The following is a 125,992-nucleotide window of genomic DNA, read 5'->3' on the forward strand; positions in this document are numbered from 1 at the left end:
AGGAATGTAAGCAACGCAACGACTCATCATTGAACGCTTCTTCTGGCCGTCGGTCAAGAAAGACTAAAACATGGTTGACATCATGCATGCCATGTCAATGGACGAAAGTGCAGCGACTTCGGAACATTCTTGCTGCCGAATGCAAAGTTTGAGCACATACATATCGATATGTATATCATCGGGCCACTTCCACCAAGCCAGCTTAATGAAAGCAGTCGAAATTCAGCTGACAAGTAGCATTCTTCGTCTCTTTATAAAAACTTTGCAAGATAAGTTGGAGAATTCTGAATATCCCTCACAAAAATGACAATTGAGATCGTTTTATTTTTGGGTTATTAGGTTGCGTGATTTGTATAAAACGAAGGATTCCGGATAATTGATTAATTTCTTAAAATAATTATTTATTTACAACACGAAACATACGACAAAATAAAAATCTACGGAGCGACATGTTGAGCTCTTGATGGTTCGATCGCTTCTCTTCCGATTTCCCGCGTGACAATCCGATGGCGTCGGCTTTACATGTGCCGCCATCTGTCAGATAAAATAGAAATCGAATCTCACCACATATTTGAATAAAATTCTGATGGCATTGTCGATGTGTTATCTGAAGTTTATCATTTTAGTAAGACCTTGTGAGATGGATTTGACCGTTTCTTCCATGTGTATGTCTCATTTGTATCATCAAATCCAACGCATTTTGTCATTTTAATTATGCCATACCTCTAATTTGCTAATCAGGACTAAAAACACACCAAATTTTGCGGGTCACAATTTCTAAAATCAACTTTTCAAAACTGTGTCATAGCGTAAAGCGAGGGATAACTGTGCTGGGGGCATTGAAGAAATAACAAACCTTTACAAAGGCGTAAACATATCAGAAATGCATTTTTTGGGAACCATGGTAGAGCCAAAGTAAACATTTCAAAAGTCATTGTCGAGCCCCAAGAACTATTGTTGCCCGACAGTTTTGAGCCCGTTTCGGGCATTTGCTCAACTCTGACAAATTTGTTAAGTAGCCTATCTTTGAATCCAGATCCTGTTTGGTAAGGATTGACAAATCTTAAAAGATAAGGATTTGTCATTATCTGTTTGATAAGGGGTCGTTCAAGTATTACGTAAGCAAATGTTTAGCCATTTTTGACCCCCTCCCCCTCCCTCTTCAGCTAAAGCCAGCAAAATGCTGACCCCCCCCCCCCCCCTGTCAGCAAAATTTCGTCATCAGCTCTGCCCCTCTGAATTCTAACTCATATTTTCATAAATGGTGGTTGATGACGTAAGCATTATCCAAACCCCCCCCCTCCCCCCTTGTCATCAAAACTCAGCAAATTTGGAAACCCCTCCCCCCATCGATGATGACGTAATACTTGAACGGCCCCTAAGATTTGTCACTGATTTGTTATGATATAAGCAAAATTTAGCGAAGTTTGTTCTAAAATTGTAGACTTGTATGGAGAGCATATATACACAGATATTCACGCAGAGAAAAAAAAGTTTATATTTGTCAGTGCTAAAATGAGATGCCTTTAAGGAAGCGAGATATCTTTTCAATGCCGCTTAAAGGGTTAAAGCGAAATCATAATTTTTGCTCAAACGCTTCCATTGCACTAAACCCAGAGGACTGTACAAATGGCGGTCAATGCCTTATCCCAAACGAAAAAAGACGAATGAGACAAACGGAAAATCTATAAAGGTTTTATTACGTTACATGTGCATAAATTAAAACATCGATAACAACTTGAATGTTTTTGACAAAAGCATCGAAGGATAAAAAAAAAATAGAACAATAAAAAATTTTCCGATTATAATAATAATGAAAGTGAACATAATACACGGTAAAATCTGGAATAAAGGTTACTGCGTGTGTGTGCGATGAAGAACCGGAGCGCGGAAATATTTACAAAGGAGGGACGAAAAACTTTTAAAACAAAGGACGACACATTTTGGCATCCAAATATACAGGGTGCATAGCAAACAGGGCGTATGGCATTTCACTGGCGAACAGTTGATCCTCCTAGAAGTATACTTCCAGTTAGGAAAAAGTTTCCAAATAACGTGTATTACCTCAGATGTGTCCTTCATGTTTTAAGGGGTTTTGTATGGTTATATATTCAAATTAAAAAAAATTAACTTTTTATATAGTCCCCGTGTGCCCCAAAACCTAGTTAAAGTTGTGGCCGTCTCTTTTGATGCCAACAAAAAAAAAATTCCACTTTTCTAAGTGCAATATTCACTGAGGTATTTGAAAAAGGACGGAAATTTGAGGGAAAAAATAGCGTTATATGCGGGCAAAACGGTTTTTCCGCATTTAGAGACATATCTGAGTACTACACGTTATTTGGAAACTTTTTCTAACTGGAAATATACCTCATGGAGGATCAACGGTTCGCTAATAAAATGCCATACGCCCTATATGCTATGCACACCCTGTATAATTGTCGTCGACGAGTAGAAAACGAAACGGGATTCTGTTCTCTCCAGATCATCGTTCGTCGAAGGTAGCCAGTCTCACACAGACACGAGCGAAATGTATGAATTTACGACTATGGTGTTCCCAAGTGCGTTGTCGCGTTTCCAGGAGAAAGATAGGTGGCTAAAAAAGGGTATCGTATGCAAACTGTACTTTTGATTGCACACTGCATCGTTCAGCTCACACGACATCAACAGCTGTAGAATTTTTCGTCGGTGTGTTACAGTAAGGGCCGTATTCACCGACATGGTTTAAACTGTAGTCACAATTTTTGGATAAGAGTTCAACATAGATTGGTCGAAAACCTTAATTTAACCAATCCGTGTTGATCTCTCATCAAAAAATTGTGACTATAGTTTAAACCATGTCGGTGAATACCGCCCTAAAGATCATAGATAAAACATTCTCAAAATCAAGAACTTAGCTGAAACCCGCATCCCTAAATCGAAGGCCCTCGGTGCATTTTATGGCACGAGAGTTCTTTAAAGACACCGAAAAAAACAACAACAAAAAACTAGCGATTAAGTACCGTAGCATACGACTGCCCCCCCCCCCCTCCCAACTCTTAGGCTGCTCCTTCTCCTAAACTATTAAGCTGTGGTTATAGTGGAGCGAAGAGATGTTCCAAGAATCGCGACCATGAAGAAAAATATGCATGGGGTGGAGGAAGAGAGCACATAGTTAAAGATCCAAAAGCAGAATATGCCGAAATGTGGAACAACCAGTGCTGTTGCAGAACAATCTGGAAGAATTTTAAGAGAAGTGCTCGCTATTTTTTTACCGCAGAACATTTTGTCAGCCGAGGGCTCGTTGCAGAACAACGCAAAACATTCTGATTTTGGGGTTAAAGAGGATAGAGAAGATGGTCGCAGGGGTTCTGAAATGTAAGGGTGTGATGATGATGATGATGATGTCTTCGCAGAAGAGGGAGAGAAAAAAAAGGGGAGAAACGGGTTAATAAGCAGATAGTGAAAATCCCCACCTCGAGGTGAAAACAAACTCCGTTGTTCGAATCCCGCACCTCGTTGAGTGCCTCTTTCCCTTCCTCTCGAGAGTATGTGAGGTGTAGAACAAAACAATACAATTGTTTTTTTCATCACTGGTCGCTATTATGAGCTCCCACAGCTCGTGGTTGCCTCACTGTGTTCGTCCTTAGACTGTATCAAGAGCGTCGCGAAGTGAGATTCGGAAATTCCCGTGAACAAAAAGATGGTCCAGAGTTTTCTCCTCTTCGAATTGGAGGAAGGGGGGTTGACGCACGTACGTTTCAAAAAGAGCCTCATTCACAATAGAGAACAAAAACTTTGCCGTTTCATTTTGCCAAATTCGACATAGGCGTACGCAGAATTTTCTCTGGAGGGGGGTTCAATTTTTTTTCTTCTCAAGGGGGGGGGGGTTACGTTTTTCCCTGCAAAATATTATAATCTCGGCTGGGCGGATTAGAACCCCAAAACCCCCCTTTGCGTACGCCAATGAAATTCGAACGCAAGGAGATTCTTGTGATTCGAAAGCCCACGAATATTGGGCGTGGTCGCAAGGTGTTCTACAGGGATGATACTTAAAGCTTTGCTGTGGATGGGAAGGGGGGTCTCCCAGGATGAGTTGATTGAATGTGGAAAGATTAATATCGGAATTTGAATACTAATCTGTCTCGTGTATCCTACAGCTTACGGTTAGTGCCGTCTTAAAGCATGGGCATGACCCGGGGACCGTAAGAGAAGAAAATCCTCAGAAAAATGAGTAGTTGAATTTTCCGAGAATTTTTTTACCAGGTAGGGCCTCAGAAAAATCACTTGGCCTGGGGCCCCATGATGCTACGGCTTCTCGATCGTCCATAACCCCGGTTTACGGATGAGACCGTACGGTGAGCAGCATCATGGTCCTCGGAGACTGGTCACCTCGATCCTGTTTCGTAGAAGAAAAAAAAACCGCGTTCTCGCGCTTTACAAAATACACGCCGGGAATAACGCGCGCACACACATGCACACATTTAAACGAACACAATTACGCAACGTTGTCGTATTTGACGCATACTTTTCTTTTGTTTGAGCAAATATAAAGAGTGGCACTGCACGGACAGGAAAAGAAAAAAAAAAACTACATAAAAAAACCAACGTTTTCTTTTTTCTTTCAAAATATGCTCATTATAATAAGATCAAATATGTATGCCTTTGTATATATATATATTTATTTATTTATATTTATACGTCTATCCATGCTTGCTTATAAATAAAAACTTTTTTTTTGTGCATTTAATTTAGCACGTTTGGCAACATATCATTGGATTGTGCGTCGGCCGGTCCAATTTACTTACAATATAAGGTCTCGCTCTCCTCCCCTTTCTGTTTTGTATATTGAAAATATGCATATACACTCACATACAATTGCATGTAATACAAGAGCTGTCCGTTGTATTGGTGGTGTTATTGCTTGCTTAAACACTTTTAAGAAGAACAAAAAAAAAATAGAAAGAAACACATTTTTTTGACTATAAGGTAGATTTCTTTTCCCGATGCGATTACGACAAAACACGACGACGTTCTTTCTTGAGCACTCACTCACTCACTCACTCACCAATAATCTCTGCATGCACTGTGTTTATTATGTATTCATATGGTATGGTAATCGGCGGCAGGAGAATGAATGATCGTCATAGTTTTATAGTGGAACGGAATCGAGTTCGTGGACGGCGACGATGATTTCGTGTTCTTTACTCCCCCCCTGTTTGAAGAATGAATCCTGAGCAACAACGATCTCTCTCTCTCTCTCTCGCGGGTGGATTATTTATTAAGGAGTCAGTATTTTCTTGGGGTGGTCCTCTTTCTTAGTCTGCGCGTCGATGACGACGAGGTTGTTGACATCCGCGTTCACCTGCTGCTGGCCGTAGCTGCTGGACATTTGCTTGTCGAGGAACTTTACCGATTCGGTAATGTAGTTCTGACATGCCGAAAGCGCGGCGATGATGGCTTGAGAGCCGAAACCGTGAGTGATGAGCGAGAAATGAGTAAGGTTTCGTTGGATGTGAGCCGGGAGTGTCGGCGTCAGCCTCATGTTGCACAACGGCGAGCGATCCTGGCCCAAAAAGTCTGTGAACTCCTTCAGGATCTCCCTGCAAAGGATAAAATAATTAATTTTCAAATCACCAAGACAATTATATTAACGCCAGAACAAGGAAAAAATAAATCTATGTATAAAAAAATTGGCTGCGTCTGTCAGTCAGCTAATGGTTATCGCATCAACAACCTCATACCGCAAAGAAAAGAAAAAGAATGTATATATCTTGATTATAGGTGGAGTGACCAAACGTCCCGGCCAATTTTTGAGTTTTTCCAGAAGAGCATGAAGATAAAACGTGATCTTACCACCAGGTACAGCTTAAGCTAAGGTGTAAGGGATGTGTTGCATCCAGGCGGCAGATTATAAGGGGCAGCAGCTTAGGCTTTAGTTATACATCAACAGTTTTAAAAACTTCCAATTGTAAAAACTCATACGGCATCACGCTTTTGAGCTATCGGAGTCTACCCCGGCGACGGAGATGTTAAGAGGGAACAGAGATAGAGCCTGGACCCGTATAACCATAAACAAGAATGGACTCAGTCTCAAGGGCAAAAGTACATTTTGGTGCATCACTACTTTTGGTGGTAATAGCACCAGCACTATAAACAAATATAGTAAATGATTGCCGAAGGTAATTCAGTGATTTTCAGGGTGATATTGGGGCGCCAATTCCGAATCTAGCATTGGCTTTGCCGAATCGGCTCTAGTTTTTGCGATAATGCATACTCTCAACAATGGGATTTATATGCTGCGCTTATGTATTGCTATTGAAATTTAATTTTCCCTTTACCTCAAAAACTAAAGCCAATCTGACCAAATCAATGCCAGATTCAGAATCAGCAGTTCCCCCCTCCCCCAATATAACCTTAAACCATTAACATTTCCTTAAGAACATGGAAAAAGTTTTTTTTTGTTGAGCAGTGTAATATTTACAAAAACAAAAGAACCAGAAGCCAATTCAGCTTTTTCTTCGTCATATTCGCATTCAGCGCATTGAATTAATTAGGAAATGGCTATTTTTCATCTTGGAAGCAGAAAATTTGCGAAATTTTGTAGACCAGTGTTACCATAATAAGTTATGAAAATGCCGTTTATTCTCGATTTCAGTAACGGCTTTAGTTAAGATTACGAATTCAAGTAAGCATCGTTAAAAAAAACAAAAATCGGGACAAATGTATTAAACATTTCGGGACAACTAAAAATACGGAAATGTCCCGTAATACGGGACCCAAGTGGGCCATCGAATTGTTTCAGATATTTTACTGGTCCTTGGGTTCAGAAAGGTTGAGAGAAACGTTGGTCTTATATTCAGCAAAAAAAAGGGGGGGGGGCGTTCAAGGGGGGATGCCCTCCCCTCAGTTTGTCTGCTAAATTCTGTCATCACTGCCCCCTACCTCCTAACTCATATTGGGATCAGAAACGTACGCGGGGCGGCAGACGATCAAACATTTATTTTTTTTGATGCAAAAAATATTTAGAAATAATAAAATTTTGTGTTACAAAATTTTACATTTTATTATAACCAATTTCAATGCAATTTGAAGAGTAAGGACTCAAAATTTCTTTATCAGAAATTCATTGCCATCTCCCCTTTAAACCAGGGTGCATCGCGGCACCCTGGTGCGAATCAAACCTTTGCCAGGGGCGCCGCGGTGAAGCGTCGTCCCTGACATCTGGTTTTTCGAAGAGATTCTTTGTTAAACTGCTCTAGGAGCCGCGAGAGTAAGCGTTGGTTAGGGAAAGGGGCACCGTGGATTGGAAATAATTTGGGAACCCCTGCTCCATGGCCCGTGGACCAAGCGTGGCCCTCGGGGTTATCTGATGTGGCCCGCCACCTCAAATCTAATTTTGTAAACATGGACTAAAAAAAGCGGTGCATTGACAGATCGTTCAAGTGACCCGCGACACAGTTCTAGAAGACTTAAGGGGTTCGCGACACATTTCCAGATCACTATAGTGGCTCTGCAGAGGACATCAATGGGGAGAATGTTACTTCAGGTGCCCACAAACTAGCGAAAGGTTTTTCATTCAGTGAAGATGCTATTAAGAATCTTTCATATTTTTTTTTATAAAGGGTGGTTGATGATGTGAGATCCCACCGCCCCCCCCCCACTTCCATGAAAAGTCAGCAAACCCTCAACCCCCACTATCGATTTTGACATAATACTTGAATGACCCCCAAGCTGAAAACTCTTTTCACTCGTTTCGTCAGCGCCCTCTCACGGAGAAGGCAATAACTTGTAACGAGTAGTGACGTAGTATATTTTGTATATCCACCGTCTGATGGCGCTGCCATCTTCAACTTTTCCATCGTAGTCATTGACCGTGACCCGGAACTGATGAAGCCAGTGATGACCCCCCCCCCCCGCCCTTCCTCACACACACTCACTTCCCTTCTCTCCGTCGTACACTTCTACTACGTACATATATATATATTATGTACTACTTACTATACGTAATCGGAATGCGTGTGTTCTCGGGAACCGCTGAATTTTCGTTTTCGCGAAAAACGAACGACGCGAGAGCGATTTCCGCAAAAGTGCCGTCGCTTTCCTAATTCTGGAAAGGAGTGAAATTGCTCTTCAATTTTTTTTTTTTTTTCGGATAACACTGAGCACAACGATTTGCTTTTTTTTTGTTTTTGGGTTCAGCTCTCGTTAAGTAATAGGACAATTTCAACAGCCACCCCATTCCACCCCCTTCCTTCATTCCCTGGAGAGGCCCATGGGCAGAGGCGTATTTACTGTTTTTCCATCTGTGGGCTACACAAATTTTGCCGCCTTTCTTTCCTTTAAATTTGCCGCCCTAGGAAACAAACAGATAGAGGACTCGCGCTTGGTCCGTTCAGCCCATCCCCCCTTATAAATACGCCTCTATCTCCAAGTCACTCTTTTTGGTGACACCCAAGCTTTTACACTTTCCTGGTGTCATTTTTCTATCATTATTTGGTCGTACTCCAAGCCCCTCTTTTGATCATTCAAAAGCCTACACGCTGTTTTTTGGTCGCTCACATGCTTACACACGCTATAGGTTACCCTTTTCGTTACTCACATGCTTACACACGGTATAGGTCACTCTTTTCGTTACTCACATGCTTGTGCACTCTCTTGGTCACTGGCCGTTAATTAACTTCGCTCTCTAAGTCACTCTTAGACACCCTTTTGGTCGCTCCCCCATTTGTTCGTTCACTCTCTAGATCACTCTTTTGGTCACTCCCATGCTTGCACCCTTTCTTGGTCGCTCACTGATCTAGTCCCCTCTTTGCTTAAGGCAGAGGTGTGAACTTGTGGTTTTTGCCACCTGTAACCTATAAAAATTTTGTCACCCTTTTCTCAAGGAAGGCGGAGGGCGGGGGCGACTCGTGCGGTCAAAAAATTAAAAATATTAATGTCAATGTAAAAAAATTAAAAAATATCGAAAAAAAAATGTCTTCATATACATACATGTTATTTATTTTCACTGATTTCTGTTGGTTTAAATGCTTTTTGAATGTTGGTAACACAAAATTTCTCTCTGAAGGAAATTTCTTGTCCCTCCTCTTCCTTCCAAAGGTCGATCCCTGAGTCTTCTCCCCCGCGTCCAGGGCAGAATTCGCACCCGGCCCTACAAGACTGATTTTTCTTGTGAGGCTCACTTCCTCTTTCAGTGAATTAATTTGTATGATGAATTTTAGGTGGAAAAAAAAGAAAGTTTTATTCTTCGTTACCAAGAGTCTCGTCAGGTGCCCCCTCTTGGGGGGGGGGGAAACATTCTGTTGGGCTGCTTGGCTGTCGCGTTGGTTATAGCCATGCTTTTTAACCTTTTTTTTTTTGCCCATAGCCCCCATTGGGCCATATTTTCTTCTCGTGGCTAATGTCTTATTATCCAGAGCCATAAGAAGACAGTATTATAGGGGTGCCATTTGCCATCATCGAAAATTGATGGCAGATGTCAGTATTACACACACACACAGAGCAACAGCCCTACACAACAGTACAGGTATTCATTCATTACACTTTACTCACTATGAGTTGAGAAAAAACTTATTGATTAAAAAAATTGATTGCAGATGGCAGCGCTACACATAACAAGCATTACACAGAAACAAACTTCCCGGGAGGTTCACTATACGTACACACACATTCCAACACGTACCAATTCATTAGAAGTTCCACAGACGAATATGGACGAGGTGCATGTGTGGTTTAATAGTAGTACAGTGCCATAGGGGTGGTTTAAGCGAGGGTGTAAGGGTTGCAGTGCGCTCAGGAGGCAGGTTGTAAGGATCAATAAGATCTGTAACGTGGATTGAGTTATCTGGCATATACCGACCGAAAAAGAAATCTATAATATTATCCAAAACCCCGATAACTATGAACGGATTTTTTTTTCTTTTTTGATATTGGTTCGTTCCGTTCTTTGCGAAAGGGGCCATTCAAGTATTACGTAAGCAGATTTTCAGCCATTTTTGACCCCCCCACCCTTGTCAGTAAAAGTAAGCAAAACACTGACCCCCCTCCCCCATCAGCAAAATTTCGGATTCCCCGTCAGCAGCTTAGAATATTTCATATCTTCAAAAAGGAGTGTTTGATGACGTAAGTAACCATCAAACCCTCCCCCCCTTCCTTCCTTGTCATCAAAATTCAGCAAATCTGAAACCCCTTCCCCCCATTGCTGGCGTAATACTTGAATGACCCCAAATTGATAACAATACTTGAATGAAAACATTTTCCTTGATTTTAATAAACAGCGTCGACTACACATATATATGTATAAAGAAAACGGTAGTAAAGTGCCTTAACGGCGGTAAACCGGGGTTGTGGAAGGTTCAAAAGAAAAAAAAAAGTATGTAGATGAAACATGTGCGGGGGGGGGGGGGGGAGGGATAAATGGGATGGACATGATTACCTTGTTTCCAGAAGCTCCTGTTTTCTTTTGTACAGAACGGACGGGTCCGTATAGTTCCTGGAGAGGTATTCGGCAACTTGTCTGGACGGGAATTCCGTGTCGCAAACGTAGCCGAAGTCTCTGGCCAAGTGGATGGCTTCTCCTGTTACAAAAACAAAAACAACTCGGTCTCAATACATGGGGGAAGTTCCTCGTGACATCTTCGATTCGTATCACATTTCGTTAAATGACAAATATTTTGTTGCTGTGACGGAAAAGATGTATTCAACGGTGCACTTCACTTTTAAAACAGCGTAACCGTCAGAAATTTACTCGGTTTTTTGCTTTTTTTCCCCAGAGTCATCACGACTACAATGGGAAATAATCAGGGATAAGTAAATTTTGCAAAAAAAAAAAATTTTTAAATCAGAAATTTCGCATTTATTAATATAACATAAGCGGTGGATAAAAAATACGGTTGCGAAATCCTTAAAATTTGGTTCATTCACGTCTTTTTATACATTTTCATCTCTGTTATAACATACCCTGCTTAAAACATACACCGTGGATATAACAAACCAAAAAAAAATGGGCTTAACCAAAAAAAATAATCCAGATATAATACTGCAAAAAAAAACCCCCAGAAAAATATAGTCAAAAACAACATCTTATGGACAACATTCCTTGTACACGGGTGATATTTTAGATCTAAATGTTTTCAATAAACGCGAAAATACATGGATGGAATAGTTACACTTCCTAATCAACAGTTAGCACTGAATATTATTATTGACAAACTTCAGCGCCATCTGTCGATAATACATGTAACTATTTCGGCGACAAAATTTTTGACATTTAATAAAATCCTGTCTTCCTGTATAATGCTAATATGCTTTTCGAATTATGGAATCTTTACTTGTTTTTATAACTTTGCGATCTTTTTATTGGTGGTCTCAATTCAAGTTGAGACTGGTGGCTAATTCAAGTGTATTATTAATTGGTGAATTCATGAACATCAGTGGAATTATTTTTTCTGAATTTTTTAATTGTACAATACCGTCAACTTCAAAGGGAAAAACCATTAACATTTCAAAAAATATCTGCATGTTGTTGTATATATATATTATCTCATTTTCTAAATAAATTTCCAAAATTTCCGGATGCCAATCAAAAACTATATTCATGCTATATTTCAATTATGTGAGGTATAAGCTTATTTTTTCCACGACATTCTCAATAATGCATATATGTCATTGCTACGTAATCTAATTTCAACACCTCCCTATAACATACACGTTGGTTATTCCATACACTTCTCGAATCACCTAGGGCTATGTTATAACCGAACTCGACTGTATTTACATCTAACACAACGCCAAAGGGAGAAAAAAGTGATGCTAGTGGTTTGTCCCCTTTCAAGCACGCTCGCAAGTACTGAACAAAATTACGACTTTTTACTTCAAAAAGTGTAAATTACCTAGATTTCACGAAAACGTTGTAAAAAATCAGTTTCAGCATTTATTCGTCAAAGTTGGCAAATTTCGCATTTATCGCGGTTATTTCGTAAATACGAAATTTACGTATCCCTAAAAATAATATCTACGTAATAGCGTAGTGTAATATCGTGTGCAAAGGCTCGTTGAACGGGGGCGAATCACCGAGGGTATATGCTTATAATATGCAAGAAGAAAACTTTCTTGTTACTGATACTCGCAAAGCTGTCCTTTATTTTGAAATTTAACGGGATAGTGCAACACCACCTATAGAAAAAGGCCTCCGCACGAAGCTTGTGACGTCAATAAAGAAGGCCATTTCTCCGATTGCCATTGAATATACTGCAAAAAAAGGTAAAGATATAGTATGCGTTGGCCTGCTGTATCCAATGGCAATAGGTGAAATGACAGTTTTGGTCGTTTTTATAACGTTCGGGGTTTTAAAAAACTTTCCTCCAAATTTCGGGCCGCGTTTCTGGAAAGAAGTAAACGTTTTTCCATAGAAACGTAGGGGAAATCACGTTTTGGCTAACGAACGTGTTTCCGGAACGAATCATTTTCGTTACACGAGGTATCATTGTATATTGTTTATTGTTTTAATATATATTTTTTTTTTACATAAATACAAGATGAAACAAAAAAATCAGCCAAGGGGTCTAGAGACCCATACTGGATGATACATCGCAAATTTATAATAAATAATAAGGAACACAGTTACTTATTAGTAAACAACACACACGCACGCACACACACACACACACAGTATTTTTGGCAAAAATCAATGTAACGTTGCAATGCACAAAGTCAAATAGATTCATAGTTTATCTGATTGAGGAGCATAAGGCAAATCAAAAGAAACTCTCAATGTCACCGATTGAAAAAAGATATTGCTTCATGTGTCTTTTGTAAGGTAACAAGTTAGTAATGTTAAGGATAGCGGGTGGTGAAGAGTTGCAAAATTTCGGGACGAGGTAAAGCTCTTCTTCGCGCAAAAAACGCTTCTTCAGAAGAGTTTTGTGGATAAGTGGTAGAGAGTATATATTGTTCAATCTATTTGAGAAACGGGAACTGTTCAGAGGTAAAGCAAACTGTCGTTTAAAAATAATTATAGTAGATTTGTAGAAATAAAGCTGACGTAAGGGAAGGATTCCAAGACTGTGAAAAAAGTTGTTTTGAAGGAGTCAAATAGTCACTTGTGATGGAGAGTCTTATTGCTCTTTTTTGGAGTTTCATTATTGGTGGAAGATTTGAAATGAACTCACCACCCCGTGTGATGAACATGGAAAAAACCCGGGCAGCGCCGGATATTATAGCTAGTCTATGCTGTATATATAAAATTGATTTTCTGTCTGTGTGTGTATGATATATTGATATATATATATGATATGATATAACTGGTACTCTATACCAGTGGTTCTCAACTGGGGGCCATATGAGCCCCCTAGTGGTACTGGGATATTTCAGGGGGGCCACGAAAGAAAATAGAGAGAGGGGCCATGACAGGTGGTTTGGAGGGCTGCAGAGAGCTGAGAAGAAAAATTAAGGTGTGAAGAAATAAAGCTTTTATATTAGTGACTATACATTTACAGAATTCCACAAAACCAATCATAAAACCAGGGCCGTCTTAGGGCATGGACCCACCCTACATTTTGCCCACCCTACACCTCACCGCCTACATTTTGCAGTAGGTTCCCTAGGATGGGGTTTTCGTATTCCCCCGTCCGTCTACATGGACCCTCATAGGCGGAGATAGACTTGGAAGTCTGAGGGGCACGATGATGATGTCAATTCATCTATACATACATGCATTAGATCAGTCAACTTCACCTTTGATGCCCGTATATATCCCACCCCCCCCCCCGTATCTCTGCCCATGAGATCCCTCCTCTATATTAAATTTATTGAAAAACAAAAAAATGATGAAAACCATATCAGGCCCCGGGCTGCAGCTCTGTCAGTCCCACTCTTGTGAGGGGGTCATGCCCGAGGGTCTCATGTCCATAAGTGACCCCACCTTATGGTATTTTGTATAGTACAATAAATTTTAAAAATAAGTAGGAAATATGCAATTTATTTCCAGCTAAGTATGGGACTACCATAGCATCACTTTGCTTAGGGGGACCCATGATGTTGAGACGCTCCTGAATAGAACTCAGACAATTGGGGAGTTCAATAAATTTTAGTCCAGTGTGCCTGGAGGCCAATCTTATTTGCAAAATTTTCGTTCAGTATAAATTCACTGAAAAAATCAATTCAATACGTATAAAAGATCTTGCTTCTAGATGGTTGAAAACTCTGGGTAAGACAGGGAAGCCACGAGAAAAAAATATGGTTCAAAGGGGGCCATGGGCAAAAAAGGTTAAGAAACACTTGCTCTATACCAGTGTTTCCCAAAGTGGGCAATATCGCCCCCGGTGGGCGATGTAAGGGTCCAAGGGGGGCGATAGAACCTACTGATTCAACATAGGATCCTATGGGTTTACTTGAGTTTGGGGGGCGATGAGAGGAAAAAATTTTTGATGAAGGGGGCGATGGAACAAAATGTTTGGGAGACTATGTTCTATACCAATCTACAATTTTAGATCGATTGTCGCCAAATTTTGCATATATATCAAATGGGACCCGACTTGAACGATAGGCTACTTTAAAAGTTTTTCAGGGCAGAGCAAACGCCCGAAATGGGCAAAAAAACTGTTGGGCAACAATGGTTCCTGAGTCTCAACAATCACTTTCGGAAAGTTTACTTTGGTTACCGTGGTTCCCTAGCAATGCGTTTCAGATGTGTATGCCTTTACAATGGTTTGCCACTTCTTTAATGCTGTTAGTATATGTATAATAGCTTATGCCTTTATAATAGTTTGCCACATTTTCAATCCTTCCAGTAATCAGCTAGTTTCTTTCATAAAACTTGAAAAATTCAGCCAATAACCGCATCGGTTACATTCGAGCAAATGTAATAAAATTGGCTTATTGGTTGTTTTTTAAAAGTTTTAGAAAAGATCGTTTATAAAGCTTTTATAGTGTAATCCCGGCCTTAGAAACAGTAGCATTACATTTTTCACTTCGAAATTTCGAATTAGAAGTTTATGAATGTCATTTTTCGTTTCATCACGAAATTATAAAGTTGTTAAAAGGGATGGTTTCCTTTTTTTTTGTTGGAAATTCTTTATGCACTAGAAGTGAGGATTCTTGAAATTGCAGAATTTACGTATACTTTACATGACATGCAGGGCCATCTTAAAACGTGAGTCCCACCCAGACACGGCACGGGCACCTCATTTTCATAGAGTCTTCCACGGTAAGATCTAGCGCAAGAATTTATGACAATAAATATGCAAATTTAGAGGTAGCGCGACGGAAATGTTAAAAATAATGTTATGAAAACGATAAAAATGTTAGTTCCTGTGCGTAGAATGCTTTTTGTTCTCTTATTAGATCAGCTGATACCGAGAACCAAATCGGCGAGTCTTTCGTAGTTCATTATAAAGGGGTTTGAGTATAAATAATAGTTGCTAGTGAAAACAAAATTAAAGTTATATATATAAATTTAAGGAGGGAAGGAAGGAAAACTCAGGATTTTTTTTGTTTTTGTTTTTTAGCTTAGGGATTAACGTTTCCCGGGTTTCTCCTCAATCCCGGGAAAGAGGGAATTAGTGCTTAATCCCAGGATTCGGTTATTTTAAACATATGAGCAATTTGGTATTCCATCCAAGTGGGATCCTCGGTTAAGTGGTTATACATCTTTTCCTCTGAAGACGACACCCATTGTGTATTTGCCTTATTCGTTGTTGACTTGTTCCTGGGCTAAGTTGATCCACTCTTCCATGTAAGCAATGGAAGTAAATTTAGCGGTTATTTAATAACTGATAAAGTATTAATATTAAATGTAAAGTTTATTAACTAATATCATTGATAATTATGTGTTTAATTAATTTATTAAAAAATTTAGTAAACCAATACATTGATTTGTAGAAGTGATTCGTTTCCTTTGCAGAGCAAAAGTTCGACTCCAAAACAGGCCAATGTGTCTAGATGGTGGTGAATGTATCTCGCGGATTGCCAATAGCGCTTTAAGCCTAAAATACAAGTTAGTAATGGGTGATAAATTATAATCAGAAACTATATCACACTGTAATACTCTCATTAATTAGTTATCGCAGCCCGAACTATTCCACAGTGTTTTTGGAACAAATGTAATTTTGTGAAAAAATTGCTTCAGAAAAATTAACCGAACTACAGAAACAAAAAAAATTTTTTTTTTTCCATTTCGGAATAATATCGGTGTTTGTAGACTAATCCTTCAAAAAAGTATTTGAGTAATTTTTATTTTTGAAAAATATGTTTCATTGAATTCGTTTTGAAACAGAGATTTTTCGTTGCAAAAAAAACAAAAAAAAAATACACCTTCTAGTTCTACACTTACAGCAGCTTCTCAGTGGTGGACTACCAGTTAACCCTATAAGCAGCAAAGCAGAAAGCATTAAAATCTCCCCCCCCCCCACCCCATGGGAAATGCCATATCTTTTTTAATGGAGTAGGCTTTTTTCTTCCGCTTTTCAACAGGTGCAAAGATATATAGCAGTATAGAAACAAAAAATGTTCTACTGAGAAATCAACTTCACAAAATATACTGGAAATTTTTCCACATTGCAAAATGTCTGAGCTTGTTAATGCTAAAATAATAGGCAAGAGATTGACGAGATATCTCGTCAATGCCACCTAAAGGGTTCAATGCACTGTGTGTAATTCATTAATTTAATAATTTATCTTATCAATATGATTAATTTTATTCAAAATTAATTGATTGCAGCTTCTAAAATGTGGGATTCCAGTGATAAAAATTTCTTAGGCATGGTAAATCAGCCAGAAATGTGATATAGTTCAACCTTATTCTTCTCCCGGGATCCCGGGAAATGAGTTCAGATTCTCGGTTGCAGGATCTCGGGAAAGATACCCTAGTTGAGCTCTTTTATGAGATATACAGGATTCAGGTCGGGATTACACTATAAAAGTATGATAAAAGCTCTTTTATAAAACTTGAGAAATCCAACCAATAAGCATATCGGTTACATTCGAGAAAATGCAACTAATGATCTTATTGGCTGCCTTTTCAAGTTTTATAAAAGAACTTTTATTGTGTAATCCCGACCTTAGTCAAATGCCTTTCAATTTGGCATGCTGGTGAAGTTGGGGGTATGTGTGTTCGGGGTATTCGTTCCGCATGTTAGGGGTAATGAAAGAACCCTTTGGGTTTTGTGTTTAGTTTTGACCAACATGATAAAATAGATGGTCTCACCTTCTACTAGAGACGTCAGGAGGGTAACGTTGGCGGCCTTCCGACGTCCTGCCGGCAAGTTCAGACCTATCTTGTCGAGTTTCTCCCTCAAAGATCGTCCTCCGTTCTTCGACTTTGCCCTGTTCCAAGCATTTGTATACAGAATTAGTAAAGCATCGAAAAAAAGCTCATCACAATAATAATAGTAATAACCATGTACAAAAACGAAAATATTTTTTTCTTCGCGACGCTATGTCTGATCTGACAACAGCAAAAGCGTCGTTTAACATAACCAACTATCATATTATGAAACATCGTGATTCCCTGTGGTCAATTGATTTGACATCTGTCCCAGGCCATTAAAGCCAGGTAATAGTAGAATCACTAGAAAGCGAAACCATGCATAACTCTGACAACATAAATACGTTACGATCACGCATACACCCAGAAGACACATTCCGGCATGTACCAATTCACATGGAAAGATTCTCCAAGGAATGTTGACGCATGTACGGTCAAGTAGTAGTAGTAACAAGGCTTCGCTTTGTGTTCGGTCTTAGCTAGATGCAGTGCCGTCTTAACGCACGTCCCGGGGACCTAAAGTGAAGCGGGTAGCCTTATGAAACTTACATCTGGTTGCAGTTTTTGGGAGTAAGCATGTTAATTTATAGATAGGTACTGCCAAGGGAAGCCTAAGAAAAATTATTTTGCTCAAGAGTCTATCATGCTTTTAAAACGGCCCTGGCTGTACATTATCCTGAATCGTTCATACGGTTTGGCTACGTATCGAGTTGAATACACAGTCATTGTCCTAGAACTAGAGCCATTTCTTGATATGAGAATTGTAGGCCTCTCTCTGACAGCCGCAGCTCCCTATTCCATAAAGAAAGTGTGAACGAGGTGCATGTACGGTGTAGTAGTATAAGTAGCCGCAGTTCCCTTGCCCTAATGACAGTATACTCGCTTCACCTCCATGGCAATATCGGTTGTCAGTACAGCCTAACATATGTAAGTCGACTATCTTACGGTGCAAAATTCTGGTCTACCAAGGTAGTTTATACGGCTCGGCTACATTGATGGTCAACTTACGAAGGTGTAGTCCCGTGTAACCCTGTAGGGTTTCCTTGAAAAACTGTCGAACTTAGAAACGGAGCAGGTCTCGCTGTATGTCCGATCACATTGCCATCTTAATTCCTTCGACTACAACGAATGAGTATGTCAAAATCCTAACGAATGAGTATATCAACATACTAGGCTCGGTACAACGCCCCCGGGAACGCTGCGTCAGAAGTATCCAATACGGGAATATATTCCCGACGCACGCAATTACAAGAGTGAATTGAATTTATTAGGTGCGTTGAAGTTATAGATAAGTAAAGATTAACCTTCGTAAAACCCCTCCGAGCAGCGATGCGTTCAAGCATTCGGGGGGCGAGAGCCGCCTTTGCACTTCACCGACGGTCACTTTGTACTTGGACGTTGAGCTGAGCAGAGACAGTCTTCCTGGAACGGAGCAGAAGACGTCCGCCTGAGACGCCACTCCAGATATCATCAGGTCTTTGTGGTGCTCGCTGTTTCTCTGTTTCATACCTTCAACATATAATTACACCATTAACAGAGGCACAAAAAAACCAACGACAATAAGAAACAAATACCAATATCACCGACTACACTGGACAACAATGAAAATGTGTCCGGCATGAAAATATACAATTCCGAATGGTTTTTGAACACAAATATCACCATGAAAAAATTCTATTGGCTCTTGTTTTTGAGATATGTTAACAGTTGAAAGTGCTTTACGAGCGTGATTGCAAGGTGAAAAAGTGTTAAGGACCATAGAACAACTTTACCAGGGAAAATGACCAACTTCGATGCTGGCTGACCACTGTTGGACAACTGTAAGCAGAGATGTTCCTTATGTCCAATGCAAAACGAAGTAACGTGTCGGACGCCGATAAATAAACTATTGTGCCAAAATGCATTTGTTCTTTGTATATGTACAAACTTGGTGTTGCGTTTATATGTATTTATGCTTTAAAGTATAATAATGTGTTGTATCTCTATTATATTGATGTTTTTTTTCTTCTTTTTTTCAGCGTTGTTCTTTCTGTACACTTCTATTTTGTTTTCTATATACTTATGCTGTGTTTCAATGTATTGTGTTATTATCCGTATATTAAATGTGCAATTCAAGAGGGAAACGGTAGCCAATCCAGCTTTTTTATGGTCAAATTCGTGTTCAAGCCCACGAAATACATAAGAAATTACTATTTTTGTTTCGGACGCAGAAACTTTGTCAAAATTTGTTGTCTAGTGCTTGTTGTTTAATTAAATTTTTAATTGGGTAGCTGCATTTTAGTAATGTTTGGCATTCATACTTGTTATGAGCATCTTTTTCTCAGCCACCTCGTTCGGCATTTTGCCTGCTGTGGCCTTGTATTAATATCGCTTCCTGGTGGTGGGAAGGATGACTATATAATAGCTGTCACAATGTTACTTCTGCTAGGGTGGGTTTTTCAAAACTGATCACTTTAAAGATCGTGTATTTTTCAAACAACTGGCAAACAACCACGAGACATTACGGTCATAAGCGCGTGACTCTCTTCTCCTTCCTCCCCCCCGGGTCTTTTGAGCGAATAAATTTACATATTTGAAAAACCTATAATATTCTCTCTCGCTTATTTTCACTGTCTACTAAATTTATCGTTAAAAATTGAGAGCACGTACAATAAGACTGAGCTCCTAGGCTACAGCACTTTTAGGATATGTGTGTTAAATTATTTTTTTGGTAATTTTACATTTCTCTCTTTGACGTTTTCTGAATGGCAACACAAATTTTATCTTGGATAGATATGTTGAAAAAAAATTTCTGTTCTGTCTTCTAAAGAAGATTAAACGCGAATTACAGCGTCGAAATCTGCCTTTGGAATTAAGGTTCCGTTTCTTATGGGAAAGCCTCCAATCAGCTGGGAAAGGATAGCATAGGAGGTGCTTGCAGTTCGGGATCCCACCAGTACATGCTCGACGTGTGGCCCGACGTGTGAGTCTAATGTGGAGAATCAATCATCAACAATAAATAATGGCAGCCAACAGAATCTTTATAGCAGTGATTTCCCAAACGGGCCATAAAACGTTTAGGTTTAAAGTTATTTTGAAACTAGGAGACGATGATTTCAATCGATTTATCGCGATGCAGACACGCCGCCTGGAGATGGTGCACGAAAATATAATTAATAAAACGCTATATATTTTTTTTGTACCAGAAAATAAATCCCTCTTCGTGAGAATAAGTTTTTCGCAAACCGCATTTCAACTTTTATGAATTTTTAAACTATTTACGAATTTATGGGACACCCTGTGTTATATTGATTGAACGTCGTTTTTATTAGTCATTTTCATGCGCATGAATAATTGTGGAACGAATCATCCGAGTCATATATCATTATGCTCGTAAACCGAAGTTCCACTGTACCATAATACTTGAGGGTGAAGCGAACATGAAATGCTTTTTGGGGATCTCCACGTTGTCAATCAACCCAGGGGTGGAAAGGTTTCTGAACCTGCGGTGAGTTGGCTTATACACTGGGTTTTTTTTCCGTGTTATAAACACTGTAAAGCGGAATCACGTCTTGTTTTAGAATTGGCTTGCAACGTAAAAGACAAATGGAAATATAAGAAATGCTATAATTGGTAGAAAACACACAAAAAGTGTTTCACTCTTGAGAGATGATTCGAAGATGAGAGAGAGAGAGAGGATCGAGCGGCTTCTCACCTTTTCGGATGACGCTGTTGTGTTCCGTCACGAAGAGGCTCTCGTCGACTGCCGACGACTGAAACAACAAAAACAAATACATTCGTCATATAACACGCAGTAACATCATATAATTATGTATACAGATATAACTCGTAATTGGTAGGCATCGAGGAAAACGTGGGATACGATGCCACTACTATACTCTCAACCATGAACAACTTCGTAAACATTTCTTTGCTGAATTTCTTACGAATTGGTGCAATGTAGGAATGTGTTGCGTATGTATATGCATGGCCCTAATACGTTCATGTTCGACCAATGACACGCGGGCCAAGTGTGGGTCCCCGGTGTCAACTGATGTGGCCCGTGGCTTCAAACCTAATTTGTAAAAATGAACTAAGCGGCACATTTCCAGCTTACTTAACGGGATTATTTGCAGATCACTTAAGTTACCCGTGGCACAGTTCCAAATCACTCAAGTGGCCCGCGGCACATTTGCATATCACTTAAGTGACCCGTGGCATAGTTCCAGATTACTAGAGTGCTTCGTTGCACGTTTACAGATCAATTAAGTGACCAGCGAGACAGTTCCAGAGCACTCTACTTTTACAAAACTTTTATAGTGTATAATCCCGGCCTAAAAAATTTACACTGTAAAAGTTTTAGAAAGTTCTTTATAGAACGTGAAAAATGCAACCAATAAACGCAAAGGTTGTATTTGCTTGAATGCAACCAATTGGTTGAGTTTTTACGTTTTACAAAAGAACTTTTATAAAAGGATTTAACGCATTAACCAAAAAACCACGATAACAAAATTAATCATTCCGATAGTTATTTTCGTCGCCCACTAACTACTGATATCCGACAGTTTTTTGTAATTTCGGGCCCAGCTCCAACGAACCTTTGAAGTAGCCCATCGTTCAAGTCGGGTGCCGTTTAATGCAAAGTTTGCCGGAGATCGGTTTAAAATCACGGTTTAGATTTGTATAGAGAACACATAGAAAATAAATTTAATATAAATTAAGGCTGGTCCTATTAATCGATTAATCGGGTAGGCTAATCGATCAATTGTTAATCGCAGTTGAAAATTTTTTAGCTGGGTTAATCAACTCTGTCAATTCGATTAAAATTTTTATTAAAAGTTTGTGAATTAACTTGATTATTGCTTGGGAAAACCGATTAGATGTCTTATAAACCATGTTCTATACAGAAAATTTTTGATAAGTGACTATATCAAAAAATATTTGAATCAATATTTTGATCAAATTCGGTTTAACGAAAACTGATGATTTCAATTTTAAAATTGAATTTGATTGGAGTTTTAGAAGACAAGGACAAAATTTATCGTCTCCATTATGGATTCACTACGGACAGTAGTTTTTCCGTGTTCTTGGACGCATCATCAGCTCATCTCCTCACAAGTGCCACGCACGCACGCACACGCAACATAATCGAAAGTAGTTTCGAAATCCTATATATCAATAACTAAAAATAACCCTTTAAGAAAAAATGAAAACGACAAGATCCAAGTGAAGAAATTACAAATTTGGGCAATTAATATGTTCAATGTTCTTGCTTGAGGCAGAGCAGCCTTAATTTCTTGACCTATTACTATATTTGTTTGCATCTACCGAATGGGTGTGTGAAATGAATAAATTATATTTTTATAGCATCTATTATTATTATTATTATATGATCATAAAAAATATTCGATTAAAATTCGATTAATCGATTGAAAAATTTTAATTAACAATTTAAAAATGTTAATCGTTTTCCCAGTCCTAATATAAATGTAGATTTAAAAATGCAATACGCGAGTTTTTTTTGCCACGGGGTGCTGCTCCTAAAAGGCCGAGAATGATGGTGTATGTGTGCTTTAGTGTTTTGAGTGGCTTTTGGCTAGATTATCTTCACGTTTCGAGCAGTAGCTTAAGGTAATGGAAAAAAGTTTAAGGACAACCGGAAAATCGTCGTGTCTTGAAAACTTGTGATTTTAGATGCATGAAAATTTTAGAGCAATAATTGTAAGTAGAATTTAGCATTTTAACACTGGAAATAGTTTCGGTGGGTGTCGCTTTTTATCCGGAAAAAAATTGTTGAAATTGCAGTCTAAGTCAAAACCTGGAAAAAAGTATAAGGACACGCGTGTTTTCTGACGTCGAAGAAAGAAATTATAATTTTTCTCATGTTGGCGTGTTTTGATCAGTCATGTACTGCGTGTGTGTAATCGATTTTTTTCCCCTTCTGAAAGTGAAGATGTCAAAGACAACATGTGTTGGATATTCAAGGAGCAAAAAACACTTATTCTCAGAGAAAAATTGATGCCTGGTCATGAAATGTGTCGAGGACGATTAAAAGAGAGATTGTATTTGTATTTGAAGACTGTTGGTTACACAGTTTCATAAATGGCCGCGACAATTAAAGCTTACACAAGAGAGCTTTTCCCTTACGATACGTCAGAAAAAGACGATTATTCACAGATTTTACGGGGAAATAAAATCTCTCTGATCAATTTCAGAGGAATGAAACTTACCTTCACACGTCGAACTGCCACTAATGTGATTGAAACAAATTCAAATGTCTGGTGTGCAAAACCGATATGCAACCCCCCCCCCCCCTGAAACAGCATGGACAAAAGCGACGTGAATTGGCCAAAAAAGCGGGTCTCGTTCTATATTAAGTGGGACGAAGATGTTCTCTTTGATGAAAAGCAATTCAGATTGACTTAATAGTATTAAATATTACTGACCTACGCGCAATGAAAGAGATGTGGACTGGTATGTTACAGGTCCGTCAATGTGTCATCGGTGTCAATTCCGCACTCGAAAAATCTGTAGTTTGTCAAATGAGGAAACATTTTGCCGTGAAAGAGAGCATATACAAATAAAAGAGAAAAATAGGAAAATTATGGTGGGTGACCATATGACCCATATTTTCGAGACATTCCCGTATTTTCCTCTAATTTCGGCCCTACCGACTTTTTTTTTATAACAATTTCCCCGTATTTTCAACGAAGTCCACTCTTGTATTTTTATTCTTAACTGAAATCAAGCTGATTATTATGACTATGAATTATTCTCATCAAACATATTTGTCATGTTAAATGTTTTTTTTTTCTTTCCGTGGAATTCATTCTGATCAACTGATTTGCAGTGGCACGTCATTTCACTCCAATTTTTGGCGATTTTTTTGGAGATTCAGTAAAAAATTGGAAACTTTGCTCAGTTTTGGTATCATATTTGGCGGCAAATTGGCAATTTCCTGTATTTTTCTCGAGAGAACGTGATCACCGAGATTGCAAGCACTGAGGGATTTTCTTTGGAGATTTTTAATTTTTGCGAAACAATTTGAGGATTTTTAGGGATTTTTCTATAAATCGGAAGAATCTTATTTTCGGCCGGAAAATTTTGATAATGCTAAGAAATCGGAAGCATTGGCACCTATGCAATGCCAGTGTAGTTATTACTCTAAAAGAGTTTTATACATCTAACAGTACAAACACACGTTTTCAGTTTTCGGTTTCTATACGGTTTTTTTCATTGTTGATGTGAAATAGGTTTTTGTCTAATCGATTGTAATTGATCGTATCCGAATCAGAGTTTAATTTTGTTTAAAATGGTTTATTTGACAAGTTACAAGTTTTTTTATACAAGTTGTACACAGTTTGTATAAGTCGACCCTCCCGGCACATCGGTCCGCATGCGCACCTGGATCATCAAATCATTCGAATATATGCCAGACTCAGAGGCGTACGCAGGGAGGGACATAGGGATTGGGGGCGGGGGTTGCCCGTGCCCCAAGACGATCACAAATTTGTAATATTTTTTAAATACAGTATCTTCGTGAAATAACTGAAGTTTTGAAAGAAAATACTTTTACTTATGCCCAGTCAATTTCTGTTAATTGAAAATGCGTTTTTGAAGGTTAGTTTCCGAAAATTATCAGGGAGAAATTCCCTGCGCCCTCCCAAAACTGGTACGCCCCCTGGAAATGTCCACCCTGCGTACACGCCTTATGGAAAGAATACGCGTGGATCCAGCTTTGGAGAAGTTTATCCCTTTCGATGTCCTTCCTGTTCGCCAGACCCTTCATGAGAGAAATTGCTTCCACGGATCTTTCCCGGATTGATCATTTGACTAATTTTGGCCAATGATGGTGAATAAGATCGGACCACGTGGAATGTAAGGGGGATGACACAAAACGTGGCGCTGATGAGCTCGATTCGTGTAACGAATGACGCGTAATCGGATTTCCGCGGCTTCGATGAGTCGAGCGGTGGCCGATGAGGATAATTAAGGCCATGGAACAAAACGGAGTGAGAGACGTCCTCACACTGAGGAGTTGGTTCCTAGAATTGCGTAGAGTATGTTATATTATTTCTGCCGGGGGACGGACGGATGGATTCTCTCTCTCTCGCGCGCGTGCACACACACACACACACAACATCCTCTTCTGCCCAAGGGGTACCCGAGGCTAACAAGTTTGAGGCCGCCGGTGCAGGAATTCCAGTGAAGACGTTTACCCCGAAGGGGGGCCACGAAAAAAGGCTGCCACCTGGTCGTTGGTGGCGGTGGTTGCTGCCGGACAGAGGAGGGGCCTCCTCGGAGGTTTACGAGAACGATGAGAGTTGGCTCAAACACAACCTATTCTAAACTGGTTCTCGAAGAAGCGAGAGGAAGAAGAACCGAATTTCTCTCTCAACCCTTTGTGCAAAAGAATTAAAACAAAATGAGCTCAAAAAGAAGAAACAAAAACCACTTCATCTCTTTCTTGCTCCTCATATGAGAGGCGCGCACCTGGACCTGATCCTTCATAACAGCTGTCACTAAGATTACAGGGAAATAATCCACCGGAGATGGTAACCATTTTGAGCGGGGGGAGGGGGCAAATTAGAAAAGAAAACGTATTCCTTCCATTGCATTTCCATGTTGTTCATCCGGTCATCATCTCGCTAAATAACTCTGGTAGCGTCGATACATAAATCGAGTTCGAAGAAAATCTCGATTCCGTGGTGCAAAATACTCCCCAAAATACCTCCAAAAGTAACCAGTTCAAACCACTGAACGGCTAGGAGCCCACACTTCGAAAAACATTGTCGCAGATAAAACCCAGGAACGAATAGACTTACTTACTTATTGGCTTAACTGTCGCAGCAGAGGTGATTTGTGAAACCAATAGAGCAGCGGTTGTCAACCGCGGCCACTCGAGGATAATAACATAAATCAATAAATTTGATTAAAAAAAAAAGAAAAAAGAAGTGGCCTAAAGGGTACCGCCATATAAATAATATACTAAACAGGGTTCCGCCATAGAAATTATACACTGAAAAGGGCTCCGCGAGTCAGAGAAGGTTGAGAACCGCTGCAATAGAGCATGCTGCTTGCTGCTGCTCCCTTTGGACCATATTCCCTTCTCGTGGCATCTGCCATTTTTGCTTGCAACATGCAGGGCCGTCTTAAGAGTGTCACGGGGACCCCCTAGGCCAAGTGATTTTTCTAAGGTCCCCGCCTGGCAAATCTACTTGCTTACTCCCGAAAATTTCTACAGGATTTCATTTTTTGCCCTGATGGGATCACGCGTTAAAAGACGGCATTGCCAACGCGAAGACTATTGGCAACACTTCTTCGAACACGAAACACGTATAACTCTGACATAATATTCCGCGCATGCACACATGCACATGCAACACTTTCCGGCGTGCAATAATTCGTTGAAAATCCCTCGGTGTAATGTTTACGAAGTGCTTGTAAGGTTCGGTAGTATGTATGTAGAGTGGTTCCCAACTCTTCGAGGTACGAATGCAAGCGGATTTCCACGTTAAAAAGTCTCGCCGCACATAGCAACAGGGCTACAACTATAAAATCTTCAAACATTCCACTTCACTCATAGTTCAAAAATATGTGGTAGATGGCAGCACGATAACAAGCATTACACAGCAACAAGCTTCACGTTAGGTTAATAACACACACATGCACATCCCAACATGTACCAATTCGTTAGAAATTCCGCAGAGGAATATGGACGAGGTACATGTGTGGTTTAGTAGCATGTATGTAGAGTCAACTAATGATTCTATTTCCATCCAAAGTGACCGGCTGGAGGGAATTAACCGGGATTACAATATGAGAAGTGATGCCCTATTTTGCACATGCGTACTCCAGTGATACGGTTAAATATTTACGGCGTATTTCTACGTGAACTTCCCAACAGGAGGGAGGCACTTTTTATTGAAAAGTAAATGAGACATTGTTTGAAAATCACCCATGGGCTATATAAACATTTTTGCCGCCCTCTCTCTAATTTTCTTATCCAACCCTTCGTTAAATTAGTCGCCCATCTGAACTTGCCACACAGGGCTATAGCCGGTTCAGCTCTCTTCTCTGTAAATGTGCCTCTGATACCCCTGCTGATAGACATTGAAGAATTATACCTATGAATATATGTCTTTCTTATGGAATCGTTTAGTTTATTGTTTTCCAAAGTAGGCAATATCTCCCCGAGAGGGCAATGGAATGATCCATAGGGACGGTGGGAGGTACGGGCATGACATAGGATCCTATGGGTTTGCTTGAGTTGGGAGGCGAAAATAAAAATAAAAAATATTCCGAAGAAGGTGAGGAGATGGAACAAAAAAAACAACTCTGGTCTCGATGAGAAAATCCCCGGTACCAAGTCGAATTTCTCCAGCAAATGTACATATTAAAGGTACCCAGTAAATAGGGGAAAAAATAACACCAACACCTTAATCTCAATATATATATATAAACTAACGCAAAAAACGCTCTTTTTTACCTTATTTATGCTTCCCTCCCTCCCCCCAACTATTCTACGAATTTTTAAATTGAAATTTTAGAAACGTGGATTTTTCTTCTTGATGAAACAGGGCAACAACTTTCTAATTCAGTTTTTTAGCACACACGAGGACTGTATATAAAAGTGGGGGGTTTTTTTATGTGTACGATCCCTCAAAAAAATTACGTCGTTTAAAGAAACCATTTAACCACTAAAAGAGTGCATTTGAAAACCTTTCGTAATTGTAAGTATATTTCTACAATCAACGGTTACAGAGTTCTGTCTCTCTCTCTCTCTCTCCTATGGACAAACAATTCACGAATCATCCTTTTCCTTTCAAACCGAGCACAACCAGCACCTAGTAGAGATAGAAGGCCTCAGCACCGGTTGCCATAAATGTCATTAAGACTACCTAGCAAGTTTGCCACATTTTGAAACACAGCATCCTATTCCGTTTCTTCTTATTTTAGCGTGGAATCTACCTGATTGGCATAGTGATTGGATGTGGGGCATATAAATTGCCAATTCTGAGCCCGATCATTTATTTTCCTCACAACGATGATACTGGCACGAGAAAATAAATTTCCCCCCTGAATATTCCGAGGGAAAATGGACTACTAACTCACGTCACAAGCAGAGGGCGAAGACCTTCTAAGGCACAACTCAGGCCTATTGCCATTTATGGGCAATTTACTACCTAGTGAGTTGTGCCGGAAATGTAATGTGCGTGTACCTAACAGTCTGAGTGCGTATCTAGTGTTTTGTCTGATTTTTCAGTTGATGATTTTGATCATTTTTGTCGCACCACGGTCATTTTCTGCACACGATGGCAAATTAGACCGTTACCTACAATTTATTGCCGATTCCGAACGGCAGGCTTGTTTTTTATACTCATCGAGAGGTTGGTGCGCTAACCCCTCGATGGGGGACTCCCAGCGGTAGCAATTTTTTCCTACTGTCATGTCGCCGTTTTTTTGTTGTACCCCTGTGTCAGGAAATTTTTCTGACAAGGACGAACCGGGTATCGAACTCGCGACACCTCTAAACATCCTTTGATACTTCAGGCGAGCATCTTATTGACCTGCGCTACCGCGCCCCATTTCTCAGTGCTGCCATTTATATTTCAGAAGTGAAGTGAGTGAAGTGTAGTGATTGAATATTTGTACCGTTTGTAGGCCTGTTGCTCTCTGTGGCGAGACTTTTTAACGGGGATATCGGCTCGCATTTGCGCCTCGAAGTTGGGAACCACAGAAAACCAACTTCAGCCCACCACCATCGAATCACCCTGTATATCAAATAAGAAACATCCTTGAACATAGCTTAAATCGATAAAGGTGTGCACGTATACACTGTATTAATCTTAATATTTTTGGCTGGCGAGCGTTATGAGTCACGCAGCGCATCCATGTTTACGCAAAACAAAACAGCAATCGCTGTTATCTAATTGCTCGCTTGAAAATGCTTTTTGAGCGAGTTTATAGTTTTTTTAAATGCTTAAAACCAGTTTGAAACTCGTCAGATAAGCATTCTCAATTATTTCCCTGCAATTTTTTTAACTGTCCGTTATAACGGGGTCCGTCATAATGAGGTTCTACCGTATTTCAGATGTATTCGTCATTTTGTGACTGAATTTTTTTTTCTTTCTTCAAATTGAGCAGCATAAATATTGTTGAAATTCCCACTTTGGAAAACATCTCTACTCCCATTTGGCCGGTGTTTCCCAAAGTGGGTGGTACTTCCTCGTAGTTAAGCCTTGAAATGATCCCCGGTCGGGGGTGATGAAATGGTTGCTATGAGTTCGCTCAAATAACGTCAATTTCCAGAGTTGGGTTGGTGAACGGGGAGACATTAACACTTTGAGACGCTCAAGGTTCGGCTTCCCCTGTCCGAGCGCGAGAGCGGAACTGTAGAGAATCTGTAATTGTTTGGTACTGATGGTGATAGTGTTGTTTTGGAATTTTAGTGAAATCATATAAATATTAAATATTGTTGCAAGTGTTCCTTGTAGTTTTAAGTAAGGACTGATGAGAGTCTTCTCACCTGGCCGTCTTCGAGAACGGGCAGAGCGCCGGCGTTGTGCAGACTTATGAGATCTTGATCCGTGATAGGATGAGCTCCATGCACCAGGATGTCCGGCCTCCTGGCGTAGGCTGACGTGGCTCGAGTAGTGTTGGTGGTCGTGTCCGCCGCATACGACACTGGCAACATGTTGGCTTGCAGGTGCAGGGGTGACTCATCCTCTCGCTTGAACAAGTTCCTGGGACTGTTGTGCAACTGGTGGTGGTATTGTTGTGGCGTCGTGGCGCTCAACGTGTTCGTGAGGTGCGTGTACGGATCGGACTGGAAGTCGAGCTGAGGTTGCGATAAGCTGTACGGAGGCGGGAAGTATGGCGGCTGGAATTCGGCCGTGTTCGGCGTGTGGCTGAGTCGGGCCGTGCCGAAGGTCGCGGCCGAGGGGACGATGCTGCTGATGGAACTGAGGTTGCCGCCGTGGCTGACCACGAGCTCCCGGCGATCCTGCAACGGAAACTGAAATAATAAGTAATCGATGATGATCACTAACATCAATCACACAATCCGCAAATATCATAACAAATAAACAATAATAATTTAACATTGCATAAGCAAAAAAAGCAAGTAAAAACAACATGCATTTTCATGTAAGAAAACCACAGACAGAGTTTCATGTTGATAATACTTGATCAAAACGTGCAAGTGACGGGCTTTTTATACGCGCGTATCAAGTGGGAGCCCCATCACGGAACCGAAGGCAAGGAAAAATGGGGGAACCTCTCATCACCTCAGAATAGGGGCCCTTATCAAGTCGCCTTACCCCTCTGAAACCGGACAGAAACGTCGCCATCGCTTATGTTGAAAAGCTCATTCATGTACAGAGTTAGCCAGAAAAAAAAAACCATGCACACTAAAACTTTAATATATGTTATAAATTGTGTAAAATATAATTATACATATCAAAGGTCAAATACACGTTACAAAAAAAGCGAAATACAATAATCCCTTTTATAGATGTCCAAAATAGCTGGTGGAGGGATCTGACAAAGCTCCGACACAGGGAACCCGATCTGAAACCCAATTGCTTCTTTTATTCTATAAATACCAATAATTAACACGTTAGTGAGCAAGTGAGCAGAGAAGGAGTAAATGAGCAAGTTAGTGAGCAATTGGGCACAGAAGTAGGGAATGGGCAAGTGAGTACAGAGGCGATCAATGAGCAATTTGTTGGGCAAGTGAGCATGAAAGTAGTGAATGAGGAATTTGGTGAGCAAGTGAAACTGAAACTGAAATTTTATTAACATACATACATACACACAAACACATACACAATACATAAAAACACAAATTGAATACAGCACGACACATATACGAACATATATGGTCCACTTTTGTTACGCCTAAGGGATAAGTTAGCACGAAAGGAATGAATGAGCAAGTGAGCACAGAAGTAGTCAATAAGCAACTTGGTGAGCAAGTGAGCACAGACGTAGTCAATGAGCATGTTAGTGAGCAAGTGAGCATGGCAGTGAGAAATACAGTAAAACCTCGTAAAGTCATCACCCTAATAAGTCATCACTCGGGTAATAAGTCGTCGCGGGGGCCGCAACTAGATGCTTGGTCACCCGGGGCAAGTACGCATTTTGGCACCTCCTTGTAATGTTGAAGGATAGGTTTGAGAATAAAATTTGAGCCCCATATCTGGTCCAGCACCTGGGGCTCGAGACCCGCCTGCTCCCCTCCCCCTAGTTGCGGCTCTGGTCGTCGCAGCTAGTCTGTTCCTGAGAAAGAGGAACAGACTATTTTTATGGCTCCAATTAAAAAAACAAAGGAGTTTGTTAACATCATTGTCATATGCTCAAAAGTCACCATAAAAGCCTATGTACCAAAACGGAACAGTTTAAGTAACGAAAGTTACGCTGGAGAAGTTCATTTGCCGACCACAGTTTTAAAAACGTAAGGGACTGTTTGAGCTAGACCTGATTTGTGCATGGGCCACACTAATTTAGGGCTTCAAATTTAAACACGATATCTTTGTTGAAAAACCAGACATTCTATTTCCACATCTAAGGTCTTCTAATGCTTATTTTTCCCTGACCAGGGCTCTCCCCCTCCTTCAAGACAGGATCCTGTGTTTGAAATTACTTTGTAGTTGGGTCATAAACTACTGACGAAGAATTGAAACACTAAAATTAAATTTCATGTCTATGTAAAATTAATATGCAATAGTTCTGTTGTGAAGAAAAGCTGACTATTCTAACAGTTGTTCTGATTAGTATAAATTGTAAATGCCGTATTATTTTAAATTTATACAATTTTCAAAATATTTCACACTGAGACTGACTGCACTTTGCTTAAGTCGCCACTCCGCTTAAGCCGTCATAATTTTTCGGTAACATGAGGTGACGACTTATCGAAGTGTTACTGTAATCCAAAAAGTTTGCATTGTAACTAAGTAATTTTATTTGATAGCAAACATATAAGAGTGTTCTTGCGAATTTTGATTGTAATATTCCAAATTATGCTGCTCTCTGGACCTGTTTGTAAATAGTTTATTGAAAAACTTGTATGTATACATTATTGTATATACAGGGTGTTCAGTTAATGGACCGACAAACTCAGAGGGTTGTTAGTAGGCATCAAGAAGAACAAAAATTGCAATGGAACATGGTGTCGCAAACCACGTGGAGAGGGTGAAAATCACGGAAAACGCATTCAGGTTTTGACGTCACGCTGGAACGACAAAAAGTGCAATAATAACTACAAAAAGATTTATTTGATTGATTATTAAAAGAGTTGTTGGAAGTGGCGCCCGCTGACGTCATTGCACAGTCCACAACGACGTAGAAACGATTCCCGGACGCACTCGAAACAGACAACTAAATGCTACACGTGATTACTACCGCAATAGCGGTAATTTACGTCGTCCGCAGCGCGTGATTCCCTACCCCAGCGCATGCGTTTCGCGACGCTGCTTACGTCCGATATGGTGAGCGAACCCACGAACGCATTCAGCGATCAACTGACATCCACCTTTAGTCTCTTCTGGATTCAGAGCCTGCATTCGTTTTCCGCGATTTTCACCCTCTCAACGTGGTTTGCGACACCATGTTCCAATGCAACTTTTGTTCCTCTTGATGCCTACTAACAACCCTCTGAGTTTGTCGGTCCATTAACAGAACACCCTGTATATACAATAATGTATACATACAAGTTTTTCAATAAACTATTTACAAATAGGTCCAGAGAGCAGCATAATTTGGAATATTACAATCACAATTCGCAAGAACACTCCTATATGTGTTTGCTATCAAATAAAATTACTTAATTACAATGCAAATTTTTTGGATTATTTCACACTCCTATGCTTACTAACTTGCTCATTGACTGCGTCTGTGCTCACTTGCCTACCAAATTTCTCATTGACTACGTTTGTGCTTACTTATCCCTTAGGAGCAACAAAAGTGGACCATGTATGTTGTACGTGTATGTTCGTATGTGTCGTGCTGTATTCAATTTGTGTTTTTATGTATTGTATATTTGTGTGTATGCATGTATGTTAATAAAATTTCAATTTCACTTGCTCACTAACTTGCTCATTCACTACTTCCATGCTCACTTGCTCACCACATTGCTCATTCACTAGCTCTGTGCTCACTTGCTCACCACATTGCTCATTCACTAGTTCTGTATTCACTTGCTCACTTATTTGCTCAATCGCCACTGCCATGCTTACTTGCTCGCTTATTTGCTCAATCGCCACTCCCCTGCTCACTTGCTCATTAAATTGCCATTCAATCATTTCTATGCTCACTAACGTGCTAATTCATTACTTCTGTGCTTACTTGCTCACTGATTTGCTCATCTCATTCAAGTGAGTCATTAAGTGACCAAAATGAGCGAGAAGGTGAGCACCGCAAATTAGCGAAGGGAATGCGTCCAAATCATTTATTACAGCAGTGTGTGTTACACATGACCACCACAGGGGATAACACATTGCAGGCACGAGTCACAAATCCAGCAACGGCAGAGTGCTGCAGATCCACATACACGGTTTACAACGGTAAAGTGATTGTGGATTAGGAGCGCAAGTTCTTATAACCGTCTCATTTGCATATTTCTACCGAAGTCACTCGTACCAGCGCCACCTATCGACTGTTTTTTTTAGTTATTTTCCCCCCATCTTAAAAAAAATTCCCGTGATCTTGCGATGCTAACCCTGCGAACCGTTTTTTATTTTTTTTTTCCGGTTTTTATTCATTTTTGAATTTTCTATGGACTTTTTGCACACCCTGTATACTTATTTTTATTTTCGCAGTTGTAAAGGGTAAACCATTGTTTCTCATTTGCAACGTGGCAGTCTTCTAAGTGTACAACACAGCGCCACTTCATTTTTAAGCATAAAAATTGCAATTATGTATGAATCAATGTCAGAATATGTCCAGCCCGCTAAAAAAAATGCTTTCTCCCAAACCCCAATCATCGGATTAGATCAGTTTTTATTTCAAAAAGTTTTGGAAATGATGAGATTTATTATATTTATATTATCATTTATATACTACAGTATATATTTCATATTGAAATGATTTCATTTGTTAGTAAAAAATGGAAATTGAAGACGAAAAGGCAGAGCTCGAATATCGATTCCGATGAAGATCACGTATATGAAGTACAGTAAAACCTTGTTAAATCGTCACTCCAGTTAAGTCGTCGTTTTTCTTCAGGCTCATCTAGCTTTCATAGACGACAATGTTATTAAATCCTCGTTTACTCGTCACAAATTTCGGTTAACCCGTCACTACGAAAAAGTTTTAGAGAGTGGAATATAGATTAATTTTATGGTTCCCTTTACAAAAAAAGCTTGTTAACAGCAATGCCATATGCTTAAAAATCACCACAAAAGCCTTATGTACCAAAGGAAACAGTTTAAGTAACGAAAGTTATGCTAGAGAAGTTAATTTGCCGACCAAGGTTTTTGAAACGTAAGGGACTGTTTGAGCTAGACCTTATTTCTGCATGGGCCCACTAATTTAGGGCTTATTAATATTGTAAATATAATTCATATTTTAAAAAATGTTATATTACTTTAAATTTATACGATTTTCTCAATATTGCACATTAAACTGACGGCACTTCGGTTAAGTCGTCACTCCACTTAAGCCGTCATAATTTTTCGATAACATGAGGTGACGACTTATCGAGGTTTTACTGTATATTTATTCCTCCTGGTAATGCGTGAGCGCATTTAATAAATACAGACTAAATGAGCAAGATGAATACCATTGTAATTCATTCGTAAGAGATTCGCGATTTTGAGCAACCTTCATTATTTTCTTTTGCGGAATGAAAGAAAAGGGAGAAATTTCCACTCTACCGGTTTCGTTGAAGGAAAATACAGCCAAAAAAGTTGGTTATACATATATATAACGATGTCAAAGGTTCTGTGAAGTTCAAGTCGGGCAGTTGAGTCTACTGCATGTGAATCAAAAATTAGTGTAAGTATTTAATTCCGTTATCATAGTGAAATATTGATGATATTTAGAGTTTCAAAAAAAAAACAAAAAACAATCGGGTTTAACGAATTTTCCATTTAATGAATTTTCCATTCGTCCTTTAATCCATTCAGGGTCTACCATTCTATGAGATACTTCTGAAACGTTGGGATGCTGTAAATCATTTCTTACTACGTCCTCTCTGTGGCTTCGGTCGGGAATAAGACGGAACCGAATCTCCATCCACACTTAAATTTTGTCTTTAAGGAAATGATTTAATTATCAACAACACCAAAAAAACAGTATATTTCTATTTGTAATTAAGAGATAATTAATATTCTTGAAACAAAACTTTAAGCAGCGCAGCAGAGATCAACAAATCCCCTTGATATTCCCACATGGCATTCCCCATTTGCGATGTTTCCCGCTCTAATGGATTAATTGGAAAATTAATCACTTTGAAAAGCTGCGCTGTCCTTTTATCCCCGCAGTGATGGCAAGAATTGGCAAAGTCATGAAAAAAACATCACGTAAAGACCACTTTTAAACCAACCAGGAAAATATGTGAAATGCTGCGATCAGCAAAAGACCACAGTGACCCTCTTTCAACACCAGGGATCTACAGAATACCGTGCACGTTTGGCCAGGACTGCATTGGAACCACAAAAATATCTGTGGCTACAACAATAAAAGAGCAGGAGCGATGCTGCAGAATTGGCAAAACAGAAAAGTTGCGGTGGTTGAGCATGGCCCTTATTGACAGCCACAGCCATCCAGCAAAACACAGGTTAGGAGGTAAAAAACCAGGTTTTTTTTTGGTATTTACAGTCAGCCGCTCTGGTGGTCGAGTGGTCATAGTGACGGACTCGCATCGTAGGGACTCGGGTTCCAGCGCCACAGTGGTCGGCTGGAGTTGGTTTTCTGTGGTTCCCAACTTCATCTTCGAGGTGCTAATGTGGGCCGATCTCTCCGTTAAAAAGTCTCGCCGCAGAGAGAGCAACAGGCCTACAACAATACAAGTATTCAGCCATTACACTTCATATCAGAAATATAGATCGCAACACTGAAAAATCAGACACAACAGTAGATAGGCACTTGTTAGGTAGACTGTTAGGTACACACACTTACACTTCCGGCACAACTCACTAGGTAGTAAATTGGCCCATGGTGTGATACACCTGAGTAATGCTGTTTAAAAGAAAAGAAATGCGGGTTTGGTGCTCCGGGTGCTGGGTCGGAGGGGGGGGGGGCAATTTCACCCTTCACCTCTCCTTTGACTCTATAAGGGGGAATCAAAATGCGTGCTCACCCCAAGCCCAAGATTTTGCTATCAGTGAAGCCCAGCATGTATTGTGGCTACATAACCGTGGAGATAAGTGTAATTTTATTTAATAGATTTTTTCGCATGGATAATATGATACGCACTGGATAGAGTAATTTTAAACAGGTAGATTACATAAATACCTTCGTTTTTTTGCAAGTTTGTTGTTTTAAAATATTTTTCCCACTTCTGGTAGTGTTTAACCGTGTTTTTCGGTTATCCGCGTTCCCCCTTCCCCACCATTAGCCCGGAAATGTTCTACTGTATACCAACAGATTATTGTTATTATTATTACGAGATATAAATCTTATTACTCACATGAGCGTCATTATAAGTGTCTTAATTTTCGTTTTTACATGTGTTGTCATAAAATTTTGACTTTTTGGACTTTGGAAAATAATTAAGTTTTGATTTACTTCGAAATTTTTCGTGGGGCGACCTGCCAGGGCTGGAAATATCTATTGGCCGACATGTGTGTGGGTGTGTGCGCGGGGCATGTAAACATTTTGACCGGGAATATATTCTTTTTCGACCACGTTTCCGACTCGGGCGTATAAAAAAATTTGTGTGAAAACATTTTTTTTTTTCATCGCGACGATGATGGAAATAAGCTCATGTTTCTATACACATGCTTTAAATTTCATAGAAATACTTTGGCAGCCATGATGTAAATGGTATATTAAACCACAGATTTTTATAGAAAAACGAATGTAGAAATACATAATATGTAGGGATACGTAAATTTCGTATTCACGCAGTAACCGCGATAAATGCTAAATTTACGAAATAAATGCGGTAAATTCCAAAGTTTTGCCAATTTTGACGAATAAATGCCAAAATTTGATTTTTTACTACCTTTTAGCGAAATCTAGGTAATTTACACTTCTTCGAAGTGGGAAAGTCGTAATTTTGCCCAATACTCGTGAGCGTGCTTGAAAGGGAAACCACAAGCATCACTTCTTTCTCCTCTGACATTGTGTTAGATGTAATTCGGTTATAACATAGCCCCTAGGTGATTCGAGAAGTGTGTGTAATAACCGACATGTGTGTTTTAAGCGAGGCGTTGAAATTAGCTTACGTAGCAATAGCATATATGCATTATTGAGATTGTCGTGGACAAAATAAGCTTATGCAGCACATAATAGAAATACATATACATAGTATTATAATAAATAATAGTTTAAACACAGTTGTTGACTGATATTTGAAAGGTTTTGAAAATTTATTAGAAAACGCAAGATATACAACACGCAGACATTTTTGGAAATGCTAATCATTTTTATGAGTTTATGTTAACGGTTTTCCTTTGAAGTCGACAGCAGCGTACAATATAAATAATCGGAAAATAAAACCCCCACTCACGTTTATAAAATTTATATGCGCGTCACCGATCAATAATACACTTGAATAAGCATGGCTTTTCAACAGTGACCGAGTTGATTTGCAATAACTGTTCTTCCATCATCCTCACCAATAAAAAGATAAAGTATTAAAAACAAGTAAAAATTCAATAATTCGAAAAGCATAGACGATGCAATTTTTGTACAGAAAGACAGGATTTTATTAAATGCCAAACATTTTATTGCCAAAATAGTTAAGTTTGTCATCGACAGGTGACGCTAAAGTTAAAAGAACATTCAGTGTCATCTGTTGATGAGAAACGTAACTATTCCGGCAATGAAAAAATTTAGGTCTTTTGGGCATTGTATTAAGTATTCTTAGGTATTATTTAGGTATGATTAGGTATTCTTTATGGGCATTGTATAATATTTTATCATGTGTGTATATTGTTTATAATTTGTGTTAATTGCATTTTTAATTGGGTTGCTGTTTTTTTTTTGAAATATATGACATCCATATTTTTATGGGCATCTTTTTATCAGCCACCTCGTTGGGCATTTTGCCTGTCGTGGCGTTGTATTTGTGAGAAAACGTCAAGATATATCACCCGCATACAATAAATGTTGTACAGAAAACTTTGTTTTTGACTATTTATCTAGGGTTTTTTTGCAGTATGTTATACGCGGATTATATTTTCTTGTGGTTAAGACTATTCTTTTGGTTTTATTATATCCACAGTGCATGTTTTAAGCAGGTTATGTTAAAACAGATGTAAAAATGTATAGAAGGCAATGGGCCAAATTTTAAGGATTACACAACCGTATGTTATATCCATGGTTTAGGTTATATCCGGGTTATAAGTATACTCGACTGTATATGCAACCTTTTGGAGTTTCGGAGAAAGATGCTATAAGAAGAATTTGAAAAACAAGATTAAAAGAAAAGTAGATACAGTCAAATCCCGTTATAGCGAACTCCAAGAGACCGTATAAATCATTTCCTTATAACGAAATTTCGTTATACAGGAATTACAGGTTATTTAAAAATGTCCCTATATAAACTTATCAGGGGAATTAGAAAAGTGTTCGTTAAAACGAGAATTTTTGCTATAACGGTATTCGTTAAAACGGGATTTGACTGTATATATTAAGGCAGATTTCGACTAAGTACTTTAACACTTTCCAGTAATACGGCCGGTTTTATTTTAAATGTAAAATTTTGGATTTGAACTATGTCTTATTTATTAGAGAGCTTTTTTGTGAACGAATGCGAAAATTTTCGTTTGTAATTCGTTATTTGGTTCTTGAGAATTGGGTTCATTTGGAATTCGCGGTACTGAGAATAAATGAGAAATTTCTGATTTTAGAACTTTTTTTTTGGCGAAGTTTACGCATCTCTAATAATATGCGAAAGAAAAGTAAAAAAAACATGATGTGTAAGCGTCGTAGGTTGAATTTCCCCCATTGCATTTACACGTTCAATGAATGTTTTACATATTTCTCTTCAAAAGGATGTGATGCGATATCGTGTGGGGACGGCTCGCGAAGTCCTAACTCCAGTTTCCCTATAGCTCGGTGTGTTATGTGTATTTAAATGTTTTTTAGGGTTTTTTTCCTTCTTGGCATTGTTTCTTTTTGCATAAATCTATTTCATATCGAAATGGACAGACATACGCGTTCCGTGAATTGTTACGGAATGAATCTAGAGCAGACCAATATCAAGGTACGTCGATAACGACGCTCTGGGAATTCGCAAAGCGGAAACACGTGAGTAAAAGGGGGGGATGGATGGATCACACACCATTCCAATGAGTTAATCGGTGAAGATGAGCTCGAGTTCGGATTTTATACGTACCAACGGATGGTCTCGACACTTCGGCGAAACCGGAATGACAAATAAAACCGGTTCCTTTTTATTTTGCTGTGTTTAATATTCTGAACACAGCGATAAATTCTTCTATTTTAATTTTTTTCTTCTTCTTCTTCTGGAGATTATGACAAATACTTGTTTCCACACAATATCGCATTCTTGGCTGCGAATTGGGGGGAAAAAAAATTTCGATTATAAAGGCTCTCCGTAATTTCATCTCCCAACTACATACGTGTCTAGGGCATTATAGAGAGTATGTTTAGGGACTTCCATCGAAATCAGGTTGATAAAATGATGCCAATTTTTCGAGTAGTACTTATCTGAACCATCGCGGATCCCATGACTTTAAAGGGAGCCCAATTTCTACAGCCAGCCGTATGGAGCACCGACCGACCGACACGCGTTGGAGAGGGCAAAACGAGTCTTCCTTCCTCCTTGTTGGCACTCGGACAGACACTCTTTTGCTCTCGGTGATGATCCACAAAAGGTGTGCGGCAATTAATAACGAAAAAAACGGAGAATACCGATTCTCCGACTCTCTCTGACTTTCAAGGTCACTAGGGTAGGTTTTTCAGGTAAAAACGTAAAAATCCTCTCCAAAAAGAAAAAAAATGATGACCCCCTCCCCCCGGGCGCATCCTGCGTACGACTATGTTTGTGTTTAGAGCATCATAGCCGCATCTAGAAAAGGAAATTTGCTCTGTCGCCCGGGAGTTTAATTAATTTTTACGCCCCTTTTTTCAGTAATTTTAACAGATAAAAAGTAACTCAACACCCTTTCTGGTCCAGCAGGGCCTGGGGTATCAGCGCCTCCCCCCACCCCCCACTCTCAGTGGTGACCCACTGGAGAGCTTCCTTCACACGCTCGCGCGCGTCTTCATGTTTCACAATGCACGGCGTATACAAATTTGCGCGTTTTCCAGATCTTTTTGTTTGTCACGCCTTATATACCGTAGGGGGAGCCGGAAAGACCTCAAGATCTCTCGCGATTGAGACTTTCGTCTCGAGGACGAAAGAAAGAATGTGTAGAGAGGGTTATGAAAAAATATTTTCAGCATTTTTTATGCTTCTCAGTACCGGATGAGTCCCATGGGCCTTTAAATAAATATATATATATATATTAACCTTCTCTTAAAATATTTTCACTGAACGGGGGGGGGAATGGGGAATAGCACTCCTCCTGTACCCCCTCTCCCCATGCTGAGCACGGGGTCCTGAATCAAACATCGGGTGGGCGGGGCAAATTTTTGAAATCTTTCACTGTGATTCTGAAACTCGTTCTTATAAATTCTGGAGAATCACGTGTGTATTTCTTTCATTATTGTTAGATTTTCATCAATTCTTGTGTAGCGTTTTCACGTTTTCGTACCGGTATTTTTCAGCATTCCTATACTTTCTGTAATAATTTCATGCCTTTTCGGTTGTTCGGTTGCCAACTTCTCCCAAGAAATACTGTAAATAAAATCATGGTTCTAAAGTTCCCCGAAAATGTGTGAATACCTGTCCACCGAAATCATCAAGACTCCCCCCCCCCCCCCTCCGAAACTAGTGGCAAATTGATTCATATCCGGATTGTAAGTAGATTTGTACTACCCATCTCAGGAGCCCCTGCGATCCAATTTTGAGTAGTGACCCATAGGTTAAGAGGATCCGCCAAGTAGGGTCAGTTTGGTGATGTCCTGATTTGTCTTTCCCCGTTTCATCCTTACAGCAAAAGGCGGTGCCGTTTCATCCTCAGGTGATAATACCTCAAAGAAAGGGGTCTCCACTTCGGATATAACACGCCAAGAGTATTCATTGCACCTACTATACTTGATGCGCAAATCTTGCGTAACTCGGAGAAATAAGTTGGTTCTTTTCATTTCGAAACTATGACTGAGGCAGAGTTTATTAAAAAGAATTGATAATTCTAATAAAGTCCTAACACGAAATAATTTCTGAATTCTTTCGAATTGACGATTATGCATAATGTACGGTTAATTTGATTCATTCGCTTATGACATCAAATCTACTAGGACAACGCACAGGCGATTATGCATAAACTCCGGAAAATGTGATAAATTCATATTGGGATCACCATATAGCCTATATAGGGTGATTCAGAAAAGATGGGAAAAACTTCAAAACTTCCAATACAAACAATTGTCATCAAAGAATGAATGGTCAAACATGGAACGCAAACGCGCTTCGGAACGGCAGTTCCGCAAACGTTAAAACGACATTCCTGTTGAAATTTATTGGGGAGGGGGGGAAACACCATGCATGCAAATGTAACCTGGGGAAGAAGAAGAAACCGTATGTGCGTAACAGTGAATGTGTGCTTTTTCAGTATTACTAAAGTGGGTGTCTCGCGGTTTCTCTAGCATTACTAAAGTGCGCCATTATCCCGTACGTTACAAATGTTAAAACGTGGTTGCACGCTGGAATAACTTCACAGGACTGACATCCGTGCCTTTTATCCACTGTGACGCAGATTTGCATACGGTTTCTTCTTCTTCCCCAGGTTACATTTGCAAATATAATATGCATGGTGTTCTTTTCCTCCCGATAAATTTCAACAGGAATGCCGTTTTAACGTTTGCGGCGGAGCGGCCGTTTCGAAACGCGCTAGCGCGTTTGTGTTTCATGTTAGGCTCATGCCATACATTTTTTGACGACAAATGTTTTTTGTATTGGTGTGTACTATCATCTCTTAAAGTTTTTCCCATCTTTTTTGAATCGCCCTGCATACAATGTATATGTGAAACAGGGAGTATTAGGTTTAAATGATAGATTTCTTTGAGGTATATTGAAAAATTTTACTTTGAATCTAAGAAAAATTTTAAAGCTGCTGCAACTTCTCTTCCAATGAATTATGCACATTACATTTTTTTTCAATGGAAAGTTATCTAATTCTATAATGTAATTTTTGTGCTTAATTAAATTAATTAATTGTGCATATGGAAAGATGTCTGTAACTGATATTTAGTAATTTTTTCACCAAAAATAAAACAAAATAAACAAGCTGTTACCCGCGGCTTCCTCGCGTGGATTTGGTAATTCGAAAATTGCTCGTGGATGATTTCCTCCCATATAAAATTTGAACCGCTCGTGACACCTTTGGAGGTGGATTTTCCAGAAATCCCGCCTTAGTGAGTCTCTATATCGTAAAATATAATATGTGCTGATCGAATTTCATATTTATAACGGTTTGGGCTCAATGGTGATTGCCGCATATACAACCAATAAACCCAACTCCTCCCCCCCCCTCCCAATTCTATAACCCCTTAGACGCTGAATTAAAAAAAAAATCCCTCCTTAGTCTCTACAGTAAAAATAAAACTGCTGACAAAATTTCATATTTATAGCTGCAGCGGTTTCAGCTCAGCGATGGTTTCCCCACATAACCTTTGAATTCTTTCCCCTCCCCATGAACCCCTAAGATGTTGAATTTCGAAAAATCCCTCAGCGAGTCTCTACGTTAGAAAATGAAAGTATTAACCAAATTTCCTGTTTATAGCTTCCGCGATGATTGCCCATGTAATTTTTGAACCCCCTCATAACCCCCTTTAGGAGTGGAATTTCAAAAAATCCCTTCTACCGAGTCTTTTACATGATAAAACATGATAAAATGAAACTATTAAACAAATTCCATATCTATAGCTTCAGCGGTTTCGGTCCGTCATGATTTCTCTAATTTTTGAACCCCCTGATGACTCCAGTAGGGGTCCCTTTCTAGTGAATCATAAAATGAAACAACTGATAAAATTCCGTGTTAGCTTCAGCGGTTTCTGCTCGGCAATGATGAATCAGTCAATCAGGACATGTTATATATGCAGAGGGGGGGGGGTCTGTATTTCAAATTATCGATTTAAAAAAAAGGTTTTATTCCAATGGTGGTGTTGGTGGTGTTTTTTCCCCATTACGATATAGAAGTTCGATTACGAAGTAGACGACGCGAATCATGACCGTCTCACAAAATACTTCAATGATTTGGGTACCGCCTTGTATAGATTTTATTTCTAGGTGCTCTATCTACGATAAAGTTTATGTTATGTCAATCATTCTTCCAGTGTTCAACCAACGGGGTGTTTTATTTTGATTGACAGTTATACTCTGTCGACATAGGGTATAACTGTCAATCTCTGTCAATCCTACAGATTGACAGTTTCATCCCCCGCTTCAGGGGGGGGGGGGGGCTTTTGTGGGAGCTCTATGCAGTGCCGTCTCTACACCATGGCAAAATGACAACTTGGACAAAATGCCGTTCAGGGGCTTTCGTACCTAGAAGTTAACAGCTTAAGTATTTTTCAATCTCGCAAAAAATCATGGTCTTAGATCATTTCATATTACAAATACAAATACATCGCCACAATATCTGTAGTATTTTTTTGATGTGGCACATGACTTTTGGCAAATTGCAGCTTTGACTGTCGCACATGTGGCTTCTTGGGTGAAAAGAGGGACGGGAGGCCGGACCGTTCGGAGGTGCGGGAAGTGTAGCAAGGAGGGTGGGATTGGGTGTCGGCGGGTCAAATGGCTTCATGCGTGGTCGGGAGTGGCGCGCCGATTGGGGCCCTTGTCGCGGTGGTGTTCCCGTCCCGTGGTGGGTTCTCTCTCGTGTCCGCGGTGGAGGTTCTTGGGGGTGGGGGGGTGGGGTGGTCGGGGGTCTCCCTACGCGGGGCGTGTTGGGGCGCTGTGGACCGCGCCGGCGGGGCCTAGTCGGGGCTGAAGGGGGGTCACGCCCACGGTGCTGTCCTGGCTTTGTCGAGCGGTGATGTGCCCTGGGATTGGGGGTTGGGTGTGGGGATGTGGTTGTGTTGCTCGGGGGGTTGGCGGGATGTTGGTCCGATGTGCTTTCCCGGCCGGTTTGCCGGGTTTAGTTTTTTCCGGCACGCCCACGATCTCACGATCAATGAGCTTATATCGCAAAAGCGACAGAGCCTGGGCGTGCTCGGTTCTATACTATACTATACTACATCTACTACATCGCCACAACAGGCAAAATGCCCAACGAGGTGGTTGAGAACCCCCCCCCCTCCCCATTGACATCAGGCTCAGTGCCATGCCCGGATGGGCCCTGCCCCATGCGTTGAGATGGTTCTGATTCTATGCAGATCCATTTTCGGTCGGTGAGCGGGGTGGGGGGGGGGGGCAAACATAGTGCTGGTCAACTGAAGTTGGTTTTCTAAGGTTTCTAACTTTAAGGCGCGAATATGAGCCGGGCTTTCTTTGAAAAAAAAGTCTCATCGCAGATCTTCAACTCGATACTTGCGCAACGTGAAAATTGCAAGCATTGCATTTACCACATTCACTTCAAAATATGGAAGACCGATATCAGCACCAGTAGTACGTGCGAATGCGAACCGATCTCACCATTAAAATGTCCCTACACAGGGAGCAACAGGCTTACAACGGTACAAATCTTCAATTATTTCACTTCAATCATAATTCGAAAAATAGTTGGCAGCACTATGACAAGCATTGCAACCAGGGCCGGATTAACCATTACGTAAAATAAGCACGTGCTTAGGGCATCAGGAGAAAGGGGGGCACCACAACAAAAGTTGTCAAATTGTATATTTTTTATTAATGTGCAATTTTTTCGCAGTAACAACCATTCGGTAGAAAATCCTCAGTATTGGAAATACCAATACAAATACAAGGCCACAACAGGCAAAATGCCCAACGAGGTGGCTGAGAAAAAGATGCCCATAAAAATATGGATGCCATATTTCAAAAATATAGCAACCCAATTAAAAATGCAATTAACAAAAAATTTTAAACAATATATACTCATGATAAAATATTATAGAATGCCCCCATAAAGAATACTTATGGTTGTCTTATTCTAAGTATGAATAGCTTCTCGATTTACCCCAACATGTTTCTCGTATTTCTTTTTAAACGTGTCAATTGTGTTACAATTTACTACCTCCGGGGGTAAGGTATTCCATTTATTGACAACCCTATTAGAGAAAAATTCCCTGCGACACCATAATCAAGAATTGTCCCTTACCAATCGATACTGGTGTCCCCTTGTAAAACCAGTCGATTGACGCAGTACTAATAATTCATGGTCCATCCTATCCCTCCCGTTGAAAATTTTGAACACTTCGATCATATCTTCCCGACACCTGCGTTCATATCCAATGTAAACATACTAAAAAAAATGAAGTCCCTCTTTCATGCCCTGTGTGCCAATGAGGACACTGTGCACCCCTTCAACCAAATCTATCTCTGTAGGTATTGGCCTCCACAACCTTACAGCATACTCCAGTCCAGGACGAACTAAGCCTCGGAAAAGCGGAAGAATGACTTCAGGAGAACGCGAGGAGACCTTTTTTGAAAATGAGACCAAGCATTCTATTCGCTTTTTTTGACGAAAAAAGCGAATGATGTATCTTGAAATTTCTCTTTGACGCAACATGAGACGCATGTGCTATTTCCACAGCAACAATATTAAAATCTCAAATCTAGGGAAACTAATAATATCACAAACAACAGAGTTCGTGTTAATGCTGAGGTTTTGGGGAATGACGTGTCACAAAATTTCCACAAAGGCTAGAGCATTCTTGACAGTATCATGCCCCCGCCCCTCCCCAGAAAGGTCGATCCCGTGCACGCTTTTGATATGCTCCCGGGCAAAGTAATTTTTTCGAGGCCACATCTGGCTAAAAATACCTGCCTTACAATTTGCGTAATTTCTATCAAAAATTGTAACCAGATATAATTGTCACAAGGCCCCCCCCTCAGCACTTCCCCGAGGCTTGGCCGGGTGATCCCATGTGTCGAGAAGACACCGAATAAGAGCCAAGTTATGCAGAATAAGGACATGAAATGCGGGTATACTAGTATATGGACCATAAGTGGATCAACTGTGTAGTTTTGACCCACCGCAGAAGCTAAAGGGGGAAAACTACCAGATCTAGATTGCAAACGAACTCGGAAAATATGCCAGAAAGAAAAGGTACCCGATGATGGTTATTAACCAAAAATAAGGTACAGTACTTGTGGGTGATATCGTGATCATGCTAAGGTTCAGGGGTTCCAGCCGGTTCTGGAAATTATAAAAAGTATTCAATGGGAGAAAATATCTTCGAATGTTTTTAAAAGAGTAGAACAAAAGGTAGAAATCAAAGCTCTTTGGAAAATATGAAAGGAAAAATTCCAAAAACGTACACTTCGGCAAATTCACAAATAGTGATAGTGACATTGATTTGTGTTTCTTTGGCTCTTGCTCAGTTCTAACAAATATAAGATGTAAAACTTATTAGAATTCCAAATTAAGAAAAATATGATGAATCAAGCAAAATTTCAATGAAGAAGCTACAGAAATGCAACTTTGTAATTTTGACGACGGAATTATGTCAAGCATTAGAACAAAAATGTGCAGAACAATACAGAGGCTCGATGATTCATCTCCGCTAAAAGTAGAAGCGGATGTGTGTTGCGCAGCATTGGTTTTGAAGATGTCGTCAAAGACTTCAAGAAACAGCGAAAGGAAGCTTTCAAATAAATGAAATGTGTGCTTATCACATCATTATTCTGCTTACTTCTGAAATATGATATTTGATTTAACCTTTCTTTTAGGCAGGGATTACACTCTAAAAGTTTGATAAAAGTACTTTTATAAAACTTGAAAAATGCCACCAATAAGATCATCAATTATACTTGTTCGAATGCAACAGGCCGGGATTACATTATAAAATCTGGATAAAAGTTTGTTCATAAAACTTGAAAAATGCAACCAATAGGCGGATCAGTTAAGTTCGCTCGAATGTAACACATGTACTTATTGGTTGCGTTTTTCAAGTTTTATAAAATAATTTTTATCAAACTTTTATAGTGTAATACCGGCCTAAGTTTAGTTTTTGAATTTATTTGAAAAAAAGAAGCCAGAATTAAATATTAACTAATACAGTTTGTAAAATTGTCCAAGGGTGTGCGGGAAGGTAAGCCGGGATGCGGGATGGAAAAAAGGTTAGGAACCACTGCTTTAAACGTGAAAAATCGCTGAAATGCAATCAATGGGAGGGGGGGGGGGCACCAAAATCCCTGAAGTGCTTAGTGTTGTCAAGCGTCTTAATCCAGCCCTGATTGCAATAAAACAAAATTTTCGCGTCAAGTTCACGACACGTACATGCACATTTCAACATGCACCAATTCGTTAGAAGTTCTGCAGAGGAATATGGATGAGAAGCATGTGTGGTTTAGTAGTAGTAGCACCAGTTGTACACGAAAACAAGGACAACTCTACAACATAAACACGTCAGGATCCACACAGAACACGCATTCTGACAAATTTTAAGGGGACGGGGATGTTTTTAAGTTTTCATTTGGGGGGGGGGGCACACTGGAGGATCGAAGGTTTTGGGGGGGGGGCGGTACGTCTTCCAGAAAAGTTTCAAGTTACTAGCTTTCAAAAAGCTTCAAAATTAACAAAAACTGATTAACACAACATATAAAAGTGTTTTTTAATTAATTTTTTTACAAAAATTATATTACACATAATTTGCATTATAATTTTATGTTTTGCCCCTATGCTCCTGTGTACTCGTCTGGGGGTCATAGGAAGGTTTTAGACCCAGTTTACTTAATTTTGCTGACAAGGGAAGGGGAGGGGGGTAGTGCTTTGCTTTCTTTTGCTGGCGGGTTTAGGGGGGGGAGTTCAAAAATGGCTAAAATTCTACAGACGTTTTACTTGAATGGCCCTTTACGTTGGCTTCATGTCCATAATTTACGTTGAAACACTTTCTGCTAAAAAATCAGAGTTTACTTTCGGAAGGCTTTACGAGGTGAGGTATGTTACTAAAAAAACTTGCGCTCACACGAAGAAATGATTGCTGATGCTATTTGCCATTTGGTGATCGGTCCTTATCTATCTATCTATCATTTTGTGATGAAATGGAAGTAAACATGGAACTTATACCTTCTGGTCTTTGTTTTGAAAGCATTTTACTTGATCATTTCTGTCGTACCACGGTACACAAGGGCGCTTTTTTCCTAACCGATTCCGAACGGCAAAACGTGCTACATTTTTCTTCTAACGTAACGAACTTTTCCCGCACAATCCCGACCGATATTACAGCATCCTAGAGTGTCCTGAGCACGTCACAAAGAGGAATGATGGAACATTTGTGTCGGCCTATCTTCCACTGAGACGTACCAAATTACTATAAATGCATCTAACTAGGTGGTGTATGCTTAGCGACACAACATTTTCAATATTAGTAGCGTCATGAGATATTGGTTGAGGAAAAGGATAGGAAACTTCATAGCTGACTATGACTTGATTTATGACTACGGCAATGCGTATGATTGTGACAGGGGTCTTCAACCCCTGGCCAGCGGGCCAAATGCGGCCTTCCGAGCTTTTTGCTGGGGGCCGTTGACCATTCTGAGAAAATAGCTACTTCGCATAGAATAATGATTAAATTCTAAAAATAAAACATCCGTTTAACCCTTTAAACGGTTTTTAAAATTTTCCTGATCCGCGTGTTAAGAACTCGAGATATTTCGGGGTGACGGAATTAAAGCAGATCAAGATTAAACAAGATATTAATCTCTCCAGATTCAATATTAATCCTGTGCATTTGACACATTAACTAGACTGCTTAAAGAATTAAGGAGACCCGGAGCCAGAACAGTTTTTTAGGCCTATTATTCCATTTAGGCTACATATGTCGAGAGGCCTAATTCAAATACAAATACAAAGGCCACAACAGGCAAATTGCCCAACGAGGTGGCTTAAAAAATTATGCCTACGAAAAATATGAATGTCAAATGTTACCAAAATACAGCAACCCCATATAAAAACATACACACGGAAGAAAAAAACTAGTAAATAAATATATAATACACTGCCCACACACACACATAAGAAGATTATGGTTGTCTTAACCAAGTATGAAGAGCTCCTCGATTTATCCCATCACGTGTCTATCGTATTTATTTTTAAACGTATCAATTGTGTTAGAATTCACGACCCCGTGATATTCCATTTATTGGCAACCCTGTTAGTGAAAAACTCCCTGTGAAACCACAACCTGGAATTGTCCCTTACCTAAACGATACTGGTATCCCCTTCTCGAAGCAGTTGATTGACGGTGTATTAATAACTCATGTGGTCCATTCCGTCGAAGTTTCAATCACTTCGATCATATTCCTTCCTCCCCGAGACACCGGCGTTCCTCCAACGTAAATATAAGGAATGAAATCCATAAAACACAGCGTGGGATGCGTCCAACAAAAACTTTCATCCAGGGAATTTTTCCTTAATGGAGGAGGTAGGAAAATATTTTATTGTTCATCAGCGGCAGGTATTGCGATTGGTGACATCACGGATGTTGTATCTTTAATGCAATCCCCTATAGCAGAGGTCTTTAACCTTTTTCTAGTCGCGAGCACTGCCTGTACCCATCATCAAAAGAAGAGCACCTTTACGGCAAGTTTGGCATACGAATGATTTCAATTCTTGAATGCAATTTTTACAAAATATTCAATTGGAACGTTGATCAAGTGCTCCGAGCACGAAATCGGGCACAAGCATCGAGCACTGGGGTGCTTCAAAGCTTGACAAATAAAAAAACTATATATTTAGGCGCCGGTCCAATTTCTTAGGAACCAAGCATGGTATTTTGCTCCAGAAAAACGGTCCTAAATAATGTTTCCATTTACTTTTCCCGGTCCTGGGTTCGAACCCCACCGTCGCCACAGCAGTGGTCGGCTGTAGGGGGTGGTTCGGGGTAGGGGGGGGGGGTTTGTGTGGTTCCCAACTTCAAGAAGCGAATGCAAGCCGATCCCCCTTTAAAAAGTCTCGCCACAGAGAGCAACAGACGTACAAACAGCACAAATGTACACATCACTCACTTCACTTCTGTGATATATATGGCAGCACTGAAAAATCCCAAACACAACACTACATACGCACTCAGACTGTTAAGTACACTCACAGTTACACTTCCGGCACAACTCACTAGGTAGTAAATCGCCCATAGATGGTGATAGACCTGAGTTGTGCTCGGTTTGAAAGAAAGAAAGAAAAAAAGTGCCATTATTTTCATATTTTTTATTTAATTATATGATTTATATTTAAAAAAATACTCATATATTATTTGTGCAGTAATATTTGTATTTTTTTTTCTTTGTAATTTCAGCGCGTACCAAGGTTTAACATTACGTGCTTCAAGGAAGAAGGCCTCCGACATCCAAACGGTATATATTCTTACAAAATGTACAGAAATTCTAAGAAAACAATTTAATGAAAGAAATAATTTTGGAATTATTGAAAAAAAGTAATTTCATAATTCATGAAAATCTATAATTTTTATCACAAAAATAGTTACGGAGTTACTGAAAGAAATAATTGCAGCATTAGTGAGTAATTTTAGAATTCCTATGAGTTTCCAGAATTGTTAAGAGTAATAATTTTCAGAATTTTTAAGGGTAATGGAAAGTTTAATTAATTTTTGGCCCGCAATGTCTGAAAGGTTGAAGACCCCTGGCCCCATGAAGATTTAGTGGTTCTTCCTCCCTTCCCTCTCCGTTATTCGACCAAGGGTCCTCGAGTTAAACATCCGACATCAACGAAATTCCGAAGGGTACAGGGAATTCCACCGGAGCTATATCAAGTAGGTAACTGTAACCCACGCACATTTGGATTCTTCTTCCTCTCCTATCTGGATGTGAATTTTGATTTTCAGTTCCAGCTCTTCGTGGATGATCAACATTCTTCCGCCATGACATTTGTTGCGGCGGCCATTGGTTATATGTGCAATGTCAACGGAGATGTCTTCTTTCGCCTTCGCTCACACAACGTACCAATTAATATCGAATGAAAGGATTTAAAAATTAATCCGTAACAAATAAATTTGATCTATGCACTCTGAACCCGTGGTCTGAGGATCAAATGTAGTCATTGAAGCCACCTGAAGGGGCCCGCGAAGCCGAACCTACCTTAATGAATGGAAGTAAAGTACAGTAAGAGAAGTAAAAAAGTAAGTAGATAAATGCAGGGCTCCCACTCAAAAAATTAGAAAGAGAGGACCGGGGGGGGGGGGTTGGTTACCCCTCCTAGGCAGCATGACCATTAGCATAATAAAAAAAATCCGTAAAAAATTAAAAAAAAAAAAATTTCCCCCATAGCACACTATTTTAGTATCCTGTAAGATTGCTTCGAACCAAAGCAAAATGGCAGAAATGACTTGGTAACAAAAACAATTTTTGGCCAAAATAGAATATTAGCAACCGCAGATACATAATTCTTTTCTGTCTCTCCTCACGATGTATATTACATTTTTTTTTTTTTTGGAGTCTTCCACAGTCCAATCTGTCAACTCTCTGTGACAATGCACACAGCAAATTATGAAGATATGTAAGTTTTTTAAAAATGACGCTCTTTCGAGACCACTTCCAAGAGCGCAGTGCAAAATGTGTAAATTACAGGAGGGTTCGATGTAATACAAAGTACACCGGATGGTTTTACTGCGTTGTCCATCCCTTTTTTAAAAGGGATCTGTTGACATTTTACTGTTCAATGCCAGTGTCATTATTTTTGACAAATTAAACACTTTAATTTCTATCCCTTTGCTGAGCAATTGTAAATACTGTTTATGTTCCTGCATGCCCAAAAAACACAGAAGACAATTGAATGTTAGGTAGCATCAGAATTCGCAAAACCTAGAATTGGCCTATGCACCCAACTGCTTTGTTATGCAAACTATTATGTCACCTATACACAAAACGTACACCATAATTTTGAATGATGAAATGTTAGTTACTGTCCAAGACCATGAAGTAGTAAATACAAAATTACTTTTCTTTCAACCAGGCAGATGTTTTTAATCACTACTTGTTGAACCCTCAAACTAAGTAAATGAAAAGTTAATTAAACCACCAAATGGTCTACATACACCCTGCCCCTCCCCCAAATAACCTTAAAAACGATACAATTTCTGCTTTGGCAGAATCATTAATTGAAATTTACTACATATATATTATTTGGCATTATATAGATGATTCCCTCAATTAGAATCAATTATAAGATTACATGTTAATACGAATTTTGTTGATAGGCAAGGGCGTAGCAAGGGGGGACTTGGGGTGTCTGTAGCCCCCCCCCCCCGAAATGTGAGAAAATGACCGGAGAAAGGGAAAAAGATGGCCAAATCCACTGTTCTATCACTTTGTTCTCCCCCCTCCCCGGCCCGAACGAAATTTCTGGCTACGCCCCTGTTGATAGGTTTTGGTAAAAAGTAGGAAAAGTAGGACATTTTACCAAAAAAGTAGGAAAATTAGAAAATGTAGGATGAGTGGGAGCCCTGTAAATGTGAAAGTCATAACTGTGAGATCGTCAATTCCGGATTCTGTCAAAATTTATAGCGGGTGGCGCTGTTTCCGCGGGAAAATGATAATCTTCATGAAGGACATCTTAACGAGTTCGGGGACCTCCGGCCGAACCCGAACATTTCTAATTTCTGTCTTTTCGTCACGAAAATCACTGAATAGCGCTGCCAATAATAAAATAAAATAAAATTTTGAACACAAAATATTCAAGATGGAAAACAAAATCTTCAGTGGTTAGCGACCCCTGTTTGATTCAGGGCTGTACGCCCGGTGTGCATTGGCCAATACCTCCTATAGATACTAGGAGTATCTATATGTATCTAGGATGTATTGCATTGACCCACGGCAGGAGGGCACAACCTTAGTCCTCGAACCAGATAAGTGGTATTTCTGCCACTCGCGGGCCAGAAACTTGTATTTATGACTATATGACCCGTATTTTACGGGACATTCCCGCAATTTTCACCCTACTTTTTTTTAAAAAAAAATGTCCCATTTTTCCTCTTTGTCTTAACAAGTCTTACTAAGAATTGAGATTATTTTGATGACATAAATTATACAGTCGAATCCCGTTATAACGAACTCCAAGAGACCGGAGAAATCACTTCGTTATAACGAAATTTCGTTATAAAGGAATTTCAGGTTGTTAAGCATTGTTCCTAAGCATACTTATTTGAGGGATCAGAAAAGTGTTCGTTAAAACGAGATTTTCGCTCTAATGGTATTCGTTAAAACGGGATTCGACTGTATTATGATAATTATCACTATTACAATTAATTGTAATCATATAAAAATATATTTGTCTCGCATATTTATCAAACATATTTTCTTTTGGTGAGTTACATCTTTACACATTTTGGGACACTTGCTGCCCTCTTTATTTCCCACTATTTTCAATTTTTGCAGAAATTTTAGCCCTTCAGCAACTTTACTTGCCTGTGAGAATTTTTTCGCGATAATTGACGATATCAAATATGGATCTCGATTTACGGTTCTTTTTTATGAAGGTAATATGGTCAGCCCAGGTATTTATCATGTTGTGTGTACCGATGCGTTTAAAGAGGCGGATGAAACCCATTTGCGGGCCGGAGGTTGTGCACCCCGGAGTTGAGACACCACTAACCATTATTATTTGCCGTTTCCATCAACGTATTGGAAGCAGAGCCGCAACTAGAGGGGTTCAGGCGGGGCTCGTGCCCTAGGTGCTAGACCCGAGGGGGCGGAAATTTCATTCTGAAACCTCTCCTTCAGTATTACCAGGGGGGCGTCAAAATGCGCGCTTGCCCCGGGTGACCAAGCATCTAGTTGCGGCCCTGATTGGAAGTTTTGGCGAAAAAAAATTAACTTACATAGTGTCCCGCAACCGATTACAAAGTCTTACAAGTAACACACGCTCATGAAAAGGATGAGTATCCTTGGCTTAATCCGATTCCGTTGAAGAAACAAAATAAGCATTGAGTGATCGTTAAATTTAAATGTTTTAATGTTAAATGTCAATCGGCAAACTGTGACGTGTCTGTCGGTGAGAAGGTATCAATTAAGGTAAAATATTTAAAAATACTGAGCACACGGAAAAGGCAATGCCCGTCCGCAAACAACGTCGGAAACGAGGTTTTGTTTTGGGGGGATGAGGGGAGTATATATATATATGTATATAATAATGATAATAATCTTAATCGCGAGACTGACCTCGTCGATGAGAGCAAAAGCAGACTGGATATCCGAAGCTTTGACCGTCGGATGATCGGCGGCGGTGACGTCCTCTTCGTCCGGAGTGCCCCCTTTCCTTTTCTGCTGGCCCGAAGGGCTGTCGTGGGCCGGCAGGGGGCTCATTTGGGCCATCATCCGTGTGACCCAAAGAAGCCTCCTCTATAGTCTCAATCTGACCGACCGAGAGCGCCTTTCTCCTTTCGAACGTAAACACACGCGCGCACACACACACACAAAACAAACAGAAAGGAATCGTTTCAGCCTCGGGGCAGCCAGCAGCAGCGAATACATTCACAACGAAGCATCCTCGTACTCTTGCACATGTACACACGCGCACACAGTACAGCTTACGTACAACACACGGCCGAAAAATACTTGTTGATGATGATGGCACCTGTGATGATGATGATGCACCTGCGAGGAGCTGTTATGTCGTCGTTTTCTTGTTGCGTCGACGCGGGCCGCAGCATCTTCTCTCTCTCTCACACACACATACGCACAAATTTGGCCGTTTTACGCCGACTCAGCGCTAATTTTACGACCGGCCCCTCTTGAAAAAGCTTTCTGTTTCGTTCGCTTTTAATTATTACCACGATTTGTTCAAACAGCAACAACAGAAAAGATGGGGCAAGGAATCAATCCATCGGAGAGTCAGTAAAGCGTGTCGCGCGGTCCCGTTCGAAATACTAATACAGTCTCGTATGAGAGCGTGTCCATTTGGAGGCGGTTCTGTTTCACTGACTGTTGGTCACTCCGAAGAGTGCATCTTCTCTCGAACGTGATCTTTTGGATCGGGATCCTTTCTAATCATCAGTACGATCTTTATACGGGTGCGGGCGGGCACAGAAGGAAGGCTACAGGTGCGATCACACCCTCCAAAAGAGCCGGATAATGTGGAAAAAATTACTTTGTCCCATAAAATACGGGACGATCTTATGAATCTACAAAAGTTGTCTCTTCTTTCCGACACATCACCCTCGAACCCTGCCTGTCTTAACGATCGAGTAAAGAAGAAGAACCCTCATACCCCTCCTCCCCGAATCAGTGGTTCTCAAACTTTTGTCACCAGCGGCTCCCTTGCCCAATTCATGTTTTATTTGCGGCTTCCCAGAATAGTATAATAGTTTCACTGATAGAAGAACACCTTTGAAGCATAAATAAGATCACAACTCAATATCTCCAGCTCACCGCGACGCCCCTGACAAAGGTTGGCGATGTCCCTAAGAGCCAAGATCCACACTTTGAGAAACACTGTTCCAAATTACTAAAGGTTTTTACTAACCCTCTAGCCGTGGACAACGTGAATATCGCGTTTCACGTATTCTATTAAATTTCGCGGGGGGTGATAAAAATACTCCGCGATTTCGTACAGAAAATTTCAAAAACCACCCTCGGCTGGAGGGTTAATGCTTATGTGTCAGACATTTTTTTAATAATATAAAATGGGCTGGGGATCTCAAATGACCCCGAAGTGGCCAAGTGCTTCGACCTGGGAGCTCGTTAATACGAGCCCGCCCACGAGAGATCTGGGTAACGGTGGATCGGAAAATTTATTCCACCGTTTCTATATTTCTTCTCGATGGGATACATTTATATTCTTGAACGATGGCGGCTATCATATGAAATTGTCTTCCCATTCAACCCCATTCAAGTATGCGATCTTATTCGGGGGGAGAGCACATAGATACGGACAAAAGTGTCAACGAAAAAAAAGCGGAGAAAAATCTTTTTACGACGGGGGGAGGGGGATCTTTATCGAGTGACGAGCACCGCTCGTGTCCAGTATCGTAAGACAACCACAACAATCCACGAATGCGACTTGAATAGGAAGAATAATAAGAGAATATCGGAGCAGCAACTAAAAACTGCCCACACCCCCCTCCCAGCAGCTTAACCCTTTAAGAGGCATTGACGAGATATCTCGCCTCCTTATTTTAAAGCATTGACAAGCCCAGATATTTTTGTAAAGTTATTTCTTCTCAATGGAACGTTTCTCCTATACTTCTTACTTTGCACCTGCTAAAAACTGGAAGAAAGCCTATTTGATTGAAAACGATATAACATTTCGAAGTGGGATTGAATGAATTTTTTCTGCTTGAAGGGAGTAACGAATTAGTGCTCGAAAAAGAAAGGTTGAGATTGTGTGAATTCGGCACCCCCCACCCCCCTCCCCTTTTTTGACATTCATAGTTGTGATACCACTACTAAATTGTACATGCGCTAGAAAACAAGAATAAAATTGTAGGAGATGTTTTCGAAGAAGGGGGGGGGGGGTGACCACATTGACTATTTCTGTCCGGAACCTATTTGTTTATAAATTATTTGAGTCAGAATGAGATCTTCGGAATTTACCGAAACGATCGTGATCGTCTTTCAAGGGATTGGCCACGAATGTCTGTCTACTCCAGCGCGGTATTTTAGCCTCGCTCGCATAGCGGAACACAAATATGATCCGCGATGCCTTAAGGCGGATCGCAATTATTAACACGAGAGGTCAAACGCGTATTTATGATTTTTCAGATATTTGTCGGTTTTTTTTTGTTTTGTTTTTTTTAGTTATTTCGGGAGTGATTCGAGTTATTTGGCGCGACAGTTGGCGAACGGCAACCCTTGTCTCGGACAGGTTTAGTCACCAGTTGCAGGAACGAGCTGGTGGATACCTAATAACTTGCTCGGACAACATTCGGCAGGCATCATCATCATCATCCAGGTACACGAGGAGAAAGAAGAAGATGATGATGAGCGTAAGTATGTTCGTGCGAGGGGGGGAAAGAAGAGTAGAAAAATGTCTTGAGCCAAGCCTCTGGTTGCGTGCTTGCTAGTCACAACCCCCCATCCCACTTCATTTACCTGTCTTATCCGCGTGTGCATCCAACGTACATTAATACATACCATTACCTACAATGGGGAGGGGGTTGCGACGGAGAAAGGTGAACACAACGCCAAAACCCCATCCATTTCTTCTCTTATTTTTATTTTTTTTTTTTCATTTTCATTTACTATTTATTTATTTTATTTTACTTTTTTTGGTTCACGGGTAGGGCCAGTGGTTGATGGTCGTCGTCAGGTGGAGCCCCGGAGGCCCGACTTACCTCGAGCAGACGCCAGAGGCGCCTTTGCGAAAGAAAAGTCATCCGAGAGGGGGCGAAGCACAAGAATCCAACTGCTGTTCCCAGACACGATCCTCGAGACGAAACATCCTCGGTTTTGAATTCGTTTCGAGAATTACAGCTGTGACATTGCGACATTCGCCTCAGAAATGACTTTCGATTAAATTTGATGACGGGGACATGGAAATGAACCGGAGGAAAAATCGAGTCGGGGGACGCGCCGAACGAGTACGTATTATAGGACATAGTGGATAGAGATAGAATCACTCCCAACCCGGACTGATGCAAAGCAACTTTCTTCCGTTACCTCAAATGAGGCAGGGTTGTGTCGGAAAAAAAAAGTTGGTAAAGGTTTATAGGAGTGCCCCCCCCCCCCCGTCTCGTACTCGCAAGCATCAAATCTCACGTATCGTTCTCCCCATGAATATAGCCTTCCTTCAAGTCGATGTAAGGTACAAGCCATTTGACTGAAAATGGATAACTGAACCCAATCAATGTCTAGGGAGAAAAATTGCACGTGCGCCCAGTGGCTCATAAGGGCCGGAGACCATGGCCTGGGATTTCAAAAGAAGAAGTATGTAGAAGAATTGTGGAGCAAGTAAGAAGAAGAAGAATTGGTCTGTTGAAGTGGGGGAAGAATCGAGAATTGTCTGAAACAGGGGTTCCCAAAGTGTGGGTCGATGCACAATAATCAATATTTCAAGCCAAACAGAATGATGAGTAATGTATGAATGTGGGGGGGGGGGGGGGAATGTCATGTCGTAAACATAGGAATACAAAAACATGAGAAAAATGTAAAAATTTTAGAATATGAACAATTAATATTTCACTAGTGTGTGTCGTTTATAAATATCTTTTGATGATGAAATGAAGCCATTGAAAATATTGAGAAGAAGGGGGGGGGGGGACTAAAATAGTGTGTGGAGTACACCGGGGATACTCGCTGTAATAGAAAGTATGTACTACTGCAATTGAAAAATAAATTTGGACAATAAAGCGAGGGGGTCGGCTGTGACGCAACCATAAATATTCAAATACAAGTACAAATACAACACCACAACAGGCAAAATGCCCAGCGAGGTGGCTGAGGAGAAAAAGATGCCCGTAACAAATATGGATGTCATATATTTAAAACATACAGCAACCCAATTAAAAACAATTTAACAAATCTTTTAAACTTGTTTTTCCTACGAAGGAATAATGATATTACTAATAATATTTTCGCATATAAAATATATATTCCCGATAATATTTTTGCACTGGGATCTGCGTTTGGTAATGGTGACCTCTGAGTTTGGTTACAAAGTTATCCACTCTGCACTCAGCGTTAGAATTAAAAAATATTAAAGTCACTGTATAGTCCCACGGAGCAGTGAATATGAGAACTTACTGGTCCGATAAACGAAATCCGTTCTGAATCAATGATAATTTTCTTAAATATATTATCGTTTAAAAGAGTGATATACCACTAAGGGGTGCAAAAATCTATACAAAACACTTAGAACTGCATTTAAATCTCATTATTTAAACCACAACTGTTGATTTTGTGGCTTTATCGAAAGACAAGGCTTAAAGAGACATTCTTTTTCTAATTACATTTTCAGAAAACATTCTGCAAAAGACATTTCTTTCTAAGAAGATATTATACTAAATGTTTGGCTAAGATTCAAACGGCAACATTAATTAAGAGATAATTAAAACAAAATGTCTTGCCATAAATTCACGTCTTCATTCTTATTAGGATGGCATGAAATGACAAAAAAATATTGATCCATCAAATGGATGCAAAAGGATTGAGGCACCAGATGGTAGTATATACAGGGTGATTCAAAATTCAACGCACAAACTTTTAGGGGAGGTAGAAAACACAAAAACAGAATCACATAGGAACGTATAACCGGAAACTCCAACCTGATCAGCTGGAGGATCAACGAAGATGCAGAAATGACAAGCTAATAACGGGTAGGTATTTAGCGGTACTTTACACAAGAACAGTACGTGTACAGGTCAAGTTTTACAAAAGTGCTGAAAGTTCTTGCCATCCACAAGTTATGCACGCTTCACAACGGCGACGCATTGGTTGTCGAACCCTTTCAATAATACCCGGCATTTCGCGGACGTTTGCAGCTGCGACGAGGTCGGTGTCAGAGTTTGTTGTGAAACTTCACGTGTACACGTACTGTCCTCGTGTAAAGTACCGCTAAATAGTTTTCCCGCTCATTATTGGCCTGTAATTTCTGCATCTTCGTTTATCCTCCAGCTGATCAGGTTGGGGGTTTCCGGTCATACATTCCTATGTGATTCTATTTGGTGTTTTTGTGTTTTCTACCTCCCCCAAAAGTTTGTACGTTGAGTTTTGAATCACCCTGTATATATACACGCAGTTTATCAAAATCAGCTTCGCTCATAAATTTTTGAATTTCGGCTAAGAACGCGGTTTTCTAAATATTTTTTACAGCGAACGAAAATCACCATTCGACATTTAAACGGCTGAGGCAATATAAAACGACTGAGGATTGGCGATTCTCCCATAGGAGATTCTTCCTCGATCAATGTATCGGCGGGCTATTTTCAGCTACTGCTTCACCAAACACCAACTCTGACACCATATTGCAATTTACTGCCATTAATGAGATGCGTTGGAAATGAAGACTGCTGTCCATTGGTGGTCGCCTCAAGTTCGTTAGGGGAAATATCTTATCTGTATCCTCCTTCGGGTTTGAACTCAGGACTTATATTGTTACAGCATCTTACCACCACACCACTCGGACGCTTATTTTCAGCTACTGGTCCCGCGGACCACTACAATTTTTTTTCTCGGTGTTCCGAGATAGTCAGTCTCGGGACAGTGATTTCAAATGCTGTGCACTATTACGATGCGGCATTCCGTTTTAACTTGCGGATGTGTTGATCACACCGTTCGCAGGATTCAAGACTAAAAACATGTGGGGTAGTTTGAAATTTCATAATAAAACAGTTCTGGAAAATAAATATTGAAAACTAATTAGATTTCATTCATCACTGATTACGGAAATTGAAAAAAAAACCACATTTTGTTAAAAAAAAACTTCCTGGAACTTCGAGAACTTCCCGGAAAACTGGGACATATGATCATTTCATGTATGGAGGTCGGGTCGCCGATAAAATGTTTGTCAAAAGAGGGGTCGAGCTTCGAAAAGTTTGGAAATCACCGGTCTAAAATACACAATACATACAAAATATATACAGGGACTTCACTGTGACTTCACTTGTCATGAAATAGCATTCGTTACTCTAAATTTGCTTTATATAACCCCTCAAAATTATTCTCCTCTGGATATTTTAACGCTTGCCAATTAATGGGTAAAAAAAAATATTTCTCACTTTTTTACCGGGTGATTCCTTCTGAATAGCCCCGTATGCTGTCCGTCCAATGTTTCATAAAGTGTGCGTCGCGGCTAAAATAGCTGGAAATAGTGATGCGTGTGCCTATTTATGCTTTGAAGTGGTTCTTTTATGAATGCACAATATCCACTAAACGAGCGTTTCTTAACCTTTCTGTACCCAAGTGCCGGTAACATGTCTGAAACAATTTGACGAACCACTTGTATCCCGTATTACGGGACATTCCTTTCATTTTGGTTTTTCCGATTTTTTTTTAATACAATGAATATTGAATTTGTTAGTGTGGTTATGAACATGAGAAGCGTTTTGATGATATATATAAATTATACATTTATTATGATAATTATGACAAAAATATTTATCTTACATACTTTTCCGGTTCAACTTTTTTTCCGCTACTTTAATAACAATTGGTGATTCTGCCTACTTCTGGCAACGTTTTTGATGACAGTTGGCGATGTCCCGTATTTTATTCTATTCAAGATCCCAGTTTAACGTATTTTTCCTCAATGAAATATGGTCATCTGATTATTTGAATATTTTTCCCCCCGTGAAATACATTTTTGTTTACTGCGATTTTTTTAGCAGTTGGTCACCCCCCCCCCCCGAAAAAATTTCAGCAGTGACCAGCGAATTTCATTTAAGGCAATAAATTTAATTTTTGTGACTAAATTTAGTGATCAACCCCGTATTTTTCACATTCCGTAGAATCGCAATTCCCGACATTTTCCGTAATGATATTTTTTAATTTTATCAAGTCTTCTCGCGGACCACCTATACCATCGCCGCGGACCATAGGTTGAGAAACACTGTAATAAACTACTCCAAGGATCCGCAGATGAACCATGAACAGACAAGAGAGCCGCGTGAGTGAGAAAAGTTACCGTTACCGTGAACCGTGATACGAAGCACCGGCATATGTCGCATCTTCTTCGTCTTAGGGACCATTTTGGTCATTAATTTAGAAACGTTACTGCTATGCTTATTCTAGATTATTAAATAAGCATAGGGAATGAGTGAGAAAAGTTTGAGAACTACCGCTTTATATGGGTAAACCGTGACAAAGGCAAAGCGTCGTATGAATGAGAGCCGTAAAAATAAACAAAACTCCCACACGATAAGACAATACCGACGAGCACTTCCCTCCAATGAGCACCCGTCATTCTCCTACTGGTACGAAGAAATCGACTCGAAGGCGGGGCTTCGAAGACGAGAAGTGGTCATTCATTCATTCTTCGCATTCCGAGGACCAGATGTCATGCGCCAAAGCGGTCAAAATTCTCGTGTCTTCTTTACGAACACGCATCAGTGTGTTTCCCAAAGTAGGTGATATCATCCCCTCGGGGCAGAAACGTAGGATGGGAGTCCCCCCACCTCGAAGCCGACTAAAAACTTAATATTTCGGTAGAAAAAATTAATATATATAGAAATAAAACTTTTAAATGCCGTTTTAACCAATTTTTGTTAATTTAAATGCTTCTATGAAGGTGAAAACTCGAAATTTCTCTGGTAGCAATTTTTGTGCCCCCCCCTCCAAAGGTCAATTCTGCGTACGCTCCTGCCTGTATCAGTCATTAATTGACTTTATGCAACAGGTTTGTGGCAGGTTCAGTTCCTCAATGTGTGAAAAATTGGCAAAGGAATTGTGAAGTATGAAATTCCTCGAGTAAGCGCCCAGAAATACTACGTAATAAATACTATGGAATTAGCTACTCGAGAACAATATGTTCTTATGTCTCACTATGTTTTGTGCGATTCCTCAATTTCGCATTTTTTTTACAATAAAATGATTTACGAAACAGTGACAAGAAAGTTTGCATGTTTAAGGGGGTTGGTGCATGATCTTGGCTTCCCGGGCTTTCCTATGGCGAAAAATATCCTTCCTTTTAATGAACATTTTTCATTTTTCTATTCCCTCAGTTTTTTTTTTCTCAAATATTATCGATAATTCTTGCGCCTGGCCAGGGCCGCAACAAGGGGGGGGGGGAAGCAGGTGGGTCTCGCAAATTTCATTCTGAAACCTCACGTCAACATTACAAGGGGGCTTCAAAATTCGCGCTTGCCCGGGTGACCAAGCATCTAGTTGCGGCCCTGCGCCTGGCAGTCCAGTGGTAAGCTTCTGACTGCAGGTTTCGATTCGAATCCCGGTTCGGGCATGGATGTCTACTTCACTAACAAATTCCCTGGACAGATTGTAAAAATCTGTTGGAAATACGTGATGATTGATAATACGTGTAAATTAGTAATATAATATAATTTTATACAATTTAGTACGAGCATTTTGGATTTCAATTATTGGTTATTTTTTTCTGGTTCAACAAAATCACCAAAATTTACAGATATCTTGTGCCATAAGTTTTTTTTCTTTTTTTTTAATAATTTTAATACGAACTTCTCGAGTTACAAAGTATGTATAGCATCATTGGCGTACGCAAAGGGAGGTTTCCGGGTTCTAACCCACAAGCCGAGATTATAGTGTTATTTTGTAGGAAAAAACGTAAACCCTCCCCAAAAGAAAAAAATATTGAACCCCCCCCCCCCTCCTCCCCGAGAAAATTCTGCGTACACCTATGTATACCATAGTGTTGAGAGATAAAATTTCAAGACATTTGAATGAGGGGTGTTCGAAAAAATGTTCTTTACCTAAAAAAAACTTAGTTTTGAGAAAAGAGCATTTTAGTGGAAAACATTAGCATATATGTAATGCCTGCCAGCAGTTTATGTTAAAATATTTTTAAAATATTTCTAGTATAGGTAGAACAAAATCTCAAACACGTTAGAAGCAGAAAAGTTCATAGAATTTGAAAATTGCAAAATTCGAAAATGTGTTTTTTTGAAAATTTGCGTGCACCAATATCCCCCTTAATTCAATTTCAAATTCAATTCAATTTTATTCATCACGTCAACAAACTTACATTGCGAAAAAACGAAGAAAATCCATCCAAGGGATGGTTGTCGATCCATACTTGTGGACACGATCATTATTGAGTTAATTTTCAAACACGACGAATAGTAGATAATAATAATAAACTAATCATAATTAAAAAAAAGATAAATAAATAACAAACAAAACAAAGAAAAAACGCAAGACAGAGAAATCATCTATGAATATGACATACATACACATAGAATCAACATGAAATCTTTAAATATACATGAATATTCTGCATACTTGCGAAAATTTCATTCATTTGATCTTGTAGGCACTTTTACAGATGAACCCCAAAAAATTTCATCCTTAGTTCAGGTTGTTGGTAACACAATTTTACAAATGTTGAGAAGAGGAAAGTTTGAAGAAAAGTTGAGAATAAATGTTGAGAGAGAGAAGAGATAAGAAATTTTTTTTGACATCACTTTTGGAGAGAAAGTTCTTTCCCCCCTCCCTCATTAAAAAGGATACAATTCGCGCAAATCTTGCACGAGAAAAAGTATCATCGAAGCTGAGACAACTCAAAGCTGGCTGTTGATATTACAAATGCATTCGATGACAACATTAGAATGCGAAAAAAAAAAATATTTTAAGGTATTTAATATGAAATTTTTTTGTATCAAATTATCATTCAAAATTTATGGTATCCTTTTAATAATGACTTCACAAAATACATGTATTTTATGCATCTTCGACCGAGGTCGGGGGGGGGGGTGTCTCGCACCTACTTTGCCCAGGTCCCCATCAAATATCAAAGTCGGGCCACTGTTCGGGATCCTATGCATTTTCTGAGTAAGGATAGGGGAGTTTATATAAGAATGTGGGAGTGACAATATTTATATGCATCGTTTTTTAAACGAACTGTAGCCCAGCGTTTCTCAATCTTTCAGTATTTGCGACCCAATTTTCAATCATAATTTTCATCGCCCCCCCCCCACAAGTGCAGTACAGAGGGGCACCCCCCCCATGAAATTTTTGGAACTTTCATATGGAATATTACATTCAAATAATTTGCTGAAAATTACTTTTATCAACTTATTTTAAACGAAAATAAAACAATCTTTCCTCTGAGAAAGTCACGAAAATACTGAACAATATGGGATGTATTCTAATTATTAAATACATTGTGCAGTACTGATAAAGTCCTATTTGAAGTGTATTATATCAGTGTAAATGCGAATTTTATTTTTTATTATCTTATAATGCATTTTGTTTTGCTTTCCTTTCAGAGTAAAATAATCATTTTTTTAAATAATACATATTTCTTTCGATATGCTAGCGCCCCCGTTTCAGTACTATCGCACCCCCCCCCAGGGGGGCCCGCCCCACAGGTTGAGAATCGCTGCTGTAGCCGATTTGATTTTTTTTTGTTTTGCCTACCCTTATTCGTTGAATGAGATATTTTTACGGAAATGGAAAGCAAGAAGTATGAAATAATTAAATATATTCATCACTATAGACCGGAAGTTCAAGCACTAAAAATTGTACAGATATACAGGAAAAAGGCATTAAAAATGTTCAAAAGAGGCATTAAAATAATGCATAATTAACGGGGAAAAAAGGGAAAAAATAACAAGAAATTAAGATGTTAAGGGTCCGAGAACTGGCTTAAAAGATTGGCTCCACTTACTCCCGTCTTCTGTTTGAATAATAATTAACTGCATTACTATTCAGTCATATCAAAATGTTTATGTTCCCTGATCGGAGGTGATTCAATCGGATATTATAGTGCAGTACTTAATTAAAACTATCATGCAATATAATGTTAGCTAAAATTGAATAATAACCATTACATCATAAATTTTTTTTGTTTCCCCGTAGAATTATTTCATAAGCATGTTTTCATAATAACAACCGGATTCAAAATTTTCCAATCGTATTCGTCAGGGCATAATTTTGGAAGAAGATCTCTCCAATTCGACTTTTGCTACAAAAATGATATTAATGCTATGGCTGTGTCCCCAATGCATTTCACGTAAAAAAGGGATAAGAAAAAAAGGGGGATTATTAAATCAAAATAACGGTGGGGCGGGGGAGGTCAGAGCATTGTAAACTGATGGACAGTGCGACAGTCATCGGTCAGCTATTTATTTACGATGCATGAATAAAACATTTCATTAGACGTAACCAAAGGGTTGAATAGCTGTGGCTGTCGATTTCATCGAGTTTTGATTTTTCTGTTGAATATTGTCTAAACTTAATAAGTACACGTACTCAAATTTGAAATAAATGCAGTCAAAAATTATCATCAGTTCGAGATTTTAGGCAGAAACCTGCCGCCAAATACAAAGAACTTCCATAAACATAATTTCAATTCCGCCGTAACGTGAGATCTTTCTTGCGCGTTTAATAACATTGGTTTTTTTTTTCCTTTTTTAACTTCATTTTACAGAATAGTTCAGTTTTCCGAATTTGCGACGATAATGGATCGTAACAACAAACAAGTTGGTAGAGTTCGCGAATCCCACAAACCGAGGAAAATGGGATGCCCGAGAGCAATCGTGAGCGCCATCTTCAGGCACCAGAACAGACTGGAGATAGTTCTGCCTGGTTTCGTATTTTCCACTCATCGCCTGTGTGGTGGGGAAATGTCAGGGCTTTTTAATCGTAAACAAGGTAGATGCACGATGGAAAACCACTGAACGTAAAGAAGATGGTTAAACTTCTTGTCTTCAACACATCTCGAAATAGACAGGGTGTTTAAAAAATCCCATCAACATCAAACGTTAAAAGCACAGGGAAAAGAAGTAATTATAAAATGTCGCTAGTAATATCAGAAATCAAATGATAAGAAAAAAAAAGATAAACAGAGCCATCCTACGACCGAAAAGAAAAACAAAGGTCCACCAAAAATAAATGCATAGGAAATAAAGGAAATAAAAAAATTCCTATGCTTATATATTTAATTTCTATAATAAGCATAGCAGAAACGTTTAATTCAAAGGCCAAAAAATAGGCCCCAAGATGGAGAAGATGCGGCGAAAGCCAGTGCTTCATATCACTTTTCACGGTAACGGAATAATTAAAAATAATCCCACAATCAACCAAAATAAAGAGAACGAACCGAAGAGAAAAAAGAAGAATGCAAATAAAAGCATTCAGCAAAAATAAAGGACTCCTAGTCCCCTTTGATCACAAGGGGGTTTTTCTCATACTGTAATTCTAATGGAAATGCCAATATAATTGACATCAATTTTTCTCTTATCTTTTCCCAAAAGACACAACATACAACACACAACACATACACATAACCTATGACCTCGCCTTTCTCTTCAAAAATTTCAAAATATTGAAAATTTGTACAAAAAAAAAAAAATTCAAAAATTCCTAGCCTTAGCTCCAAAAACGTTCTAGCTGCAACGTAATGTTGTCTCGTACGCACCTTTCTCCGCCAATAGAAACAAAGCAATTGCCTATCAATGACATCGAGGAGATGGTGGATATGATGGTTCAATGTTTTCTTACACGGATAGAAGTGTTTACTTCAAAATTTCAAAAAATTAACATCAAAATTCTTTTCCAAGGATGACGTCACTCTCCGCTACCATACGAAGGTTTTTAACAACTGGATGTTGCGAAGATATATTTTATAAAGAGAGAAAATTCAGTCTGGTGGTTGGTCTAGGGCGTTCACCCGGAAAGTGAAAGGACGTGGGTTCGATTCCCCGCAGGGGCAGTTGAATTTTCTCTTTTTCCAAAACATATCTTCGCAACATCCAGTTGTTAAAAACCTTCGTAAAAGTCTTTTCTTCCTGTGTTTATTTAAAAATTATAATAAACACAGTAGCTAACTCTAAATCGAGCTCCCATGATGAGAAGATACGGCTTCGGCAGGCGCTTCGAATCACTAGAAATGGTAACGGTGTTGGAAGAAAAATCCCGTCTTCGACCAACTCTACCTTGCAAAAAATTATGAAGTTTTAATCTGAACGGCCATGGACCAAAGAAGAGAGAAAAAACGAGCATTATGCCAACCTTTCCCCTCACATACACGCACTCACAAAAAAATACATACATTACTACCTTGTCTGTCCCTCCACCGGGGGTCCCAAGGGGCCCCAGCCCGTATGTTGATTTATGGCCCGCTTTAAGGGCCAGGCATTTTTATGGGCAGCTTTTTCTCAGCCACCTCGTTGGGCATTTTGCCTGTTGTGGCGTTGTATTTGTATTTGTAAAATTCTGAGTCTGGTCCAGTCTTCGACCAACAATGCTAAAGAGCTACAGCTGGACTTGGGTAATTCGAAGTCCAAAGTCACTGGAAAAAAATTCAAACGATCCAATCAATCTATCTTGGATCCGTAAAATGACTACAAACGGGGATGGCATAAGCGAGGGTGCAAGGGGTGTGGTGCGCCTGGGCGGCAGATTGTAAGGGGCCGAGCGTAGACTTCAATCAGAAATTCAATTTGTATTTTTCCCAGAAATTCTTTATGTAATTTATCAATACGACCCATGAAAGGTTATTTATACCCCTTTGGGGCGAAAAGTGTTCGTTTGTAGTTTTTTTTTGTCTGTTTTGTCCTGCTAGGCTGGAGAGTCCTGTCAGCCCTACCCTTGTGGGGACCATGCCCCTGCCTTTAATTTATCCTCAAATTCCTATATAAACAAACTTTTTATTTAAAAAACAGAAATCCTTTTGCCCTTTCATCTCGTATTTGGCACCCCTCCGGAGCGAACAGAAATCATTTTGTTTCTCTTTTTTTTGCCAATGAAAATTTTTTCCACCCATTCACTTCGGATATAGCAACAACCCTTGCAGTCTCAATGGCCCTAGAGCCTCTCCCGTACTCTATCAAAGGGGGGCAAGTGTGCATTTTGGTTCCCTCACCTAGTTGTTTTTTTTTTCCAGAATGCTCAAATGAAAGCAAAAGAAAAATTCGGCTTTTCACTTGTCCGGTCCCTGGTGTACCAGAAACACCTTTGAAAGGAATTTCTCAACAAAAATAACCTCGTCATCATCTTCACAGGGTAAGTGAAGATGGCTCACCAAAATAAGTATTGTTTTAAGAATTTAGTTATCTGGCATTATTAAGAACTGTAAAATATTTCTGGGTAAAAAAAACAAAAATGTTTCAAAAGCGGGATGTATGGTCACGAACATTTTGCACGGTGAACAGTATTGTGTGCCTTTCTTCTGAGAAAAATCCGTTTTTTTTTATTTCGAGATCCCCCAGATTGATTTATCCCCGTCAGCCCCTTTCCCCTCCCCGGGTCGCTTTTAAGGGCGGTATATGAGGCTTCACAACCGGGCGGCAGTTAAACTCGAGATGCCTCGAGACTACAAATATTGTGCAACGTAATCATCAACACTCACATATGATAATACTAATTATCAATTATCAAAATTTTATCAGTTGTAAAACTGTTTCCCAAATTTTAATAATTTATAATTACAATAAAATTGATCTTAGCTCCTACATTATTCTACAGTTCTGGAATCAATATTGCTGTAGAATTTCTTGACCACGTTCAAAGCTTGATCCACGGAAACAGTTCATGATCTTCTGTTACGAAACTATTGCCAAGATTTTGCTTATCATTCTCATGTTGTCAAGGAAATATACTGTCACGGAAATTATGTAAATAGACTTTATTTATCAATTATTATATCCCCTTCATGGGAAACACCTTTAAGACTGGAACTACTTAACGCGGAAACGGTAGGCATTTAGTCTATTTTCAGATTAAAAAAACTTGTAAAACGTAAAGAATTTTTGGCCAACTGCAAGTTTTTGTACTTTTTTTGGGCAAAATTAAGTTAATTAAATGGGAGAAATTAATAAATGGGAGCTAAATTAATAGAATGGGAGAAAATTAGGTCGTACTGATCCCCCTCTTTTTGTTAGAGTACGTACTACTCTTTTACTTCTTGGGAAAATGATAATTGCTTACGTATTGTATCTGAACTGATTCTGGAAGTAAGGTTATTGGATTTGGATGGAAGCAGATTTACTATCCAAAATTTAGTAAAAACCAGTTTAGAATTTCATTTATGATGAAAATGAGGACTGTTGCAAAACAACATCGGTGTTTTTTTTTTTTAAATGTTGATAATTTCCATTTAGAAGTCTGGGAGAAGAATGGGGGAGCGGAGAGACTGAATTATTTTTCATAATTTTAGTGATACCGTATTATAGTGTTTTATTCAGTGTGGAGATGGCCACCAGCCGCAAGAAACAGGTTTTTGATTAGAACACAAAACTGCAGTTCATAGAGGCTAAAGAAAAGCAAAACTTAGTTAAGCCGGTATTACATTAAAAAAGTTTGATAAAAGTTCTTTTATAAAACCTAAAAAATGCAGCTAATAAAACAATCGGTTGCATTTGCGCGAATGTAATCGGTAAGATTATTACTTACATTTTTTTCAAGTTCTATAAAAGAACTTTTATCAAACTTTTACAGTGTAATCCCGGCCTTATAGAGAGGGGTATGAAATCTGTAACTGTCTTTCAAAAAGGTATGCGATTTCCCAAGTTTTCAATTTAAGTGAAAAACTTTTCATTTTTAACAAAAGTAAGTGTTCATTATATTGTTATTCAGAAGAACGTTTTATATTGAAATTACAAATGCATTGTAATTTGAAACAACAAACATGAAAAAATAGCAATATGCATGTCTCTGTTTAATACTCGTTGGTTTATAGTAATAGTATAAGGGGGTGATGTTCTCAAAAGTTTCGCGAAACGATAGAAATAAATTCACTGCATGTATTTTTGTATGCACCTTCATAAAACGGAAAATAATTTCAGTCTCTTGATGGTCCGTTCTATACAGGTTTCACTGTAAGTGCATATTGATCCCCTAAGAACATCAAAATGACTTTGAAATTTAAATGAAAATAAATACAGAAAGAAGAGAGAGAGAGAGAGAGAGAGAAGGGGGGGCGTCCCATTGCGAGGGCGTCACGCAAGACGAGATAAAGTGTGTCGCCACGGAGGAGAAGGAGGCGCGTGTCGGCACTCGAGTGGAAAAATGGCTCCGTCACGCATTCATTCCATTGTTAAAAAAAATCTCCGATGATATCTGTCTCTCTTTCCGTGGGCGACGGCATCTGCCTCTTCCTCCAATTGACCACTGGTGGTGGTCAAATGAAAAAGGTCGATTTGTGTCGAAGAGGTCTTTTTCTTCGAAAGAACGATTGTCGCTCTTGATGACATGCTTTTTATGGATTCTTATGACATGAAATCGGAAAGTGCTTACGTTTTCAACGACTTTAACGTAATTATAGGCAGACCTTTGTTCGTTACAGCCCTCACATATCCCTTTTGTTTGTTATTCTTCCGATCATTATCTCTCGCACCATGTGGGAAAGGGTCATTTCATATAGAGCAGCGGTTCTCAACCGGTGCTCCGCCGCCACTCGGGGCAAATAGAATAAATCAGTAAATTTGATAGATAAAAAAAAAGGGACCTACAGGGTTCCTTAATAAAAACTGTATACAAAAGGGGCTCCTTGAGTCAAACAGGGCTCCGCCATAAAAATTATATACTAAAAAAAGCTCCAGTCAAAAAGGTTGAGAACCGCTGATATAGAGGATGGGATATGTAATCCTAACAGAGGTGATTTTAACGGCGGGCGCGCCGGGTACCCCGACTTCTGAAGGGCCCCGAGAAAACCCAAACTCTACACTGTTTTTTTAAATTTGAGGGACCTAATATTTTCTTCTGCCCCCAGGGCATCAACCGACTTTCATCCGCCACTGCCTATAATAAAAAAATATAGCATCCTGTATTTTTAGGAATTTACCCACGGGGTTCGTCACCCCCGGGGGAGTTGTCTGATTTTCTAAATCAAGCACAACCCATCGCTAATATTGGCAATGTACTTCCGTTTCATCCCCTTTCATAATTGAGTAAGTTGATCCAGAAATGTGTGAGTGCGTATATCTAACAGTTAACGTGCGTATTCAGTGTTGCGTGTAAAGTTAGTGCTGCCATCTATATTTCGAATCGCGAGTGAAGTGCAATGACAATATTTTCCTCATCGTGAGGATCCAGGTTCGAATCCCGTTGACGCACAGTGGTGGTCTACTTTGAAGTTAGTTCTTTGCGGTTTCTCAACTTCAAAGCGTAAAGGCGAGTCGGTCTCCCATTTGAAAAAAGTCTGTCCCCAGAGAGCAGGCAGACCTTCAACATATTCTTACATAACACAAAAATTCAAGCAGTTAACCCACAAGGGACTTATATCCCACAAAGGACAGAGCGGGGGGCCATGTTTGGTGATTGCATGTACTTACAAGCAGGACGACAACAAGGCTGGTAGATACAAGCAGGCTGGCATGTATCGCGCGATCCTTATTAAACCTTTCTTTTCCCGGCATTCCGGGAATGGATCAGACCACAACATTCAAAAGCTGGTGTCCCCTATTTTGACGGCATACCACTAAATGAAAATAAGCGAAATATGGTATGAGGAAGAGAAAAAGGCTCTCTAGTGGGCTCTCCACCTTCCAGCTTTCGTCTAACTTTTGACGAAATTTTAAACGAATTTTCGTTTCCATTGTTGGAGAAAGAAATTCAAATTCGCACAATTCATTCAATTTTTACGAATTTTCAAAAATTCTAATGACTTTTTTTTTGTTTTAACCCGTGTAGATGCTTCAAAGATATTTTCTACCGAGAGGCTTTGGTTACGTGACAATAATATCCCACAGTTGCTAACTTTTGAAAATGAAAATTCGGGAGATTTTCGCGCGAACCCGTATTATATGCTAAAACCACTCCCTAATAAATACGACAGGGATTTTTCCAAATAAAATAGGGATTTTACACACGTGGAAGTTAATTCCTTGGAAAAAAGATCCCTACGCAAAAAACAAGTGAAATTGAAGGCCAAAACTTCAAAATAGTGATTCGAAAAAATAAATAAATATTGTGTTCAATCAGAAACGCTGTGAACAAACATTCTGCGCGAATGACCCCAAAATCATCGGAATGTGAAGGAAAAAAAAGCGTCAATTTTTGAAGAACACTGACTTTTTTTTGTGACACTTGTTTGATGTTTATTTGATTTCACATGTGTGACGATGTCAGTCTTTCCACCATGACCCATGTTTATGTCCGTAACACAACTTGTACAAAAAGAAAAAGTCGGCTCTTTTCTGGAACGTTTGATGAAAGGAAATTCATCGGGGAATAAGTATCTTTAAAATTGATTAAATATGTTTTTGCTTATCAGTGTTCGTGTTCGTATGTAACTAATTCGTTCGTATGTAACTTCAACAAAAGCAATTTTGACCATATGCGCGTCACTATAATCTTCAATTATTATCCAGGACTATTGGCTGCTAAACTATTTCCCTGCACGATAAGACAAACAACTTTCTCGTTGTTACCATCAGAGGGTTTGTAACACTTCCTTAAAAAGGGAATTTCCCCATTTACGACATTTGACGTCATTTCGAAAGGAGAAAAAAAAAAGGCTTCATGCCCCACAAGAAATCTCTTAGGGATTGCTTTCATAAGCGGGGATTTTTTTTTAAATGAAGTAGAGAATTTTTAGGGACAATTAATTAAACTAATAATTAATAATTTAAAAACAACTAATTAATTTAGAGAGAGGGATTTTTGTGATTTTCGTAAAAATTCGAGAGATTTAAGAATTTTTCGTGAGGTCGAGGGGTGAAGCTAAAATTCGGGAGACTTGTCAGCTATGATATCCGACCAATATGATCGGAATAAAAACAAATTCAGCTGAAATCACGAGCAATAGAAGGCACCGGGCGTTCATTTCGATTCTCGTCCGAACGGATACTTAATGTAGTATATACTCGCGCGCCTCGGAAAGCAGAAAAAAATCCCCGAAAAGTAAGAAAAATAGAAAAGGGGAGAGAGAGAGAGGATCGTGTTGTTGACTTTGTGACGTGCGGTGACTGCATAGTGTTTATGTTCGTGGAATCTACTCGTTATTTCGTGCATCGCTTCGCATATTGCATCGTAAAAAGCGAGCAAAGAGTAAGATGTTGCACTTGGTAGCGGAACTCATACTGGGAGGACGGCGATATAGTATAAATCCCACTTTAAAAAGAAAAAAGAAATAGAGAGAAAGGAACGCGCACATATTCACGGTCCGCGAAGCAGCATCACCACCGCTCTCACGATAACCACTGCAATGAATGAGCTGAATAAGAGCGTCACGCACTCCTAAAGTCATAGATTACATATTTGGGGAATCGGCGTCTCGAAAACGTCGATCGAATATTTTTGCTCACGCTGCTTCTGTATGACCGATTACGAATAACGAGGGGGGGGGGGGGGGGGGGGCGGTGCGATCTCGGCTAGAGCTAGCGTTTGTGGCCGCCATTCATTTAGCCAACGTCGAGAAGAAAAAGATTTGATGGACATCTACTATATATACTCTCAAGTTGTGTGTATCGCTCACTCACTACGAAAAATTCTCCACAACACGTACTTTCACGAACCTTTCGTACATCACGACAATCTTTGCCCAGAACTGCTGACTTCATTGTTCTAATTGCGAATTAGAATACGCCTTCCCCCCCCCCCCCACACACACACAAAAATATCTTGCGACATACTTATTAAAGAATTAGTGCTCTACAACGGCACTGGAGTCGATCTATCCGACCTGTCTTCGCAATTGGACGATTTGATTTCTAAATCGGAAATCGATATCTTAACTCGTACATGCTCAATTCATAGTCATCTGATGTGGCTCGCGACAACTAACCAAACCACTCAAGTGGCGCACGAAAGATTAACAAATTACTTAAGTGGCCCGTGGCATTTTTTCCAGGTCATTTAAGCTGCAAACAGTGCAAATTCAGATCACTTCAGTGACCCCAAGTACATTTACAGATTACTTGTGTGGCTGGCGGCACATTTCCAGATCGTTCGGGTGGTCCCACTTGACTGGCTCCTAGCACATTTACAGATCATTTTAGTGGCCCCCCGCTGCATTTTTATAGATCACTTAAGGGGGCTCTTTTATAGAGTAGCACATTTCTAGACCACTTAAAATGCCCATCACACATTTCCAGATCACTCAAGTGGCCCGCAGCACAGTTTTAGATCACCTGAGTGAGTCGTGGCACATTTCCGGATGACTTTATTGGCCCGCGGCACATTTTGAGATAATTCAAGTTGCCCGCGACACGTTTCCAAACCAAGGAAGTCGCCCGCACTCCCTGTTCACTCTTTTCGGGGTTATAACCTTGTTATAATTGCAACTGTATTTTAAATTTAATTCAGTCTGCAAAATATCTCGTGCCGCACTCGGCATTTCTTCAAATATCTTTGAGTGTGTAGCTAAAAATAAACCTTTCTCTTCTACTACCTCCATTCTCAGAAGAAAACTTTTCTCATCACCCCGCTTTCTGAGTGATCCTACGAACTCCTACGTTGTATCCGTAGCTATTATCATCCCTTGGTACGGTCTAAGGGGGCGATATTGCCCACTTTGGGAAACACTGCTTTATTGCCGCAGCATTAGAGAAACGGGTGTCCCACGGCCCGCGAGCCGGATAGGGCCCCTCCCTACAAAAAATGTACACATATTTTGCATAATAACCCTTTCAAGAGGGACGGCAAGGGAAAATCTGCCCCGGGACCGCCGAGAAGACACGCTACGGCCCTGCCCGCGATTTCATTATTTCGGTGTAAAAGAATAAATATAACGAGGTGATTCTCCTGCGGGGCTGATTTTTCAATGCGTACCGAAATCGTACCATTTTGAATCTGAAATCAGCTTCAGTTTTTCAAATGACGTTTATTTTCGAAAGACGTGGCGTTGATTTTTAATTCAGAGACATTGAGTCCGGAAAGACTTTGTTTTTCCTCAACTATGCATGTGTGTAGGGGTTCGTGTGCTCACTTTTACTAATAAATTTCCCTGACTTTTTCTCAGGTTTTCTACTCAAATTAGAGAAAAACATTGCGGCTTTTTAATTTTAATTTGAAGTTGATCGATTTTTTTTTCGCACCCAATTATTTTTAACCCTTTACATCCGACATTGAGAAAAGTAGAATAAGAAGAAAATTATAACAAACTAGCTATATAATACCCTACGCTGCCCGGGTTTTTTTCAATGACGCTTTTTGGATCACGTGATATCTCCCTCTCTCTTTCTTCGAGGGACATACAAACCGTATTTAAGTTAACCAATATGGTGACTTCCTGCGCGACTCATGAAATAAACAAATCTAGATTTAAAGAAACGTAGAAATGAATATATATTTTTTTTTCCTTTTTCAAAGGGCGCTAGGTATTTCGATCGCCCCCACCCCCCTGAACTTCAAGTTATCCATCTGCCTGTTTCAGCTTCCAAACATGCTTAGTTAAAGCTGTGGAATTTCTTTGATGTACTTTACGGGCCCATAATTAATTTTAAAGCAACCTAAACTATATGAATTTATGCAGTTGAATATTAAAAGACAATACGGAGACATTCATTTTCATGCTTGAGAAGATATAAATAAAAAGTTTAAATCAATGTTATTGCATGGATATCCACCTCTATATATTTCATTTTGTGGGCTTCGTATATCTCTGAGCGAACTCAATGTATTTCAAAAATCGAGAATTCAATACGATTTTTAAAATTATTGATGTGGCAGAAAACCCCACTAAATTTCCGCATTTCTAGAGTATAATTGGCAATTTTAACACATTTCTATGGGGGTCATCTTTTGCCAGACCCTCAAAGAGATGCTGATAATGATTATGGCGTCTATTCAAAAAGCCTCATTACTGGGAGGATTGAAAAGTGGCAAACCATTATAAAAGCATAAACTATTGTAAATACACTGGCAGCGTTAAAGAAGTGACAAACCATTGTAAAGGCACGTCTGAAACGCTAGGGAACCACGATAACTAAAATGAACATTCCGAAAGTGATTGTTAAGGCCCAGAAACCATTGTTGCGCGACAGTTTTTCGCTCGTTTCGGGCATTTGCCCAGCTCTGACGAACTTTTAAAGTAGCCTATCATTCAAGTCGGGTCCCATTTGGTATATATGCAAAATTTGGCCACGATCGATCGGAAATTGAAGATTTGTATAGAGAACACACACACAGAGACAGACAAAAAAATCAATTTTATATATAGATTAAAATAAAAGTATAAAAAAAAAAAAAAAAAAATTCTGAATGCCATTTTAATTCTGATTAGAGACCAAAAAAACAACAACAATGTTTTTGAAGCGATTAGTTAGTTCAAAACAAATTACTTGAAAGCAGTGGTTGTCAACTGGGGGCCATATAGCCCCCAGCCCTGGGGTATTTCAAGGGGGCCACGGAAGAAAATGGAGAAAGGGGGCTATGGCAGGTGGTTTGGAGGGCTGCAGAGAGCTGAGAAGAAAAATTAAGGTGTGAAGAAATTAATCTTTTATATTAGTGACTACAATTACAGAATCCAACAAAACCCACCCATAAAACCAGGGTCATCTTAGGGCAAGGATCCACCTGGAGTTCACCTCCTACATTTTGCTGCAGGTTCCCTGGGATGGGGTTTTTCACAGGCCCCCGGCTAGATTTTTCAGACCCCTCCTCTATATAAAATTTATAGTGAGAAAAACAAAAAATAATAAAAACCATATCAGGCCACTGGCTGTCACTCTTGTGAGGGGTCATGCCCGGGGGTCTCATGTTCATGAGTGGCCCCACCTTATGATATTTTGTATAGTACAATAAATTTTGAAAATGATTAGGAAATACGTAGGCTGTATATTTCCGGCTAAGTATGGGACTACCATAGCATCACATCACTTTGCCTAGGGGCCCATGATGTAGAGACAATCCTGAATAGAACTCGGACTATTGGGGAGCTCAATAAATTCTAGGCCAGTGGCCTGGAGGTCAAAATTTATTTGAAAAAATTTTGTTCAGTATAAATTCACTAAGAAAAATCAATTCAATACGTGTAAAGGATCTTGCTTCTAGATGAGGGTCGAAGACTCTGGATAAGACAGGGGAGAAACGAGAAAAAAATATGGTTCAAAGGGGGCCACGGGCAAAAAATGGTCAGGAAACACTGCTTTAAAGTACCATCGGGATATAAAGGGTTAAATGATAGAAACTGATTTTCTTTCAAACAAATCCCCCCCCCCACGCACACACACAACACAGATTTTTAAAAAAATTTTATTAAAATTTGTTATTAAACTGCTTGGCTCATCACTGAGATTTTCTGCATTATAAACGCTTTTCATGAAGTTTCTACCTCTTTTCCTCCTATATAAAAATTTCATCTGATTTTATGTTTTCTCCTTTCCTACATGTAGTTCCCCCTTTTCTTTCCTTCAATCTTATGCAGTGGCGGAGGTCGGTAAGAGCTTTTTAACGCAGGGGGTTCTTAATCCTATGGATCGCAGGGGCTCCTGAGATGACGAATCGCACGAATCCACCTACAATTCAGTTATAAATCCATTTATTGCGCCAATGGTTTCAGAGGCGTCGTAAGGATTTCGGGTGCAGTTAGTCCCCCGAGTCCCCAGGGACCTCTTGTGTGAGCCATGATTCTATGTAAAGTTTTTTTTTTTTTGGGAGAGTTCGGCATCCAAGATGGTATGACATTATTATAGAATGCACATGAACGCTGAAAATTATCGAACTATAATGAAAAATAAAAATTAATGAATTTTAAGATTCATTCATTTTAAAATTGTGGAAACTAATGAATGAATAATAATTGTTTATTGGTTTTATATTTTAACTAATTAATTAAAATAAAATTAGCAAAATTAATTGAAATATAAAATTAATTGATTAAAATAATAATCAATGAAAAATAATTCTTAAATGAAGAAGAGAAAAGAAATCCAAAATCTGTACGAAAGAAATAGCTTCAAAAGTAGAGAATAATTTAAATTTTGAAAAAACTAATGAATGAATAATAATTAGTTAATTAATTATATATATATATATATATATATATATATATATATATATATATATATATATATATATATATATATATTTGTACTTAATTAAAATAGACAATTAATGAAAAATAAAGAGAAAAAAATCCAGAACTTGTATGAAAGAAATATAATATATAGAAATAGAGAGAGCGTTTTCAATAATTTGGGACCCTCTTGTTTGAACCCAGGGACCCTGCCCCGCTGGCCACCTGTTAAGACACGTCATGAACTGGTTTCACTTACTTCGGAATCTGAGCATTTTGCTAAACAGAAATATTTGATAGGAATCTTTTAATTAAAAATTGACCGATGGGTCGTGAAGTTGATCATGTCGTTGAATTTTGGGTCGCGGCTGAAAAAGGTTAAGAACCCGTGTGTTAAGAGGTTCGCGAAACGGTTTATTATTTTTTTTTCGGAACGAAGCAGAAACTGTAATGAGAATATAATGAGCGGCTATGTGTGGGCCGAGTCGCGAACCCATCAGAAGAGGAGTAACTCATACGGCAACTCTCAAATATGCTCAAACCTCAAATCTGCTTTATTGCAACTTGAATGAGTTTAATTGAGGTGCCGATCAGGAACTCGTGAGCAATGAAATCCGATGCAACCTGAGAGCAATCGTGTACGCGTCGCATGGGCAACGCTGGTTTTTCGAGACAGGTTTGAAAATGTTTGGTCTGTGGTCATGCCTAAAACCTATTTTTTTTAAAAAAAGTAAACTACGTGGCACCTTCCTAGTCTACTAAGTGACCCGCAGTATATTTACAGATCACTTGAGTGATTGGCGGAATCGTTCCAGACAATTATTAAAGTGACCTGCGTTCCACAGTGCAGTTTCACATCACGTGAGTGATTCGCAGCACATTTTCAGATAACTCAAGACTTGAGTCTCAAGTCACCCGCTGTGTACTTTCACATCACTTAAGTGGCCCGCGGTGCAATTCCAGAGCGCTTAAGTGGCCTGCGGAACATTTCTGGAACACTTAAGTGACCCGTGGCATATTTTTACATATTACTAAGTGGCACGCGACACGTTTCGAAACTAGTGAAGTGGCCCGTATTCTGCAAAACGTTGAACACCCTGGGGCTATGGTATAAGGGCGTGCTTGTTAACCAACCCCCCCCCCCTAACGAATATCTTCTATAGAGTGCACGCAGGCTTGCTTCACGCGGTGTTTGACCAACGGAGGAGAGAGAGAGAGAGAGAGAGAGGGCTGCTCAATAAGAACTAATTGAAAAAAAAAGACCATTGGATGGAAGATGATCCTCGGATGCAACGATATCACAAACCAGCTTTTTTGAAGAGAGTCGCGAAAGAGTAAAAATAAATGGAAGGGGGGGGGGGAGCATCGCGTATTTGGAAATAAATTTGGTTGGACGGCGGCGGCGGCAAGCACGACGAGAGCAAAAGAAGACGTTCTTTTTCTGTTCAGGAAGTGGCTGGCATGCCTCTCGAGAACATCCACCTCTTCTTCTTGTTGTTGTTGTTGCGTCCTTGGAATGCAGAACGTCTGCAGCTTCCGAAGAGAAGGAGAAGAAAGAAAAGTGATCAAAATATAAAAGAGAGAGAGAGAGAGAGGGGCCGGAAAAACAATCATTTCCACCAAGCCAGAGACACACAGTGTTTCAAGTTATCGTTCCTGGAAATCAAAGTTAACAGGCCGTGTACAAAAAGAAGTAAAAAAAAAAAGGGACAAAGAAGAGACGAAATTGTCTCGTGATCGATGTGTGACGCGAATAAAAAAGAATAAAAGAAACCCAAGAGCAACAACCACACCAGATACAAAGAACTTTTACTTGAGTATTCCAATATTTCAATATGTAGGTACTTTTTTCATCCAGATCGGACCTTGGCAATAACAATTGTTACACTGATCAACAACAACAAAAATTATTATTTTCATGTTCTTAAGTTAATTTTAATGGTTTTAGGGGGTACGTTGGAGCTGTTGATTTCAAAACTGGCGTTGGTTTTGCCGAATTAGCTCTAGTTTTTGAGAAAACTCATACTCTTAACAATGTGATTTTTATGCTTATGTTTTAATTTTCACTTTATTTCAAAAACTAGAGCCACTCTGACAAAACCAATGCCACAGCCCCAAAATATCTTCGCAAATGATTTACTGTATTTATCTATAGCGCACAATTTCAATGCGATTCGTACGCTGCTTAAGGTATCGCTATTGAAATTGAATTTTTCCTTTGTTTCAAAAAAACTAGAGCCAATCTTACGAAACTAATGCCAAATTCGGAATCAGCGCCCCCCGATTTCATCCTGAAATCACTGAAATATCTTTGATAATAAAATCAGTGTTCAGTTGTGTAGTTAAAGCACATGTGACCCAAGCTTTTTCGGTGATTTTATCCTGAAGCCGGTCCGAAGGATTTTATTAAACACCTAACGGTAGGCTGAAGAATGCGATACCTTTAACTTTTTTGCAGTATATCCAATAACTATAGGTGGAATAACTACTTCAGTGACGTCACGAGCTTCGCGCGGAGATCTTCTGCTATAGATGGTGTTGACAGTAACTCCTCGACGTGTACGTCGCACTTCCTAAAAATCTCTTCCAAAAAAAATTTTTTTTTCGTCTCAATTACACGCATTTTGAAGAAAGCTCGAAGGCTTTTCACACCACGTTCATAGAGAGAAATGCTTCCCCAAGGAAACCGCATAGAAAACAAAAGACAAATACAGTGAAACCTCAATATAACGATACTTTGCGGACCAAAAAACAATATCTTTGTATAGGTGGCTGTGTCTTATATTGAGAGGTAGCATTATTCCTTTCACACAGACCTAAGCATTAATTTTTTTTTTTTTGGAATTTTCGAAAGGTTTTGCATTTTTGTTGCTCGAAAAATGCGTTAAAAACAAATGTCAGCAAATCTTATTTTTTTCAATTTTTTTGAAGAAATAGTTCACTTTGTTCAAATTTTTTCAGTCAAGATGGTGCGGGATATATTCACATACAAATTTTTTTCCATAATTTTATTGCCAAATTTTATGTCAAAAGAAAAAATTCTTCAGTGAGTAAAAATAGCCCACACATTTGTGGCACCAGGGTCTGAAAGGGTTATGCCATCAAATTTAGGTTGTCGTTGGAGTCTCTTGTGAATTCTTGTTGTCAGTACCCGATAAAAAGCTAGGCACCGGAACCTATGCTTGAGCTCCCCCCCCCCCCCTCCAATAAATTTTATAAGCAGGCGAAAGGCACCTCCCCCCCCCCCAAATAATTTCTGAAAAAACAATGCAATGCACTCTTCCTCTACTGCGTTCGCGCTTGTTCAAAAGCATTTATTTTCACACAGAGAATTTTAAATGTTTAGCTGATTAATAAAATTCAGTTAGCTGTTTCACCTTGTGTAAAGCAGTTTCCCGCACAACACTTTTGTGTACCACACAGAAAGTACTTTCAAGGTTTCAAGGCAATTTCAATTAACACTTTCGTAAGGCAGATAGTGCAAAATGCCGATGTTATTATAAGCATCCACGAAAGAACTAAAACTGGTGAAGAATTTAAAAATACACTGAGGGGATTTTGAGCGAAATACAAAAAATATCGTTGTAGTGGTTTTGAAATACTCCAAAAAAATACCGTTATAAGGGGATTTATCGTAGTAAAGTATATCGTCGTATCGAGAGGAATTCTAAACAAGATTTAAAAAAATATCGTTGTAAATGATTTATCTTTATATCGAGTGCCGTTGTAGCGAAGTTTAACAGTATACAGGGTGATTCAGAAAAGATGGGAAAAACTTTAAGAGGTGATAGTACACATCAATGCAAATAATTGTCATCAGAGAATGCATGGTGTCACATGAAAGGCAAACGCGGCCGCTCCGCAAACGTTAAAACGACATTCCTGTTGAAATTTATCGGGGAGGGGGACACCATGCATGCAAATGTAGCCTGGGGGAAGAAGAAGAAACCGTATGCAAATTTGAGTCACAGTGGATAAAAGACGCGAACGCCAGCCCTGTGAAGTTATTCCAGCGTGCAACCGTTCTAACGGTTGTAACATATGGGATAATGGCGCACTTTAGTAATACTGAAAAAAGCAGACATGCATTTCAGTATGAAAATACTTAGCGTATGTCCCCCCAGGTTACATTTGCATGCATGGTGTTCTTTTTCTCCCGATAAATTTCAACATTAATGCCGTTTTAACGTTTGCGGAGCGGCCGTTTCGCTTTCACGCTAGACCATTCTTTGATGACAATTGTTTGTATTGGTGTGTATCTTTCAAAAAGTTTTTCCATCTTTTCTGAATCACCCTGTATAAGAAAGAACAAAGAAAATCTGCAAATTTACTTCAGTTCTCCTCCTGAGGAGGGTGGGGTATCACCATTGGAAGCGTTTACATCGACTTGGAATCGTCGTCAGACTTGGAACATATTAGTGGACGAAAGTCGGGGTATCACTGTATTTAAAAAACAGTTATAGCAATATATATGGCAAACATGGAGTTATGTGAGATCCAAAAAAACTACCAAAATGTAACTTTTTAAGACAAAAAGAACGGAAAATTGAAAATAACTATTCAATGCAATAAGGGCCAGGAGTACAAAAGAAAGAACGGTTGGAAAATTCGTTACATTCTGAACGGAAAAAAAATTGGTATTGGAGACATTTCAGTTGTAAAGACGACATTACACGATAAAAGTTTGATAAACGTTCTTTTATAAAACTTAAAAAATGCAGCCAATAAGACTCTCTGTCTCTCTCTCTATCGGTTGCATTTGCGCGAATGTAACCGGTACGATTATTGGTTGTTGCATTTTTTTCAAGTTCTATAAAATAACTTTTATCAAACTCAAAAAATCCAACTAATAAAGCTCATAGATTACATTCGAGCAAATGCAACGAATAAGCTTATTGGTTGAATTTTTCAAGTTTTATAAAAGGACTTTTAGAAAACATTTATAGTGTAATACCGGCGTAAGAACGTTTATGCAATTAGACGTTATATAAATTTGAAAATACATTATAAATTGTGTGATGGTGAATGAAATATTTTAGCACCCGGACTAACTAGTCCGAATAAGGATAAATAATGAAAGGGGGAAAACATGTAACTGCAAACAACTCCACCCCCCCCCCCCCTTCAGTAATTTTGGTGGAATAATTTTCTTTTTTTTATATCGCACTACTTGTAGTACAAAATGTCGTTTTCTCCAGGCTATTTCTATATAATCATTCTTATGAATCTACTTTTCATAGTAGACCTACTTAAAGTGGGGCTGATGCGGCTCGCTGCGACATTTTTCCTGACCTACACCATTTAAATATTCTTATAATTCTTCAGCTGCAAAATCCGCATACTTTTTGTTACCAGGACACCTCTTGTAATTTCTGGGCATTTTGGTTTCAGTTCTACAAATAAATGCACAAGAACCGTGTGTGTGGCTAAACCAGTTGATGAAAGAAAATTGACGAAAAAGTTATCGATGATGTTAATGATAATCAATTATTTTTACTGTGAAATTTGGAAATGAATAATTAAACACTAGCTACATGTTTAATTATTCATTTACCCACTTCCTGACTGGGTCCAAGTAACCCCATTTTTAGTTTATCAGCACACTTTTCATTACTTATATATATATTTTACTGTGTTGAGTGGTTCGCCATCTACCTCTAAAACTATTGTTATTTTCTTAAGGATTATGTATGAAATTTAAATTTTCTTTACCTTGTTTGAAAAAAGTGAAGGTGAAAGTTATCGGATCACGAAAATTCGCATTTTTTTTATCAAATTGCAACATAACCTGAACTAGGAAAAGGCCGGAAGAGCGGGAACGTAGTTACGCACCTCAGGCACTACATGTGTATGCAGGGTGTCCTGTAAGTGCTAGCGTGGCCTTCATCAACCGTCCGTTATACAGATATGATTCCAATTTAAAAATGCTCAGCAGGCGTTCAAAAATTACCAGGTACCAATTTTGAGAGTGAAAATACAGCGCGTAACAAAATAAGAAAATCTAAATTTTTATACGGTCACCCTGTTCTCTAACTTCCAACTAGAAAGTCGTTGCCCTGTCTCTCCTGATGCCAACAAAAAAAATTCCATGTTTCTAAGTGATATTCATGTTCACAGACATATTCGAATTCAAGAAACGGAGGAAATTTGGAAAAGAATAGCGTTAAATGCGGGTGAAACGGTTTTTTCCGCATTTGACACGCTGTTCTTGTATTTCAAATTAGTTTAAAAATTTATTAAAAGGATGTGTTAAGGGAAGTTTGCTAACACGTTACTTAGTAGCAAGAAAGCACGCGAGCGAACACAACCGATAAATAAGCTTGTCGATAGCATTCGCTAGAATGCAACCCTTGTAAATCTCGGACCATTAGAGAAAAGATTGATAAGGGGTCATTCAAGTATTACCTCAGCATCGGGGGGGAGGTTTCGGATTTGCTGACTTTTGGTGACAAGCGTAGGAGGCGGGTTTGAAGGTTGCTTACGTCATCAACCACCCCTTTTCGAAGATATGAAATATTCTAAGCTGCTGACGGAATTTTGCTGGGGGGGGAGGGGGTGTCAGAGTTTTGCTGACTTTTGCTGACGGGGGGGGGGGTCAAAAATGGCTGGAAATCTGCTTACGTAATACTTGAATGGCCCCTAAGTAGCAAGCATGCTTCTTTAAAAACAGCGTAATTAAAAGTGCGTATGCATATAGAAGTCAGAATAAATATAGAATATCGTACTTAAATTCTCATAAGCATGAGAACTATTAAAGAATTCCCGCGTCTGACAGTTTCATCGTAATTAAAATTTTCGTTGTTAAACGTGAATTCTCCATGATTTCTTGCGCAATTTTAACGTACATTCAGCACATACGATAAAAAAAAAAATGTAATTAAAAGATGGAAAGCCGCATCTTAATTTATTAATCCAGATTTTATGTCACTTTTTGTGTAATTCTACAGCTTTTAGATTTTTTCTGATTTAAATGGATATTTTCAAAAACTTACGGGGAAAAACAAATTTTTTAAACACGTGTAGGTGGCGTCGAATTGAAAAGCCGACTTTTTTCTAATGTGTGTGTGGCCAACAACACCTTCAAAAAAATATTTAATTATTTGTGCATAGAACTTGAAAACACGGATTATGAAATAAAATTTTTTCTCAAAATAGGGAAATCTGCGTATTGTGATCTGATCGTCAGGCTATTTTCATGGCTTTTTCTCTCCTGTCTTATCTACTCCATTCAAATTTTTGTAATTGCTTTTCTGCTTGATTTTCCCCTTTTTTTGTACACATATGATATGCTTAATTCTATGACGTAGATGAGTATAAATTTGAATTTATTATAATACGCTAGAAATTACGGTGCATTTGCCTCACACACACACACACACACACACACACACACACACACACACACACACCATAATCCAATTTCATGTGACTTATATATTTAAGAAATTATATTTCACTCTTTCCCCTTCAACTCCTTTTTTTAAGAGTGTTGAATTTCAATTGAAGCATATTCAGCAACCGCGTCAGTCTAGTTAAATTATTGAACTAGAAATAACGTCATTGATGTTATACCCTATTTGTTTATACTCTAAATGGGTTTCAATGTTTCAGGATTGGATTTCTGCCTGTGGCAAAAAGTGGTAAAAATGGCAAGAAAGGAAGAGTTAAGTAATGGATATTACCTAAACGATAAAATATTAGTGTCGCATTCTGGTTAGTTACAATTTCCACCATTTCTTTTTGACATCTTACTATAAATATATTATTGAGAAGGAAACGTGCAAAAGCTTTTCGAATTCGAATGGGTTGTTTGTATCATGGGCAAATATAGCAATTCCCAGGGCCGCAACTGGATGCTTGGTCAGCTGGGGCAAATATGCATTTTGGCGTGCCATTGCAATGTTGAAGGAGAGGCTAAAGCCCCCAAAGCAGAACAATCGGTGCTACTGCAGAACAATCTGGAATATTTTAAGAAAAATGTAGAAAACTATATATTATGGGAACTGCAGAACACATTTCCAGTCAGCCGAGGGCACGTTGCAGACAATGCAAAACATTCTGCTTTGTGGGGGGTTAAAGGATGAAATTTGCTCCCCTTGTGGTCTGGCGTTCGGGGCACAAGATCCACCTGCTCCCCCTTTGTTGCGGCCCTGGCAATTCCTACGAAGTATTTTTAAAAACCTTTATTTTTTCCACAATAGAAAAGTTAATTTTACATCTCAAGAGAAGAACTTTGCAATTAGGTCATAGATTTGCCGCTGTGGTGCCGCTGTGGTGGTCGAGTGGTTATAGTGCCGGACTCGTGATGCGAGGATCCGGGTTCGAACCCCACAGTGGTGGTCGGCTGAAGTTGGTTTTCTGTGGTTCCCAACTTCAAGGCGCAAATGCGAGCCGATCTCCCCGTTAAAAAGTCTCGCAACAGAGAGCAACAGTCCTACAACGGTAAATCATTCAACCATAACACTTCACTCATAGTTAGTAAAACTGGGGGCAGATGACAGCACTACACATAACAAGCATTACACAGAAACAAACTTTACGTCAGGTTGCACTGCACGTACACGCACATTCCCGCATGTACCTATTCGTTGGGGGGTTCCGCGGGGGGGGGGTGCATGTGTGGTGTAGCAGTAGTAGGTAGGGGTTCGGGGATCCATGATGTTCTTAAGTCAGCCACCTCGTTGGGCAATTTGCCTGTTGTGGCGTTGTATTTGTATTTATTTGTATTTTTCTTTTTTCATTCGCAATTTTCTTTTGTATGTACTCATCCGAACGTTTTTGAACCACTTCAACAATAAAACGACGGAAGCGGTCATTTCGACAGCAAAGCTGCAGTACTTTGAAATGCGATCACAACCTAATTTCATGACTTTTCTCATCTTTTTGAGGTTTTCCAAATGCTGCGTACCTAGAGGTTCCTCTGTCAAACGCAGTTCTGCTTATTCTCTCTCCCAAATAATATAGAAAAAAAATAGATGCTATATATATCATAGCATTTGCATTTTTCTAGTGCCCATTTCGTGCCATTCAATGGTACACTTTTGAAGCAGCTCGTTGCCGTACGCTCTTCGATTCGTTTAGCTTTTGTATGAATCTTAACGCTTTTATAACAGAATGAGTACCAGGAATTTCAAGCATTAATATTTTATACGTTCATCTGTGCTTTTAAATAATGCATTCACCATCACCTCAGAGGCGTACGCGGGGAAGGGAGGAGCAACCAATAATGGACACCGCCAAACCCCGAAATCAGGCACAGTTGACCCGGTCAATGTTCGAATTTCGGGCTTTCGCCAAGCGTTGGCCGGACCCTATATATCGATCGCTAAGATATCGATATTCCGATTCCTTAGGGTTGCCATATTTAACCATAATTATAAATTGTCATAATTATCACACACAAAAAAATACGCCTACGTGGCGTTGACACCGAATCATAGGGATCGATTTATAGCGATATACAGGGATCGATATGTATATTATACATATATATATATAGGGGCCCACCAAAGTCAGGTGAAAGCTCGAAATTAAGGTATTGTCTGGGTCAACTGGGCCAGCCAGTTCACGAACTGACCAATTTCGGGCTTTGGCATTGACATATATGCTTGATAAGCAAAAAAAAATGTAGATCTTGCACGGATTGTAAGACAAAGCAAATGTGCGTAACACTGTATGCCGAATAGCACCGTAGAGCAGAGGTTTCCAACGTAAAAGACTTCACGGAACCCTTGATGGTTATGAAGACGGAACACAAACAAATTTTTACTATTTCTCTAACATACAGGGTGTCCCGTAAACTTCACTGGTGTTTTGTTGTGGTTCAGGAGAAAAATCTCACTCAGCAAATAAAAGATTTTCCAAAAGCAATCTTTTTACGACTATTTTCAAATTCAAGAATCGCCTTTTATGGCGTCTCATGAAGTTGGAATCAGCTTCTGGTTTGAAAATTCAATATATGAAAAAATCCGACAGATTTTAACATTGAACAAAAGAAGAGTTTGGAAAAAAGAGAAAAATTGCGGAGCAATGTCTTTCATTCTTTTTCACTCCGCGCTGAGCCAATGAAAAATGTCTCTCTTGAATAGCTAGTGGATTTACTTTCTCAGTTAGTTGTTCAGTCATCCAAACATTCTGAGTTTGTTCACATTGGTGCACAATTTCATCAAGATTCAAATGTATAACCACTCAAGGGCAGCTTAAGCGAGGGTGCAAGGCATGCCCTGCACTCGGGCAGCAGGTTGTAAGGGGCTGCAGCCTAAGCTTTTGTTCAGAAACATAAATTTTAGTAATTTTGGAATAATAAAAAGTCACGGCACACACCACACGCTGTCACTCTTTTTTTTGAGCCATACATTGACAACGAAAATGGTGAGAAAAACTGCAGGCAGGGCCTGGGGTCGTAATACCAAAAACGGGAATGGATTCTATCGCACTGGCCAAGTGTGCTTTTGGTCCCCCCCCCCCCCAGAGGCGGATGGACGGTTTTGCCGCCTGTGGATTACACGAGTTTTGCTGCACTTCTAAACTAATAAGGAAAAATTGTCTAATTTTTTTGCCCACTCATTCCTCCAATTAGCTGCCCTGCGCAATAAACTAATTGCCTCCCCCCCCCCATCCCTGTAAATACGCCTGTGTTTCTAAGTTACTCTTTTTCCCTCTCACATGTTTGCGTACTGTTTTACTGCTTACTGTTTTTTGCGTACTGTCATTCCCAAGATGACAGACACTCTAGGGCTCTCTTTTTGTCGCTCACTGACCTAGTCCCATCATTCTCTGCAGACGTGGATTTGTAGCTGTACATCCCACAGGCTATACAAATTTTGCATAACTTTTCCCATTCTAATTTTATTCACCACTCATTCTTCAAATTTGTCGCCCCAGCATACTTTCCACCCTGGGCTATAGGCCACCAAGACCTTCTCCCCCCCACCTTCGCGAATATACGCCACCGCCCCAACTCAGTCAAAGAAAGAATTTGTTTTCTCACTTTTCCCAGGGCCTGGAGCACCAAAAACCTTTCGCACTCCCCCTAGTTTCCACCCGGAGAACCTTGGGATGTGTATTCTGGCATTGACAAGGTTCAACTGTATTTTAAAAAAATCAAATTAATTAAAAATTTCAATCCTAAAAAGAAGGGAAATATGATGGCTCATCAATAAGAGCTGTAATGGGGGAAAAAGTTATCTGCCGTAATTAAGAACGGTGAAACAATTCTGGACGAAAACGGGACAGATTCTTTGAAAGCGGAATGTATAGTCAAGCAGTTTTGTAGACTGAAAAATGGCGTGTGGTTTCGAACGGGTAAAAAATCAGGTTTATCCCAGATTCCCCTTGGCTAAAGCCTTTTCAGCCTCGCACCAGGGATAGCCTTCAGCATTTCAGCCTTCCACCCCTTTAGGGATGTCACATGAGGTTTTGCACCCGGGCGGCAGGGGAGGTAGAGCTGCCCCTGTAACCACTCTAATATTAGAAAATGTTTTTTTTATTTAGAAGCTCTTATTCCGGGATTTTTAGGGGTTCCTTGACGTTTGATTCCGAGGAACCGTATAGAAGCTCTCACGAAGCCTAAGGGTTCCGCAGTCAATGCCGTCTTAACGCATGGGTCCATCCGGGCAGGGCCCGGGGGCTTCAAGAGAAGAGGGGCCTCACAAAAATGAGAAGTGGTTGAAATTTTCGAGAATTTTCCAGGTAGGACCCCAAAAATATCATTTGGCCCGGGGGCCCGTGATGCTCTTAAGACGGCCCTGTCCGCAGTTGAAAACTACGCCGTAGACTTCCACCTCAAATTTATCTGAAACATTACCCTCGGAATTAATTTTTCCCAATAAGACCCAGCAAACCCCGATTTAACGTCCTCTACTTCGGACTGAACGGTGATTGCATTGGCGTTTGGACACAATATTACGTCCTTGATCGTAAAGTGCTTAACTTATCCTTCTTTTGATGCGCCCGTGGCTTCGGTTATTAAACTGTACTACGGTGCAATAATAATAATAATAACTACGGTAGATACTAATACTGTACTACGGTTTTTGTTTCGGTCGCAAATAAGACGGCTTCGACTCAGGCCCTGTTAGCCCACCTGTCAAGAGGGAGTTCAACTAGTTTATAAAAATTTTTAGATTAAAAATAGACCGATATGGGTCGGGGCTAAAAATGGTTAACAATTCCTGCTTTAGACGGAGGTTTTCCAAACTTTTCATGTTCACGGAAAACTAAGAAATTTTAAATTCCGAAGCACTTCTTCGGTACCCTGAATATGTGTTAACCCACTGGTTGGGAATCGCATTTTCATCGTTAGTACATTCAATACGATATGATGCCGAAATACTCCATTCCGATTTCGAAGCACCACATGGGCTATTCAGCAGTATTCACTCAGACGATGACATAAAAGGGAGCCGAATAAAAATAACCTCACATGACGAGTAAGCTTAATTCGCTAGTCCGGAACTTTAGACCATCTATGGCTCACCCCCCCCCCCCCATAAAAAAGTATTGAAAAAGAATCTTTGTTCTTCCAAAAACGGATGTGAACTGTTAGCACATTTTTAATTGAAGCAATACATCAATCGACAAAGCAATTTGATTAATTAGAGGAGATTTTTTAATTGGCTAAAAGGGTTAATCGACCTTAAAATATACAGTTTGCCTATAAACAGAAAAAGGCTTGCTTAGCAAAGTTGAATAGTTGTTATCTTGATATTTATTTCCAATGCCCTCAATTTGGTGCGATTTTAGTAATCTCTGAAAACTTCAGCTGTTATCAAGAAGTGACAAGGAATCAATTCGTTTTAGATAAAAAATTGTTTGCACTTATGTAGCCGTATTTTGTGCGGAAATAATACTGAAAGAGACGTACTTTCTGAAATACCAAATAATTTGAGAATAGGAATTGTTATAAAATGAGGTTTTTTTTACTACATACGTATTTGATACGTATGTTCAAATATACACGGAACCACACATCGGAGTTTAAAAACTGATTTCATAGGGGGGGGGGGGAGAGTGTCGTTAAAACTAAATTCTTTTCTACCGAGGTCTGACAGTAAATACTTTACGTAAGCCGGGATTACACAATAAAAGTTTGATATAATCCCTTTTATAAAACTTGAAAAATCCAACCAATAAAGCTCATAGGTTACATTCGAGCGAATGCAACTGATAATCTTATTGGTTGAATTTTTCAAGTTTTATAAAAGGACTTTTAGAAAACTTTTATAGTGTAATACCAGCCTTACACTATAAAAGTTTGATAAACATTATTTCATAAAACTTGAAAAATGCAACCGATAGTCTTATTGGCTGCATTTTTAACGTTTTATAAAATAACTTTTATCAAACTTTTATAGTGCTATCTCGGCCGTATACCACAAGGGGAAAAAAACTGCTGAATTTTCTATGCGAAGAGGCATCCCCACATCCATCAAGCTAGAAACTTCTAGTTTACCTTCAAATAAAAAAAATGCCGGATAAGAAGGATATTGGAAATAATGATGATTTTTCGAGGAACTACATCGTTGTTTTCAAAGAATAATGAAATATTCAAAATATAATGAAAAACGTCCTGATATCTGAGGAATATCGTACATATGTGATCCGACATGCCGTATTGAAAAATTCAGTGACTGCAGTTTTTATTATTTGAATTCACTGCACTTGATTTCCGACGTGCTTCAAAAAAACCAGAGTCGCGCATAAAATTGATACGGTTACGGTTACGGTTGAATTAAGCAGGGCTATCGGCTGCAGTGACAATTCCCTATAAAATTGATATTTATTAAATTGGAGTCTTATTTACCATTGCCACGTAATGCGTGTTTTATTTGTTATGAGTAAATAAATGGGTTCGGTACTTCGAACTCAACGATTTGTGGAAAGAGATGTGACCGAGGAATTCGCCCCTGTAAAGGTGTTTACCCGCATCACAAAATTTCTTATACTACACCCCACAAAGTGTGAAACAAATTATGCTTTTCTTTGACACACACACACACACACACACAAAAAATGAATAAATATCCTTTCAACTGGTATCATTCAACGTATTTGAATTGGTATTTTTCATTATTACTGCAAGCGTATGGTGCTGACGGTACTTTAAAGCACCAGGTTCATTTAATCCGTTGTGTACTAAATAATTTTTCGAAACTTTTGTTTTTGTTTTAAGGCTTTAAAATGACGTGCCAAAACATTTACATGACAATTATTTCATTTTTTCATAATGTGGTAGATAAAGGATTAATTATTCAGCTTGTGTCTTGTAAGTGCTAATGCAGCCTATATGTCATCAACCGTCCGTCCTATAGACCAGTGGTTCTCAACCTTTGGAAGCCCGTGGCCCGCTTTCATTTATTTTTGTAAGTGGAAGACCCGGTCAAACACATGATTAAAGGAACATGAATGGGGGGGGGGGGGAAGGAGACTGCAGATCAGTCGTGGCCCGGTATGAATGATGTCACGGCCCAGTACCGGGCTGTGGCCCAGTGGTTGAGATATACTGCTATAGACTGTCCTATATCTATAGAGGTATAGTTTCAGTTTAAAAAATGCTCAAAATGTGTTCAAAAATCACTCTGTACCGGTTTTGAGAGTGAAAAACTGTGTAACAAAACAAAAAATAAAAAATTTTTTATACGATCCCATTGTTCTCCAACTTTCAATTAGAAAGCTTTTGTCCTGTATCTCCTGAGGCCATAGAAAAACGTCCAAGTTTCTAAATGCAATATTCGCTGAGATATTCGAATTAAAAATCTGAGAAAATAGTTGGGAAAGGACAGCATGAATGAGGGGAAAGAGCGTTGTCTGTAAGTTTTTGCTGTTCTTTCATAACTTTTCTCCGCGATTTTTAAATTCAAATACCTCCGCGAATATTGCACTTGGGAAAGTGGAATTTTTTTCTGTTGGCCTCAGGAGATAAGGGGCAACAGCTTCCTAATTGAAAGTTAGAGGACAATGAGGTCGTATAAAAATTTAGATTTTTTTATTTTGCTACACACTGTATTTTTACTCTCAAAAGTGGTAGCGGTAATTTTTCAACGCCTTTTGACCATTTTTTAAATTTAAACTATACCTCTAGGAAGGACGGTTGATGAGAAAACGGCCGCATTAGCACTTACAGGGTACCCTGCATAGATACACTGTGCGTATATGTATACTTAGCAGAAGCGTACGCACAATTTTCTCAGGGGGGTTTCGTTTTTCCCTGCAAAATAACAATATAATCTCGGCTTGGGGATGGTTAGAACCTCGAAACTTCCCCCTTTGAATACGCCAATAATACTTAGTGAATTTTCAATATTTCACAGCTCGACATTTTCCCCCATGTTGGCATTCAATTACGAGGAGTATGGCAGGGACAAGAAAAAAAAAGAGGATCCCACCACCTCAGGATATATGTCTATTGATTGATAATACGAAAACGAAACCAGAAAGAGCAGAAAGTACTGCCACGGATTTTAGTGTCAATTTCTGTCTCCTGATTCGTCAGGAACTACGTACAACGTATTTCACTTTTTTATGGGCTTGCATCGCGAGGAGTCGTGTTCGATTCCCGCAGGTGGCGGGCAGCAGAAAACGAATGCTGAGTTCATGGAAGGAGACGCCCACTTGTTAGAGTACTGATTTCTTGTGCGACAAGTCTGTGTTCGAATCCCGGTAAAAAAAGCACGAAGGGATTCGGAAACATGGTAGTCAGCTTTCAACTATAGGTTTCTGTACAATTAAGCCTCTGGTGCAGCATGTAATGACGAGAATTATTAGGTGGTATTTCCCAGCCCATGTGAGCGTCAGTATGGGTCGTGTGGGCATCGTGAGGGACTTGTATCGCGAGGGCCTCACAATCTAAATTGGGGAGCGAATTTTATAGCCCCATCTTCCATTTAAAGCTTTATTTGGCTGACTGTGTTGCTCTCAAAACCAACACAAAAGAGTTTCTTATATTTTTCAAATAAAGGCATTTCATATTTTTAGTTCGTTTCCGCATTGACGCTTCTAAGCAACTCCTGAACATTCGATTTTTACTTGCGAGCTGGTCATGAAGTTTCTATCATTACCAACGGAATAGCTCAAAGGTACACGTGTCTCCAATTTCTTGACAAACCAAGCAGGAACGATTTTTGACCCTTGCATTTTGGAGGGATTTACCATGGGTGGAGCAGATATATCGCTGTGCATTCTTCGAAAATGATAGGGAAGTAAGTTGGTAAACAATAAATGCCATTTTTAAACTATTCAAATCTATGTAAATCATATGAATACAGTGTGTGTTCCCTGAAGTGCAACATATTTTTGACATGTATAAGCATTCAGGGCATTCCTCACACACACACACACACACACTTGCTTAATATAACCCCTCAAAATTTTTCTCATCTAGATATTTCAAATGCTTGCCTATTAAAGGGTTAAAGACAATATGTTCATAGAGAGCAAACAGGCCTACAAAATTTAAATTTCATGCATAATACGAACAGAAAGGATAATCTACTGATTCTTTTTGCTTCCGTATTCGGAAGACAGATGACAGCAATTAAAAACGAAACAGGCATTTCTCCGAAATAAACTAGGGGCGTAACACATATACGGCGCATTCCGACATGCAGCAATACGTTATACGTTCCTCAGATGAATGTTTACGAAGTGCAAAGATCAAACGAGTGTTTCAATTTGCATTAACAGCTAAAGAAAAAATTGACCGTACAGATTTACGAAGCGCGGTATATTAAGGAATTATTTACTAGACCCCGTAGATTTTGTCGAATCGTGGGGATGGTTGGTGCTCACTTAGATCTCGCTCACGCACGCGCGTGGATCGTCGCGGCGACCTCTTCTTCGAAGGTGAAGAAAAAATTCCACGATCGCATTTTTGCGACCAGTCAAAAGATGGATGTCGTTCGTCGTTAAACGAGTGAAATGCGTGCATTTATGTATGTGTACGCGTTGCCATCGCATCCGAACGAAGAGAGAGAGAGAAAGAGAGAGGAAAGAATGCACTTCCTTCCCGGAATGGATGGACGAGATGATGGGCGCAGTCCGAGAAATAAATATTCAGATATTAGCGGATTTCTGTGCCTTCTATTCTATCATTAAGACTAAACCCGAATCGAGAGGAGCCAGGAATACAGATCAGCAGCTATCCGTGGAGAAAGAAAAGACCCCATAATAATTGGCCGTTTCTTCTTCTTCTTCCACCGCAGCAGACACTGAACTGACTCTCTCTTACACACTATTATATATATATATAATATCTTTCTTCTTTCTTTTTAATATTTTGTCGTGTTATTTTCGGATTCTGGTCACGTTCGAGAAGCAAGAACAATTTTCTCATACCGCAGAAAATGTTCGGCGATCGGCATTCGTGACTAACGCACGTACGTGTACGTACGTATACTTAGTAGTATTATTCGGGCGAGAGCAAAAAAAAAAACGGGGGGTAAGAAGAGAAAAATGCGCCTCTTTTATCGCTTATTGATAATAATCGTACAGGTAATTAGTGTTACACATATACACTCGCACTTACGTACGAACGCATGCGGACAAAAAGCCACATTCATGATGGACTGAGATCGATGCGATGACAAAAACGACCCCTTATTAAAAAAAAAAAAGAAGTACATAATGGCAACGTCGACTTGGCCAGCTCCTGAGAACGTTCGGGAAGTTCTTTCTATCGAAACTACATACACAAAAATGATCTTCGAGCTCTTGCCGAAGTGCGGACGCAAGATGATGTCACGTGGCAAAAATTCGCGCGGTTTTTTGTTTTCTTTTCTGTTTTCGTACTTATTTCACAAAATTCCAACGATTCAGAGACGATAGATAATAGTATACGAGGTGCAGTAGAAAACTGATCAGATCAATATGTACGTATCGAAATTCAATTTTACTCCTCCGAATTTCGATGAGGAGTGAAAATATTGCTTCAAATTTTAAGTAATTTTTTTTAATCGAATCATTTCTCACTGATAAAAAAAAAAGTACTCCTTTTTATAAAACTACTCCTTAAAATTTTCGAGAGGAGTGAAACTATTCTTCAAATCTATTTTTTCGGATAGCGCTGACCCCGCTTATCCGAGCTAATGTGCATCGGATCTTACCTCGGATAATCCGGACCTCATAGAATAAATAAAGCCATAAACGGTGAAAAATCACGTTCGCATGAAGCTCATATCCTGTTCACTGGCGTACGCAAGGGAAGGGTTTTGGGTTTCAAACCCCTCTCTTGAGCTGCGATTTTGGTGTTATTTTATTATAAAAACATGAGGCCCCCCCCCTCTTTCGGAATAAAAATCATAGAAAGCCCCTCCCTCAAGATCATCCTGCGTACGCCTATGATCCTGTTACTGTACAATGTAGTAAAGAGAGCGATCAAATGAATGCACAGTAATGTAAAGCTAGATGAAACGCTGCAATTCGTGTTTATAATTTACAGCATTCAGAACATTACAGAGAGAGAACTTTGTAAAATAGGCTTCGAATATCTTCTGTCCTAAAGCACTTGAATGCTTCAGGGGGCAAAGAACGGCTCGCAGCGTAATGTTGAAGGAGCAGTTAAAGGGAGAATTCGGCACACTCTTTGGTCCAGCGCCCGCGGCATCAGACACTCGTGCTCCCCGCAGTTGTGATCTGGCTTCAGGGAGTTTCCAAATTTTGTGGATAATCAATAATCTCCCAAACTTACTTGTCTCATCGCCTCCCTTCGGAGAGAAAATAAATGGTTGTCACATTCCCCCCCCCCCTTGCCAAGCTGAACCAGCCTATAAAATCCCGTGTTGTATCTGAAGCTTCTATTGTACCCCCCCCCCCCCCGCCCCCACGAATCCATTCCAATGCCTTCAGTAGATGGCAGTATCTTCATCTTCACATCCCGTAGTTGGCTCATCGTTACACGCTACGGCATCCTGTTTTCCAGTTTGTTACGACACGAAGCATTTTTCTCCCCCACCCCCCACCCCCGAATTTTAAAAATGAATTCATGAAAATTGCTTCGGATATCCAGAGACGGGATAATCGGGATACTACTTTATAATGATATAATGATCATAAGCACCGCGCATTATTCACGCATATGCAGTATAAGCACCGTGGAAATCTGCATTTAAAATAGCTCTACTACAGCTTGAACCTTGCGAATGTGAACAGAGCATAAGGCGTAAATAAATGGGTCTTCCGTAAATTCGTAAATAGTTTAAAAATTCATAAAAATTGAAGAAATTTGTATATTTGTATGCGGTGTGCAGAAAAGTTATTCTCGTGAAAGGGTGTTTGTTGTTGTTTTTTTTATACAGAAAGAAAAATTAGTTCAAATTTTTGTTGATATGGGGCACTGCACGAAAACAAATCACAGAATTCCTTCACAGAGCTTTTTTTCAATCTCTTCTGTGTAAGAAACATTCCTAAGCTTCAGCCGGCAATTCGTGGCTGAGATGAAACAACTTCACCACTAATGTCAAAATCACAATGAAAACCTTATGCTAATAACAGGAAAATTCAGAAATAAGCTGTTAATCCGAAAAAACTTGCGTAACCAAAAAAAGCTCCTTTGTGAGAATAATTTTCCACAAACCGCATTCAAATATACAAATTCCTTCAATTTTTCTAAATTTTTAAGCTATTTACAAATATATGGGACAACCAGTACGTATACAGCAGTGTTTGACGAACCCCAGGTCACCAGGGTGGCTGTAAAATCGGTATCGGCGCATAAAATTTTCTTCTGTTATTTCTAAATTGGAGCCTATATGAATGACACAAAGTTTTCTGACTTCATTTGAAGTTGCGTGTCCATGTTTCTGCATAGGGAAAAGGATATAATTTCCCGGAAAAAATATCAAAAATATATTTAATATATATAATATATTTTCCTCAGGATTATAATCGTTCTTGGCTCCTGAGAAATTTGGCTGCCACCTAAACTTTTTTTTTTTCGATTTGTCAAGCCCTTATGTACGTCTTTGACTGCAAACTAATGTGCCCACTTTTACTTATTATCGATGACAATAACAACAGCACCGATCATCGATCATTTTTTTATATTCCATCCATGATAAGCAGACAGAGTTGTTGAAAGGTAAAGATTGATAGGTTTTTCCTCTTGTTTTTAGTACCTATATCCATAGCAAAATATAGAGCAGTGATTCCCAACGTGGGCGTTAACGCCCCCTTGGGGCGATGGAAAGTTCCAGGGTGGCGGTAGAAGCTACGGGTATAACATAGGATCCTATGGGTTAGATTGCGTTGGGGGGCGATGGGAGAAAAAAATTTCTGAAGAAGGGGGGCGATGGAACAAAAAAGGTTGGGAAACTATGGTCTAACCAAACTTAATTTCTTTCCTGTAAGTTATCTGGAAATTAAGAGTCTGAATTACCATTAGTCTTGCAGTCCGTTATCGGGCTGCGAGACTATGTAGGAGGGTAGAAGGGGGTATTCTCTTCCCCCCCCCCCACCTCCCTTTTTGACAACCATTTTCATACTTAATATCGTAATCAGTTCATAGTATTGGCTGTGGTCCATGTACGTGTGGAGCTGCTTTTGCAACAGGAAAAAAAAGCGCTTTCCTTCAGTTTTTGATCTGTTTCTTTCAGTTGCCTAGATTCAAATTTCTTTTTCCGAGAGATTTTCTCAAGGGATCAATGAAACATATTGTTCACATCATAGTTTCCCAAACTTTCCATCGCCCCCTTTCTTCAGAGAAATTTTTTCTCTCATCGCCCCCAACTCAAGCGTACCCATAAGATGTATGTTATACCCGTTCATGAGAACCCATGAAAATTCACAAACTTGGCGAAGTCTTGCTGCCAAACGAGAAATGTGAAGGTGCAGCTCAAAACATCCAGATTCTTCTGAAACGGTGGTTTTCTGCCAGTAGGGTGGCTCTGCCAATTTGGAAACTGTGAAATGGGGTTTTCTGGAATCTTCTTTTTCTCGAAGTTTCGACGGTACCTATAAAAAGTGATGCCATCACAAGAGCCAGTAGTTGGACTTTATCCTCAATGTGAGATTATTATTTGCGGTTCGCTCTTGCGAATAACTGTTTTCTGTGAATAAATCTGTGACTCATGAAATTGTTTCATCCTCTGCTCATTTCAAGGACCTGTGAGACATTATCCGGAACAGTATGGTTTGGAGGGACTTCTGGTCAAAAAACTCTCACTTGTCATCACAACATCAATTCAAATTTCAGAGATGTGCACCTTGAAAATGGTCCCAGTTTTGCATCATTTTAGATTGGGCTGGTATTAAACATTATAATACAGTTTGCTCTGAACATCCCATCGATACGCAATGCGGAGGGTTTCCCATTTCCATTTTCTTTTTTTCCTCTCGTTGGTTTCTTCTTTATTATATAACAACTGTTTGATGATAACATCTAATAATTTATTTCAAACAATGTCTGAAATACCTTAATTTCGGTTCAAGGCCGGGACCACACTATGATAGTTTTAGAAAAGTTCATTTATAAAACTTGAAAAACAACCAATAAGCGTATCGGTTACATTCAGGCAAAAACTGATTGTTTCAAGTTTTGTAAAAGATCTTTTATGAAACTTTTATAGTGTAATCCCGGCCTTAGAGAAACATGGGAAATAGTGCCACGATTTCACGTTCCCTCCAATGAAGTTATAACCGAGTTTGATCACGCTTGTCATTGCTATCAGATTAATGACGTTGCTTCCGATCGCATACTTACCCACAATGACTTCCAAAAGTGAATACATAGCAAAAAATAATAATAATGAACTGAAGAATGCCGCCAATACAACAAGATAGCTTTTTTTCTTCTTTTTTTTTTTCATTATTAATATTTAATGATAGCGAAGGAATGGCGGAAGGTAAAAGAAGGCAACAAAGAAGAAACGTAGTTGTCAGTGTTGTTAGGGTTCGAAAGGTTAATGGATTTCTCCAGCCCCGATTCGCAAAACTGAGGTGCATCGTGATTTGTTGGTTGCTATTAGAGAAATCACACACACACCATTGAACACGTCTCGCGAGGAGACACAGCTTCGATATTTGATCGAACCGCTCGCTATTCATCACACCGAATATATTACATTTTAACTAGACACCGAGAAAAAAAAAAAGAGTATCGTTTTAAATTACGTATTCATTTTTCAGTCCCTTTATGTTGCTCCTCAACATTACAATGATTTAAATCGTGATCTTGAGAATGGAAAAAGTTTAAATTCTTTCAAAAAGTTGCATATAAACAATCTACGAAATCACAGAACTTGATGCAAATTGAAATCAACAAATTATGATGCCGATGGAAATCGCGTTGAATCTCACGAATGGATTTCCATTTGTGGAAGAAAAAAAACCAACATTACATTCGCTTTTTTTTTAATGTGTTGCTATTAATGTATATTTCGGAGATAACATGGTTCAGAAATCGCACTCGTCGCGTATTTATAGCGAGAACTATTTGGGTTAGGGGTCATTCAAGTATTACGTCAGCATCGAAGGGGGGGGGGGGTTTCGGATTTGCTGACTTTTGATGACAAGGGGGAGGGGGGAGAGAGGGTTTGAAGGTTGCTTACGTCATCAACCACCCCTTTTTGAAGATATGAAATATTCTAAGCTGCTGACGGGGGGGAGGGGGGTGGTCAGTGTTTTGCTGACAAGGGGGGGGGGTCAAAAATGGCTGAAAATCTGCATACGTAATACTTGAATGGCCCCTTATCACCAATCGGTATTCATCTTACAAAATACATAAGAAATATTATGACAGATTAATTGGATTATTTTAGACGTATAATATATGAAAAAAACGACATACATCAGAGTCATCTTTGATATGTGAAACCGTCATTAACATTTTGAGCGGTTTTCAAAATTTCGCTGATCCGTGTTATAACTGACACAGTTGAAATCACCAAACTCTTTGTAATTATTATTATTATTACTATTTTGTGCAGGTAATGGTGCTTTCTTCTTCAGCTCCAAGAATAATATTTAAAAAAATCAAGGAACAGGGGAAACACTCTAGCTTTTTTCTATTATTTATACTACGCATTACTTTACAGAGATCTCCCGCCTCGTGTTTGCCGAAATAAGAGTGTATTGAGGAAGCGAGATATCTCGTCATTACAACTGAGAAGGGTCAAGTAGCTCACAAATTAAACTTGGTTGGCCCAAATGTGTGTCCAGGACAATCGAGCCCTTGGTTTTTCGCACACAAAAAATCGGCTTCGATGCGTGGTGGGAGCTCCATTTCATTTGATAAAATAAATATTGCTCGCAATAGAAGGGAAAAAAATGGATTTTTCCACATCAAAAGTGAAATAAATTTAGTTCAAAATATTTTGACTACATATATTTGCTATGCACTACCAAGGAAAGTTCCTTTATACTGGAATAGTTCGCGAACCGTTGATCTTAGGGGCCTAATTCCGTATAGAAAAAGGGTCCAAATAACGTGCAGACCTCAGATACGTCATTCATATTGCAAGGGGTTGTATAGTTATTAAAATAAAAAATAAACTTTTTATACAGAAACCCTGTCCCAATGTTTCCATTCAACCCATTCAAAAAGTTTTGCCTATATATATAAAATTCAGACTATAAGAAAGAAAAGAAAAACTAATAAAGATGGAACAATGTGAAGAAAAAAATTAATTTTTGATGCATTGCATCTAGATAGACTAATTACTAGACATAAACATGTGTCGATCGATACAGTACATGTGTGATGGAGAGCATATGTGTGAGACCTCTTCCCTTCTCAATAAGATCTTTAACAGCTAAATTATCTGTATTATCTTTTTTTTGTAGGTTTTCTTTTACATATCTCTTTCAGTGATCAAATATGTTTAGGAATTGCGCTTAAGAAAAGCCGTTTTGACAAGGGTGTGATGCTCATAACTCCACATCTATTATTATTATTTTTAAGGTATTTACACAGTTTCACGGACTCGGACAATACCACCTATACCTAAGATACGCGAAGCTATCTAGGAGGTATTGATTCAGATCGCGAGTCGGGTGTCCGAGTGGTTTGGTCAACAGCTTTGTGACCTGAACGGGATCTTTACGAGGGGGTGTCTGTCCTCAGCTTTTCGATACGAATGACATCGTATTAATTTTTGTCGAGAAGGGATAACACGGTGAGAGACAACAATCCCCGCATCCATTTCTTCTCTCAGATAATGGATGCCGTTGCCACAGTGAGCACGAATTCCAACGCTTTGCTTTTGTATTTTTCGAGGCGTGTGTGGAAAAGTCAAAGCCATTTCTCGTCGCGCTTCGAGCGGGTGAATTCCGTGTGAAAGCAACTAATAAATACGGAGGGAGAGCCGACACACACTATATCCATAATATAGAGCAAAAAAGGTAGTACCTGTACTGCACGTACTAGTCGGGGGATCGGCAGAGTGGAATGAATGGATGATCGTCGCGGGAGCAAGTCACTTTAGCTGGTTCCGCCACAACAAATAAAAACACTCGCATTTTTATGCGAAAGCTTCTTGTTCTCATCTTTCCGAGTGAAGTCACAAACTTGAACGAGGCCTCGTCCAAACGGGGAAAAAATTGAATTTTCCTATCTCTCTAGTATGTGTTGCCATTACAATCATCGTTTCCGTTAACGGAAACATTTTTGGTTCTTGAAAGAGAAATGATGTTTTTTGGACGGAAAAAGGTTGATTGCAGTGGGGAAATCATTATACCGGGATTAGCAAGTTTTTGCTATAATGGGAAAAACCGCGGTAAAAAAATGTGAAAAAATCATCCTGGCAAAAACCGAGAAAAATTTGAAGCTTTACTTTCATGAAACAAGTTCAAAGAATCTTAACTTATTTGACAATAAGCATAAAAAAAATTGACAATTTCAACCCTCGAACCCGGAATAAATTGAGGCGTTCTAACCCGAGGGCCAGTAAAATATCTGAAACGATTTGACGAATCCCCAACTCACACTATGTATTCTTTTATTCGAACCCAGACCCCCGAAGCCAGAAATTTCATTCGGAGGGAAACCACTTGCGTTAGGGGGAAGGGGAACAAAAGTTATAAAACAATGGATTTGGACATATTTTCCCCTTTTTTCAATCATTTTCTCACATTTCATAGGGGGGTACCAGACCCCTTTCCCTCTCCCTCTCGCTACGGTCTCGTTCGAACCTATGTGAGTATAATTCCCGAAGCAAAATTGAGTAGTGGGGGGGGGGGGGGACTGTTGTGCCTTGACCATAGTAAACCTGGAAACGCTAGGAATAGTTTTAATGGTATTGCATTCTAGCTGATGTTTTTGCAGTGCAAGAGATTAGGAACACAATAATTTCGCAACTGCACGTTGTTTCAGATCTTTGCCTGTGACCTTGACAAAGATTTTGAACTACATTTAGTAATTATAATCTGTTCAATTACCTGACGAGCCGTAAAAAGTGTGCCCCATCTTGCCAAACACTGTGATATTTAACACTGAATATTTTTCATAAATGATGGAACATCGTGTACTTTGGGACAGTATAAAACTTGAAATTTTCCTAGTTCACCTTGAAATACTCACCTTAGGCCGGGATTACACTGTAAAAGTTTTGTAAAAGCGCTTGTGTAAAACTTGAAAAATACAACGAATAAGCTGATCGGTTACATTCGAGCAAATGCAACCGATCAGTTTATTGGTCGTATTTTTCACGTTTTATAAAAGCACTTTTGCAAAACATTTATAGTGTAATCCCGGCCTTACAATAATTTTTAATACATTCGTCTTTTGCTTTTAAACACAATTTAAATTTCAAATTTCAATTCTATACCTCAAAACAACAGCTACCCCCATTTCTTCTCTTCCATCCAACTTTGGTAATTTCCTGGTCAAATTTATTGGAAAAAAAAAACATAAAACATAAAAGTTTTCAAATACAAATACAAATACAAAGGCCACAACAGGCAAATTGCCCAACGAGGTGGCTGAAAAAATTATGCCTACGAAAAATATGAATGTCAAATGTCACCAAAATACAGCAACCCCATATAAAAACATACACACGGAAGAAAAAGATTAATAAATAAATATATAATACACTGCCCAATAAGAATATTATGGTTGTCTTATCTAAGTATGGAGAGCTCCTCGATTTATCCTCACCATGTGTCTATCGTATTTATTTTTAAACGTATCAATTGTGTTAGAATTCACGACCCCGTGATATTCCATTTATTGGCAACCCTGTTAGTGAAAAACTCCCTGTGACACCACAACCTGGAATTGTTCCTTACTTAAACGATACTGGTGGGCCCCCATCCCTTCTCGAAGCAGTTGATTGAGGGTGTATTAATAACTCATGTGGTCCATTCCGTCGCAAGTTTCAAACACTGCGATCATATTCCTTCCTCCCCGAGACACCGACGTTCCTCCAACGTAAATATAAGGAATGAAATCCATAAAACACAGCGTGGGATGCGTCCAACAAAAACTTTCATTCAGGGAATTTCCTTAATGGAGGAGGTAGGAAAATATTTTATTGTTCATCAGCGCCAGATATTGCAATTGGTGACATCACGGATGTTGTATCTCTAACGCAATCCCCTATAGCAGAGGTCTTTTTCTAGTCACGAGCACTGCCTGCACCCATCATCAAAAGAAGAGCACCTTTACGGCAAGTTTGGCATACGAATGATTTCAATCCTTGAATGCAATTTTTACAAAATGTTCAAATGGAACGTTGATCAAGTGCTCGCGAGCATGAAATCGGGCACGAGCATCTGGCATTGTGGATGCTTCGGGGAGAACTGCGGTTCCCGCGAACAACGGGTTGAAGATGCTTGACCTATAGCATCAAGGGGGGGGGGGGGGGAACTGATACAACTAAAGAGATTTAAAAACATTTAATTTTCCTTCCTACAAATACAAACTAGAATGATTATGAATTTAATGTATATAAATACGTTTCACTACCTTCATTATTGTTACTTTTGTGGATGGCCCCCACAAGCGGGATGGGCCTGACAGGGCCCGGAACAGTTCTCATCATTTTTTGTTTTTTTTCACGCTATAAATTAATTACAGAAGGGGCCCGTGAAAAGTCTGACCGGGAGCCCCGCAAAAGATTCCAGCCTAGGGTCCCCGCTCCATAATGTGGGGGCCATGCTTTTGTGTATACAAGCCACAAGGCTTGACACACAAATAAAAAAAATATATATTTAGGCTCCTGTCCAATTTCTTAGGAGCCAAGAAGTATTTTGCTCAGGAAAAACGGTCCTAAATAATGTTTTCATTTACTTTTCCCATGTTAGAAGACGTAGCTTAATGAAATCAGAAAATTTTGCTTGCCACTCTTAGACTACAATTAGCAACCACATTTAGAAAATTTTAGGCACCAATTACCAATTTTCTAGTCGCCATGAAGACCTGACGCTTGGGATTCGTCCAGCCTTGATACAATTTTATAGTAATGGTCATATTTGGGTCATTATTTTAATATTTTTTATTTAAATATACGATTTATATATTTTTAAAAAAATTACTCGTTATATTATTTTTCCAGTATTATTTGTATTTTTTTTTCTTTGTAATTTTAGCCCGTTCCAAGGTACAACATTACGTGCTTACGACCTTGGAACATTTTAGCCTTATCTAAAATCCATATCTCATAGGGTTATAGTAGAACAGAAAGGTAAAATTTTAATATCACCCGGTGTCTCATGCAGTGTACAGTTATTAAAAATGGATTTAGTGAAACTTTACAGGAAAAACTGACTTGGGGAAAAAAAAGTTTGAAAAATAATGTTCTAGTCCCCTATATATATAAATTTCATGCAATTAGAACTTAATTTTCTGAGCTGGACCAGACCTCGCGGACAACCTCCGGTCCACGAACCATACGTTGAGAAACGAAGAATTAAACAAGTTCAATAATAGCAAAATAATATAGCTTGTGTGCAGTTTTTCTTCTTTATTATTGATAAATAAGGAAATGGGATAACTCGAAATGAACGACACTTTGTGTCATTGTAGCAGACGGTGGCGCGTATCCTGAAGGGCCGGGTGTGCAAAGAAATTATCAAAATCCAGACCAGATCTTTCCTTTCATTGCGAGTGGGAAAAGTACAAGCCCGAACAAAAGTCACGCGGCACCTATTATTAAACTAGAAACACGCGTCCCCCCCCCCCATCTTTTTCGTCTCCTATGGGCTCACGCGTTTCATTGAAGGCCTTGGATTGAGAGATGCACCTGCAGTGCCGGCCGAAGTCAAATGAATGAATGAATGAGTGAGTGACGGACGATAACGTCAATGGAATGATCGGTCCCTGGAGTGTTTTTCTCTACCTGCTTTTTTGATCTTCTCACTTTGATGTTCTCCCGCGTTTTTTTTTTTCCTTCAGGTGATGTACCTGTATACCCGAGAGACCGAAATTCAATGGGTACAAAGGTAAATAAGGTAGCAGCATCACCAACGACGACAATCGTTGATGGCGCCGACGCTACCGCCTGCAATAAAAACCTTCTTCTAAAAAAAAAAGGTAATAAACAGATAGACACGAGGTAGGAAAGAAAATGGTCAGACGCGACTAATATTTGGACGCAGTTTTTTAAATGAAACGTCTCGGCAATAAATGATAATAAGGGCCATGAGACGGTAGCCACGGTTAAAAGTATGCCAAGTGCAGCTATACCCGGCCCCCCGGGACATTGCCCTATTTACTAGAGGACTTCTTTATTCGCGGCGTCGACATCTATTCCTCGTTCTCGAAATGTCTCTTCCAGTGGTTTTCTTTTCTTATTCTGAAAATCAATGCGATTTCGCCCCCCCCCCCACACTCTTTTAATTTGATGTTACGACCGACTTTTATTGCGATGTAATAACCCCGGGAAAAACTTTTCCGATACAAGGAAAAATCAACGCGAATTTAAATACGTTCTTTCTTCACATTTGGGCGGGGAGTCCCAGATTGGGGAGAATGATATTACCATGTGAGGGGCGAGAAGACTGACCGTAGAATCTACAGGTACAATACTAGTACAAGATCCTATGGGTTGCTTTAAGAAAGGGAAAGGGGGCTGGGGGCGCACTAGAATTTTATTTTTTCTGAAAAGAAGAGATGACAGCACCATAGCCTTAGGATATTGACAGAAGAAAACCAAGAATCGTCAATTTTACTGAACCCAAGAACCAGTAAAATGTCTGAAACAGTTTTACGGACCATTTGTGTCCCGTATTACGAAACATTCCTGTATTTTTGGATGTTCTGGTTTTTTTTTAATACATTTGTCCTGTTTTTTCAACGATGCTTTTATTTAAATTTGTAAATTTACAGAAGTTGTGGATACAGAGCGTTTTTTAAAAAAAACCAGTACGTAAATCATGTTATGATAATTATGGCAAAAAATGTAGATGTCCATTTCACATATTTGTCAGGTTCAACTTTTTTTCCGCAGTTTTTCAGTGATTTTAATAAAAATTAGTGTGATTTGTGATTACTTCCAGCAACATTTTTTATGAGAGTTGGTTATGTCCCGTATTTTACCCTATTTAAAGATCCCAGTTTAACGTATTTTTCTCAATGAAATATGGCCACCCAGGGCCGCAACTGAATGCTTGGTCACCCGAGGCAAGCGCGCATTTGGACGCTCCTTCGTAATGTTCAAGGACAGGTTTCAGAATGAAATTTGCGCCCCCTCTGGTCCAGCTCCCGGGTCTCGTGCCCCGGGAGCCGATTTCTCCTTCCCCCCCCCCCAGTTGCGGTCCTGTGGCCACCTGATCATTTGAATATTTTTTCCTGAAATATGTTTGTTGTGATTTTTGAAGCAGCTCTTTATTTCCCCCACCCTTCAGCGATTTTAGAAGTAATTAGAAAAATTGGACTTTTTTTTTTTGGCAAAATTTCGTGATATCCCGTATTTACTACCGCGATGTCTCGCATGGTCCTCGTTGATGTATAGAGAACTTAAGTATAAAGGTATATTTTTGATTGAACCCGTATGGATATTACTAATATCAATTTACAACGGTTGAATAATTTTTCATTCAATGAGAATTAAACTATCGAGTCTGTTTGCAGGTCACTCATGCCATCGTCGCGGACCATTGGTTGAGAAACGCTGGTATATATAGAGTGGATCCCATGCATAACGTTTTACAAAAACCCATCATGAAAAAACGTTGTAAGAGGGAAAACGCTTTAAACGGGAAATTTTGATGAGTATTAGCAAGAATTAGGACCCCCCAAAAAATAAGTCGTACCAGGGAGGGGGGGGGGACGGTCTAAGTGGGATCCACTGCATATTTGAGAGAAAAAGAAATGCAAATAAAAAATATCTTACCTTAATTTTTTTTTTTCATCGCGAGAGCCCGAAAATATGCAAATTTTTATAGGTTTTTAGCTAAAATATCCGGTACAGCAGGGGTTATTTCTATGTTTGGAACTACGGCCTTCTTGGGGAGTTTGGGAGCGTGGACGTAATTATTCTTGCCCCCCCCCCCCGCCCCCAACTATTTTAAAAATGGCGGTAAGACATGTTCATTTGAATTACCAATTTTAAAAAGGGAAGTGAAGTACAGCAGTGATAAGAAAGAATTCAGATAGAGGAGGGCCTGTGAAAAATCCGGCTTAGGGGGAGGGGCTGTTGCAGGATGTGGAGTGCCATGAAGAAATGGCGTATTTACAGGGGGGGGCTAAGCGGGCTATAGCCCAGGGCAGCAATTTCGTAGGTAGTCAAATGACAGCTGGCAACTTTTCTACACAACCATAAAATTCACTTCTACCTAGAGAGTGAGGGACAAGGACAATGAGCGACCAAAACAGTGTTCTAGTGCATGTGAGTTACCAAAATAGTGTGAAAGCGTCTGAATGAACAAATGAGTGATCTAGAGCGAGAGAGAAAGAAGGGGAGTCAGGTCCACACACACACACACACACGCAAAAGAGTGACATAGGGCGTGTGCAAGCATTTGAACGACCAAAAGAGTGATCTAAAAATCAAGGGAGCAGGTCAGTGAGTGATAAAAATATGCTTCACACCTAGCGAGTGAAAGCACACAAACGACCAAAAGAGTGTCCTGGAGAGAAAGTTACGAGACCAGTGAGCGTCCGAAAGAGTAACCTAGACTGCACGCAAGCATGTGAATTACCTGAAAAATAACCTAGAGAAGGAAGAAGTAGGTCGGTGAAAAACCAAAAGAGCGAACAAGTGCATGTGTGAGAATAGAAGTGACCAATAGCCCAGTGATCTAGAGAGAGAGGGGGCCCAGATCAATGAATTACCGAAAGAGGGGCATAGAGAGAGAGGGAGCAGGTCAGGGAGTGATAAGAAGAGGAACCTATTGCATGTGCAAACATGTGAGTGAATATAACAGTGTGAAAGTTCTTGAGTAACTAAAAGGATGACCAGATCCTTTGGAGGTATTAACCTCCTCTTAATTTTAAGAGTGAGGAACCAGGTTAGGGCAGGGACCTAAAAATTGTGTGAGCACGCGAGTGATCAAAAGAGTGACTTAGAGACAGAGGCGTATTTACAGGGGAGGAGGCTATAGCCCAGAGCAGCAATCTTGAGAAATAAGTGGTCACGAAAATTAGACAAGAAATGGAGAAGGGCGGCGAGAAATTTTTGTAGCCCATAGGTGACAAAACCATAAATTTACATCTGGCCGGGTCAAAATGCATCGATTTAGGATATGACAAAAAGTGCTTCACACCTTATTAACGCGAAAGGACCGCCGCCACATCCCCGTCAGGCCAGGTTTTTGCCCACTTTTCCCCCCTCAATTCCGGCCAGGAATATCAGTTCGAGCCACGTTGGTTTTCTTGACTTAGATCGATTTTTTTCCCATTTTGAGAGAAATATAAGGTAGATATATTTCATGGTCCTCCAGGGCAGTGTTTCTTATCCCTCTTTCCCTCTCCTGGTCTTATTTTTGCCATATTTTCTTCTTGTGCACCCCCAACTTATCCAAGAACACCCACCCACCACCATCCAGAAGCAAGACCATTTCCACTAATTGAATAGTTTTTTTTTGAGTAAATTTATACTGAACAAAAATTTTATGAATACGGTTGATTTCTGGAGCCCCTGAGCTAGAGTAAAGTGAGGCTCACTCTTGTGGGGCTACCTCAACCCCTAGGGCCCGTAGTAGGGCCCCACGCTTAGCATGAAACACCATACATATTTACATACTTACTCTCGAAAATCATAGTATCTCATCATTTCGGCTCCCCAATCGACATAAGGGCTGCTATGTGAAATTCTGCTGAATTCTGAAAATAGTTTCACAATTTTGTCTATCATATTTCACTTGAAAGCTTTATTTCTTCACATGAGAATTTTTTTTTTCACCTCTCTCTGTGGCTCCCTAACTAACTGCCATGACTCCCCCTTACACTTGATGTTCACTCTTGGCTCCTTTAGAATATCCCAGAACAACAAAGGGGGCCCCACACGGCCCCTAGGTTGAGATACACTGCTCTAGCGTAGAGCCATAGCCCCCCCCCCCATCCAGGAGCAGGGCCCTAGGCTGGAATCTTTGGCGGTCCCCTTAACTAGACTTTTTCACGGGCCCTTCTATAGTGAATTTATAGCATAAAAAAGTTATACAGGACCCGAGTCCTGTCGGCCCCACCCTTGTGGGTGGCCACGAGTTAAGCCTTACCATCTTTCCCCATATGGGGAGCCATGCTTATAAGTATCGTAGTACCGCAAAAAAAGATTTTGCACTGGGCCGTAAAAATCCCTAGCGCACCCCCCCCCCTCCATTTTCATTTCTCGGTGCAGTTCGTCGACCTCGGTCGCTCGTACATTCAACCACGTGCAATCAGACGAGCTTATATACACGCATGAATGTGATGCATATTTTGGAGGCACGAAATGGCCACGCTTCTTCTGTACGTCGTGAAAACACTCGATATAAAATAGAAGAGTTCATTTATAATTGAGTCGGTAGGTGTGGTTGATATACGCGTGCGTATAAATACACACACACACGAGCTACCGACAAAAATAAACACATTTCTCTTTTCACGAAATTGCGATCGTTCGTAGAGAAATGACGCTTCGCTTTCCGCGAGGAATATAAATTCAATTTAAAAGCCCGGTGAAATAAGAAATGCCAAATTTTTCTCGAAAAGATCAGCCGTCAAAATAACAACAAGAATGTAAGCGATAATGATAATAATCAACGGAATATCGATATAAAAATAATGTGAGCGTGGCGAGAGGAAATTGAATCTCTCGAACGCCAAAAAATCGAAACGGCCAAATTCAAACAAATAATAACAACAACAACGACTCTGTTTTCACCCCAGAGGCTGAATAAAATGAATAAATGACTGTCGAAAAAGGCCTGATGAAGAATGCCGCATTCCTCCCGATATACTACGGTATATGTAGCGTATCACAATGATTCCCGGGTCAAATCGATCAGAGTGCAACGAAAAATTTTTAGGAATGATAAATTATTATATGATATCGAAATAAATGATGGTGATGTGTTTCCCGACCTGTTTGGGTGTCGTGGCGTTTCAGGGTGCCAAAGAAGTGTCACAATAAAAATGAATGCCACGGGACTGTTCTCAGAATGGTATTCAACATGTAATGTAAAAATAATAAGTAAATCGTCTCCCCCCCCCCCACCCTCTCCAAACTCCGGCACCTACTGGTAATCTTCCCAAGAACCCCCTGCTCTAGGGAGTGATTTCAAAGCAAGCATTGGTTGGGGAGGTTCTAATATGTTTAGAGTTGAAGATGTCGATTACAAAGAGTTGGTTTTTGGTCAACAATTATTAGAAATATGTAAATTTCCCAAATAAATAATTAAATTTCGCAACAACAAAAAAATCCAAATCGGAAATTTTGCATTCATTTGCAAAAATAAAAATTTTCAGGTTAAGAATTTTGCATTCAGTCCCAATTTTTTTTGTTTTCAGCAAAAATTTCGTGTCCATCCGCAACAAAAAGAAATTTTCAAATCAAAAATTTCTCATTATTTGAGAGAAAAAAGTTCAAACATTTTGCATTCACATCCGCAAAAATATTTATCAAATGGAAATTTTTGCATTTATTCGCAAAAAAAGAACTAAGTTAACGATGCAGTTTTTCTATAGTTCAGTTATGAGGTCAAGCATTAGAAAGTACTGTTGCGTAACTGAAAGTTCTAGATTTCAGGTGTTCAGCTAAATTACTGCCTATTATTGCTTCAGAAAGAGTAAATAATCAAAATTTCACCGTAGGGTGATAAAAATCAAATTTTCGCAGTTTATTCATCAAATATGGCCAATTTCGCGCATTCATCTCACACCTTAATTTCGTAAATACGAAAAAATTACGCATTCCTCGGGGTTGTATGTTCTTTAAAATTTGCGGTGCCCTGTGCAAATTCTCCTATCACCCATACGGAAATTGGAGACCAGGATTAGAGACCGTCGTCGCCAGGGCCGTAACTAGAAGGGGGTGGGGCAGGTTGCTCCGGCCGGCAAAATTTAGGGAGGTGGCAAATTTTAGGTTAGCACATAAAACACCATTGTAAAATTATCGAATTTTGAACGGGTGGGGGCGACAAAATCATGTTTGCCCCGGGCGGCAAGATACGTCGTATATAAAAATCCTAGTTACGGCCCTAGTCGTCGCCTTAACTCGTGATTGTGATGCCCATGCGCCACCTACCTTTTGATTCTGAGATATTTTAAGTTTAGCAACGGATAAAAATCAAGGACATGACAGTACAGTTTGAGGACTCAATGAGCTGTGAAAAATAAATAAATGCGAACAAAAGGAAGTTCTCGTGCGTGAGTGAGAAATGGGGGGGGGGGGTGACTACTTTCGGAATCGTTAGAACTGCACAGAGCACATGTGACTCCTCCTGGCATGACTCGGAGATTGATACACGGTATGATCATACACGGTTTGATCTGGTCACTTGATTTTGGAGAGTATGTTGATACATGCGAAAGCTTAGGAGAAGGGCCCTCCGAGCATCATTGTCCAGGGGCCCATGATGTTAAGACGGCGCAGCCAGGAACAGAGAGAACCGTATCGGGGACCGACCTCATTTGTAAGATTTTCAGTCAATGTAAATTTACAGAAAAATTCAATTCAATAAGTAGAAAAGGTCTCACTCTTGGATGAGGGGTGGGAGGAGAGTCATGTGGAGGAGAAAATGTGTTCGAAAGGGGAGGCACGGGGGAGAAAAGGGTTAGGAAATACCGGCCTGAATTATACTCGCCAGCGTCACAAGAAAATGTTTGTTCGATTGGGTAATTCCCACCAAGTTACACCACTTCCTGGCTGCGACAGACGGTAGTAGATACGGAGCCGTTCAAGTATTGCGTCAGCAAATTTTTAGCCATTTTTTACTTCCCATCCCTTGTCAGTAAAACTCTGACCCCCTTACCCTTTGTCAACAAAATTTCGTCAGCTCTACCCCCTACCTCCTAACCATGTCCGTCTTAAGAGTACTGTGGGCCCCGGGCCAAGTGATTTTTTTTTGAGGTCATACTAGTCAAATTTATGTGTATACTTCTCGAAAATTTCAATTATATCTCACTTTTGTGAGGCCCCTCTTCCCTTGAAGCCCTCGGGGTGGTGTTCGAGTAGGTCCATGCGTTAAGACGGTACTGCTCCTAACGCATATTGGTGGGATCAGAGACGTACGCGGGAGTGGGGGGACATGGGGGCCGGACGATCAAAAATGTATTTGTTTAGTGCAAAAATACTTTTTTTAAAAAAAGATTAAAATTTAGACAGGAAAATACCTTTATATTTTATTATAATCAATTTCTGTTAATTTCAATGTCAGAAAATACAGTGAAACTACAACGATACTCAATATAACGATAAATCCCTCTACAACGATATTTTTTAAAATCTTGTTTGGAATCGCTTATAGTCTAATTAATGTTGAACACCTCTCGAAACAACGATATCCTCTACTACGATAAATCTCTCTATAACGATATATTTTAATAGATTTCAAAACCACTACAACGGTATTTTTTTTCACACTTCGCTCGAAATCATCTTGAATTTAATTTTAACTTCGACCTTTGTTTTTATTACTCCAAAAGTGTCTGATGACACCGGTGTTTTGCACCACGTGATCAAAGAAAATGTTGATAAATCTGTTGGTATTGCCACTTTCACTCTGTACGATACAAAACTGCAATACGGTAAACTTGTTCACAGGGGAAATGCATCTGAATGAATTTCATTAACCGGCTAATTAATTACAATTTTTCGCGACGAATAAATACTTTTAAAGCGCGATTTCTCTTAACAACGCAGATATAGAAATGATTCCAACAGCAGCATAAATTTTGTGGCGCGTGATACAATATTGTCTCTCGATACAACGATAATCACTCTATATTTTTTCTTGGCTCGCAGAATATCGTTGTATCGAGGTTCAACTATAATCTATAAAACTCAATATAAGAACTCAATTTTTTTCAACTCAGAAAATTTTTTTAAATCATTTTCTATTTAAATTCTCACAACTATATATGCAAAAAATTGGAACAGCCTGCCCCCCCCCCACCCCCTTTAAATGAATTCCTCTTTCAACACTGAAATTGAAAATTGTATAATATTGTCCCCAGAAATGAATGAAAAATACTCCATTCCAACACAAATCAATGTGAAATATTTCGTATCAGTCCGCCAATTATTTTTCTTCTAAAATCGAAAAAAAGAAAAAGAAATGTAGTGTAAATGTTCTCTCGAGGGAATTCCCGTGATGAGTCCCGGGAAACGGAGGAAAAGTGATTTTCACGTCCGTAACTTATCCCTTTGTGGATTCCGTCTCGCTGCGAACAAATAATGCTCCATGATCCGAAGAGCAGAAGTAATGGGAAATCCACCAGAACACAGCAAAACAAGCAAAACAGAAAGGATAAGAGAAAGGTACGGGGTACAGGGGCATAGGAAGAAATTTCGGGGAGAACCAAAGTGATAGAACAATAGATTTGGTCATCTTTTTCTCTTTTTTAAGTGATTTTCTCACTTTTCGGAGGGAGGGGACCAGACCCCCAAGTCCCCCCCCCTCCGCCCGCTACGCCCTTGGTACGAGGTACTAGAGTACGAGAGAGGAAAAAACTTTAAACGCGATTTTTTTCTCAGATTGCAGTTTTTGAGCTTAAGATTAAGAAAAAAAAGCAAATGAGCTAAAATTTCTGAAATTTTGTGAGAATATTTATACGGCATGTGTTAGTAAAATGAATCTATACGTTAAAATTTTATAAATTTTAAAAATTTGAAGAAATTTTTTTTTGAAATTTAAACATCTGTGTGTGTGAGAATTCAACATTAAAAAAAAATACTCCCGCTGGACAATTGCTAAATTGAAGGTTCATTTCACCAGCACATGTCGAATAAACATTTCGACAAAATTTCAGAATTTTTTTGGTGCTTTACATTTTTTTTAAATTTTATGGTTGAACTGAAAAAACTTCCGATGCGAGAAAAACACATTCAAAGTTAGTTTCCTGTAAACGTCAACGCGCTCTGCCATTCGTTACATCTTCCTTTAATTTTGAAAGAACCGATTAAAAGGAAATTATTTTGCGTTCGATTTGCAATTAAATGAAATATTTTCTTTTTTCAAAGTAATTTTTGAAAAACTGACATTTTGAAGCGTCAGAGGTCGTGACACGTCTCTTAAAATCTGAGCCGGACCGGATAGAAGTGGGCCGCAGTTTGCTCATCACTGCCCTATCCTGTCCCATTACGGCCTCAATATGCGGGAAACATTTTTTTTTCAGAGTGAACTACGCTTCCAAGTAACGAGTGATTCCGAGAAGATAATGTGACGGCATAAATTGCGATTCATTTGGCTCTCTAATCGCGGGATCGCGTGAACGGAACTCGAAACTGGACAACTTGAATTTTTTGAGTGCCGATATTTTTAATGCGCGCAACACCAGGCTTCCCGGAGAACAGATTTTTCATGGGGTCCCTTTCTGGGAAGTGATTTTTCATTAAAAATTTAAAACAACATATGGTCTATCCCGGGTCTTCGGGCTGAAGGCAGCCTCGTAACCCCCCCCCCATTTTCTCCACCATCCTGCAGAGGGTCCCTTTGGCTGGATTCTCAGCTGGCCATACTTTTTAAGGGCCCTTTGTATTAGTGAATTTACAGCGTGGAAAAACAAAAAATGAGAACCATCTCGGGCTCCAGAGCTGGAGCCGTGTCTGCTCCAACAATTGGGGGGGGGGGGGGACCCATGGACAGCCTTCACCATGTGGAGAGGAGGGGTCATCAGAACTTGCTTCTTATTTGAAAAAGGAAATAAAACGAAACATTTTGTACAGTCAGACCTCGATATAACGTCCCTTCTGGGGACCGAATAAAAATGACTTCATAAGCGTAGTGACTTAATAACGAGAAATCAGAATCCACTAATTTGTTGGCAGGCGCTAATAAAAAGTGACGCTATAGGATGGACGACAGTGGTGTCAGAGCCGGGGGGGGGGTGCTATGAGTGCCGGAGCACCCACGGTAAATGGTTGCACGGGTCCGAGCACCTCCAGAATCGATTCAGAAATCAAAATTTTCTATATGAAACCAAAGACGTAACCACCATACGTTCGAAACACTTCCGACGCAGTGCCGTCTTAACACATGGGCCCACCCGGGTGGGTGCCTCAGGAAAAGACGGGCCTCAGAAAAATGAGATCTGGTTGAAATTTTTTAGAATTTACAAGGTAGGGCCTCACTTGGCCCGAGGGACCCATGATGCTCTTAAGACAATCCTGTTCCGACGCCCCTGCAGGACAACGTTATACCGAATTCTTACTGTAATAACAAAATTCAATGGTAATATGCATGATATCTATCTTTTCTATCACTTAGATAAAATAATCAAAATAACAGTCTACGTAAGATTGAAGATAAAGATAAGTGCACACTCACCATTACAGAGAAAACGTGTATTCACAATTTTGCGCTTCCGGATCCCTTCGGATGTGGACGGACTCCTACCGTGTGGAAGATCAGAACGAGAACCACGGTGGTGACTGGCGAACTCTATGAAGGGGTTGTTTGGGGGAGGCCCCCTTCTTCACCACCAGGGGCTTGACAACTTTTTTTTCTGGAGCGATGAATAAACGCAATTATCCCCACGGGGAAAGCGAGGGGTCCGCCTACCTGGTGGACGGACAACTCTGCTGGCTCGTTTATCCTCCGCCTGGTATTATTCTTCTTGTTCTTCTTACCTATTCGTCTAGAAAAATTCGACAAATAGTTGCCCCCCTATTATTATTATTTTGTTTTTACTGGTTGTTCTCTTTTCTCTCTCTCTCTCTCCTCTCTTCCAGATTCAAACTTTGTGATCGGAGTAATGCGAGCAATAATTTCGTTGCCGAGCCGCGAGCAATAAAGAACGGATTCCGCTGTCGTTGGTGGACATCTTGGAACAACGACGTTCTTGTTGACACCTCACCGATGACATTTTTTTTTTTAAGGGAGACGTCTTTGATGAATTCCTTGTATTGCACAGAATTGGATTGATGTCACCACGTCATTATCGGAAGGAGACAGTATCGGACACGCGAGATTTTTTTTTTTTTTTCAAAGGAGACGCCGGTTTAAATCTCGACACTTCTTTTTGTTTTAGCAGTTGAGAAGATATAAAATATCACACAGGACGCGGAGATCGAAGGAAGATGATGATGCCATCATCGGCAGGCAGTAGATCGGAAAATGATGATGCCATACGGGGAAGGATCAAAAGAAGGGATGGGTGGTGGGAAACTGAGGAAGTCGCTCCGAATTTACGTGTGGCTTCTGCCTGTGAGAAGAAAAGACTCGGGCAAAAAAATCTGGTTTTCACTGACACAACATTATATTGGCCCGTCTCCGCCACAGCAGCACTTGCCCATCTTCATTCCGCGCTGCGTGTTTAGCTTCCGGACAAGATTCCCACTGCTGATGCTTCGGGCAATTTCATCACAGAGTTATCCACCTTGTTTGTGTGAGATTTCTTTTTTTCTTTTCTTCTCTTTTCTTCTTTTCTTTCTCGCTGGAATTCATATTCTTACTTACTTACGGTCCGGAGTCAAGTTCTCAATTTTCAAAACATCTTTTTTTGATTATGTTTATCTCTCTCTCTCCGCTCGAATCCGTATTTGAATCAAATCAGACCATGAAATTGCACACATTACGGTCGATCCGACGACGTTTATTTTAAGATAAGGTCGACAACGTGTTGCGGCTCTTTTGCGGATTGACAGAGATGCCATAGTAACAATTGTCAGTGTCGTAGAAACTGAGATGCTAGGGCATTTTGTAGCATGTGGCTCAGCACCCCCTGGAATTAATACATAAATATAATATACTATAAATCGTTGTTAACCAACGGATCTCAAAGGCTTCCCAGATGTGTGTCGTATAGTTTCACGATCCACTTATTGCTTCACTGATTTCACAAATTCAGAAACCAAATATATCTGACGAATTTTCAATGAGTTATTTCAAAGCAGACCCATGGCCATGGGTCACGAACTTGATCATCTCGGTGATTTTGAATCGCGGCTAAGAAAAGATCAAGATCGCCTGCAATGATTACTTCTCACGTGATCATGAAGATTGTTTGGAGTTTTGTTATGCATGTAGTATATGGCTCTGATATCTTACACGATTTAATCAATTAAATGGCGGACACAGACGTCTATCCGTCAAATTGCTTGCTGCCCGACGAATCGGGTTGACCCAAGGGTGAATCATAACGAGTATCAAGAGCGGCTCGAGCTCACCAGCCACCCTGGTGCAAAGTCTCGTGTGACGCTGAAAGGACTTTATTTTTTATCCGTCCAAGGCCGAACACAATCCTCTATTCAACATAATCAAACAGAATTGACCATACGTACCGGATAAAAAATAAACTGTCCCGTTTTTTTGGTCCAAGTTTATTTCATCCTTCAATTATGCCAGATAACTTTTTCCATCACAACTTTTGTTGATTTTGTTGTGAGCTGTCTTATTTTAATTCCTTTCGGGGTTTAATTTTCCGATCAATTACGAATCTCCAACACAGAGTTGAATTTTGTTAACAACGCAACACCTACTACGAAATTCCCAGGGAATGAAAGTGCGAGGGAGTTCTGGTGCTCCAGACCCTAGACAAGTGAGAGCCCGAGTTTTTTCGATACTCTTATTTGACCGCTCCTTAAAAATTACTGGATGGGAAACCAAAATGCACACTTGCCCCGTGTGAGTCCATTCTTTTTTTTTTTTTCTGGTTTTACGGCCCTGCCAATACCTCCTTCATAGCTTATAAGTAGTATTTAGGACAGCGGCGCTCAAACTTTTGTCTCCCTTGCCGAATTCATGGTTCGTCTGGGGCTCCCCAGAATAGTTTAGTAGATATTTTTACTTATAAAAACACATTTCAAAGCACACACACACACACACACACACATAAATAGCCGCACAAATCAATATCTCCAGCTCGTCGCGACGCCCCCGACAAAGATTGGGGATGTCCTTAGAAGATGCGACAGACATTTTGAGAAGCGCTGATCTAGAAGGTATTGCCCAAGTCCTGTCTGTTCCCTCAAGCTCTCTCAACATCTTCGTTGCCAAGGTATAGCTCAAAAGCGTGATAACATGGTGTCGTATGAATTTTTATTATAATCAAATTTTAAGAACTTATTTGTCTAAACAACGGCCTATAGGCTGCCGCCCCGCTGCACCGCAATCCTTACACCATCGCTTAAACTACCCCTGCCGAATAGGAATTTTCAACCTGTTGCTAAATGGAGCATTCAAAAACTTCTTAGTAATCATGTTCAATTCTGTTGTCCCGAGGTGGTCTAGATTGATAGTCCAATCTAATAATCATAACAAAGTGGTTATCACCCAGCAGAAGCAACTGAGGAAAACGCCCCGTAGCCCCAATATCTAGGAGGTCTCCCGAAGTTACCTGATTATCTTGTATGCAAAATAACACCAGAGCCGCTGATTTTGATCTGCCCAGGGACCCTCCACAAACAAAAGTTTTCTCACGGTCATGGCAACCTCTGGTGGGACTTACAAGGCTTCAACCCTGGAAGATCGGACGATTCTCGTCATTTTTTATTTTTTTTCACGCTATAAATCAACTGGGGAGGGGGAAAACACTGAAAACTCTAGCCTGGTGGTCACCAAATGTCCCAGCCTATGGGCCTTCCTCCACTCCATGATGTTGGCGCTGAGATTCTGAACCATATTTAATTTGCATTCAGGATTTTGTATTTTCTTGGTCTGAGTTTGAACAGATTTCAGAGTTATTATCTGGGTGTAACGGTGGCGTAAACGGTGCTCACGACCCGAAAAAGGTTGAAGGTCTCTGGTAGAAATTGAAGTCGTAGTCACAGAGAAGGGTTTCAGGAGATCCGTAATACCAATCTCCCCCCTGAAAAAAAGAAAATTTTGGCTACGGCTCTGTTCCGATCTCTGCCCTTAGTTTCATTCACAGTAATAAGTTAGGAACGTGAAGTTCTCGATGAAACATTTTATTTCATTCTGCATTAAAGGTTTCGTTTCCATTCGTACGTAACGGTGGGGAAAATTTTCACGCAAACGCTATGGACGTATCGTTGGATAAACCACTTTCTCCGAATGTTTTTAATTTCATCTTCTTTTAAAAGCAAACTGAACGTGCGTATTTCGAAATAACAGGCAACAACAAAACCACACCGTCGAGCATTTAACCACGTGATTTATTTAATAATGTTTTTTAATAATCAAAATACTTGACATCCTGTTTCTGACGGAAACATGAACCATCCCATGTATTTTAATCCCTTGTCTTGCGTTCTTTTGCCCTTACTACTAGCACGTGGGATGAGTTATCGTTGGAATGGCGTCGACAAGAGCTACCTGTGGGGACCCGTTGAGATTGATGGGTGAGACACTCACTTGGAAATTATGAATTTTCGGCGACAATCAGGTCATCTTCGATCGTTTGAATGTTGTCTCTGGCTTTTATTTACTATAGTAGAAATGAAATACCGTTGAACATGTCTCGTTATTGCTATGATTGGCAAAAAAAAAAAAAACCTTGATGATGGAAATTTTACTGCTTTCTACTTTAATTGCTTGGGGGATTATTAAATAATGCACTAGAATTTCATTTTCACAGACAAAGTTTTTGCCTTAGTACGCGATAAAAAACCCTATCAACAGCCATCTTTTAGCATGTTCCGTTTTGGTGGCACTCACAGCTCAATATTGAGCTTTACATGCATCTCATACACATTCCTTAGCGGAATTTCTAATGAATCGGTACATGCTAGAATGTGTGTTCTTAGTGTATGTGTGCTTCCTCCCCCCCCCGCCCAAATGTATTAATGTTGTCAGAGGTGTGCTTATTTCACGCTCTAGCTGGTGCTGCCACCTGTCTCTTATTTTTTGAAGTGAAGATGACAAATGTTTGAATTTTTCAAGTTATGTTTTATATTTTTCAAGTATTATGTTGAAGGTCTACCTGCTATCTGCAGAGAAGCTTTTTTCAAATGGGAGATCGGATCCTACCACACTGCTATAACGCCTAGACCAGCACGATACCCACACAGAGGCAGTTCAGTTCCCTTCACAAGATACCAGGGGCGTACGCAGGTTCAACCTAAAGAGAAGGCACAACAATTTTCTCTCCGAGAAATTATAAGTTACCATCCTTCAAAAAGCATTTAAATTAACATAAATTAGTCAATATAGTTATGTAAAATGTAGTTTCTTCTGATATTTTAATTTTTTCACCAAAATATTATTGTTTTTATGACATGAATGTCGCTCTCCACTTGTTATCTTCACAACATCCAGTCAACTGTATATCTTGTATTATTGTTTTTTAATTTTTTTGGTTTGCTTGGCGTTCTCCCCTCCTGCGTACGCCACTGCAAGATACCATACAGGAATGGGAAGGGCGGCATCACACATTATAGAAGAGCCTGTGGAAGGAGGCCCACCAAACATCCCAGCCTAGGAGCACTGCTGCAGAATGTGGAGGGCCGTGGACGGCATTGACAGAATTGGCCGAACGTCTTTTTCCCTTCAATCCTCTCGTGCGGAGTGTGTAAGGGGTATAGACCTCCCTGGTGGTTGGCCGATCATGTAAGATACACGTGCCCGCAGGGTATTTAATTATATGCCGGACGTATACTTGCGACAATTATTATTGAAGATATTAGAGCGACCCAACTCGCCTATTTCCATGTCACTCAGTTTGCTGTTCGAAGATTCCCATTTAAGATATTGAAGTTAAAGAGGTGAACTCGCACGTCAGAAAACGCGGTAAAATGAAAATATGTGATAATTCTTTTATTTTCTTTGATGAGGTGGCAATAAAATTAAAGAAAAGAGAATGGGAGGACGCACAACACAAGAAGAGCCTGCCTTCCTGTGGGATTTTTGGATCGGGTAGAGGTGGCCTTTCCCTTTCTGAAAGTAATGTTATAACAAGGGCTAATCGCATCACTTTTAGAAAAAGTTTTCGGCGTCCTCTTTCCACAGAAACATTCATCGACGAGAGGGGTGTGAATATAAGGACGGCGAAGCATCCTAAAGAAGAAAACAAAAATAGGCTCTCTTTTCGGGAGAGAGAGAGAGAGTAGGCCGGGCCAGTCGGGTTCCAAAAAACACACGAGATCATAATGGCACTAAAAGTTCTAGGGGTAGGGCTGAAACAAGTAATTCGGTAATGGCAGAGTAGCATTTTTTTCCCCCTCTCTCTCTCTTTGGTCACTGCTATCTATCTATCTATCTATCTCGTATGGTAATGGGTTTGTTTGCCAGCCCGTGATTAGAGCAGGAATCCATCGGTCACAACACTGGCAAGTCTATAATAACGTCGTCGCTTCTTCCTCACCCGCTGGTGACTGAGGAGATTCCGGAAGGGAGGGAAATAAAAAACAAAGACCTATCGAATATATTCATGTTTATGACTATGGTCACATACATCGCACCCGCATTCGCAGTCAGCAAGAAGCACACTTTCCTCTCTCCCCTACTACTAAACCGCAAATGAACATTCCGTCGAGAAATTTCTGAAGAAGTGGCGCATGTACACCTAACGTAAACATAATTGGTTTCAGGTGTGCATGTTATGCTTTCGGCAAGTGCTGCCGTCTGTCTTACAGATTAGGAAGCGAAACATCGGCTGGCTATTACGTAGCCAGCCGATGTTTCGCCTTGTACGTATTAACCTATTCGCACCACAATCGGAATATTCCAGAAAATTTCTGACGATGGAAACTGGAAAGTATTTAAAAATTAGCGACGATACCAGAAAATGAAAGAGACAGGAAAGACTCGATCTTGCCCGTCTACACTCTATAAATAGCGCATCTATATTTGTGAAAGGAGCGTCTCATAGGCGGAGATAGACTTGGAAGTCTCCCTGAGGGACCATGGCCATTATTGCTGGGGGGGGGGGGGGAAGGGCAAGATGATGATGATGATTTCAATTCATATATGTAGATATACATTAGATCAGTCGACTCCACGTTTGACGTTGCCCCCCCCCCCTGCGCCCCGTCCCCCGTATTCGCGTCTGTATACATATATGCTCAGTCGCTTTGATCGTAGGGTAATAAATATATAATATAGCCTATTAAGCGGGACTTTTGCTTTTCTTTTTCTCCTACGCACATCCTGGACCGCAGGGTAACAGACTTCACAATGCAAAATACAAGAGACGCGACTGAGGTCTCTTCGATGCGTTGCCGACGGCGGGTCGTCCCAAGTTTAACGTTCATCTAGTGCGCGTTGGCGCGTTGTTTGGCTCGCGATGAAGTATTTCGTGGCGTGTCCAGGCACATTGATGGATAATTTCAACGAAACATTTAAGGACAACACACACATATCGCGTGGATGTACACGCAACTGATTCACCGCCACGACCCATTGGCGAAACGAATTTTTTGATGCTATTTTTCCCGCCAATTTCAGTCACATGAGGAACTGGTTGAAGGAGGAAAGGAGTTAATTTGAGAGAAGGATATCTGTCTCTCTCTGTCTATCTATAGCGTGTCCCATACGAACGTGTTAATGCGATAAAGTAGCGCATCATCCTTGGTACGACTCACTGCACCTTAAAGAATCGCGACAAACACCAGTTGCAATGATTATCGCAATTCATGTGGTATAAAAAATTTTGTTCCCAGTACAACCATCCGGTGAATTCGAACTATAGCTAAGTGCCGTAGCCACAAATTACCGGCGAACCTTTGATCCTAGAGGCGTAATTCCAATTAGAAAGAAAAAAGAAAGTATTCAAATAACGTGTGGACCTCAGATGCGTTATTCATATTGCAAGGGGTTGTATACTTATTAAAATTAAGAAACTAACTTTTTATTTTGCCACCCTGTCCTCAAAAAACCCAATTAGGAAATTGTTGTCCAGTCTTGCCTGAGAACAACAAAAAACAAATCCCACGTTTTTAAGTGCAATATTTGCAGAGATATTTGATTTCAAATATCGGAGAAAAGTTGGGGAAGAACAGCATAAACTAACGGAAATTTTCTTCTTTCCCTCGTTTATGCTGCTTTTTACTAACTTTCTTCGATTTTTTTGAATCTAAATATCTCGCCGAATATTGCACTTAAAAACGTGGGATTTTTCTTGTTGGTTTCAGAAGAGACGGGGCCAAAAAAACTTTCTAATTGGATTTTTTAGCACAGGGTGGCCAAATAAAAAATTAGTTTTTAGTATACAACCCCTTGCAATATGTGTGTGAATGACGTATCTGAGGTACACACGTTATTTGGGTACTTTTATTAATTGGAAGTATTCCAACGGTTTTCGCCTTTAAAATGCACTAAGTGGGGCTTGCCTTATGAACCCTGTATAAAGTGGGATAAAAAAAAGGGAAGGGGCCTAAGGGGAGAAACTTGCAGGCACAGTCCCCTCAAGGGCGGGCGACAAAGTGAGCTACCATATGAGTGACCCTATCAGATCCTTGACATTTTGCTTATCCTGACCGTATAAGTGACCAAGTGAGTGACCCTATGAATG

General features: G+C 39.6%; 1 protein-coding gene across 7 annotated transcripts; it reads right to left on the reverse strand.

Annotated features, from left to right (window-relative positions):
* Positions 1-1,681: 1,681 nt before the first annotated feature.
* Positions 1,682-118,813, reverse strand: LOC149064613 (transcription factor AP-2-epsilon-like). 7 transcript variants are annotated; one of them, XM_089254602.1, is made up of 8 exons: positions 117,910-118,813; positions 104,826-104,879; positions 29,751-30,227; positions 20,937-20,994; positions 18,547-18,751; positions 17,183-17,301; positions 10,415-10,556; positions 1,682-5,579 (listed from the first exon to the last, which is right to left on the reverse strand). In XM_089254602.1, exons 1-8 carry the CDS (start codon positions 117,910-117,912, stop codon positions 5,258-5,260), a joined length of 1,380 nt encoding a protein of 459 aa, XP_089110728.1. In that variant the 5' UTR covers positions 117,913-118,813; the 3' UTR covers positions 1,682-5,257. The 7 variants fall into 7 exon arrangements, with proteins under 7 accessions (XP_089110728.1, XP_089110727.1, XP_089110730.1 ...); XM_089254601.1 differs by having other exon boundaries at positions 29,751-30,239; XM_089254604.1 differs by lacking the exon at positions 104,826-104,879 and having other exon boundaries at positions 117,910-118,812.
* Positions 118,814-125,992: the final 7,179 nt, after the last annotated feature.

Source organism: Pholcus phalangioides, unplaced genomic scaffold, assembly GCF_987345545.1.
Source record: "Pholcus phalangioides strain wild (caught in Gottingen) unplaced genomic scaffold, Ppha-v1.0 ptg000042l_1, whole genome shotgun sequence".
Taxonomy (NCBI): Eukaryota; Metazoa; Arthropoda; class Arachnida; order Araneae; family Pholcidae; genus Pholcus; species Pholcus phalangioides.

Coding starts and splice junctions, on each gene's coding strand:
- LOC149064613 (XM_089254599.1), bottom strand. CDS start 54,917: ATGATGGCCCAAATGAGCCCCCTGCCGGCCCACGACAGCCCTTCGGGC. Junction 30,240..54,761: donor CTTTTGCTCTCATCGACGAG/GTCAGTCTCGCG, acceptor TTATTATTTCAG/TTTCCGTTGCAGGATCGCCG. Junction 18,752..20,936: donor CAACAGCGTCATCCGAAAAG/GTGAGAAGCCGC, acceptor TATATGTTGAAG/GTATGAAACAGAGAAACAGC.